Source organism: Martes martes, assembly GCF_963455335.1.
Source record: "Martes martes genome assembly, chromosome: 8".
NCBI classification, from domain to species: domain Eukaryota; kingdom Metazoa; phylum Chordata; class Mammalia; order Carnivora; family Mustelidae; genus Martes; species Martes martes.
The window spans coordinates 125,058,829-125,203,007 of NC_137895.1; the positions used below are offsets into that span (position 1 = coordinate 125,058,829).

At 39.7% G+C, this 144,179-nt stretch overlaps 3 protein-coding genes across 4 annotated transcripts; all 3 read left to right on the forward strand.

Annotated features, from left to right (window-relative positions):
• The first annotated feature begins 5,419 nt into the window (after nt 1-5,419).
• Nucleotides 5,420-9,352, forward strand: COMMD3 (COMM domain containing 3). Of its 2 annotated transcripts, none has more exons than XM_080811754.1 (8): nt 5,420-5,587; nt 6,906-7,017; nt 7,126-7,189; nt 7,279-7,313; nt 7,670-7,730; nt 7,822-7,878; nt 7,976-8,035; nt 8,965-9,352. In XM_080811754.1, exons 1-8 carry the CDS (start codon nt 5,449-5,451, stop codon nt 9,022-9,024), a joined length of 588 nt encoding a protein of 195 aa, XP_080667880.1. In that variant the 5' UTR covers nt 5,420-5,448; the 3' UTR covers nt 9,025-9,352. The 2 variants fall into 2 exon arrangements, with proteins under 2 accessions (XP_080667880.1, XP_080667881.1); XM_080811755.1 differs by having other exon boundaries at nt 5,431-5,587; nt 6,915-7,017.
• Nucleotides 9,353-10,508: 1,156 nt separating this feature from the next.
• BMI1 (BMI1 proto-oncogene, polycomb ring finger) lies at nt 10,509-20,732 on the forward strand. The gene is made up of 10 exons (XM_080811753.1): nt 10,509-10,838; nt 15,641-15,771; nt 16,119-16,215; nt 16,814-16,869; nt 16,964-17,014; nt 17,184-17,292; nt 17,371-17,416; nt 17,842-17,940; nt 18,303-18,383; nt 18,473-20,732. Exons 2-10 carry the CDS (start codon nt 15,660-15,662, stop codon nt 18,800-18,802), a joined length of 981 nt encoding a protein of 326 aa, XP_080667879.1. The 5' UTR covers nt 10,509-10,838; nt 15,641-15,659; the 3' UTR covers nt 18,803-20,732.
• A 14,191-nt stretch (nt 20,733-34,923) lies between these two features.
• SPAG6 (sperm associated antigen 6) lies at nt 34,924-94,385 on the forward strand. The gene is made up of 11 exons (XM_080812402.1): nt 34,924-35,076; nt 35,169-35,264; nt 49,315-49,481; nt 52,930-53,113; nt 71,814-72,019; nt 72,906-73,079; nt 74,250-74,402; nt 77,104-77,295; nt 86,258-86,374; nt 90,826-90,971; nt 93,395-94,385. The coding sequence occupies exons 1-11, from the start codon at nt 35,052-35,054 to the stop codon at nt 93,462-93,464; spliced, it is 1,530 nt and encodes a 509-aa protein (XP_080668528.1). The 5' UTR covers nt 34,924-35,051; the 3' UTR covers nt 93,465-94,385.
• Nucleotides 94,386-144,179: the final 49,794 nt, after the last annotated feature.

Genomic DNA, 144,179 nt, shown 5'->3' on the forward strand with positions numbered 1-144,179 from the left:
CTTTTAGGAAATATTGGCTTTAAACAGTAATATTCCTTAGAGTAGGCCCATTTGTTCCTTTTTTTTCGCCTGAATTCATGGACCTGGCTCAAACATCAGTTTCTGAGGTATGAGAAAATACTGTTAGAATAGATCCCAAAACCAGAATCAAAAAGAAAGGGAATCTGTTCTCTGTTGTTGTAATCTAAACGTAGGACATCTTGAAACTGATTAAGTTCCAGACATGACAGATGACCTTCTAGTCCCTTCTGAGCATTACTATGAGGCTCAGTTGACTTCAGCGTAGCTAAGACAATCTCACTGTAATGGACTGTGTCAGAGAAAGTAAACAGTAAATAAGCCTTCCATGATATTTCTCCTTATAAAGAGAAAAATTCTCTCCCTTCTCTTCTTTCTTTCCTTTCTTCCCTCCCTCCCTCTCTTCCTTCGTCTTTCTCTTTCTTTCCTTCTCCTTCTTTCTTTTTGGAAATATTCAATCTTTCTCTCTCTCTAAAAATATACTAAGAATTTAAAGAACAGTCTATATACTCATGGAATAATTAGATACATTAATCAAAGTAAATTTATGTCTTTTTTTTGTTGTGTTATGTTAGTCACCACATAGTACATCTTATTTCAATGTGACCATCTTTCACTTTTATTCTCTTATAGCTAAGCCATGGGTCATTTTGGCTGAAACCAATCAATGGAGTAGGAAACTGAACTGGTGATCTTTATAATTTAAGTAGAGAAAAAAAACCAGCCTGCTGTTGATCAGCAAACTATGCTTATTATCTGAGTTGTCTATTTGACAGAATTTATTGGATGATTGATTGGCTAGCTCTTAATTTTCATAATACTTCACTGGTGAAATACATACAAATTGTGTGACTTAAGGAGCAAATTTGCTTTCCTTAATCTATACAAAAGATAAGCAAATTGTAATCTTTTAAATCATTTACTGAAGTTAAAGGTAAACTGTTAGTTTTTATTTGTCTATGTAGAGAATTCTAAGACACATAATTCAATCTGTTCTTTAAATGTAATATTGAGTATGCTTGCTCTCTTTGTTTCTTTCTGATTTACTTATCTTTAAATTAAAATTTGTCTTCATCCCTTGCCAAACTGCATTTGTTTATTTTTATTTTCTTTAAAAAAAAATCAATTTCTCATATCTTCCTAGCTGAACACCACAATTTTAGTCAGTTCAACTCAGATATTTCCATATGACATTAGTTGCTTTGCTTCAGAATAAGGGTTCAAACTTCCTGAAGGAACCCTAAAGAGAAGACATAGCTTATCTAGTAAGCATAAAATTTTTTCAAAATTATACTTTGGTTAGATACAAAGATTTGATATTAAAAATTATCATTTGATTCTTTTGTTCATTCCTTTAATGCTATAGAGTTATCTTATTCTGACTCAAGTGGCTAACAAAATCATGGCATAGCAATCTTGATGATAATTTCCAAATTTTACTTCAGAAATTCAAGAAAATTCTCCTTTTTTGACAATATCTTCACAGTAGAATTTCCTATTTGCTAAGTTTAACAAAATCATAGTTTCCTAATTTTAAAAAATGCTTTGAGATTTATCTTTTTAAGAAACTTAATTTCTTACTAGTGTAACAATTTAACCTGTTAAAACTTACTTTTAAAATATTTACGTTTACTTATTCTTATATCACATTTTGAAGTTTTATATTTGATATTTCCCTGATACAACTATTTGAAAAATAAATATTTTAAAAATGGTACTGATGAAAATATTGCTTAAAGAGAAATTATACTATTTAGTCTAAATGTTTTGAATAAAAATTTTGAGGGAAAAGTCCAATACATTCATGGAAAACCATAAGCAGGAACACTGTATGATTGATTTTCATTCCTGTGTTCCAGTTTCCACATATATAAGATAGGCTATATGATTTAAGGGAGGAAAAAAGCTTGTATTTGTCTGTATTAATTATTGTAGCAATGACAATTTATAAATTAGTAGGGATTGGATTAAATGCTTAATTTGAAAATAAAAGTTTTGTTGTCCCCTCTGAATTCTAAGTGTGTTTTCTTGATAATGTATGTGGCATAAGACTTAATCTGAAACCGCTGAACTCTGTGATCATGAACGTACAAAAACTTGACCATTCAAATTCCAAGTCCTGATCTATGCCTTACCAGGTTAAGATATTTAATAAGATAATGCATACAGATTTACAAACTTCACTGAAATAATTTTGACCTATACAGAGATGCCATGTATAACTCAGTTAAATATTCCTGTCAACTCTCCATTTTTGGTCAAAATAGCTTTAAAATTAATTCTATTTTCATTAATATGTATTTCAAGGCTTTATGATCATATCACTAACCCTCACAGAATGAGTATTAGGGGGCAGAGAGAAGATGGATTCATGTGTACAGGTAATTTTTAAGTGTTTTTAACTTTCTTTTCTGTAGGAAATGAACAGATATTCCATGGCCAAGGGTAAAATAGAACCTCACTAGAACACACAGTATGTATGCCAGTTAACACTTCTAGATGTCTAATGAGCATTTAGGCATACTGGCTTCCCTCCCCTCTCCCCATGTATATTCAATAAACTCTTCATTCTAAAGGCATACTTTCTTTCAACTTTCTTTGTACAAAAGTAACAGCCTTCATACAATCTTAAAAAAAAAAAAAAAGAGGAAAAATCCTGAAAAATACCTGATTTTAAAAAACTAACAAATACATCAATGAGGCCTTTGGGAAAAGTTGATCACACAGATCTTGTAAATGCCCCAGCACATTTTAATTGTACTCACAATGCAGAGGCCAATATTAAATTAGTTTCTTAAAAAAAAAAAAAATTAACAGCTCAAAGGATACAATGTATTTTAAAACACTCTAAAACATTGTTTTAAACACTTCCAAATTATGAGAGTAATTTCTAGATTCTCAAAAAGAAAAACAAATTTATCAGCATTGTCTATCTTAACATTTGCAATTTAGATGGCAAAAAGTATTATATAATGAAGATAAATTTGAGTATTTCTTTTCATCTGCACATAAGTGTTATTTTAAAAGGCTCTGTTATTTAAAGGGGCCAAATTTAGTGTGTTGGCTTTGAGCCTGCAGAATTTTTTAGTCTAGTGAAAGCTCCAATGCTCTTTGCACTAATCAAAGGAAATATTTTAAAGTTTTTTTTACACTTTCAGAATGTATTCATAGGTAGCTTTCTAACAATATAAAATGCATTGATTTTATTGCTGTAAACAGTAGAGTCTACATCTGTGCAATCATGCTTTTTAATGATCATATTCAATGTATTTCAATGACTTACTTGTCAAGAATATACATATTCTATCTACATTTAAACAAACAATCCTGTGCTTCTTTCAAAGAAGTTGAAATAAAGGTACCTATGGTAGAAAAATTCAGTTTTTCTAATATCAAAAAACATGTAATTAAAATATTTGTGTGAGCTGTGAATGTATTCATCACTTGGGCCTAACATGTATTTAGGCAAAAGAGAACAAATAAATACCCTGTAAGAGAAAGTTATTATGTCTGTATAAGAGAGTAACATGACAGCTATTTTGAAAAACAATCCCTGTGAATTTCTTAATTTTTACAACCTCAAAGTTACAACCACTTATGATATGTACTTTCCTCTTTTAAGATAACATTTTTTAATCTATGCTCAAGCATTAATGCTTTCTTTTTTGACACTACATTGAACAGGATTACAATTATCAACTCACATATATTAGAATATTAACAATCAGTGTTATGCAAAGTCATAAAATATATGTGAAATAAATATAATGATCTTGTGTGTTGTTAAAATTAACATTTACATAACTCTGCCCTGTAAAATATCCCCTAGGTAAATCAGGTATCTGGAAATTTTTCAACTGACATTTTACTACTGATGAGAAACAAGAAGGAGTTTGGAGAAAAGATGAACGTGATTCATAGGTGTTTGTTTCATAAAGATTCTAGGGAGACTCTTAAATCCTTCACTGCTCCTATATGCTCATCGAAGTGAAGTTAGTTCACATGCATTTCAAAGCCTTCAAAGGAAAATTCAGTAGCTACTCAATCTGTTACTGATGCTAAATTATTCCATTTGTGTCCTGTTGTGAAACCAGGTGCTCTCTATATACTGCTGCAAGGTTAAATGTTGCCTGTATTCATTAGATACAATTTTTTCCCCCAAATAAGCACCTAAATTATTCCCACAGAAGTGTTTCACAATGAGTCTGTTTCAAACAATTGTACCTGAAGACTAAAACACCTTTCTTGTTCCTTATCCCTCCCCTCTACCCGAAAAGAACTTGCTTTTTAACTTTATTTTGTAAATTCTTTTGATCAAAAATGCATAATCTACTTTGCTTCTCGTTTTTTTCCCCCTAAAGAATCACTCTTGTTCTCCAACTTTGTAGAAATGTAAAGGGGAAGTTAAAAACTTTATACAATATTGGACTCTTTAAAGTTATGGATATCCGAGACAGTAATCACTTTTAGTCAAGACCTTGCGGTTCCTAACTGTATTTAAGATAAATGCCTCATATAAACATGTGAAGATTCTTTAACTAAAACCATAGAGATGTAATGAGTACAGTAGCACAACATTTGTGTCAGTTTGCTTCTGGATGATATTTATTTGCAGCGGCATGTAAGGTTTTAATAATTCTGTCAAACATGTTTGTGGATAATTTATTAATCCCTCAATTGTTTAGGTACAGTAAGAACACACGCGCACTACATGGATGCATATATGCGTACACACACACGTCCATGCAGGAAGGCATCAACTGCCAAATCCCAGAAATGACAATGAAAAAAGAAAAATAAACAAGAATTATATACTTAGTTGCCTACAGTCTCACTCACAAAAGGGTAATGCTGGGAGGTTAGGCTGTTGAGTAAAACAAAACAAAACAAAAATCCAAACCCAAAACAAAACAAAACACAACACAACCAGTCGCCTCAAATGGGAACTTCCCGCAGGCTTTCTCGCTGAGGAACAAGGAAGACATAGTTTTCGGGATCCCTCGGGCCGGGATCCCGACACCTTCCTGCACCCCCCTCCGAGGGGGTCTTTCAAGGAACGCTCCAGAGGAGCCCCGCAGGAGCTGGTGACAGACCTAGGTGAGCAGCGCGTGGAAGAGAAAGCACCGAGCGCGTCCACAAAGCGCCCGAGGCCGCCCTTCTTGCCGAGCCGCCGCAGCTCTCGAGGCTGGCGCAGAAGGAAGGGCTGGACGGAAGCCGCGGCGCGGGAGGCTACGGGGGTGGCGGGCGACTGCCGGTGGGCGGCCGAGGGCGCCGGCCGAGGCGCGAGCCGGGAGGCAGGCGGGGAGGCCGCGGGCTGGGAGGCCCGCAGCCAGCGCCGCCGCCCCGAGCCGCGTGCGCGCGCGGCCGCATCAGCTGAGCGCGCGGCGCGTGTCACGTGGTGCGCGTGTCGAAGGTCACGGCGCGCTCACAATGGAGCTTTCGGAGTATGTGCAGAAAGGCTTCCAGATGCTGGCGGATCCTGGCTCCTTCGACTCCAACGCCTTCACGCTTCTCCTCCGGGCGGCTTTCCAGAGCCTGCTGGACGCCCAGGCGGACGAGGCCGTGTTAGGTAAGCCGCTCGGCTCTGCGCTAGATCGGCCTGGGTGGAGGGGCGCTCGGAGAAGAGGAGCGAGACCGAGCGAGAGGGGGAAAACCCCGGGAAGAGGAAGTCTCCCGGCTTTGCCCTTCGCTCCGGACGGAGTGTGGGGATGTGAACCCGGAGCGGACCCTGACCATTGTTGTGTTCCCAGTTGGCACCTGCACATAGCTTGCTACACGTTTCTGGTCTGATTTCTCCTCCCAGTCTCTTTGTTCCTTTGTAAAGCCCGTGTTCAAGTCTTGTTTGTGGCCTAAACATCTAAGGTTTTCAGCCTGGTCTGAGGCAAAGGCTGGTTGACACTTGGACTTCATCAGGGTACCTCCCTGCAATTCAAACGTTCAGTGCTAGGCTGGCAAAGGTTTTAAAGAGTCTGTTTCCAAAGTAATTACTAGGTCACAGAGTCTTGACATTCTCCAGCTTAGAGAACACCTCAAGTTCCTGTGATCACTCCAACACGCTAGTTAAATATGTTTTGCACAGGTTCCACGCCTAGAACCTTAAAATATGATGCAGAATGTTCTGTTCCGCCCCAGTTACCAGGAGATGAGTCTCTTTGAAGTGGTCCGGTCAGTGATTGCGGAGTGCCGTGTCAGTATGGATTGAAGGCATATTTTAAGACAGATCGCTTTTAGATCATTTTCTTAAATATAAATATCCCAACAATTCAAATTTTGTCTTTTCTGTAGTTTCATGATCTAAACATTTGTACAAAAAGTATGAAAGTGGAAGTTCTTTAAACGAAAATAGTAACCACCACCTGGGTTAATCTCAAAAAAAGGATAGCTGTCAAAATCTGAAAATATTTTGAAAATTGTATTTTATATTCTGAACTCGTGCCCCGCCTCTGATATATTACTGTCCTTGGAGCCAGTTATCCTAAAAGTAACTATTCTTTAGAGGGAAAGTTTATTCATTCTTACATTTACATCATGTAAAATATTTATCTTATTTTCTTCTGAATTTACTTCACCCAGCATTGTAATTATCACTGTGTAGTTATTTTTTTTCTTTGGGGCTACAGTTTTTTAAAAAACGGTAAGAAATTAAGGTAAAATAAAAGAAGATAATTGAGACTGGTAACTGCAGAATTATTGATGTGTGTTCTTTATTGTTTTCCATTGATTGACCTTGTTGTTCATCTCATTCACTTATATTTGCCAATCCTTACAGTTGAATTCTTTTTGTATTCTTGTTAAAGGGGATTTTTCCCAAATGAAAATACCCATTTTAGAAACATGACTATAAAGAATTTATTATCACAGGCATCACTAGCAATTAATTTTTTTAGATCACCCAGACTTGAAACATATCGATCCTGTGGTTTTAAAACATTGTCACACAGCAGCTGCAACTTACATACTGGAGGCAGGAAAGCAAAGAGCTGACAAATCAACTCTAAGGTACAGGATTTATTTAAATATCCATTTGTTTTCAAATAGTACCTTTAAGATTTCAATTTCAATTTTTAAAATGGACACTAAACTTTGGCTTTTTTTCCCCCCCTTTAGCACTTATCTAGAAGACTGTAAATTTGATAGAGAGCGAATAGAACTGTTTTGCACGGAATATCAGGTTACTTACTTAAAGTTTTTTAAATTAACAATTATTATTTTTCTTCTCTTTGCAAAGATGTGTTTTCTTTTTTTCTTTCCCCCCTCCAGAATAATAAGAATTCCCTAGAAAGCCTACTGGGAAGGTAGGTACTGTATAAGGTGTCAAGCTGAGCCACTTTTCACTTGCAGGTATGAATGGAGAGTGCTGGTGTGAAACAAAACAGGACAAAAAGACAGGGATCTTGACCAAAAGAAAAGGGGCTAAAGGGCAAGTGAAACAATTGAAGTTAAGCTAATGTTTTTAAAGATAAAGTTTATTGAGATAATTTTTTAAATGCTCTTTACTCTTCAGAACTTAAGAATAAAGTTTAACAATGTTGTAAATTCAGAGTAAATTGAAATTGTGTATGTGTGTGGTGGGGGAGGTAGACACCATTCTTGGTAAAAATAGAAGTTTTTATGTAGATACTGTGTACAAAATTATCATTGTATTTTTTAGTATAGGCAGATCTCTCCCCCATATAACTGATGTTTCTTGGCGTTTGGAATATCAGATAAAGGTAAAGTTTAATAAACTGTTCTCTAGGGGGAATTTAGGAAACTTAAAAAAAATAGAGTTAAAGACTGAAATTATGTATTGTGTTGTTTTAGACCAATCAACTTCATAAGATGTACAGACCTGCATATTTGGTGACCTTAAATGTAGAGGTATTTACATATAAGCCTTATCTAAAATTTAAATGTGAAATGAAATTTTAAATGTACTTGATTTACATAAACAGCCTTTTTTTTTTTTCTTCCCTAGAACACTGATTCCCGATCTCACCCAGAGATTAGTTTTAGTTGCAACATGGAACAATTACAGGTACAGTATTAGGACCTGTGAATATGCCTGTTTATAGATGTTTAATTGAGAATTATGCTTACGGAAAGTTCAAAAGAAAAATTAACCATCTGTCAGTAGATAATGAAGGTTGATTAAGGATTTAATGGGAAAGGTCTTCAAAAGCAATATTTAAAGTAGGCTTCACTTTTGAAATTAAGATGTTACTCATAAAGAATTGGTTTTATATGTGCTGTTCCCTCTGATTAAGATAAATTTCTGAATTGTAGTATTGAGTGTAAATTTCTTCTATTTGTGGTTAGTTTGCTCCAATAAGACAAAGCAAAATTAAGAACATGTCTTTGAAAATGTCTTCTTTGTTTTCGGAAATTGAATTAAACTTTCAAACAGGATTTTCAATAATTTTTAAATGACTTTTTATAAAGGAGTAAAGTACATAAAATTCTAAAACTCTTTGTATTGCCAGTATAAGACTGGAAAAATTCAAAACTACATTGGTTAATGGACAATGATAACGAATTTATTTCTTACCACTTAAAAAAATGAAGAGCATTACTTGAAATTTTGATGAATTTTGAATTTTTCAAAAGGCATCTCCTGTGGAATTGTTTTAATGTAACCATTAATCAAACTTTAAACTTTCAGAAAGTGTGAATACAGCATAGATTTTGTTAGGTAACTTGAGAAATTTAGTTTTGACATACCTTGCCTGTTACGAGGATTTGGTTGGAAATTATATTTCAAATCTGAGGGCAAGTATCCCACTTGAAGATGAGATATTTTAAGAAAATCTTCTTTTGATCGATAGTGGTTTGTCAAAGGTTAAAGAGCCTCGTGAATGTTAAACTCGTTTAGAAAGTGCCCCGACTTTTTTCTTGCACCTTTCTCAATCTTGGATACTTCTGTCTTGTGTTTTGTCCTAAAAACGTGGCATTATAAACGTCTTTTAGGATTTAGTGGGGAAACTTAAAGATGCTTCGAAAAGTCTGGAAAGAGCAACTCAGTTGTAACTTGGGGAAGTTAACGATTCGCCCGAGTCTAGAGGAAGACCAGAAACACCTTGTCGTCGGCCGAACCACCGTCTGTGCGAGCTGGATGTCCAACTCTTAAGTAGAATTTTTTTTCCCTTTTGGATTTATGTCGTTCATCAATTTTGACACTTTTTATACTTGTAAAAGAGTTGAGGGAAATCCTGCCTAAGTATTTCAGATACCTTTAGTATAAACTGTACATTGATCCCATTTTGGTCTTTCTCAAGTCTTACAAAAAGAAGTCGGCAGTATTACACTCTGAATAAATAAGTTGTTCCCACAAAAAGAGTGGTGAGAGTTTGTTTGGATCTGAGTTTGTGTGTTAATTATTACTTTGAAGACATACATACGATTAGCGTTAACTTTTAACGATCGCCTTTTCTCTGGATTAAAGTTAAACACAGTGGGAAAGGATGCGATCTCCGGGGTTTGTTGAAGACCCCAGCTTTGGGACTTGGGGAGCGGACTTGGTTGCCCCGCGGCGGGAGCCGGCTGGTCCCGTTACCTGCGCCGGGGGTCTAGCCCGCAGCCAGAACCTCGACTGCGGGACTCCCGAGGCCCGGCTCGGGAAGCCCCCGCGCGGAGCCCCTGCCCGGAGCGAGCCACTGCCCGCGCGCGCCCCGCCTCGGCCGCTGGCGGGCGGGGAAGGGGGCCGGCGCGGCCGCGGGAAGACAGGGGCGGGCGCTGTTGTTTCCGCGAGCCCAACTCGGGCGCAGGTTCCGCGCCGCGGCGCCGGAGTCTGGGCCGCAGCCCGTTGGGCTGGCGGGACCGAGCGGGGGCGTTGGCCGGGCGCTCTCCTCGGCAAGAGCCAGTGGACGTGTGCGCCGCGAGAGGAGGCGGGCGGCGGAAAGAAAGAAATAACGGGGGGTGGGGTGGGCTGAGCTGCGTGCGGGGCCGAAGCGATGCCCGCGCCGAGAGCAGGGTGGCGCGTGTGGCGCTGTGGAGAAATGTCTCCGCAGCCGCGCCAGCGCCGCCGCCGCCGCCGCGCAGAGCGAAAGGGAGGGGGCCGGGTCGCGCTGCTCGAAGGGGAGGGGGCGGCCGCGGGCCCGACTACACCGACACTAATTCCCAGGCCGCCCTTAAGGAATGAGGGGAGCACGTGACCCGGTGGGGGGGCGGCGGGGGGAGGGGGCGGGCGGACTCTGAGCCATTTTGGAGCCGGTGTCAGTTTCCACTCTGCCTTCAGCGGTGCATTTTTTTTCCACCCTCCCCTCCCCCCTCCTCATCCTTCCTCCCCTCCCCCCGCCTCTCCGCACGCACACACACGGCGCCCCCCACTCGCCCTCCTCCCCCCACAGCAACTATGAAATAATAATCGTAGTATTAAAGGCAGAGATCGGGGCGAGACAATGGGGATGTTGGCGAGGGAGCCCCGATCCGGATTAGAAACACCTCCCAGCCCCGCAGAATAATACTGATCGCGCCCCCTCCGCGCGCTCCCTCCCCCGAGTGCGGAGCGGGAGGAGGCGGCGGCGGCCGAGGAGGAGGAGGAGGAGGAGGAGGAGGCCCAGGAGGAGGAGGCGTTGGAGGCCGAGGCGGAGGAGGAGGAGGAGGCCGCGGAGGAGGAGGAGGCCGAGGCGGAGGAGGAGGAGGAGGCCGGGCTCGGGAGGCAGCATGAGCCGAGCGCGGCGGCCGCAGCTCCTCTCGGCTGCGCTCGTTGCCCATTGACAGCGGCGTCTGCAGCTCGCTTCAAGATGGCCGCTTGGCTCACATTCATTTTCTGCTGAACGACTTTTAACTTTCATTGTCTTTTCCGCCCGCTTCGATCGCCTCTCGCCGGCTGCTTTTTCCGGGTACGTAGGAGGCGAGGCGCCTCCGGGACGGGACCGGGGGGCGGCGGGGGCCGCGCGGGGCTCGGGCCGGCCGCGGGTGGATGGGGAGCGGCCCCCCCGCGCCTCTCCCGCGCCGGCCGGGAGGGCGCTGACAGCGTGGGCGCCGAGCCCCGCGCCGCCGCCCGCCGCCGCCCGCCGGTCCCGCGCGCCGCCCGGCCCCGCGCGCCGCCCGCGCCCGCGAGCGCGCGCCCGCCGCCGCCCGCCGACTCCCGCGGCGCCGGGACCGACCCGCAGCCCGCGCCGCGCCGCCGCCGCCGCCGCCGCCGCCGCCGCCGCCAGCCGGGCTCGGCGCCGCTCCAGCCGCCGCCCGCTCCAGCCCCGGGCGCGCCGCGCGCGGCCCCACGTTTTAGTTCCTTTCTCCCCCGAGCGCCCCTCTACACCCTCGCGACGCACATGGCCCCCGAGAAGAACACTTCTATTTCCAGTCTCTGCGGCTCTCCCCGCCACGGCGCCCTTTGTTGAGAGGTAGATTTTGATGAAACGGGGACGGGTTCCTGAAATCGGGAGCTGCTCGGGTCAAGTGGCTTCCCTCTTCTCCCGAAGAAAGGGCTTTTGAGGGGTTTAAACATCCAGAGAATGCCCTCATTTTATAGGGACGGGTTACGTGGGGGGCAGCGATCCTGCCAAGGTGGATGTTAAACTGGAAAGAGCTCAAACAAAAATGTTATTAACTTAAGTTGGAGGGACACTTGTGTGAAATTGGATGGCTTGTAAGATGGCGGTTCCCAGTTGTTTCCAAGGTCTCCTGCATTTGTGTTTAAAATGGTAAAGTTTTCAAGGTGTTATTTGTTGGGAGTCTTAGATAAGTTCTCTAAACATTACTTGGGACGTGCGCACTGGGAAGTGGGCATTTCAAATTTGGAGCTTTTTTTGGAGTGATGATGGTGACTGGACGTTAGTCTTGCAAGAGGTTTCCTTACCCGCCCCCCCCTTTCTTTTTTTTTCTGTTTTTTCTCCTGGGTGACTGCAGTTTTTCTCTCAACCTCTACTATGGGATGCACTTAGAACCTTGACTTAAGTCCACTACGTTTTAGAGGTTTTGCTAAAGGTCGTGTTGGTAAAGAGATGCTTTGGAAAAGGAGGACCAAAAAGTTGACTACATATGTTTACACAGTCTTTTGGGTTTGACAGCGATATAGCATGATCTTTTTCCCAGAAATTTACAGTTAATGATTGGAAGTAAACAAGTAGGGAGACTTTGATCATTCTCAATTGCAATAAAAGGATTTAGTGGGCTTAGTGGTCACGGTCCAACATTTGAAAGAGAAGCATGTATTTAACCCCTTCTCTTAAAGTAGGCAAAATTCTGAGCATGTTTATCCAAATCCAAGGGTAGGTTGGTGGTACCTAGAATGTTATGAGTACTTCAAAGTATGTTTTATAGGAAACGCAACCCTCAAGTTCTGAAAACACATTACAAGCTTTAATAAAGACTTGAAAGTTAAGGATGCGAACTGTTGACAGTATATACTAACTTATGTGACTATGTTAATATTTGAATTTTATTTTAAGTAGACTGATCAGAATCCCTTAGAGATTGATTTTATGAGCAAATTTACAAACTTTTTAATATTTGAGTTCATTCCTGTACATTTGCCCCAGAGTGCAAAGGTGTTTGAAATAACCTACCTGTGCAAATTATATGCTTAGTAACAGTATCTTTAAGGCCATATAAAAGTCACTATGTAGGCATACGCACATATGCTTTTGTAAAAAAAAAAAAAAAACAAAAGAGCATTTAATTGTACTTGATAAATTAATTAATACTCTAACACCAAGTTCTGAGCTGTGCATTAAGTACCCAACTAAGCAAAATTCTCTTGGAGTCAAGTTAGTCCAAACTTTACCCATACTTCTGCTGGGCTGTGAACCCCAACCGAGGTTATGGAGTTCATTTGCATTTCTTAGATTGCAATAGTCAAGCTGATTGTTAACCTAAGAACTTGCTTCTGTTTTGCTTCATTTTGACACTACTGGTGTTAGGCCTCTCAACTAAGCTGACAGCCCCAACCGAGTATGTTACAGTGGCAAATTTTAACTATTGAGTATTTTTACTGTGGTATGTTTGATGCATTTTTACTTGCCTGCCTGGCAGTTTTCTGTGTTGGAACGTGGAAGGCTTTCATTTCTAAGGTGCAATAGATTGTTTCTTAAATCTACCAAGCATGTCAAACGTTTTGGGAGTCATCCTTAGATTGCCAGGACTTTCAAGTGGTATAAAAGATAAAGAACTGATTTTTATGGAAGTAACAAAGTGGTATTTACTAGCATTATAGATGGTAATAGGACTGTGGCCAAATTCCTCAGAACTGAGGTAGAAGAGTTGTGTGAATTAAGACTTAAGATGAAATTGAAAGGTTTAGTCAGGTACCTGTGCCTTAAATGTTAAAAGCCAACCAGTAGATTACCCTCCACTGAGGTTTGACCTGTGTATTAGTATTTGTGTTTGGTGTTTTCTGTACAGTGGAGAAATATAGGCGACTATTTTTATTGAAGTCCCTTCCTAAACTTCATGTTTGGTGGCATTAGTGTGAGATGCTTTCACGAGGAGATACAAGTATCACCTTGCTGTCTTTCTAGGAAAGGACCTGTGGTTTCACAAGGAGAGCTTTCTTTAAGAATTAAGGTTTGTCTTTAGTCAACCACAATGGATGTAAATATTGCTACTGTTTAGGGACAGTGCTCCATCCACAACTTCTCTGCAACCCCTCTTAGATTTATTTTAACAATATGTGAACAATAGTCTTGTAAAAAAAAGTAATCAAAAGATAACTGAGGAATCACAGGTGAAGTTTTCTGGTTGAAGTTGCCAGTCGCCACTATGGTCACTCTCATAAAAGAGACTTTGTTTTGTTTTTACCGTTTTTTGAGTACTCTAAAGCCATTAGTTTCAGCCATTGAGGTATGTTGATTGGTATTTCCTTTTGCATTAAAATTCCCTAAGAATTAAAACCTCAGTTGCATCTCCCAAGTTTCTCAGGTTCCTAGATTTCTGTTGAAAGCGGTTTTAAGAATGTACTTCAAACAGGTCTAGAAGCTTGATCCTATTTTAGGTTCTGAAATGAATGAAGTGGGGGGTGAGAAATATATTTTTCCAGAGTACTACACGAAATAATTGACTTTCCTGATTGTCCGCTGGTGTATTGTTGCTGACAGTCTCCCACCGTGACTTTTCTATAATATATGCTATCTATTGGGGATATTATTCTATCGTGTGGGGATTTGTATGGAGGTTAGGTTGAGAAAATGACATTTGTTTTTCTCTCCTATCGTTGCTCTGGGTTGACAAGGTGTTGATTTAGCGTTGGGAATGGACTGGTCACATGGTTCTTTACTTATTGTCACTCCCGTACCGATTAAAGTAGTTTGTCTTGCCTCCAGCATAGTTCAAATAAAACACGGATTTGCCCCCTCCTTGTCTTCTTGTAAAACAGATTTCACTTTTCAGCCTTAGCAAAACTTTATATCGCTCATCTAATCTGAAGGAGAACTTCATATTAGAGAAGAAAACTTTAAAGAGGTTCAGTTCAATAAACATCTCTGCAATCTGAGCTCTGACGGTTTCGGGCTAAGTGCACAGTTGGCAATTCTCAAAAGGTCCCTTAGTGAAATTTTTGACCTAGTGATTGCTAACAGGAGAGATCGAGTCAAGATCTGAAAGAAGCTCTTCGCACCGAGTCGACTTGGAAAGAGGCCCCCAAGAGTGTCCGAAATGGCCGGGAGTGCGGTTTGCATTTTCCTTTACCACTCGCACGCTCAGGGGGCCCCCCAGGCTGCCCGCCCGGTTGTCGCGGCCGGGATCCTGCTCCCCAGCGCCGCGGGCCTCGTGGGGCTGCCCCACCCCCGAGCCGCGCAGCCCGCACCCCACCCCACCCCCGCGCCGGCCCCGCCCCCGCGCCACGCCGGCCCCTCCCCCTCGCCCGCCGCCGCCGCCTCCGCCCCGCCGACCCGCACGCCCGCCGAAGCTCCGGGCTCGGCCCGGCTTCGCGCGGAGTTGCAGCGGTGGCCGGATGCCAAGTGTAAGTGTAAGTTGCTATGGAAACCCCGACAGGGGCGAGTTCCGAATCCGGAGCGAGACGGAGCCCGGGGCGCCGCCGGATCCGCCCCTCGCATCCCGGCCCCCGGGCGTCCGCGCGCTCAGGCCCCAGCCCGAGCCCGGCTGGAGGTGCTTCTGCGGCCCCAGCACCCAGCTCCGGAAATGCCAGGGATGCAGATAGGGCAGAATTTGTTTTCCCTTTGTATCGCGTGAAAACGTGCCAGGTTCTGGTTTTTGGAACCTCCTAAAACAACAAGAACCCCTGGGAAGCCAGGGCAATCTCCCGGATTTTCGATTGACGATCCATAAGGAAGTTTTACAATAAATTTGGAGACCTGGGACAAGCCCTGGCGGTTGGTAAATATCTGCGGGGACTGTGTGGCGTCTGCAGCAGCCTTGGGGCTGCTAGGCTAGAGGACAAATGGAAGAAAGAGACCCGAATACTCTCAGCTCCCAGCCCCCACCTCAGACCTTTTCTTCTCCGTCCTGGAATGAACTGAGGGACCACAAGTTACTTTACTTGAATCCTTTTTCGTCATTTCACTATAATTGATTCAGGTCTCATTAGTTAATTCCTTCTGTAGAAAACGTTGGGACAGTCCAGCTGTACAGTATTAAACGAGTTTTATGAATTCCTCAGCATTTCAGAGCCTTCGGTTACTAGAAATTGGGAGATAATCTCGTTTCTCTTTCTGTGGATTATGGCCAATATTTCTGTGTCTTGCAGGGTATTTTATCAAGCAGAAATGCATCGAACAACCAGAATCAAGATCACGGAGCTAAATCCCCACCTCATGTGTGTGCTCTGTGGAGGGTACTTCATTGATGCCACGACCATAATAGAATGTCTACATTCCTGTAAGTGCAAAGTTCTAGACCTTTTTTTGTGTGTCATGTATATTTCTTACTTCTTTTTGATGTTTGAAAACTGTTAACAATTCCCACAATCCTTGAGAATGTTGTTACAAAATGATGGAGTCATTTTCTACTCTTGGGTTTTGTGAATTTCTGTTAATGCATATTTTAAATGTGTAACTATGCAATGTACAAGTATTCTCTGGATGTTAATTGAGTTAGTTTAGGTCATTGGAAATACCTTTTGACATTTAGCATTTTGCTACCCCTAGTTCTCCATTTTTGATACTAATTTCAATGCTTAACATCTAATTTCTAAACTTACAAAACTTTTGTTTTTCTACTTCTAGTCTGTAAAACATGTATTGTGCGTTACTTGGAGACCAGCAAATATTGTCCTATCTGTGATGTCCAGGTTCACAAAACCAGACCACTACTGAATATAAGGTAAGAAAAGTTTTAAAATTATTGTCTTTGTTACTGGAACTGCATAATTTAGTGAAGGTTACCCTGTTTTATTTTGTCACACAAAATTTACCATTGACTCTCCACCTAAGGTGTGTTTTGTGAAGGTTGCTCTTCATTTCTTGCCATTTTAATGATGACTAATTTTAAGCAAAGTTCGGTATTATCGAGGTGGATTTTAAGTGGTTTTTTTTTTTAAACATTTTTTTAAACCTGAATTAGTTCTCCATTTCTGCATTGCTTTATTGAGTTTATGACAGGCAGGGATGAGCGTGTTTAAAGTGCTTTTATTTCCTTCTCTCTATTCTCTTTCATATTAGCTAATTTAGTAATTTGAAAGGCACACTTCTCTTGATTCAGTGAAATGTGAAGAATTTCTTAATGAATGTAAAAGTATTTTTCCACTGATTTAAAAGGTTACTAATAAGAATTTTTATTCTCATAATTTTATCTTACTGACGAAGACTCTCACAATCACATAAAATACTATACTCTAAAGAAAAAGAATCTATAATAATTTATGAGCACTTAAAAATTTTGAAATTATAATTAATAAGTTAGTTTTCTAATTCTTTTTCAGGTCAGATAAAACTCTCCAAGATATTGTATACAAATTAGTTCCAGGGCTTTTCAAAAGTGAGTAACATGCTTACAAATGAATTTTTATAAAGTATTCATCAGCTTTACCTGTTGTGACAAGTATTTAAGTCTTTTTTCCCCCCCTCTTTAGATGAAATGAAGAGAAGAAGGGATTTTTATGCAGCTCATCCTTCAGCTGATGGTAAACTCTTTAGAGAGGGAAAAGACATTTTATTTGGCGGGAGAATTTATTACTTGAATAATATATAAAAATTGAATTTAACTTAAAAGTACCATTTCCATTTTCCTACATATGTAATATTTTAATTAAATGTTTAATTTTAAAATGGAATTTCAAAATGTCTTTATAGCTGCCAATGGCTCTAATGAAGATAGAGGAGAAGTTGCAGATGAAGATAAGAGAATTATAACTGATGATGAGATAATAAGCTTATCCATTGAATTCTTTGACCAGAACAGGTAAATTGTGTTGGAAATGTGTTTTATGCTAATCTGTTAATAGATGCATTGTTCCACTAATAAAATTATGTTTCTTAGATTGGATCGGAAAGTAAACAAAGACAAGGAGAAAGCTAAGGAGGAGGTATGTCCCATGTTTCAAAAACATACAGAGGAAACATTGTTTGGATTCTAGATTTTATGAAGGTGTATGTTGCCCTTTAGGATATTCTTAGGCTAGATGATGCTGTCAAATAGGAGAAAAATGATTGTATTTGATGTTTAAGAATGATATATATCTGATAATAATTAGATAGAATATGCTCTATATATGATTGTTATGCTTACAAAATACTTTAAATAATTAATGTTTTGATGTATTTAAAGTTTTCTTATTATATTGGAAATCTCCTTATTTTGTATTTAAGTAGTTAACTCCAAGTTGAGAATTTAGTCAATCTCAGTTTTGGTATTCATACTTTGTATCATATTGAGGCAACTTAACTGAGATTTTTTTCTTACCTGAAAGTTAGAAATTTTAAAAAATAACTTTTCTAAATGTATTCTTAGGTGAATGATAAAAGATATTTACGTTGCCCAGCAGCAATGACTGTGATGCACCTAAGAAAGTTTCTCAGAAGTAAAATGGACATACCTAACACTTTCCAGGTATCTACTTTATATAGTTTTTGTGCATTTAATATAGATTTTTTTTTTAATTCAATGACTTTTTCCTTTTTGGATTCTGAACCCCAAAAAAGCAACAGGTTTTTTATTTTAGATTTAGAACTTAATTGGAATTGTCTCTTATAATGTTTGGTATGAATTTTGTTTTATGCTATAAAAACAAATTCTTTAGTAATTTCAGGAAGTATTTTTCCTCATTTGAATGTCAAGAGGGATTCTTTCCTTGTCCAGCTGTTTGAAGAGAATGTTTGTTAAAGCATTTTTGGATTGCACTTAGATGACAGAAAAAGTCTCTATCTTTGTTCTTCATGGTACTTAGTAATTGAAATATTATTTTCCAATAGATTGATGTCATGTATGAAGAAGAACCTTTAAAGGATTACTATACACTAATGGATATTGCCTACATTTATACCTGGAGAAGGGTAGGTAGCATAATTAATACTCGGAGATTATTGTGGTAAAACTGTATTTAAAGAGGACTGATCTTTTTTTTCCCCTTTTCACGTTGTAGAATGGTCCACTTCCTTTGAAATACAGAGTTCGACCTACTTGTAAAAGAATGAAGATGAGTCACCAGAGAGATGGACTGACAAATGCTGGAGAACTGGAAAGTGACTCTGGGAGTGACAAGGCCAACAGCCCCGCAGGAGGTGCCCCCTCCACCTCTTCCTGTCTGCCTAGCCCCAGCACTCCCGTTCAGTCTCCTCATCCTCAGTTCCCTCACATCTCCAGCACTATGAATGGAACCAGCAGCAGCCCCAGCGGTAACCACCAATCTTCCTTTGCCAATAGACCTCGAAAATCGTCAGTAAATGGGTCGTCAGCAACTTCATCTGGTTGATACCCAAGACTCTTAAGGAAAAAAAAATTTTAAATCCCCGATTTATATAGATATCTTCATGCCATTACAGCTTTAGAGATGCTAATACATGTGACTGTCGTCCAATTTGCTTTCTTTTGTAGTGACATTAAATTTGGCTATAAAAGATGGACTAGACGTGATATTCATATGGACGTTAATGGAAAAGATTGTTCCTCTAAAGAGAATTGGTTTCTGAGAAGGCAGGCAAGATGTTTTTCTGTGTGTTAGGAAAGATGTGAAATGGTTTTTGTAACCATTGTTCAGATTTGAAAAATTCTGCAGTGGATATAAACATTGGGCCATAGTTTGTTAATCTCAACTAACGCCTACATTACATTCTCCTTGATTGTTCTTGTTATTATGCTGTTTTGTGAACCTGTAGAAAACAAGTGCTTTTTATCTTGAAATTCAACAAACGGAAAGAATATGCATAGAATAATGCATTCTATGTAGCCATGTCACTGTGAATAACGACTTCTTGCATATTTAGCCATTTTGATTCCTGTTTGATTTTTACTTCTCTGTTGTTACACAAAACCGATCAAAGGAAAGTAAACTTCAGTTTTACAATCTGTATGCCTAAAAGCGGGTACTACCGTTTATTTTACTGACTTGTTTAAATGATTCGCTTTTGTAAGAATCAGATGGCATTATGCTTGTTGTACAATGCCATATTGGTATATGACATAACAGGAAACAGTATTGTATGATATATTTATAAATACTATAAAGAAAATATTGTGTTTCATGCATTCAGAAATGGTTGTTAAATTCTCCCAACTGGTTCGACCTTTGCAGATACCCTATGTTTGAGCCTTATCAGCATAGAACATTTTAATGTGGATTTCTAATTCTAAATTCTATTCCATTGGAAGCAATTGGCAAATCATAATACTGATTTTCTCTAGTAATACATGTTTACTTTTAAAATTGTTGCAGTAAAGAAAACTTTTTAACTAAAGACTTTGGAAACAGTGTCTTCATTTCCTATTGCCTTTGATGGAATGAATGTGTTTTTAAAATGCGTATTGATCACTGTAATTCTAAAATAAATTTTTAAGTAAACCAGCAAATTTCTGGAAGAAGGCATTTTATCTAAAATTATTTTAACATGTGATTTAGCAGTTACTTCAAATTTAAGGAGTTGCTTTAACAGTTATAAACAATGACATATGCCCTCTCTCTAATATCTTGAAATAGAAGCAATTTATTTTTAGCTTCTCCAGGTATTAATTTTTAAATAGAGTGAATATGTTCAATTTAAAATATGAATAACCACAGCCGTTTTCAGTTTGTGATTTGCTTTGGTCGAACTTGGTGTATGTTCATCGCCCATCAGTTATTTGTGAGGGTGTTTATTCTATATGAATATCGTTTCATGTTTGTATGGGAAAATTGTAGCTAAACATTTCATTGTCCCCAGTCTGCAAAAGAAGCACAATTCTATTGCTTTGTCTTGCTTATAGTCATTAAATCATTACTTTTACATATATTGCTGTTATTTCTGCTTTCTTTAAAGATACAGTAAATGAAGTTTTATGAAACCACAAAATACATATATTTTTATTTTGACCTAAATTTGTACAGTACCATTGTAAGTGTTGTTTCTAATTATAGATGTAAAATTAAATTTCATTTGTAATTGGGAAAATCCAATAAAAAGGATATTCATTTAGAAAATAGCTAAGACTTTAATAAAAATTTGATATGAAAAGCACAATGTGCAGAAGTTTTGGAAACCCTACTGTGGATTACAACAGGTAAAACTAAAGAGAATCCATTGCTGTCTTAAATAGTGATGTTGCTAAGAAGTCCATGCTTTGTTGTATAATTGCTTGATAGCCCAATTGAAAGATGTATCTGTTTATTTACTCTACAATCTTTGAAGTAAAAGTTACCCATGTTTGCCAATTTTGGTGAATTTAACTCATTTTTGTAGGCTTCTAAAGTTTTTCATGATGTTATCTAAGAAAGAGAAGTTAGTTAATGGAAGTTTCAAATGATAGTTTTACTTTGGATGATCATGTATATAAAGAATGAAAAAGTATTTTTCAAAGACTAAAAACTTCAAATGCTAGTGGACCTGTCACTTGACTTACACAAAACCAAGTTGTGAGATCAACATGGAACTAAAAGACTTAATATCTCAACCTTTTAATGATGGACTTATTTTTGAAATTGCTTATTAAAAATCAGATCTTACATTTATGACTCACTTAACACTGTTTTACCATACTTGAAAACGTAAATTTATTTTGTTCGAAAGGACTTTTTTCCCCTACTCCATTTGAAAATTTCCTAAGCGTTAAAGGATATTTCATCTAAAATGTCTTTGTCTTTTAATAAAACAGAAGAAAGATTATAATGTTTTGCATTCTCCCATAGCCAGCAGTCACAGTTGTGACAATTAAGATCCAAAACTTTTGCTAAGCTACTACTTTAAAAAGTTTCAATCTTGTAATAACCCATATCAAAGCTGTTAACTTTGTTAACTCTTAGCAGTAAAAAAAGGAGGGTACATGAAAAGTAGGCTTTAAGTTTGGCTTTTGCTTCTGAAAAGTATTCTAGGATTCTATATCACAAAGTTAGTGCTAACAAAATATTCCACAGAAAATGCCTAAATTGATTTCACAGATTTTAGCTTAAATGCAAAAAAGGGGCTGGTTACTGTTGTGTAAATAGCGATCTATCTTGCTTTACACATGCATACCTCTTTACAAGTACTTTTTGCTTTTAAAATTGCCGGCCGCTAATTGCACTGAGTGGGGAAAAAAGAAGCTGCCCTTCAGTTGACTTAACTTACCAACCATATTGCTTCGTTTCCATTTTCATCCATGCAGATGTTAGGATTTCTGGAGGTACAATGCAACTTGCAGAGAAAGCTCTCAGGGGCTTTCCTACATCCTTTCCTCTTATTCTTTCCCCAATATGTGGAGTTTCAGTAGACACATTAGGTATAGGCCTATCAAGATCAAGTTTTATTGTGAAATCTCAATAGGAACCCATGTGAAATGCTACTTTCCACCCGCCAAGAAGAAATGAAGACGTTCGGGGTTTGTTTGTTTGTTTGTTTGTTTGTTTTAATAGCTTATGGTCATCTTTTGAGGGGATGGAATCTTAATTTTAGAAACAATCCACTTGGGACCTAGTCTTAGAATCTTGGGGTGATGGAACTGGGTTTGGTGGTTGTTGTTTTCCATTTCTTTTATATATTAAAGGTTTGGTAAATACATCTTTTTTGTTTTCCCTCATTGCCTGTGGAATCATAGTTGGGAATTCTGATTTAGTCTAGTGCTTCTATGAAATGGAGGCTACATCATATTCTGCAATACGGTGGTTGTTTCCCTCATGCGGTCTTCCTTGCATTTTATCCAAAGCTAAGGTCTTGAGGAAATTACATTTAAGAAGATCCTTTTAACAACAGTATATATTTTAAAGACATCAGATATGCAAAGAGCACAGAAGGCAGCTCCTGCATAAGGCTTTTGGGTTAGATAGCGTCATTTCACTTGAGGATGTTTCTTCAAGTATAAAATGAATAGCACAACAGGTGGTTATTTCTAAGATCGCTCTAAAAAATCCTGACTCATCCCAAATAAAACCTTGTATTAAATTGGGACCACAAAATTCAGATAGGTCTTTACAAGAAAGAGAAAGTATCACATGTTAGAATCTCCTAGTAAGTCAGATTTGGGAAATCACCCCGCGAATACCTTGAGCCTGTGGATCTGCTTGCAAATCTCAAGATAGCCCAGTTTTGATTATGAAAGTCTCCGAAAATGTTTACACAGTAGAGTGTTTCCTGTTTCCGTAGTTAATTTTTTTAACGTTTTTTTTTTCTTCTTTTGGTTCTTGAAACGGATTTCCTTTATTTGCACCAGTTTCTTTTTCTTAGTGTGCAATTTCTAGAGTTCTCACATGAAGACCTGTCAACCTTGTCTTCATCAAGTCGACGACATCAAGTCATTTATCACTGCAAAAGCTGTTCTAGGATCCTTGTGAGTTTTCTGAAGAAGTTCAACCGCATGTGGAAAACTCATCCCGAAATTTCATTTAACCCTCCAAATAAACGGTAAGCGCTCAGTAAAACTTCCAATGAGTTAAATTACTCCCATTCTTCTGGACTCTTAAAATATACCTTCCAGAGACTTATCAGAAAGAATTTTCAAAACTAGCAGGTGTCGTTCCCTCAGAGTCACCTACATTTCAGTAAAAATATTACTTCTTGCTCTGATTGCTGGGCCATCCTAAAATCCAACTTCACAGAGAACATGATTTCAAGTTCGGTGCCAGTTTGGTGCTCACAATTCTGCCCCCTAAGTTAGCTAGAACTCAAACTGAGAGAAGAGACTCTGGAAGGCTGCGGACCAGGATGCTCGGGAAGCGCGTGGAATATTGAAATGGAACGAATGGGAACGTTACCGAGATGGATAAAGACGTTACTGGAGATAGAGAAATCTGTCCAGAAACTACAGTGTTTGGTCTAAATGCCCCCAAGAGTGGAAGATACCCAAACAAAGCCGAAGACAGGAGAGCACTGCGCGGCTTGGAAGAAAAAGCGGGGAGCAAGGATGACTGGGGTGGGATGGGCAACGGCTTTAAAAAAAAAAAAAAAAAAGGGAAAGAAAGAAAAGTCTTCTTATATTCTGGCGCCCCGCGGAAAGGGCACAGGACGACCGCCTGGAGAAAATGAGCTCCCTTTCCCGGCCGCGCTGTCTTCTCGGTGAGGGAGCCTGTACCAAAAGGGCACGTTAAGGAGGAAACCGCCATTCCCCCTGTCCTTATTTTTCAACTAGCCGCTCTCGGAGGAGTGTAAAGAGCTACAGCCCAGACCTCGGTTGCCACGGCGCCGCGGGGGCTCCGCCAGGCCCGAGGAGCGAGCCGAGGCCGCGGGGCGCCGGGAGGCCATTTTGCGCGTGCGCCGCTCGCCTCGCGCCGCTCTGGGTTCGGCGGATTCGGATCCCGCCAAATTTGAAAGCAAAATTCTCAGGCCCCAGCGGCTTGGGAAGCGGCGAAGAGAACTCGTTTCTCCAAAGTCGGAACCTGCGGCAAGGGGCGGCGACAGTGGGGTGCGCGAGGCCTCACAAGGTGGCCACCTTCCTGCCGAAGGCTTGCCCACTGGGCGAGACATCGGCAGGTCTGCCGGGCCGCCGGGGCTCGGCGACCGCCCCCGGGCCTCGAGCTCAGCGCGGGTAGGAACGGACCCGCGTCCGGGGAGGCCGGGGCGTCGCCCGCGAAGTCCGCAGACGCGCGTCCCGGCTTTGCCCCTCCTCCTCCCCCCGCTTCAAACCCTGTGCCCTTTCTCCCTCAGCAACGAGGTGTCCTTAGAGTTTGAGTTTTTACTGGATAGACTGCAAACTAAATTAATAACAAAACGTAAAGCTGCCATCTTGAAGGTTCCTGAAGGCCGCGCTTCGAAGGCGGTGACGGGGAAGGCCGATGGTTCCAGTCCCCTGGGTCTTAGCCGGGTGACAGTGTCCAGGATGGGGTGGCTTCGCGGCAGGAGCCTCAAGATCTGGGCAAAGGACCACACCTTGAAGACCCAAAGGCGACGCCTAAATAGGTCTCGGGGCCAGGCGAACCTGGGAGGTTTGGCGCCCTCGCGCCCTCGGCGGGGACAGCGGCTGGCGGTCCGCGGCTGGGACGTCGCCTCTGAAAGACGCCGGGACGCAGCCGGTTTCCGACAGAGCCTGCGCCGGCCGGACCCCCAGGGTATAAACGCTTATCTGACCCGGGCCTCCCACTGGCTACCCGAAAACCGGGAGAGAAAGGAACAACCTGCGAAGGGTAGTCGGTGTAACGGCAGAGAAGTGAAAGCGGCCTAAAATGGGCGACGCCGAGCGAGTCCTCTTTATCAGCGCAGCAGACTGCAGGAGCCGCCATTTGGTGGCGGATTTTGGTATTTCAGTAGCACGTTGTGCTGAACGTCACAACTGGCTTGTAAACGTGGCAGGGTCATTTTTAAACCGCGCTTCTTAAAAATTCAAAATTTCCCCTAACCTGCCCCCTCGGGGGCATTGGACGCCCCTCCCCCCTCTCCCGGTGGGCCGCTCCGCTCGCCCCTCGACCCAGGGCGGGGGACGTTTCCTCGAGGCGACGGCGGCCTCCATCCGTGCCCAAAGGCTGGAGTGAAGCGTGACGGAGCCCAGCGCACACCTAAAGGGGTGTCTTCCTCCCCGTTTGTTCAGAGACGGGGGCGGTTGCGAGCCCGCGGCTTTCCTCTCCCCAGTGCGGAGAATCTCCTTTCCCCGCGGTCGTGATGGGCATAGTCTTCCCGCGGGCGGGCATCGCGGCCCTGGTCTCCCGCCTCGCACCTCTCGGGCGTGAGGAGCCCGGGCCCAGACGGAAGGAAGCCACCCGACGAGAGGCGGCTTCTCTGGGAATGCCGGGTTAGGATCCCTCACTCGAGCTTCCAGCTCTCCCCGGAGCCCTTCGGGGGCCGGGAAAGCTAGACAAATCCGCAGAGTGCCAGGAGGCCTGGGGTCCCTCCCAGGGTTGCCGGGTCTTCGAGGGTTTCCATTAAAAGCCCTCGAAGCGTGAGGCGCCTCCCGAGAGGAGAACAAAGGGCCAAGGGGTGAACGCGAGGCGAGTCCGCGCGCGGGGCAGCCCTTTGCTCCTCCGGGCTCGGGGTCGGGGGGGCTAGCAGGGCTGACTCCGGCCTGGAAAGGAGCTGGTGGCCGCTCGGCAGAGTCCGCGCCGCCCCCAACCCTCCCCGGCGGACTGAAGAAACCCCAGTCTTCGAGCCTGGGCTGCCATGTTGCATTCACAGAGGGCGCCAGTAATTTGATGCTTCCGAGCCAGCGACACCCCCAACCGATGAGCCCTTCTGCCCTCCGTGCCTCACAGCTGCGGTCAAAGCCCGAAGGGGCCGCAGGGCGCGGGCGGGAGCGAGAGCCTTCTGGGCTGCCGAGCTGGCGTGGCGGCGGAGCCGCAGCGGCTTCCCCTAGCCACCTTCCTTCCAGGGGCTGCAGGGCTGCGCGCTAGGCAGAGGCTCGGTTGCCAGTAGCAACCACACGACGGCGATCCGCAGCCAGGGCCGCTGCCGCAGCCGCTGGTACCGCTGCATCCTCATACACCTCGGGGTCGAGCTTTTGAAACTCTGGGGGTTGCCCTCGTTGACATCTCTCGCCCCCGCTCGGGGTCCTCATCCTCCGGTACCCTCAGCTCTGAGCAAAAGCCCGCTCCCCTGGCTTGGCCCTGCCCCCACCGCAGACAATAGGGGCGGCTTGGAGAGCACGCTGCAGCGCGCTCCTTGCTGCACAGGCACCTGAGCCCCCGAAATAGGGGCGCTTTGCTTAGTCCCAGCCCCAGGTGCCCTGATGTCCAACTTGAGCTGAAATGCTTTGTCAATGGCCAGTCTAGTAGAAAGCTTTTCTTGACGTCAGAAATAAGGATGGTGGTAAAGAAAGAAGTCAAGGCAAGACGCCCACTCCCTTTCTAGTAACATGGACACAAAGAAGAGCTTACGGTTCTATCTGCTCTTGGTAACAGTGGATTTACTCTGGGTTAGAACCACAGGAAAACGCTACAATCTTCGGTCTATTTTGTCTACCACGAGTATTTAGCGTTTGTTCCAACATCACGTCCAATTACTTGTTATGCAAAAGTGGATGGAACATTTCCCTCTCTTCATTTCATTTGATGAAATGAAATGCTCTTGGCAGTGTGGACAGAGTGGTGTGATGCATTTAAAAAAAAGATTGACCTTAACCCTCAGGAATCTTTCTGCCTTTCCTAATATCTGTGGTTCTAGGACACTGATTTAATTTTTTTTTAGCAGCAACTTTAGTGTTTTAAACAGGTTTTTATTGAAGAAAAATCTTCAAAGTATCCAGCACAGTATTTTATTTAGCTAGTAGATTACTTGGGAAATATGTGCATTGCCAAATTTCTTCACTCTTGATAATTGTCCCTTCTTTGAATAGTCATTAAGTTAGCTGAGTGTTCTTCAAGGATTAAAATTTCATGTAAATCACAGATATGCTGAAATTTCTAAGTTTAAAGCACCTAGAGGACAAGCACCTGTCTTGTAAATCTTTGTGTGCTCCAGAGTCCTTTTAACACAACTCAACAAATATTTAAATTTCTAGAGGATTCCAGAAGTTCAACAACCCTTATTAAAAAAAAAAATTTACTAATAACTACTATAAAGCTTGGATACCTTTAATGAACTCGGTAAAAAGCTTAACATTTTTCCAAGCTAGTGCCATTAATCAGATATTCTCATTCATGCATATTTTTACCTAATTTATTTCAAATGTGGTAGGTTGTACTAAAATTATCTGACAAATGTTTCCAGAATTCTAAGGAAAATAATAAATTGTATATAAGAACTAGTAACTTTGGTATTTTCCCACTGAAGTGTCTGAGAATTGGTTAAATAGCCATATGCAAGATGAGATTTTAAAGTGGCTTTCATAGTTTCATATGGCACAAGCATGACATTAACTTTCTTCATAATTCAACAGGAATACTTAAGGGGCTAGTATGGGATGTTGCAAATCTATCAAGGCAATCAGTGCATCTTGAAATATCCTTTTTAATTTAAATCAGCTTTAAAACATACTGAAAGTAGTTAACATGTCTTAATCATATCTGATGGTAAACTTAAATCAACACACATCTTCAAATGACTCTTAGGTATGATGTTTTAAAAGGGGTTCACTTTCAAGCTCCACAAAATGTCAAGTTCTTAAATAAGAGATGGTAAACTTAAATCAACACACATCTTCAAATGACTCTTAGGTATGATGTTTTAAAAGGGGTTCACTTTCAAGCTCCACAAAATGTCAAGTTCTTAAATAAGACAGTTTACTTCAAAGAAGAAAGTTAGCACTACTTGGTTCCTGAAGGCACATAATGACCTGTAGCTTGCCCAAACACCCCACCACCACCTTAAAAATAGGAAAGCAAGGCTTTAGTGAAAAGTTCCCTTCTACGGTCTTTCAGGAAAGAAAAGCTCCAACAACTTGCTCTGGACCAAGTTAAAGAGATTATCTCCCTTTTTCATTACAACTGTGTCTTTCAGTGAATTGAAGGATAAGATCAAAGTGCATTCATATTCATGTGAATTATCGCTATTGACTTGAATAATGATGGATTTCATTGTTTTATTTAAACTGAAACCAGGAATGCTGCTTTTGAGTCTACACCCCTAAGGCTGTAGAATTTCTTCTGTGAGGACTCAAAAACCCAGCAATTAGGTCTGACAACCACGCCATTTCCATAATGTACTTCCGTACAGAGCACTATTTATTGGAATCGGTTACATTTCTATAGAATCTTACCACGCAAATTTTGACTCCTTCCCAACCTTCTGGGTGTGGGGGAGAAACCCTAAGTTTAATAAACATACTACCAAAATACTTAAGTGTAAATCGTATTGGGAAGATAAAGTGATGTTTAGAAAGCATTTAGTTCATGAGTCAGAAAATTTAACGTTATCAGTAATTAGCTCAGGACCGTGTTTTTGCATTGAACATGATTCATTACGGTTTGTTTTCTAATGTAACTGAAGAACTTGGTCAGAGTAAGCTTGGGAAAATGTGTTTACCAGCTGCTTCTTTCTAAATATGCCTTGTGACATTTTTTTCTCTGGAGAAAAAGGTTATGAGATGCAAAGGACCCCACTCACTTTTACCAAATGCTCATTCTACTCATTCACCTATTAAAATTCTTATCACTTTGGAGAATACCCCTAAGGAAATAAATTACAATAAAGTAAGTTTACAACAGAATAATATAAGCATTCTTTAAAATAGACTTAAAAAATGTATTTCATGAACTTTAATAAACCCAATTCATATAGGTTCTCTAAACTGAAAGAGAGCCTCTAGTGCAATGCAAGTCTACTATATTACCATGGTCTGCAGTGGGTTCTGGGGCTATCCTTTCCCACAAAGATAACTGATACCAGTTTCTTGGTATCACTCTAAGTTCTTGCCTTACATTTAAAGCATAATGCATAAGCATCACTTTTTAAAATCAATGTTTTTTAATCTAACTGTGCTATAAGAAGTCTCTATCTTCACTGTCCCCATTTGGTGTCCACAGTATTGCAAGACACTCTTTAAGCCAAAAGTTTGCTAGTAAGTTTGTTTCTATTTGGGATTTGGCCATAAACATTCTGGCATTATTTGTATACTTCTAAGTTTATTTGTAAACTTCCAAGAACTTTACTCTTGATTTATAAGATGATAAGCAATCACATATTCTTTCACCAGAGCATCTATTCACTCCTAGAATAAAAAGCATTTCTTTATAATTCATTTTCTGTCTTGCTAATGGGAAAGGTACTAGTATTTTCTTCATATAGGTAGTCATTAATCTTCCATGTTATCCATATGAAACCTTTATTCTTCACTTAAAAATAAATATGGAGTAATGTTTGAGTAAGAGGCAAATAAAAATAACCCAGCCTTAGCAATATTCAGGTTTTTCTCTGGAATATCAAGAAATAAGATGACAGGAGTTGTATTTATAGCTTACTCCGGCCAACGAGAATGCAAATTTTAGTGCAATTGTCTCCTCTGAAAGAATGAGATGCTGTGCCACCGCGTCTTACAACCTAGTCTACGTTTTAGCGGAGCTCACTCTCGGCTCTGATAATCTCTGTGGGGGAAACCGACAGGCAGAGTGGATAAACAGCCTATGCCATTTTTGTAAAAGCAGAAACCTTGAACTTTTTCTCTCATTACTTTTGCAGTATTTTTGAGGGGTCAGAGCATACAGTTAGTTATTCTTCAGAGTAACCAACGAGCAAGAAGTTTTGGCTTCGGACTTGATATAACAAAATGACGTCAAAATTTTTAAAAAAATGAGGCTCGCACATGCGCAGTGAGGTATGGCTTTTTTCCCCCCTCAAATAAGCTTTTGGCTCTTCCACCGGCCGCTGGGATTTGGCCTGCACCACGGGCTCTAGGGAGCTGGCTGAAGTAAGGTGGTGCAGGGCTCCCACACCCCACTCGTGGCAAAAAGAGTCCGAACGTCCTCGCTCCCCCCACCAACCGGGGGCGGGGGGAACTCCCTTTAGAACTCCCGGTAGGAGAAAGTCAGGGAGAAGCAGGGCCGACCGGAGCGGCCACGGAGAGTTTTTCCGGCTGCGCCAGCGCTGCGGGGCCTCGGTTCCGGGGTTCGGGTCTCCGCCCGCTCCTGGCAGGCCCCCGAGAGTTGGCCACACCATTCCTGGGCCCACGGGTCAGCCGCGCCGCGGGGAGGCTCGGCCGGGACCTCTCCGTGAGAGCCTGTGTGGCGGTGCGGTTCTTGCTGGAAGCCTGGCCCGGGGAAGCAAAACGAAAGGATAGAGGCCTTCTTTTTCCGGCAACCCGCCCCCCGGCAAACGCCGGCTCTGCTGGACCCGCGGCCCCTTCCCTCAAGATACCGCGGCCCGCGGAGCTGTGAGCATGCACACAGAGTGGGACTCCCCCCCGCCCCCCAACGTCGCTCGCACCCCTGGGCTTCGCAGCCGCTGAGCGCGCATCGGGCCCCGGGAGGCCCCGCCGTAGGGAAGCAGCGGCGCCCAGCCTGCGCCGCGCTTCCGCACTCGCGCCCTCGGGCGGGACGCCCCCGCCTCTTCCTCCTGCCTTGCACCCCGGAGCCTGATTCCCCGCGCCCCCTTTTCCGCCTAGCTCAGCGATTGACGGCGGTGCCCTCGAGGGCTTCTGAGCCAAAATACCGCCTGACCCCAGCCCCAATCGGTTCCCGGCAACCTCGTTAGAAACCGAGCAGAGGTGCCCTTTGGAGTTAGAGAAATTGGGACTAAAGGAAAAGCCGAGAACGTCCCAGAGTACTGCAGTCTTCTTTTCCCCTGGGACCCCAACACCCCATCAACGCTGAATACAGTTGCCTGCCGGGACCAGCGCCGTCGAGCCGGGAACCCGGCGTCCACCCGAGCGTAGACCCGCCTGTGTCCAGTTATGCGGTGCCAGCCAAAAACCTTCAGCTCCTGGCTGGCGGAGCAGCGGCGCAGCCGTGGCTGGACCCGCACCTGAGGGGTGCATGGGCCGAGTCCTCCCAGGTCTTGGACCGCATGCAGGCGGGGTGGGCTCCTGGGGTCGTTTTCTACGTGACACTTTCCATTTTTGTCTACTGTACCCCGTGCTAATAAAAAGGTGGGATAGAACTGTATCTACCTTCCCTGAGACAAGTGCAACAACACCAAGATTTTAGAGATGGGGGGGGCATGTTGAGAGGGAGTGGCTGATAGACATCTATGCCAGGGCGCTTAGAGTTTCCTCTCTGGTGATGCGGGGTTTGGGTACAATTTTTAAGGAAAACTCACTTCCTTAAAAAAATATTCACATCACGCACACACACAGGCGCACACACCAAGCAGCAATAATTTGTCTTTTTTTAATGCATGTCCCAGTGCCTTTTTCAGAATTCTACACTAAAATCATCCATTTTTAGTATCAATCACTTTGTGCTATACGGTGCCTTTGGAAGCGAAATTATTTGTGTATGGAATCCCCCTAATCATGGTTTACTTTGAGAGTGGAAAAGATGAGTTCAATCTTTGCATCCATTGAATTACTGGAAAAGAAAGACATGTACAGGTGTATCCTTAGAACTTTGGGCCAGTTCCATCACTGTCATCTTAACATTTTATCGACCTTAACACTAAACCGTAAGCACTTTAAAGTTTAAAATGTAAAGAAATGATTTTAAAGGACTTGAAAAACAAAGAATAGGACATAAGACAAATACAACCCAAGCATAGAAATGTTAATCTTCCTCTCCTGGATAGGACTGTTGGAGTCTCTTCTGCAGCTGACAGACTTGATAGCACAAATGAATGGTCTGCTGAGAACTAAATGCAAAATCCTGATGTTTCTCCCCAAAAGAGTGCCAAAGCAACATTTAAGAGTCATATGTTTGCTTTCATCATTATAGATAATGTTTTGAGTCCACTAATTTGGTTATGGGGTATGTAGTGTTTTTACTTTTAATTCAAGTATGCAAATATGGAGTTGTTACAATAATTTTAGATTTGTTTTTTGCAAAGTGATTATTGTATTCTATAACTTAAATAATAATTACATGCAATTGCCAAATGAATGCCTATTTAAATGCTAATACTGTATTTTAATTCTTTGGGGGAGGAGGAAAGGAGATTTCATATCTAGATAAAACCCAGCTAATTTTTCTCAAAAACAAGAATTGTTTTATTATTCAAGTGATGTAGATATTCTTATTTTCTTCACGTTGGTTACCCTATGTCCCTTGTCTTTGCTTCCAACGCACTTACATGGTTTAGAGCAATTATAAGCTTTTAAAACACGGGCAGGCAGTGGAATATACTTGTTGAATGAATTAGTACTTTGTTTACATGTCTCTCTCCCACTGGATTTCATATGCTAGAAGACAGGCACATTCTGTTATTAGCAAAGTGTCTGGCATACTTTGATTCTTAATATGTGTTTGGCTTGATAGAGGAATATATATAGACTTGATTCACCTCAACAATTTTTAAAATGTGTATGTTAATATCTAATCAGCACATGCAAAGCCTTAACTTTTAATATTCAGCTAGAAGCTGAAGAAAAAAATACATGTATGGTAAAATTAGCAAAATTTCTTTTAGGCATATGTAAATATATTCCCATGATAATGAGATTTTTCTGAATTCCCAAACCAGATTTTTAGAGAAGTAGAACAGGATATTTAAACTGGCTTTATAAATGTCTTTTTTAAGTCTAATTTTCATAAGTAAAAAAATTAAATGCAAAAGTGATTTTAAAGTTACACATGGTTAGCTTTCTACAAAAGGAGCCAAAGTCTTCCAAACAAATCTTTTATAGAAACACTTTTGCAATTTGTTCAGATAATGTGTTTCATCCTCAATCAAATGTATATTTTAATAGGTCAAGTACATTGTATATCTGTATTTAAAGTTAGCTGGTACTTTAAGAATAGTAATCTTAAATAGCACTTTAAAAAGAACCCTGAAATATCCCTTTGAACAGTTTTCTTTCTCACTACTTGTTACAGTTGTGTATGTGATTATGGGGCATTCAATTAACTTTGTAAAACAGAATGATATTTTACTTTGAAGTTAGTAAGTTGAAAAGTGGGTCAGAAAATATAGATTGGCTTTCTTGTCAGTAAAAGTAATCTGCCATTTTTTTATATTTGAATTGCTGATAAAGATAATTCATTATATGTATTATAATCATCCTGTTGCATTTTTCTATTTAATTTTAAAGACTTTTTTTCCCAAAAAAGCTAGAATAAAGAGCAAAGATCTAGCTCCTTTAATGTGTCCAATTTCAGCTATAAAGTAGGAATCCTATATTATGCTTTATCAGGAACAATACAATTTAACCCACAGACATTGTTAATGATAGATATTCAGAATCTATTGTTAAAAATAGTTTATATACCATTAGAACTTGTTTTTAAACTTTGCAGCATTCCATAAGTAGACCTGTATAAGTAATATGTTTATAGGTTTAGACATCCCTTCCACTATTAAGCTCCTATCTCAACACTTTTAAAGTAGAAAATCATAGTAAAGCAATTACTAAAAATGACAGCTTGGGTAACTTGGAGTGTGAATTGTTCAAGGACTGAAACCAAATATGGAACCTCTTAGTTTTAAGGGGATTTTTAAAAAATTATTCAACAAGGAACTGAAAACAAAATTACAATGAAGGTTTTATTTGCCACCTTAATTATTTGCTCTGTTTTCCCCCACATCTCTAAATGGGAACATACAATAACTTTAATTTTAAAAGACCCGTTTCCTTAGAGAAATGTGGAGATCATTGTGTGAAACTTATGACTTTGTGGAGTTAGGGAAAGGAATTGTGAGTATTACTGGCTTCTGAACTGTGGAGCAGAAGACATGCACCTGTTCTGAGGGGTAGCAGGGACCTGACTGAACACACTTACTCCCCTATTTTATTGCTGGTCCATTCCCCAACTATCTGGGGCTCCATCAAATATCAGGATTTCATCAGAGAGCTCAAGTCAGAGTGAGAGCTTAAAAGATTATTACATAGGACTCACCCCAAATATGAGAACCAGCTAACTTTGCATACTCCCTTCTACTGAAGAAGGGATATCAAGGTTTCTTTCTTGTATTGGCACTACTCAGCAGCAGCTGTGGCTATCTATTCCCTTGACACCTGGTGGAATTGCAGGTTCTGATGGAGAAACACTTAAAGTTGACACCTGTCATTGAAACATTTGTATAGTTTTCAGGCAAGCTAGAAACCGGTGATAGACTAAGTACTTAATTTCTGTTAAAAGACTCTGGGTAAAAATTTAAACTTACAAGCTAGGGAAGTCTGGTTAAGATAATGTGAATCAAAACTTTCTAGGTAAAGATTCTCTCCCCCTTTCTTTTGGAAATGTCATTTAGCAACAAAATGAAGCTTAAGTTTAAAAGACAAGGACAAATGTTTAAAAATCACAGAAGTGAGGAAACAAGCAAAGTTGGTGGTTAGGTAGAACAAAGTCACGGAAGATAGGACATTTACCATATTGTTCCCCGTCTACTTTTCTCATTGAATCTCTAGGAGTGCTTATTAAATTCCTTTTAAAGCAATATGCCTGAGTTAGGAGTATAGTTGTCTTCACCCTCCAGGAATCCTGAAACCAGAACTGTCTGGTCTATGACAGCTGGATTAAAGGGGAAACCCGTTCGGCATTGACGACATTGACAGTGCATACTCTCAGATCACACCATGTGCTATGGAGATGTCTCTCGACCGTCTAAGCCAAGACGAGTCCACTGACGTCGTTTGCTAGCCTCGTCACGCTTTAATGGGTCTCTCCGGGGGTGAGCAGGAGCTCCCCCTCGCCGGGACCGAGTCCACGGCGCCGTCCGGAGACTTCGCGGGTGCGGGCTCGGTTTGCAAAGGGCCCTAGGCTCCCGGCGGGCGCCTGTATGCCCGGCAGGACCGACGGCGCCCGATTCTCGCGGCGGCCCGGCGACCGTGGCGCGCCCCGGGAGCCCCTGCGGGCGGAGATCCCCCGGGGCTGGCCGCCTTCGCCCGACGCCCGGTGCCGCGGCCGTGACGTCACGCCCGGGACTGGCCGTTGCCGCGAGACGGTCGCGTTCCGGTTCCGGTCGGTTGCCCGGGAGACGCGGGTACACAGAGAGAAACGGCTCCCGTCGGAGGCCGAGTCGTCGCCGCGGTCGCCCCCTCGGCGTTCTCGCAGGCCGGGAGCGGACGGGCGGCGTCGGCGCCGAGCTGGTCGCGGGCCGAGAGCTGCCGGCGTCATGAGTCAGAGGCAGGTGTTGCAAGGTGAGGCCCGGGGCGGGCGGCGCCCCGACGGGCTGGCGGCGGGAGCCTTGGGGGCACCGGGCCGCCTGCTCCTCCGCGTGTCTCGTCCGCAGTGTTCGAGCAGTACCAGAAAGCCCGGACGCAGTTCGTGCAGATGGTGGCGGAGCTGGCAACCAGACCCCAAAACATCGAGACGCTGCAGAACGCGGGTGAGTCCGCGCCGATTCCGCGTCGCTCAGGGCCCCTCGCGCCGCTTGGCCCGTCGCTCCGCACCCCCGGCCCTGCCCTGCCTCGTCTTGCATCTCGGGCTCCTAGCCACCCCGGGTGCTCAGCCGTCTCGCCCCTTACCTCCTTCCCCACAGCCCGGCCTTGCCCCGGCTCGCTGTGGCCCCGCTCCCCCGCCGACTGAGCTTCTGGAGAGGGGCAGGGTGGCGTCGGCAGGACGGCGTCCCTAAGTTCTTCCAATCCGCCAAGGAGACAGCGGAAGCAATCATCCTTTTTAGCGGGTCTTTTTGGGTGTGAGGCCAAGAGGGTGAAGTTTCCAGATTGGTGTGAGAGGGGCCCGACATCCCTATTTCCATCTTTACCGCAACCAGGCAAGTGTCAAGTTGAAAGTTAAGGCCAGAAGAATTGCCTGGAAGTCATTTTACGTGAATGGGAATCTACCTTAATCAGACCCATTTTATCCGGGTGCCCTTGCTTGTCACCCTGCCTTTGATCACCTTCGACTTCCTCACTCCAAAGGAATTCCAGAGCGGTTGACACATTATTTCTCGCCTTGCATTAGTGAAAGGGCAAAGATTTGCTTGAATAATTTCTAAGACATTCAAAGTAGGTAAAGTGCTAGCCTTTAGAAGTCCTTGTGGTGCTGTCATTCCCCCTCCTCAGTCCGAAATCATGCATACTCTAGAAAGAGGAAGAGAGAGTGTGTGATTTGCTTCTTATCAATTAACATAAACAGATGGAGAAGATAATGGGGGATTAAGGAGGATTCCACCGCCATCTGAACTCAAAGTAAGGCAGCATTTTATCACTACTGTGTCATAAGAAATGTTCAATTTATAGTTTGTAATCTTTAAAACTCATTTAAATTAACACGGAATTAAAAGAAATTTAAGGACATATTGACAGGGCAAGAATGTTTAGAAATAATGTTTACTCTGGTTTCTTTGAAGAATGATACCTAAATGATAATTTTTTGTGTTGCTGAGAGGGATTTTGGTGTTTATTCTTTGTATGTTTCTCTTGGAGGGGAGTGTATTTATAGAAAGTATATTTGATAATTGTGTTTTAAAACTTATTTTGAGATAATTATAGATTTACATGAGTTGGAAGAAATAATACAGAGATTCCTCTGTACCTCAAAACTGTGGCATGATATCACAACCAGGATATTGACACTGATAAAAATCCATTCATTTTATTCAGGTTTCCCCAGTTCTGCTTGTACTTATCTGTTGTGTATGTTTAGTTCTATACAGTTTTATCCTGTGTGTATCTACCATCACTATAGTTAAGATACACAACACTTTCATTACTGCAAGGATCACTTTTATTGTCCTTTTATAACCACACCTACCTTCCTCTTGTCCCTAACCCTGGACAACCACTAATTTATTCTCCTTTTGGAAATTACAAGTTGATCATCTTTTGTTCTGCAGTTGTTTCATGTGGACTAATTACCTTTCTTCTGCATGTATGTATGTGCTTACGTGCATGGATATATACTCCCCAAGCTACCCAGAACAGTGCTGGACACAGTGTTTCATATGTATAAGTTTATTAGAGCAAATATAAATTTATTAGAGCATATTACATTTTTAAAATTCACTTAATTTTTAGTTCTTCCCCCCACTCAGTCCTACTTGTCAATGGCTTTTGTGAATGGACACTTATTTTTTACAAATATTTAATTTCTGGACTATAGGTAAACAGCTAAAGTAAAACTTTTTTAAAGATTTTATTTATTTATTTAACAGAGAGAGAAGGAGAGAGAGTGTGCACAAGCAGGGGGAACAGCAGGCAGAGCAGGCAGAGGGAGAAGCAGGCTCCCCGCTGAGCGAGGAGCCCGATGCCTGACTCAATCCCAGGACCCTAGGATCATAACCTGAGCTGAAGGCAACCGCTTAACTGACTGAGCCACCCAGTCATCCCTAAAACATTTTTTAAAAGGGGAAAATGAGGGGTGCCTTGGTGGTTCAGTTGCCCAGTGCTTTTGGCTCAGGTCATGATCCCAGGGTCCTGGGATCAAGCCCTGCATTGGGCTCCTAGTTCAGTGTGGAGTCTGCCTCTCTCTCTCCTTCTGCCCCTCTCCCCTACTTGTTCTCTTTCTCTCTCAAATAAATAAAATCTTTTTTAAAAAAGGGAAATGATTGACATTTTAAAAAAATTTGATACTGCAGTATGGAGGTATAAGTAACACTTAAGATACAGAATATCACATTTTAGCATAATGGTGACAGGTTATCTCTTCCTGTAAGTGTACAAGGTAGAATGTATTGTGGAATTTAATCAATCCAAATCATTAGGCTAAGTGATCACCAAAGTATAAGGGACCTACATGTGACATCTTAAATAGCCACCTATTTCCACTTATGGTCTGGTTTATGAAGGAATTGAATACAAAAGGAATATAACAATGTTTTGAAGTTGTCTGTACTTGACCAATGTTGACGGAATGCTAAGATTTTTCTTTTCTTGAGGAATTTATTTCAGCATATTTCATGTTATCTAGATTTGATTTAAGCACTCCTTTAATAATTTTAAATAGATATAGCTAATGAATATTGCGATGTATTCTTTTGATTAGAATAATCCCTCAGCTTTGTTATGAAAACTTAATAGCCTATAAACTATTGAAATGGTTTGTTCCTAAAAAAAAAAAAAAAATCAACATGGATTTAAAAACACTTTTGAATGAGCCATAATATGTATGCATCACATATGTTATGATCAAGTTTTTTTTTTCAGTCAGGTGACTTCATTTTGATAACATAAAATACCAATGCATTTTATTTCTGACTTTGACATACTCTGCATACCTGGGAAGGTTTTGTTTTGTTTTCTCAATTATCTCCCCTAATAAACTGCTTACATAAATATGTATCATGGATCCAAGATCAGGGGGAAAACATTTTCCATATAGGCATCATGATAAATCAGTAATTCACTTGTTAAGAATTTTTTAAGTCACTCACTGTGAAAGGAACCTCAAAGGTGAAAATTATCAATGGAGTTTTATTTCATTTTAAATCTCTGATCTTGTCCATTATATTTTTGATGTGCTAATAAGAATATTTGCTTTATTACATATCCCCAAAGTAATTACTAAAGCAAGCAAAGCATTGCATGATATCGTCTTTAGAGTATTTGGACAAAAAGAAGTTTGATTTCTAGCCAGAATTGTTACTAGAAAGAACAGTGTACAATGTGTCTATAACCTAGAGTTATTTGTTTCTTATTGAGGTTTTACTCCTTCTAAATCAAATATGTACAGGAATTAAAAAGTTTAGTGTTTGTTATAAAATCTCTTTATGCACCCTCCAACCCTGTACTCTTGAACCATTACATCTCGCAGCTATTTAAAAATGAATTTTGATACGTTCCCTCTTTCAATAATCAGTAATACATTTAACACATTATAAATAGTAGAGATAATACGTTATTGCTTCTACCATTGTAGAATTTCAGCAAATGGAGGTGTTGTTTAGTTATAAAATGTAAGTAATATGTTTTGTGACAATCAAGCTCTCCGAGGTTGTTTAGAAAATCTTTTATAATAAGCTAATATAAAAAGTCCAAGAAATTTGTTTTTAAACTATTTAGCTATAAACATGCTATAAAATGAACTTTCTGAAGCAGATGTTTGTGTGAAAAAAAAAATGGGGGTAAAATTTAAATTAACACTTTGTAATAGTTAACATAAAACCTATAGCAGAACAAAAAACATGGCTAAGCGCTAGAATAGTAGGGATAGAGAAAACTGTATAACCCTTTAAATATGCATCTTTATGAAGCTAATTTGCAGATTTAGGCAATTTAATGAGTTTACAATTCAAGAAAATAATATACACTGACACAAAATTATCTTAAGTTACATGTGTCTGGGGCAGGGTGAAAGTGTTCAGATTAATGATTTAGCACCTCAGTTTGCTGAGAAGGAAAAGTCTGTGGTAAGCATTTATAATATATTTAAAAACATAGCCTGGTAGATACAAGTACCATGATTCTCTCACAAAACCCCACTGTTCCAAGGGATATTGAAACTGAAAAGATAATTAGTAGAGCAACTTCAAAAAAACTTAACCAATTATGCTATTTAAATTTCATGAATATTAAAGGAATCTTGAACTTGTGAATGCATGATAATTAAAGTACTGATCTTTTTTTAAAGATAGGGATAGTGGGTTTTATATTTTGTTTGTTTTACATATGCTTCAGCGGAAGATATTTGAGGGAACTATAAAAATTCTGAACTTGTATGCACCTAATAATATGTCCTAAAAACAAGATCATTCAAAATTTTATTCTGTGTTCCAAATCGTTGTTCCTACATGGACATTTATAATATAGCCAGGGCTAGGATGTTCTTGTTTTCTTAGGGAAAAACATGATGATTAAAAAAGAAAAATCTAAGCTATGGATGACCCTATAAGAGTGGGACTTAGAAATGGCAAGTTTGTGTGGGTTATATTTTAATGTGATAATTTAATGTTTTTGAAAAGTTATTTAAATTTACTTCCGAACTCCTCTTCACGTTTCAATGTTTTTTCATGGCTTTTGCTCCTCTGACTAGAACCTTTTCTTGTACTTCTTTCTTTGCCTAATTAATTTCTACTCATTCTTTATGGCTCTGTTTAAATGTTGATTCCTCAGGGAAACCTTCCTTGAGCCCTCTCATTAAGTTAAGTCTCTTGATTTATGCTTTCCTTGCTCCTAATATTTCTCTTTCATGATACTCATTACAGTTGTCATGATTTAGTTTCTGTTTACTCCACAAACTGTAAATCCCATGCCTAGCAGAATGCTTAGTATAGAGCAGCTATTCAACATATTTAAATAGAATGAAAGAAGGAGTAATTATTATTTTTTAATATTTAATTTTTTTTAAAGTAATCTCTATCCCCAACATGGGGCTCAAACTAACAGCCGTGAGATCAAGAGTCACATGCTCTACCAACTGAGCCAGCCAGGTGCCCCAGAAATAATTACTTTTCTAAGTATTTTCACATGTCTTAAAAAATCAGATTCTTAGGGGCACCTGGGTGGCTCAGTGGGCTAAAGCCCCTGCCTTCAGCTCAGGTCATGATCCTGGAGTCCTGGGATCGAGCCCCGCATCCGGCTCTCCTGCTTCGCATCTCTCTCTCTCTGCCTGCCTCTCTGCCTACTTGTGATTTCTGTCTGTCAAATACATAGATAAAATCTTTAAAAAAAAATCATATTCTTATAACAGCTCAGATAGGTAGAATAGGTATCTTCTTCTTCTTCTTTTTTTTTTTTTTTTAAAGATTTTATTTATTTATTTGACAGAGAGAAAGAGAGGGAGCACAAGGAAGGGGAGTGGGAGAGGGAGAAGCAGATGCCTCCATGAGCAGGGAGCCTGATGAGGGGCTCAACCCCAGGACCTTGGGATCATGACCTGAACTTAAAGCAGACCCTCGACAGACTGAGCCACCCAGGAGCTCCTACTACATGGTTATATCTTTGTATATATATCTTTTAGAGAAAACGATCTCAAAAATTTTTAGAGTAAGTAGAGTATGAATAAAATATTTTATGTGAAGAAAGAATTTGATTACCTTCCAAAAGTGACCACTTTAAACGTTAACCATGAAAACTCTTGGAGCAGACAATCCTTTTATAATTGCCATATTTATTCTCTACTTACCCCATTCATGAACATTCCAATTTTCTGCAGGCAGGTGGGTATTATATGTATAAATCATCAAAGAGAAGTCACATTGACAAAAGAAGACAGGACTAATTCAATATTTGTAGGTCTCTAGAAAACTTCTAATTAAGATACAATTGTATCTATTTGGGGGTACTATGAGGTAAAGGGTCAGTTTAAATGACTCATATACCAAAAAAAGAAACATGAGCATATATTAACCATTGTTATTTTGTTATTTTTTTATTTTTAAAAAGTTTCTTAAAAATCACCTTATTGAGGTATAATTCACACCATACAATTCACACATTTAAGTGCAAAATTCAGTGGTTTTTGGTACATTGTTGATTTTTTAATACTTTTTAAAAAAATTTAAGTAACTCTACACCCACCATGGAGCTTGAACTCATGACCCTGGGATCAAGAGCCACAGGCTGTTTTCACTGAGCCAGCCAGGCACCCCAATACATTGTTAATTTCTTAAAATTGTGATAAAATTTAACAATATTTGCCATTTTAGCTGTTTTTAAGTGTGTAATTCAGTGGTATAAATTACATTCCTAATGTTATGCAGCCAGTACCACTAATTCCAGAACTTTTAAAAAGTGACCCCAAACAGAAGCTCATTTTGTTTTTATTTTAACTAAAATTTGCCTAAAAAGAGAAAATTGCACATCAAATTTCACAATTTGCTCATTTACCATTCAACATTTATTGAGGGTCCAAGGGCCAGATGGATACTTAGATGCTGATTGTGCAAAAATAGAAGGCATAGACTTCTTAAGCTTCCTTAAGGAGCTTATTTGCTGAAGGAGCGATATATAAATACTGTTTGATAAGTGTCTATTGCATAGACATATGGAGCACACATGAAGGGTGCCTAACTCAAGCTTTGGAGGGGTACTTTCATGGGAGACTTCCTGAAGGACGTATTATCTGGCTGAATTTTGTAGGAGTTAGCTAGATGAAGAAAACCGTATTCAGGTGGAGGGAACATTATGTGCAAAGGCACAGAGGCAAGAGGAAAGGTGGTGCTTGATAGAAAAGGTGAATGTTTAGATAAGGCAGGAGCCTCTTGGGATAATAGGGCTATAGAGAGTCCAGGCAATGGCTGGAGAGGAAAACAGGCTTACTTCTGAAGGACCTCATCCAAAGTTTGGATTTATCCTGGAATTGATAGAAAGCCATTGAAAAGCTCTCATCAGAGAAATGAAGGGATCTGTTTTGTGTTTCTGAGAGATGATTTTCACAGCAGTGTGGAGAATTGATCGGAGGGAATTAAAACAGGATCGGGAAGACCATGTGCCCATATTTGTTATAGCAGTCATGCCGCTTAACAGATCTGTAGGATTTGTGACTTAGTAGAACAGGTGGGGCAGGTGAGGTGAGAGGGGAGTTCAGGGGGCCTCACAGTCTTCTGGTTGCCATTCATTAATGGAAAAGAGATACAAAAAGCAGAGGAGAATAGTGACTTCATTCTCTAATAGTGTTGAAATTGAAGTGTCTGGGATATCTATGTGCCAGCGACTAAAGTGAGCAATTTGTCTATGTAGGGCTTTGGAGCTCACGAGAGTGATCTTGGCTTGGAAAGAAAGGTTTGGACATGTGGAATTTACATGTTCCTTTGAAAACTACTTTAAAGGGGTCCATCTTATATTTCTTCACATTATTATAAACATGTAAGTTCCAGTCATTTTACCTAAAGTATCATGTGAATTGAACATGCCATAATGTTTGTGATCTGTGTACTTAGTTCAAATCCCACATATAGACAGTGGTGGCTATGGCCTAGCCAAGAGTCAGAAAATTGCACTGGAAGAATGAATGAAATTTCAGTTTAATGCAGTAATCATGGAAGAGAACTACAGTAATGTTAATGGTAGAATTAAGTGAATTCAACAGATTATACCCTTTATTATGCATTTGAAACCTAGCACATACAGGCTAGTTTTCATTGGCAAATGGACTGTGATTGATATTGGGGAGGAGAAACAGGAGGGCATAGATGCTAGAGTTATAAAGTAATATCTACTTCATGGGATTGTAATGAAGATTGATTAGTTAATATTTTAAATTTCTTAGGGAAGTCCTTGGCGCATGATAAATGCCATGTAGGTATATGTTAGATCAGTTAAGAAATACCTACTGTGGGAAGTGCTTGGGTGTCTCGGTCAGTTAAGGGTCTGCTTTCGGCTCAGGTCATGATCCCAGAATCCTGGGATCAAGCCCCGCATCAGCCTCCCTCCCACTTTACATTTCAGGCTGGTGTGAATTTATCATGGCTTCTTCAGCAGTCCGCAATAATCATGCATCTTTTGTCCAAGCCAGAAACTTGGAAGTATCACTTATTCCTCCCTCTTCTTTACAATAATCAGTTTGTCTTGTAAATATCTAGACCTTTCACTTTTTTCTTTCCCTTTGCATTAGTATTGTATTCTCCAGCCTATCCTCACATCTGGCCTACATTCATACAATAGCTTTCTAAGTGGTGTTCCTGCTTCCCAGGTTGTCTCTTTTCACCCTTTCTTCCCAGTGTAATCAGTGATCCTTCTTTACAAAGTACAAAAACACTGATATTAATGTTCAGATTAAATTCAAAATCCTTAAGATAGTTTATTGGGCTCTTCAGTACTTTTGTCTCTGTTAATCTCCTAGCATTCTTTCCTGACTCTGCTCCCCTCTTGTACTATGGTCATACTGCATTCTCTTCTGAGCTTCATTTATACAGTTCCTTCTGGTTGGAAAACTCTCCAGTCCTTCTCTTCTACATTCCCTCCAATTATTTGAGCAGACGATCTGTGATCTGCCTGAGAACCTTCAGATCTCCACTTAGATGTCCCTTTCAGCTTGGGTGCCTTCCTTATGTCTGTCAAGGCCTAGGTTGGATGCTCCACTATATATTTGCAAAGCACCCACTACTTCCCTTTAGTTGCGTGTATCACAATGTGTTACATTTGTTCATTTCTCTTGACCGCTTTATAAGTTACTTGAGGTCAAGGATAATTGGGTTTTCAATACCTTGTATTTTCTTTTTTTTTAAGATTTTATTTATTTATTTGACAGACAGAGATCACAAGCCGGCAGAGAGGCAAATAGAGAGAGAGGGGGAAGCAGGTTCCCTCCTGAGCAGAGAGCCTGATGCGGGGCTCGATCCCAGCACCCTGGGATCACGACCAGAGCCGAAGGCAGAGGCTCCAACCCACTGAGCCACCCAGGCGCCCCTGTACCTTGTATATTCTTAACAGATATTTCTTGAACGATGAATAATTATTCATTCCATAGTAATTCTAAAATACATGGTAGAAAGGGGGAAAGGGGAAGTTATAGAGTATTTGTTAGGGGACAATGAAAAGTTCTGGAATTGATAGTTGTGATGTTTGCACAATTGTACTTAATGCATACCTAATTGTACACTTAAAAATGGTTAAAATGATCAATTTTGTTATGTATATTTTACCACAATAAAACAAATAAAAATTTTGAAGATTAAAAAACAAGGTGAAGAGGTATCCACAGTAAGCAGAAATCTTTACTAAGACTTATGTGGATCCAAAGGCCCAGTTTGCAGGTACCTGTTTTTAAAGAAACAAAGTTGAGATGTTAACTATCTTTATAAAGCACAGCAGATTGAGGTAATATGTATAGAAACTAAAGACATGTAATATGAGAATGGGAGTTTTTTGCTCTTGGAAATGTTTGATATTTCCTTCCTGATTTATGTCTGTAATTGGTGTGCACAAAGTAATCAGGCCTATGTTGTGTTAAAAGAAATTAAAGAGTTGTGATTATTTTGAGGCTTTTTAAATAATCTCTTCCACTAGATTATTAGTTTCTTGAGGGAAGGAACTGCCTTTGCTCAAGTGTGTAATGCTATTGCTTGCCAGTTGATAAACAATGATCTATTTTTCAAATGAATGTCTGGGGGCAGGATCAGCAAGGTTGTTTTGTTGTTGTTTTCATAACTGGATTGAAATGTAGATATTACAAGCAATGTGTCCAATATTGGCACTGGACCAAGAAAAGTAGAAAAGAAACTCAGAGCCATAAAGTTGGAGGGGAGAGATGGTGAAGATTTATCTCGAAATTTCAGAAACACTTTCACACCATTTGATCAGTTTTTACAAGAAGAAACAGAATTGTTTTATAGATATGAGAGTATAATATGTAAATTACTATTTTTAATATTTGTACCTGGTGGCTTCTTCAATAGAGACCTCACTGAGGTCACTAGCTGTCACTAGAGACCTTGCTTATCAGATATTGTAGTAGCCACTATTCAAAGTGCTGTAATTCATGGACTCTAAATTTTCATGCATTCATTCACCAAGGATCAATCACCATGGATTCCTAATGGACTGGCAGGTAAGGAAAAATTTCTTTTTATGCTATATATGCTTTTTCTCTCCTTTCTCCCTTCCATGCTCCCTCAGTATTACCTTCCTTCCTTCCTTCATTCCTCTTGTATCATTATCTCTTATTTTTAGGATAGACTTGTAATTAGAATAACAAGGTCTCCAATGCTTAATCTGTGTAAGAGATAAAAACATGTCCTTGGGGATTGATACTTATGAAGCACTAAGAGACAATTCAAGGGCTAGACATTTGGGCAATATTTTCTCTAATAAAGATGACCTATTCAAACAAAGATATATATTTTTAAAGATTTACTTATTTTATTTTATTTATTATTTATTTCTTTTTAAATATTTTATTTATTAATTTGTGTGAGAGAAGAGCATAAGCAGAGGGAGTGACAGGCAGAGGGAGAGGGAGAAGCAGGCTCCCCGCTGAGCAAGGAGCCAGAAATGGAACTTGATCCCAGGCCTCTGAGAACATGACCTGAGCTGAAGGCAGATGCTTAACAGACTGAGCCACCCAGGTGTCCCTATTTGTTTATTTTAGAGAGAGAGAGAGAGAGAGAGAGAGAGAGCTTGAGCAGGGGAAGGGTCAGAGAGAGTGGGGTGGAGGGGGAAGCAGACTCCCTGCTGAGCACAGAGCCTGACAGAGGACTGGATCTCACAACCCTGAGATCACACATGAGCCAAAATCAAGAGTTAGAGGCTTAACTGACTGAGCCACCCAGGTTCTCCCAAACAAAGATATTTTAAACTGAAACTTTAGCTTTTACTTTTTTTGAATTTTTGAAAAGTCTTATTATGCTACTGTCTAAACTAACGAATGTAGGAAAAGAATGATAGAGCAGAGGCATCTGCATAGGGGCCTAACTTTGATAATAAATACAGGGATAGAAGGAAAGGAATTGTGTGTCATTTTATTGATCTTATTTCTCCCAGGCCAGATGTAGTTGTAAAATGGAGAAGAAAATATGTAAAGCAAAAAATTTCTTTGAATATATGGACAGGTGAAATAACTGTAAGGTGGTAAAATATTTGCTAAATATTTGCTAAAACTGCAAGCTGAAATTTTTCAAACTTGGGAGACTTATGGTATATTAGCTAAATACTGTAACTAATAACAAACACTTAGATAATTAAAGTAAACATTACAGGCCCAGATAGATGAATTCATTCTTCAACTTCTTAGCATAGAAGTTCAAAGTTTTTGAGATTTAATTCAAAATGTCCAGGATGAATAACCCGGTATAGATTGATTTTCCAATTATATTTCAATAGACAATAAACCGCTGCCTTCATACACACACACACACACACACACACACACATATCAAATGAGGGGGAAAAAAGGAAATACCAGAATCATCAGGAAAAAATAATGTGAACCATAATTGTAATTATTTTAAAACTATTTGAAGCATACTTATTATACTTTATATTTTTTGACCTAGTTAATGTATTTGTTATAAAATTCAAATATATGTTAACAAATTTAGCTCTTATTTTTTAGATTATTGACTTGTTTTCACTTAAAATCATTCTTTTTTTTATAAAAATTAAGTTATATTCAGCAACAACCAAAATCAACTAAATTTAAAAATGAGCAGAGGAGTGTGGTGCATAAACAATGAATTCTGGAACACTGAAAAGAAATAAAAAAAAATAAAAATTTAAATAAAATGAGCAAAGGACTTGAATAGACATTTCAACAAAGAACATGTACAAATGGCCAATATAAGCACATAAAAAGACATTCATTGACATGAGTGCTAGGGAAATGAAAATCAAAACCAAGATGAGATACCACTTCATACCTATTAGGGTGGCCATTATTCAGAAACAAAAGACAAAAAATAATGACTGTTGGTAAGGATGTGGAGAAATTTGAACCCTTGTACTTTGTTGGTAAGAATGTAAAATGGTGTAGCTTCTGTGGAAAACAGTTCAGTTTCTAGATAGTGGTGATGATTATACTAAGTTGTACACTAAAAAATGTTTAAAATGGTAATTTTTTTGTTATGTGTACCACAATTAAAAAAACTAAAAAAAAAAATCAAGTAATAAAGCAACTACAAAGAAGAACTCAACAAATTGTTTTAAATCCAACTTTCTAGAAAGAACCCATGTTAACATTTGGTAGTCATTCTGATACCTATTCTGTATTTTAAATTTTTTGTTGTGAGGTAATTCAGAAATTATCACTATAAGAAGCATAGATAGTAATATTAGCAACACTTATGAGTATAGACTTGTTGATTTGTCGAACATGAGCTATGACCTCGCCCTGAGTAGAAGTGCCGTGTGCCTGCAAAGTTAACCAGCCTGAGTAGGATTCAGACTTGCAACTGTGGTTTTATGTAAGATGATCTCATCAAGCCACCCTAGCCATAAAAACGATCACTAAATGAAATTGGAAACTGTGAAAAGCCATGGGTCACATCATTACATGTATCTATGATAAGCATCATTATTCTCTGCTTATGTTATTGGTAGTACTGTTTATCTTAATTTGGTCTAATCCTAAGTGTTATTATAAATGTTTTCCTTTTATTCTATTTCAAATGTTTCTGCATATAACATTATAAAAGCATATTGATAATATTTGCTTTTCTAGATCACTGTGGTATGTTTTTAAAGAAAAGATGTAATAACATCTAGTTGAATAGCCGCCTGCAAATTAAGTAAAGTTTAGAAAGTCAAGGGATGTTTTGTTCCAGTTTGAACTCTGTCATTACCTTTCTTGTAACCTTAGACTAAAACAGCATCATTAAAGCCCAAATAGCAGTTGACTATTTGGGGTATTTTATAGTAAGACAAAGGTACTGTAAAGAGTTGGAATAGCTAGATGACTAAAATGTAATTATTTTTTATCTCTCTTTCCCCACCTCCTCAACTTTCAGTATGTATTATTTATTTAGCAATTATTAATGAAGAATATCCGAATTTCTAACCATGCTCCATTTTTTATTAGTTCTGTGATGATTTCTTAACCTTTCTCAGCCTCCATTTCCTCATCTGTAAAATATACATAATAATAGGGCCAACTTCATAGGTTTTTTATGACAGTTCAGTGAATTAATATGGAAAATAAGTCCTTAAAACAAGATATATGTATAATAAGTGCTGGATAAATATAAGCTAACTTTTACTATTGTTGCTATGAGGATGATAGACCTACTATGTATTCAACCCTAGAGTGAATATTATACGAGCTAGTAATACAAAATACTAATCTCAAAGAATTTTTTTTTAAGATTTTATTTATTTATTTGACAGAGACAGACACGGCGAGAGCGGGAACACAAGCAGGGGGAGTGGGAGAGGGAGAGGCAGGCTTCCCACTGAGCAGGGAGCTCCATGTCCCAGGCCCCCCGGGATCATGACCTGAGCAAAGGCAGATGCTTAATGACTGAGTCACCCAGGTGCCCCAAAGAATTTGTTTCTTTGGAATAATATCAGAAATCTAAATTTGCATTCCTTCGTGAATGTGAGAACTTAGCCTGTTGAAATCACAGAAAAGATCCAACAGTTGGAATCAGAGAGGGAAAAAAATGAACAAAATAAACAGATGATTCCGTAGAGATGAAAGGACCCGAACTGAGCCCTGAAAGATAGGGTTTGCAAAGGTTGGGGGAAACCTATACCCAATTTCCTTCTACCCCTTTCCATATGCTAGGATGCATTAAACTACATGTTCTACAGTCTTTCTCTGCATTCCTCATGACTGCCCTATCAGGTCACATAGCGACTATCTGCCAATCAGGGATTTAAACTAACCTAACTCCAAAGCGTTTCTTGTCATGCTATGTTCGTGCTTTGATAATCACAGGATGTATTATTCTTTGTCTTGGCCAGTTAGATGATTCTGAATATATCCCTAGTTTTTAGTGGATAATTTTTTTTTGTCTTTACTGATTTTTCCCTACAATTTTCTTATCTGCATATATGCTGAATTGTATATTTGCTTTTTCATTTAAATTTTGCTGACTTCTGTTCTTTCATAACTATACTCAGGTGTAATGTCTTTGCTGCGGCCTCTTCTTCTGGATGTGGTCCCAACAATTCAACAGACTGCTGCATTGGCTCTTGGGAGACTGGCTAATTATAACGATGACCTAGCAGAAGCAGTGGTGAAGGGTGACATTCTTCCACAGCTTGTTTATTCATTGGCAGAACAGAATGTAAGATTTTTGAAAAAATTAATTATATATATTTTTTGTTTTAGATTTTTAAAAATCTGCTAGTTTGGGTGCAGTTGCAAGCTTATAGGCATTAGAATTTCAGGTTGTTAATACAACCTTTAAGTCTTTGAGCTGCACATAATAATACCTTTAGGGTATTTTATCTTGGGAGTGATAGGCAGCTTTTTTCCATTACCATTAATATAAGAAAACAGATTACACAATTTTTAGTGGGATTATGTATAAAGCAGTATTTCTGTGTATGAGAGTCTTAAACCTGTAGGATCAGTCTTTGAGAGCTGTCTGGAGCCTTAGGCAAATAAAAAGTTGTTTTCAGCAATTCATATATGCAGGCGAAATCTGGTTAGTGGAAACTGTAAGAGACAGTTTGGAAGCAAGGAGGGAGGGAGGGAAGCATACAAAAGGAAGGAGAATACATGTAATAGAAGGTTTGATACAGCATTTTATACCAAGTATGTAAGCATGTCAGTTCTTTTAAGGGTCATCTAAGAGTACCCCAATTTTTCCCCTTCCTGTCCGTTCTGCTCTATGTTTCTGTACAGCACCACCTAGCAATAGTTAAGGACATTCCTATAGATAGGGTCTGTTTATTCCATTCTGTTAGTTTATCATAACCTAAGGCTATATATTTCTTGACATATTTTTAAGATTAAATTCCTACTTGCGTAACCAAATGACAAATGATCCAACTTAAAAATGGGCAGAAGACTTGAAGAGACCTCTATTCACATACAAAGAAGATACACACATGGCCAATGAAGATGAAAAGATGTTCAATAGCATAAGTCATTAGGAAATGCAAATCAGAACCACAGGAAGATATCACTTTACCTACTAGAATGGCCATGATAAAAAAAAGAAAAGAAAAAAATAATGAGTGTTAGTGAAGATTGGGAGAAATTGGAGCCCTCGTACACTGCTGATGGGAGCGTAAAATGGCGCAGCTGCTGTAGAAAACAGTCTGGCAGTCAAGTGAAATATAACTACCACATGACCCAGCAATGCGACTCCTAGTTAGATTTCCAAAAAAAATTGAAAACAGGTGTTTAAACAAAACTTGTACACAAATGTTTATAGCAGCATTATTCACTGTAACAAAATAATGACTGGATAACAAAATGTTGGACATCCATATCTTGGAATATTATCAGTCGTAAAAAGGAATGGAGTGCTGACACATGCTACAACATGGATTAAACCTTAAAAATGTTACACTAAGAGAAAGAAGCCAGATACAAAGACTGCATGTTGTATGAGTCCACTTATAGGAAATATATAGAACATGCAGATCCATAGAGACAGAAGCGGATTAGTGATTGCCAGAGGCTAGAGGGGAAAGGGGAAAGAAGGGTGACTCCTTAACGTGTATGAGGTTTCTTGTTAGGCTAATGAGAATATTCTGGAACTGGATGGTGATGTTTGCACAACACCATGAATGTGCTAAATGCCATTGAGTTGTACACTTTAAAAAGGATTAAGGCAGTAAATATTACATATATTTTACCAGAATTTTTTAAAAATCCCAATTGTTAAAAATTTTGTCTTATTTTTATACATTGGAGAGTCATTTACTGACTGTCTTATCTCTCTGAGGAGTCTCAGAAATTTTATTTTTCTTGCAGATGTTCCTTCTGTCGTCAAATACTGTTAGACTTTGTTCTTCCTGGACTCTTAGCTCCTTTTTTCCGGGGCAGGGTCTGTGTTTTGGTATCCCACCAAGAAGGTGCTCAATAGATCTAAATGTGAATGAGTGTCCATTAGTTGTAAAGAGACAAAAAAGTGCTAGGGCAGAAGTGAGGAGAAAGTGAGAATGTGAGTCAGTATTCCCAGGCTTCTGTCTCCTTCATCTACTAGTCCTTTAACTCATTTCTCACAGGATTTAATCTCTTCTTTATGAGGTACAAAGTCCCTGGCGTGGCTTTTTTTTTTTTTTTTTAAAGGCAATTCTTTTGGCAAGAAATGGGAGAGAAGAGAGGAATTTGGAGAAGTGGAAAGTGGGAAAAGGGGAAATGAGATTAGACAGTGAGACTTATAGGCACTGTAGTTAGCAGTGACTATTGATGGCCAGTAAATTGTGAATTTGAAAATTCTGCCATATAAACAGTCACCTTAGCTTAAGGTGATGACAGGAAATGTATCACCAGTATTTTTCCATGATTGTAAGAAAATAATGCAAAGCTATTTTAAAACTCTTTAAGTTTTGTAGTAAGTTAGTAGATATTTGGTTACCGACATAAAATTAACCTTTATAACAAATATTTTAATATCTATATATGTTAACATTTATGAAACTAAAGAAATAAATCAAAACATCATTATTGACATACAGTATTTCTTATGTCATTAACATATACCAATTTTTGAGATATAATACGTTAAAATATACTTGATGTATTTTTCCTCACTCCTATAATCTTTGTTGTATCTTAATCTTTTAGCCAGAGTAAGTAACATACTTTCAAAATAGATGACATAGTCACCCAGTCACTCTTAGTAGTCAGTGTAAAGAAACAGAAACTTGGAATCTATAATAGGGGGTTATCTGGGGTCTACTAATAAGGGACAGAGACTGTTACTGTGTCATTAGACTAATCTTGAAACAATAGTGAGTGTTATAGTCAAATAATTCCTAATACATTTAATTTTTTTTAGTTATATGAAGAAAAACATGTTAATCTTGTGTTTCAGTTTTACTATTTCTCAATCTGATAAGATTTTGTATAAAAATTTTATAAGTGTGAAGCATTACTTAACATTCACCTAACAGTAAGTCATTTGTATTTATTGTTTTAAAAAAGCATCTCCGAGAGGGGATAAATAACACACCTCCTTGTTTGATTAGTTTATTTACCAGGAAAGATTTTAAAAGGTATCACGGGTGTTTTGCCTTTATGTTTATCCAACAATTGGTAGTGCATTTTGAAACATGGTTGTTATTTCAGGATAACTTGGGACACCAAAAGATTAGTTGAGGTCATGAAAGGCCTACCATGCTTAGAGACTGAGGGCAAGTAAAGGAAATGAATTTGTCAGGGGGAAGTTTTGTTGCACATGCTAACGATCTAAGAGTTCCCATGGGTCAAACAAATACTTTTCAGTGTGATACAGATACAGAAAATCTCATTATTTTATGAATTGGTAGGAAATACAATGTTTATAATTCATTTCATACAATTTCCAAATGAATGTTTCAGAATAAAACATTTGAAATGTCATTTAAGACATATTATTTCAGTTTAGTTACTGAACAAAAGCAGTAGGGAAACATCAAAAAATGATTTTGCAGGATGTTTTTTATCCTTTGGATTTAAAAGCTGTTGAGCTTTATTTATATTAATGTCATTTTTATGTTGGTCTTGGTCTATTTTAACTTTTGGTTTTATAAGTGCTTAACTCACTTTGAGTTTTATCTATTTTATCATTGTAGCGTTTTTATAAGAAAGCAGCTGCCTTTGTGTTACGAGCAGTTGGTAAACATTCTCCTCAACTAGCTCAGGCGATAGTTGATTGTGGAGCACTGGATACACTGGTGATATGCTTGGAAGATTTTGACCCTGGAGTCAAGGAGGCTGCAGCTTGGGCACTTGGATATATTGCAAGACATAATGCAGGTAATGGAGCATATCTGAAAACAGGATTATTAAAATTTAGATTTATTAGGTAAATCTGGTTTTGCTTAGTGAACTATGGATGCAGTTTTAATGATGTTTCCATACATTATGGGAGATAAGTTTTGAATGATGGCCAAGTTATTTGGATCACAAATTCACAAAAACCTACACATTTCAGTCTTGGAAGGAGATATATGCAAATGACATATCTGATAAACGGTTAATATCCAAAATCTATAAAGAACTTAGCAAACTTAACACCCCAAAAAACAAATTATCCAGTGGGCAGAAGACATGAATAGACATTTTTCTGAAGAAGACATCCAGATGGCTAACAGACACATGAAAGGATGCTCACCATCAGTCATCATCAGGGAAATACCAATCAAAACCACGATGAGATACCACCTCACACCTGTCAGAATGGCTAAAATTAATAACACAGGAAACAACAGATGTTGATGAGGATATGGAGAAAGGGGAACCCTCTTTCTCCACCAGTGTTGGTGGGAATGCACACTAGTTCAGTCACTCTGGAAAACAGCATGGAGGTTAGAAGAAGTTAAAGAAGAAGTTAAAAAATAGAACTACCCTATGATCTAGCAATTGCACTACTAAGTATTTACCCATAGGATACAAAAATACTGATTTGAAGGGGCACACGTACCCTGGTGTTTATAGCAGCATGATTAACAATAGTCAAATTATGGAAAGAACCCAAATATCCATCAACTGATGAATGGATAAAGAAGATTTGGTATATTGGTGGAGGGAGATGGGTGAGCAAAGGGGGGTAATTGGGTAGTGGGCATTAAGGAGGGCACTTCACAAGGAGTTATATACAAGTGATGAACCACTAAATTCTACCCCTGAAACTAATAATACACTATATGTTAACTAACTTGAATTTAAATAAAATCTATAAATAAATAAAATAAAATACAAATCTACTAATATATATACATATATATCTTACGTGTACATATATAATGGAATGTTACTTGGCCATCGAAAAAAATGAAGAATGAAATTTTGCCATTTGCTCTTTAAAAAAGGTGGGGGGGCGCCTGGGTGGCTCAGTGGGATAAAGCCTCTGCCTTCGGCTCAGGTCATGATCCCAGGGTTCTGGGATCAAGCCCCGCATTGGGCTCTCTGCTTGGCGGGGAGCCTGCTTCCTCCTCTCTCTCTGCCTGCCTCTCTGCCTACTTGTGATCTCTGTCTGTCAAATAAATAAATAAAATATTAAAAAAAAAGAAATTTTGCCATTTGCAGTGATGTGGATGGAGCTAGAGCTTATGCTAAGCAAAATAAGTCAGTCAGAGAAAGACAAATACCATATGATTTCACTCATATGTGGAATTTAAGAAACAAAACATAAACATAGGGGAAGGGAAAAAAGAGAGAGAAGGAAGCAAACCATAAGCGTCTCTTAACTATAGAGAACAAACTGAGGGTTGCTGGAGGGGAGGTGGGTGGGTGATGGGCTAACTGTAGTTATTAAGGAGGGTACTTGTGATTAGCACTGGGTGTTACATGTAAGTGATGAATCACTAAATTCTACTCCTGAAACCAATATTACACTCTATGTTAACTAAAATTCAAATAAAAATTTGAAAAGAAAAAAAACCCTACACATTTCAGTCCTTATCCTAGTTATTAGAAGAGAAATTTAAAGATAGAAAGAGGCGGGTAGTGGGGAGTAAGGAGAGTGAGAAATTGATGAATTCTCAAAGATCTTGGTAAATCGGTTTTCATGATAGGGGTGTTCTAAACCAGGCAGGAGACTTAGCACATGAATGAATAATGAATAATGAATAATAATGAAGATATGTGGACATGATAACTTTATAGAATATATTTGTATTGAGCCCATATTGGACAAAAGGGAGGAGAAGAGGAGTACTTCCTCTTATAAACTGACAGCTCAATGAAGTCATCGAGAAGGACATGGACCTCTTGTGTGAAGTTCATGCTGACACACCTGATTGGTAAAGAATACAGAGGGAACAAAATTGCCCCCACCACTTAACAGAAGTTGCTAAACAATATGAACAAATAATACAACAAGAAAATACAATTTCAAAACAAACATATGTAAAAATGGTCAACTTCACTAGTAATCAAAGAACTGCGTATTAAAACATCAGTGAAGATGTCTTTCCCCACTTATTATTTTTTAATAAAAATATCTTTATTTTTATTAAAAGTGAAAAAAGAGTAAAGCTGAAATATAGCCAAATGATTAAGAGCACTGTGGCATTAGACAGGATCTGAATTTGAGTCCAAGTTCTACCACTTAATTTCTGTATAACCTTGGACCTGGCTTTTAAACTTCCTGAACATTAACTTCCTCATCAGCAAAAGATGGTACCTAAAAGTGGGTGTTTCAGAGATCTGTTGTGAGCTCAATGAGATAATATATGCAGAGCACTTAGACCAGTACTTGATATATGGTAAATATTCAATAAATATAAAATATTAGTATTAATACTGAAGGTTAGAGAAGATCTGATGTTTATGGCCATTGGTGGAGGCACTACAATTGTTTTAACTTGTGGAAAGCAGTTTGGCATAACTAATTTAAGTCATGAAAGAGTTCGTGGTTACTCTAAAAAGCCTACTTTGGGAATTCATTCTAAGGGAAGAATACCACAGAATGAGAAACTTATATTCATGCAAATGTTATTATAGTATTATTTGTAATATCAAAAACCCTCAAATATTTGGCAGGACTTTAGTGGTTAAATTATGGTAGTTTTTACTTAATGGAATTTCACTTGGCAAATTAAAAAGGTAATTATGAATCCTACATGGTAATATGGAAACATGATTGTAATGTAAAAAAAGAGATAAAATTATATATTACAATGTAATAATGTAAAATTTGTGTGAACATCAATTACAAAGAAATACATGCTTGTGTTACTATGGTGATAGAATTAAGGATATATTTTCTTTGCTTTCCAGATTTTTCAATGTATGTGTATATGTAAAACAATAGCTACCACTTATGGAGTACTTACTGTGTGCCTGGCTCTGTGCAGTATGCTTCCAATATATTATCTCATTTTGATTATAACTACCCATAGGGTATGAAAGAAAATGGTACAAAAATAAATGAAGAAAGAAAACTATGGTCATGCTTAGAATGATTCTGAATTAGTGTATTAAAATGATTTCCTTAATATCTGGATTTTGGTTTTCCAAATAAGATCACCTTAGGACTATTGTTTAATATACATTGAAAGAGGAAACTAAGGCAGTTTTTTCTTTTTGAGATTCATTTATTTGTTTAAGAGAGAGAAAATGGGGGAGGAAAGGGCAGAGAGAGAGAGAGAATCTCAAGCAGACACCCTACTGAGCGTGGAGCCAACAGGGGGCTTGCTTCCACAACCCCAAGATTATGACCTGAGCCTAAGGTCATAAGTTGGATGCTTAACCAGCTGATCCACCCAGACGTCTCGAAGGCAGTGTTTTAAATCAGAAGCTGCTATCACAGAAAGCTGGTTATCATATTTAGTTTTGGGTTTTTGTTGTTGTTATTGTTACTTTTGGTCAGAGGACTTTATTGCAAACAGATTATATCATGAGTATTTCAAAAGGTGCTGCAAAGGAGCTTTGAGGGACTGTCATACAGATACACTCTCAGGCAGGTGCCTATAGATAAACTTTCTATATCTCCCTTTTGTTGAGTCTAAATGATTATCGTTCATAAATAGGATCCGTGTTAAGGATTTCATTCCAATTTCTTGCTATAATCTGGCTCTCACATGGAATTCCCACTGTAATTTCAATATTTCACAGTAGTTAGGGAGCTGGGACCCAGAAGCTCCCAGAAGAGATTACTGCATAGATTTCTCTGAAGGAAAGGGAATTGATGCCCAGTAGGCAATAAAAGAAATCATCGTTCACATCCTGAATCAGTGAGAATAGAGGGTTTACCTCTAAATAACCTGATTTCTTTCTCAATGATTTCCTAAAGATACAATATGTTAGATTAATGGGAGGACATTCATTCAGTGTTTTGTTCTTAGTATTAGAAGAATGTTTTATTAGGCAGTTCAAGAAATAGAACCCTTAAATGGAAATGCAAAAGAAATAAAGTATACCTTTAAGGACAATAGAAGGAAAAGGTTTTGTGTCTAGGAAACAAAAATAAATTAAGAGTGCAATTAGTAAAAGAGAAAAATCAATAGGCACCATCTGTCTTGTTTTTATTTGAACAATTCAATTTCTGAAAGTTACTTCTATGTGTAGATTTTAAAGCATTTTAAATAATCAAAGGGAACTAGGGATTAACAACCCGAAATGGTATGGGGTTTCTTTTCTTTTTAAACTCCCTATAAATCGTGTCATTAAATTTCTATGGTTGAATCACCAGTCACTGAATATTCTTGATGTAGGTACCTCTTACTTTGAAGGTAAATAAGCTATTTCTTTATATTTTCTCTGGCTTTTTAAATAAAAGCTGAGGTGACTTCTCCTACTGGTTCTTCTTCCTTCTTGCTGGATTCTCCCACTCCACAGCATTATTCTGTTAACATATTTACCTCATCAATGTCACCCTCTCTCATTGTTTCTGAGGATGAGTCTTGCTTTTGGAGATACAAGGGATGAGGCACAGAGCCTGTGTGGACCGGAAGTGTGAGGGGCGAGGAAGAAGGAACCATGGGTCTCTGCAGGTGCAGTGTTTCCATGTGGAGGAGCCCAGAGGGGCGTTTTGCCCTCTCCAGGCCCTGCTTCCCTCCCTGCTCCCCACTGGCAGCCTTTCTCTTGGTTCCACACTGTGTGGAGTACAGCAGCCTCTCCAATGATCTTGTAGCAGGGGTGTGGCCGCAGTGAGAGTAGGACTTGGGACTAAGGTGAGAGCAATAGCCTGGCTGGAGGGATGAGGAAGGAGGAGCCGTACAAGGGTTTTGTAGGAATAATTTTCCACATTTGGGCTCAAAAATAAGTTGTAAGTGTTTCTTTTGGGAGCTTTAGCTGGATATGCCGTCTCTTAGAAACTTTTGCTGTCTCAGAGTAAACTTTGTTCTCAAGCCTGGCAAAGAGGAATACAGTACATTTGGTTAGGTGTTCTAAAACATTTTAATCATTAATATAATTGTCATATTATATAGAGGAGGGAACTGAAATAGAGAGGGGAAAGATTTATACTGGCTAGGCAACGATTTATAGTGTAACTGCTTGGCAATTACTCAAAATCTTTCAGAGATTCTTCCTTTTTATAGTGTGAGAAAGTAAAGTGTATGAGAGCCCATCATTCTTCATTTTAAGCTCCTTGTTGTATCTGAAAGTCTTGCCAGATACCTCTGTTTTTAATCCCTGATGGCTGGTTTCCACATGTGTGACTATCCTTTCTCCTGTAGACTTGATTGATGTCCACAGGACTAAATCAAATGAGAGATTTCCATCCCAGCTCAATGGCAGTTAGGAGACGAGGGTGCCAAGAGGAGCAGTGCTGACAGGAATTGGCTGGTTTGGACACTACAGAAACGTTTAGTAGATTATATTCTGTTTGCTAAACAGATAATATAAAGAAAGAATCCAGATTGAGCTGGCCAGCCTGGTTCTTTTATGTCTTGTATAGAATGATGACATGATAAAAAGAAAAGAGCATTTTAAAATTCAGAATTTTGGCAAATATCCTTCTCATGTCACCCATCTATAAATAACAATAGGCTAAATCGTGTGGAACAAGCTTAAGAAGCAGTAATTAACTTTTGAAAAATCCACATACTCATGACAAATATCTGAGATAACAAGGGACCTTGTGTTGTGGGAATGAAGGGGTGAAGGGGACTGCAGCCTGGTAATGAAAAATTATTTTAAAAGCCCTACAGACAACTGTATTTACTGATGCCTGTAGATAATAATGTTGATTTTTTACTGACTTTTTGTTTTTTACAACTTCTTTTATCTTGGAGGGGTTGAGGAACACATAAGCATAGAGGCGAATGAGTTATATGGGATTATATGTATTACATGTTACACCTCTTTTGATCCTAACATTGATTTCCACAAATAAATCTTCTACTTATTTAAATGTTTGTGAAAAAAGGTGAAGTGAAAATAAATGTTTCATCTATGTTCTTTTGGCATGGAGACCAAGTGTGTTAAACAAAGTAACACTTTAATTATAACTACTCCATAGTTACCTCATTTGTTAGTCATTTTTAGGGTGTTTGTGCGCTAGTAGAAGAAAAAATATGTTGTTGGTTCTTCTGTATTTTTATTTATTGTGATTTTTAAAGTTATAAATTCTTGGTTGATAAAATCTTCTGAGGTTATTTTTATGCATGTTCTTTTAGAATTCAGAATATAGAACAATACCATATAATCTTGTAATCTCAAATTCCCAAATCACTGAGACTATTAACTTTATGTATGAGGCCAGTGAACAATTTCTTTATTGCCATCATCATCATCATCATAATCATCAAAAAGTATCTGAGGCACTTATGTGTGTGTTACCATGTCTTCAAAGTAAAATAATTTGACTAATATCTTATCTCTAGGATTTTACTGTCTGAGATAGAAAAATTGATAGAGATGAGCATAAACGTCATCTGCACAGCTGGGCACATTACACAGAAATACTATGCTGTCTTAAGAGTACATATATAGTATACTGGGTGATTCTAAGTTGAACCAAGTGAAAAATGAATTATGAGTGATGCTTTTTGTACCATTGCGGGCAGGGAAATCTTTATATTATTCTTAAGAACCTAGTTACCTCCAGATAACTGCTGGACAGACTTTGGGCATAGAAATAAAAAGAAGTGACATTGATAGTGCAGTTATAGGAGAAAGGAAAGCCCTCTACCCACTAAAATACTTTGTCTACCTGATGCCACCTAATATTCTTTTAGCCTGAGGCTTTGTTTTCTGTCTGGTGCAAGTATCTGCACAAGAAATGACACAAAATGGTGACATATACCCCAGAGAAGGGTATTTTTATCCCACTAGTTTAGAAATAAGTCAAGTTTAAACAGTGGATCATAACACATTTTGGGGGTTTGAATTTGGTTTATTTTCCAATCACTAGTGTATAAAACCTCCTAAAACACCTTTTAGATATTGGCGGGGGGAACACTTTATTTACATTTGAATTTCTAGAAGTGCATTAATCATAGTGTATTTGACTGAAATTCGAAAGTACTGCAATTAAGCATTTCACAAACATCCTTGGACAAGAGAATTTTCTTCTTAAAAGCTTAGGACTTTGTTAGCATAAGAATCTTTGAGGGTGCCTTGGTGGTGCAGTCCGTTGAGACTTCCCCTCTTGGTTTCTTGGTTTCTGCTCAGGTTGTGAAGGGTGGTGAGGTCGAGTCCTATGTCAGGCTCTACGCTCAGCAGGGAGTCGGCTTGAGACTCTCTCTCTGCCCCTCCCTGCCACCTAAAAAAAAAAAAAAAGGATTGTACTTTGAAATAAGCCATGTTCATCATCTTATTATCTTATCATAAATCTTAAAATCCACTGTCAACAGGGAAAATAGTTATTGCTTAATTACCATGTTATCTGGCTGATTTTGCAGTTAACTTTTGGCCTACTTTGCTCTCATCTGTGACTGTAGATGAATGAACCAACTTGCTCTGAAAATGTAGTGTAAGTTAATTGCATCAAAGCATTTTGCTCAAGAAAGGACCTCTGACCTTGAAAAGGTGTTAACTGAAGTTATTTAACTACTTGTGCAATAATTCTATTACTAGCCATTTCGCGGTATCTCCTTTGATTTTAAGCTACAGCTTTACCAATATGGTCGTGCACTAGTCACATGTTCCTGTCACATACTTGAATGGGGACGAGGGGATCTGAGGAACTAAGTTGTTATCTACTTCTAATATAAATTTAAAAATTGATAAACTAGTGCAATTACTGGAGATTTTTTAGGTATGATCAAGGCAACCTGAGTGCGAATCTACTTTCTCAGCTGTAGACTTTTTGAAATCTAAATACAGATTGACTATTTCCAGTGAAGATTTAGCAGCCAAACTGAGATGTACCATAAGTGCAAAATACATACTAGATTTCCAAGAATTCATATGAAAAAAAGAATGTGAAATATCTCATTAAATTTTTTGAATTTGCATGTTGAAATTATAATATTTTGGATATATTGTGTTAAATGGTGTTAAATAATGTATTTATTAAAATTTATTTCTCCTATTTTTGATTTTTAATTGTAGCTATTAGAATTAGCATGCCAGTGCTTTGTGTTTATTTGTTAAAAGGCGATATAGTGGTAATGCTGTGGTCTTAAAAAGTCATTCATAATATTCATGTTTATTAATCAGTGTAACTAAACTGTAGTATGCAGTAAGTTAAGGAATTTGGAACTAAAAATACCATTTGGGGAGAAGTAAATGGTGATTCAACTTTGAGCAATCTCTTACTCTATGTAAGGACTAACATGCACTTTATATGTAAAGTGACCAGACTGCCAGATTCACAGATATGAGACATGATGGTAGAGACATCTACTTATAAAATAACCAATTCTGCAGTCCGTATTAGGTTGGTGTACATTAGGTTGACCTACATGCAATCACCTATATTCAAATTGGTTTTGATTTAACAAAAATAGCAGTTTCGTGTGGTTTAACCTAAAAATAGCAAGAACTTCAAAAAATGTCAACACTCTCCCACTTAGTAATTGTAGCTCTGAGCCGCTATCGTAAGTAGAGACACACATGCATGTGTGTTTGTGTAACCTGTGGAGTTCTAGCTTACCCGGTGGTAGTCAGCCTCCAAGATGCCCCACAGACTTCCTGTGTCCTCATATTCACACCCTTGTATGGGCCCCTCCAACATTATACCAGGATTGGTCTATGTGGCCTCTAGAATGTGGCAGCAGTGATGGCAGGTTACTTCTGAGAATAGGTGACCAGATAAAAAAGATTGAGGTATCTGTCCCAGGGTTGTTCTCCCTTTGCTGTCTCTCACTGCTTGTTCTGGGGAAGGCCAGCTGCTATGACAGGAGGATAATTAGACAACCTAGGGAAAGGCCCACGTGGTGAGGAGCTGAGGTTCCAACAACCAGTAAGAAACTGGAGCTTCCCAACAACTACACTCAGCTGAGTGAGATAATAGATGATGATGTTTGAAGCTGCTGAGTTAGGTCATTTGTTATGCAGCAATAGATAACTAATACATAATCTTAATGCACAAAGAGGTTCACTACACTGTACTTCATAATGGCCCAAACCATAATCAAACAAACAATTAAATATTCTAAAGCAGGGGAATGGTTTAGTAAATTATGGCATATATTTACTCAGTGGGATATTATGCAATTATTAAAATGTTGAGTTGAATTCATCCTCAGGAATGAATGTGGGCAGTGGAAGCCTCTGGGCAGCTTCTAGGAACCACTCAGAGGGAGTCACACCAAGAACCTCGGACCAGGGGTCACTTTTATAAAAGCACCTGGCAAACTTTCTAATCATCCAGTGTTTCATTTGTCTCCCTTTTCTGTTTCCTCTCGTGGTGTGTTCCTGCAGAGAGTCCAGCAGAGCCGCGGCCGCCCTTGACTGTCCAGCCTTCTCCTGCTGCCCTTGCCTGAGCAGCTTGAAGGCAGGGACTTAAAACTGGGCTGGAGCAAAGAAAGTGTGCCAGGGATGTCGCAATCATAAAAGGCACCCTTTACACTTCAGTTTACTCTCTTTGAAGCAGCATGCAAAACTGTAGGCAGAGTGAAGCTACAGCTGTGGCTGCAGTATTATATGCTCATCTAGCAACTGGAAAACAAAATGAAAACATTTCTGGTACAAAAAGTAAATTTTGTAAAAGATCTGATTCCCAGTAATTAATCATCAGTCTCTTTGTGGATGGAGCACCACGAACCCTCTTCGTAGCTTTTGCCTCCTTCTATTCAGCTTAGTCTTAGCTGTGAAGTCATTATAAGTCAAAAACAAAAAAATTGCCAAAATTTGGGTGTTTTAAAAATTGCTCTAGATCTTTTGTTACCTATTAACTTCCAAGGCCATACCCAAGTCTCTCATTTCCCACATTCTCTTTCTCTTGTCTCCACTACTTCTCCTTAACCATATTTTGAAGCTGCTTTTTATATTTGAGCCCTGTAAGTGCGCCGTCCATCCCAGCTGATTGTAATTTCTTACTAGGGCACCATTAACTCCAGATCAATGGCTTACTTGACTCACTTGACTTTTTAAAGGAGCCAGAATTATTTAACCTTCAAAGCATACGTATGGATGTTAACCCTTCATCTCTCAAACTCTCAACCCACGTGTATAAGTTAGACCGAAGTCTCTGAGGACTGGAGGGATGTAGTGTGGAAATAATGAGAGCAGGAAAAATGACATCTGTGGAGTGGGGGAAATAAATAAAAATAAGATAGTAGACTTTTTCATTATACTATGCAAATTCTCTCCCCACCCTTTTCTCACCCTGCAACTGGAGAGGTCTGTCTCTCAGCTCAGAATTATAGAAGACTTGTTGGGGCGCCTGGGTGGCTCTGTGGGTTAAGCCTCTGCCTTTGGCTCAGGTCATGATCTCAGGGTCCTGGGATCGAGCCCCACATCTGACTCTCTGCTCAGCAGGGAGGCTGCTTCCCTCCACCTCCTGTCTGCCTCTTTGCCTACTTGTGATCTCTCTCTCTCTCTGTCAAATAAATAAAATCTTAAAAAAAAAAAAAAGAATTATAGAGGACTTGTTACCTACAGAGAGATGTTGCCTCTCTCAGATGTGTTGGTGAAGAATAAAGCCAGCCTCTGTGATGGCCTCCCAACCTCCAATGATGCCCACCTCCTCCTAGTCACATCCTCGTGTAGCCTCCTCCTACATTTTACCAGTGAGATATAGCAGAAGTGATGGTATGTGACTTCTGAGGTTAGATTATGAAAGGCTGCAGGCTTTGTCTTGGGTCTGTCTTTTGGATCCCTGTCCCTCACTCTGGGGAAGGCCTCATCATAAGGAACCTATGGGAGGGATCCAGAAATGGGGAGGATCTGATGAAGGCTTCTTCCAACATTCCTGTGAGTGTGCTTAGAAGCAGGTCCTCTAGACCCAGTGGAGCCCTGGATAACTGCAGTCCTAATGGACATCCCATCCCAACTGCAGCCTAGTGCAAGGTCCCAGCCTGAACCACCTAGCTGAGCTGCTCCCGGATTCCTGACCTACAGAAACCCAACATAGTAAATGTTTCCTGTTTGAAGCAGCTAAGTTGGTGTGATTTGTTACACAGCAGTAGATAACTAAGCAGTAGATTTGCTGGGTTAGACTAAAACAGGACAGATTTCTTCCACTTTGAAAGTGATATTCCCAAACTCATACTGGAGTACGGTCAGTATATAACCAGCTTTAGCAATTGCAACACCATATTTAGCTTTTACTATAATTTTACCAAATCATGAAAAGTTTGATTGAATGGAGTGACTTTTATAACATAAGATTAACATCTTTAGTGTGTAGCCAAGTTTTAAAGGTATCTTTTACCTGCTTTATTCAAAAAGGTTTTGAAGTGATAATGATATATTTTACAACCAGATGCAAAAACCTCCTATCTTTAAATGGATAAACAGAGAAATGATGATTCATGATGTTCTTTTAGTTTTTAGTATAACTTGCCGTAGGGCTTGGAGACTGATTAAAAATGGTGTTTGAAAAAATGATTTAAAAAGCAATAAAGTTAAAAGAAATTAGAGTTCCTGAGGTGTTCGATTTGCCTACTGATTTCTGAATTAGTGTGTTAAATTCATAGTATTTTTTTCCTTTTTTCTTTTTGAAGAGGCTCTTCATTTTGAGTCCTTTTTATGAATTCTCCGGATAGATCACTTAACTTTGCTTAAAGTCTTCGCTCCTACATCTCCATTATGAGCAGAAAAATTAGCTAAGTATCATAACATTTATTTAGATTAATTCTTTTTTTGCAGGCCAACTTTTAGGTTTTCATCAGTTTCTTGAAATTTGCTGCTGAAATTTTTGTATTTTATTTTACTTTTATTTATTTGTTTATTTATTTTTAGATTTTATTTATTTGACAGAGAGAGATCACAACTAGGTAGAGAGGCAGGCAGAGGTGGGGGAGGGGGGAAGCAGGCTCCCTTGCTGAGCAGAGAGCCCGATGCGGGGCTTGATCCCAGGACCCTGAGATCATGATCTGAGCTGAAGGCAGAGGCTTAACCCACTGAGCCAACCAGGCGCCCCTATATTTTATTTTAATTTATTTTATTTAGAGTGGTTCTTTTATGACTCCAAAACATGACTTCAAGAATCAAAGGTAGATTCCACATCCAGAGCCTCCCACAGGTCATTTTAGAAGGTATAAATTTTAAGCCCAGGGTTGTGAAGTGCTGGTTGGAAGCTGTAGCTGGCCCACGGATGGATGTGGGATGTGTTTTATTTGGCCTGCACTATATTGTCTCACGGAGTGTTCTTAAAAAAAAAAAAAAAAAAGTTGCCAACACTTAAAAAACCAGGTGATTTCACATTAAAAATCAGATTTCTGCCTTCTCAAAACATGATAAGATCTGACAACAGCAGGCCTATGTTCCTACGTGGCAACACCAGGCTCAAGCTAAGTCGTTGCTGCTGCTTGTAGCTGGTACATGTACTTTTCCAGTTTTCTACTGCTCCCCCCCCACCCCCCCCGCATTGTTTTTCTTACATTCTCCGACTTCACTTATTTGAATTACTTGCCTGGGCCCTGTGGAGATTTGAGTTTACCATTACAGCTTGAAACAAACAACCCACCACAGCAATTAAGAGGAGGTGTCGAAGCCGCTGTGAGCACTATAAAAGCAAAATCCCTGTTCCCTGACTTCCCTGTTTTACCTGTTACAGCCATACTTATTATACACTGATGGGCATTTCTGTCCTCTTCTAGTCAACATAAAGTCTTTTCTAGTATTCCATTCAACCAGCTCTAGATAGTACTAATTTTATGAGTGGTGGTGTTTTTAGAAGTCCTCCCTTTATGCCGTGTCTTTTTGTTTTAAAATTAAAGTGTCTAGAGCATTTTTTATTTTTCTGTATTAAAGGTTTTGGTCCATTGAAGTTGTAATCCTTCATACCTCTTAGTGAGAGAGTACTACAAGTTCAGCCTTTATTTTGTTAGGAAAACAAAAACAAAAACACAAACACAAACCCAGGTCCCAAGAACAGCACAGAATAAAATTCTTAAGAAAAGGCAACTGTGTGAGAAGCAATGAGTTCTCACCCCAATTTTTCATATTAAGAATATTTAAAGAATTTTATGCACATAAGCCTTTACAAATGCTGGTAGAAAGGATCATGGAAAACCTGAGAAAGGCAGAGAGAAGTGTGACAGGTGACCACTCTTGTCACAGTCCCATGCAGGACACTGTTTTCCTTCCTTCACTGAACAGTGAGCTGTTCATGAGGCCGAACAGGACCAGCTATTGCCTTACTGAAAACAGCAGACCAGCAAGTCTGAGAACTGTATATTTAGTTGCCTACATGTCTGCCATAAATGACTTTCATTATTATTTATGAAAAAGAAAGTGCTATTGGATAGTTGTAGTCCCTCCAACAATTTGCAGTCTAAAAAATGATTACAAATGAATAATGCTTCACATTTTAAAAACATAGTATTTTAACTTAAATGTAATAAGGGCATATATTAAGGCAAGAGGGCAAGTGTGAAAAAGTAAATGGATAGTATTTCTATTATATATTAATAATTTTTGAAAGATTTTTAATTTTCAGAATGCTTAAAGGAGACATACATTCCCATTGGTTTTTTTTGGAGATTTTATTTATTTATTTGACAGACAGAGATCACAAGTAAGCAGAGAGGCAGGCAGAGAGAGAGGGGGAAGCAGGCTCCCCGCCTGAGCAGGGAGCCTGATGCGGGGCTTGGTGCCATGACCCTGGGATCATGACCTGAGCTGAAGGTAGAGGCCTTAACCCACTGAGCCACTCAGGTGCCCCCCCATCATTTTTAAAATAAGAAAATTCCCTCCATCATGAAAAATAAGCTAAAATGTTTATATTTATTTTTCCTTTATAATAGTAATACTAGTGTAGTTAGCATAGCAGTAGCTGTATGTATGGACAAAAGACATGCTCACATTTCTTTTTAAAAAATTTATAATCACATCAAAGAAAATTTGCCAAATTGAGAAGAAAAGTACATCAGCAATAGTACCATCAATCCACTATAAATTCTTAGCATGTTGGTATAATATATAACCCTCTTTCTCTGCATTTTTCTTTGTATAACTACTAATCTTGTTATCTAACAGTAATGATTATGTCAAATGTTATTGCATAAGAGAAGAATTGTTTTCTAAAAACTAATTTTTGAAGATTTATTTAAAATTTAAAATGAAGCTATTTTCAGGCACTAAGATAAATTTCTTGACTCACTGCTTTTCTTTGGTCAAAACCTGTAATGAGCATCTCAATCTGTATCAGTCTTTGATTTCATAAGTATCATAATTAATTGAACAACCAAAACTCATTTTCAAATTAGAGTTAGAAATGAACTTCATGAGATTTCTGTTACGGGAAGTAATTTTTAAATGTACCAGAATTTGCATGTGCTTCGGTTACCGTTACATTTTCCCAAATAGAGAAGTGTAGGACACAGGAAAGGGGAGAAGCAGGTAATATGGGAAACACTGCCCTGCTTATGCTTTTCCCTGCCCACTCCACAGGCTTGACTCCTCGCTTTTCCTTGGTGTACCTTCACCCCAAGCCAGCTCTGCTACAACAAAACAATTTTACTCTATTCTGCTTCCCAAAGATCTAGCCAGGTTTCTCGGACATAGTAAGCACTTTTGAACACCCAGTGACCAAAGGAAGAGAGGAAAATATGTAAATATACCGAACATGAGAGAGGACAGGATTATACCAGGATATTTTTGGCTGTAAGTTATAGAATATCAGATACAAATGGCTTAAAAATAAGGACATTTTTTATTTTACATGACACATAAGCTCAGAGTCAGGGCAGTTCCAAGGTTGGTTATGCAGCTGAACAGTGTCATGGAGGACCCAGATGTTTTTCATTTTTGTACTCAGCCATCCTGAGAATATTGGTGATTTCTTCCGTTATCATTGCAAGATGGATGTAGGAGTTCCAGATGTCATTCATACACTTGACCATGTCAGCAAAGAGTCGGAGTTTCTTTCTGTATCTATTGACGACAAAGAAAAAACCCTATCACAGATGCTTCTAGTTGACTTCTACTCATGCCTTGGCTGACAAAAGCTACTGGGTAGATACCAACAGTGACTGGCACAGAAATGCCAGAGGAAGCAACTGTAGGGAAGGGGAGAAAGATATGCCATAGGAAAAAGAGGAGTGACGGAGGCAGGAGGAAATGGTCTGTAGTATGTGTAATGTAGTACGGTGTGCATTCTGTACACCTACTGTATCCTTACCTGTATATACACTGCTTTATACCCTGGATGTGTATGAAGGTAATAGAATACCATCATTTATAAAGAATAGTGTGTTTCTTTCTTTTTTTTTTTTTTAGATTTTATTTACTTATTTGACACACACAGAGAGATCTCAAGTAGGCAGAGAGAGAGGGGGAAGCAGGCTCCCTGCTGAGCAGAGAGCCCGATGTGGGGCTCCATCCCAGGACCCTGAGATCATGATCTGAGCCGAAGGCAGAGGCTGAGCCACCCAAGCACCCCAAGCAGTGTGTTTCTGATCCTAGTTTTTATAGGACCATATAAATCTGGAGATGTGATGTATATGAAATCTTAAGTACAGAATTGGTAATACCAACCCATGTTCTTGGAAGCTTCATTACCTTCACGGTAAGTCTTTCTCCAGCCATCCCTAGCCTTCCCCTCATTTACCATCACTTCTCTGGAGAGAATAGAAAACAGCTGAGGCTGGGATTGGGTAACAAGTCAGAAGAACAGAGTTTGCTTTCTTATTAACATAGAGTTCAGTAGAAGGAGGATATGGCACTCTAACAGTTATTCAAGGAAAGGACAAAATGCATGGGAATTACAAAGATAATAGATTTTTTAAAAAAGAACCTACATTTTTATTAATAGTAATTTTATTTTTTTAAAATATTTTACTTGACAGAGCACAAGCAAGGGGAGCGGCAGAGGGAGAGGGAGAAGTAGGTTCCCTGTTGAGAAGGGAGCCTGATATGGGGCTCAATCCCAGGACCCTGGGATCATGACCTGAGCCACCCAGGCTCTCCTACTAATAGTACTTTTAGGGGCGCCTGGTTGGCTCAGTGGGTTAAAGCCTCTGCCTTCGACTCAGGTCATGACCTCAGGGTCCTGGGATTGAGCCCCACATTGAGCCCCACACCGAGCCCCGCTTTGGGCTCTCTGCTCAGCAGGGAGCCTGCTTCCTCCTCTCTCTCTCTCTCTGCCAGCCTCTCTGCCGACTTGTGATCTCTGTCAAATAAATAAATAAAATCTTTAAAAAAATAGTACTTTTAAACAGTTGTAGTTTACTGCACATTCTTACCTCTTAGAAAATATAAATGAAAATGAGCAAACATATATAGATGAACTAATCTTTATACGCTCTCAAAATAAACGCAGCTCATCACAGATCTCACTCAACTTACAATAGGATTATATCCTGGTAAATCCATTGTAAACTGACAATATCTCAAGTTGAAAATGCATTTGCTACACCTACCTACTGCACAGCGTAGCTTAGCCTAGCCTACCTGAAACTTGCTCAAAACACCTCAATTAGCCTGCGGTTGGGCAAAGTCATCTATCATAGAGCCCAGTTTATAGTAAAGTGCTGAATATGTCATGTAATTTATTGAATACTGCACCGAAAGTGAAAAACAGAATGGCTGTGTGGGTGCAGCATGGTTGTAAGCGTATTGGTTGTTTAGTCTCGTGATCACGCAGCTGGCGGAGCTGAGGCTGGGGGCCGCTGCCCAGCATCACCAGAGAATATTGTGCCATGTATGTATCACTAGCCTGGGAAAAGATCCAAGTTTCTGCTGAATGTATATTGCTTTTGCACCATCACAAGGTTGAACAATATTAAGGCAAACCATCCTATATCTGGACTGTCTGTGTATATGTTCTAGGTGCCCTTAAATATGTACACATAAAGTCGAAATTACCATACAACACATGGATAATTTGGACTGAGCTGAATTAAGTTACTATTATATTATCTTACTAATTAACGTAAAATATGAAAATTGTATCTATACATTACATAAAATATCGCACTTTATGCTTTCTTTCCATTTCCCTTGGGTGGGGGTGGTAGGAGAGAGCCAGCAATCACCTGTTTCGCCTGCTGTCTTATTGATCTTTGGGCAATTGCAGCAGAATCCCAGGGAAGCTTCTGAGGAATCTGTTATATTGAGAGGTTGATATTGCAGTCTGTTGCTGTTGTCTTTTTTTTTTTTTTTAAACCATCGTCCTTTTATCTGCCTCTTATTCTTCAGATACATATTAACTTCCCAATGTATTTCATATTTCACATTAGATTTTTAAAATTGAAGTACAGTTGCTAATCATTGTAGTGTTAATTTGTAGAAGTGTGTCATCTGCACCAGAATTGAATGAGTCTGGCACCTAATAACCTTTCATTGATACATGTTTAATAAAAGGATGAGTGAACCATTCATATGATACTAGAACTTCTAAGATAATTATAATAATTGAAGGAAAACAAATATTGGACACTATAACCTGTATTTTCTAACATTATTCCCTTTTAGAAAATGTGATATCACCAATCTTTTGAAAAATTAAACACTGTATTTTTTTAAATTAAAGACTTTAAGTGATATGTTAAATAGATAGCTTGGCTATGAAGACATAAATTGCCAAGGCACTACAAATCTGGGAAAATGAGAACGTAATTTGAAAGGAAGAGATTCTAGAAATGGGTATATGTGATTTAGTAAGAGAGGCCATGAATATAACGAGGGGAGAATCTGTAACTAGGTATGGTGTTTTATGCTTCTCAAAAGACATTTTTTGCGTATATATTTTATGGGTCTGCCTGCTTGTTTCCAATTCTCTGTAATTTAAAATGTGTTATTTTTTTAGCTGTTTGTCTTGGACATGCAAGCAAATAAACATGTATATTCAAAAGATTTTATTTCTGACATGAAATGGTTAAGATAAATTTATTCCTTTATCTTTACATTAATATTTACATACAAAATATGTTGTTCAGTTGTAGATCTCATTTTATATGTACAGTGAAAATTCACCTTTTAATCCTGAGTAAGTTAAAAAAATCTTTTAAAAGTACTATAAGGTGAAAAGAATTTAAAAATTGACATTATTGGCACAAGATTCATGTTAATGTTTACTCATGTAAATAGCACAAAATACTGCCTAATTAGTGTGGTTGGTAAATTTTTGGTACTTTAATTTTCTCTGTTATTGTAAACCATGCATAAAATGCTTGCCTATTGAGAAGTGCAGAATTGTCAGAGCTTAAACAGCTGACATCTGCTTACTCTCTTAAAAAAAAAAAAAAAAAGAATAACAAGCCATTTCAGCCTAATCTACCTCAAATGTGTTCATGTAAATGGAGGTCCGTCTATTGACCTGTATTCTTTTCAGCTCAGGATTGGTCCACATGGTTTATGAAACCAGGAAGGCTGATTTGAAATGCAGATGTCGAGACAGTGAAGTACACCCTCCCCTTTTTTCTTTGCTGTATCTGTCAGGGTGAAAAATGGCTTGCACAAGGGTCAGTCACCCATACTCACTTAATTACTTTTCTTGGACCCACAGAACTGTCACAAGCTGTGGTGGATGCGGGAGCTGTTCCTCTTTTAGTACTCTGTATCCAGGAGCCAGAAATTGCTTTGAAAAGGATTGCTGCTTCAGCCCTCAGTGATATTTCAAAGCATTCTCCGGAGTTAGCGCAGACGGTAGTGGACGCAGGAGCTATTGCTCACTTAGCCCAGATGATCCTGAACCCTGATTCTAAATTAAAGGTATTTAAAAATAAAGTTAAAAAACAAACAAATCAGGCTTCTGATTACCTCAGAAAATAGAAATGTGTGTAGATTAATATTATGCATTTAAAAATAATTAGAAAATTTATCATTGACAGTAGATATGGGTATGTTATGTATTTGATCTTTTAATATGTGAGCCTTATGCTGTAAAAATCAGACAGTGGACCTATCTGGTTAAAATATGTGCAACGCTGAAAACTAGGAGTAGCATTGGTATTAACATTAATCATGAAAATAAGGAATTACATAATGACTGAATCTCAGGGTTGGAAGGGAAGGGACCTAGAGGTCTTCTAGCCCACCACTGTTATATTTAAGATTCCATGAAAATTGCCCTATTTATCTTAGCCTTTTTTTTAATAGCTCCCTAAAATTTTTTGATTTTCAGCTAATAGTTAATTATACTTTCCCATTCTAGTAGTTACATTTTATAAGATTCTAAAATTGTTAATATTAACTAAATAATGGTAAGTTCTTTGAAATGTTATCAGCATGATGCCAAAAATAAGATGCTACTTCTGCTTGATCCTTTTTTGTACTACATGTATCATTAAGTAAGTATTAATTAAGAAATACTATCATCCAAAGGTCATGTTCTTTGATGATCTGCATAGATAAGAGATTTAAAGAGTCCACAGAAGAATGAAGGCATTTAATTTGGGAATTAGGGAATTTAAGAAACTAAGTGTCTTGGTATAAGACTAGAAATTGACAGTCTCAAGACTCCTACTAAAGTTCTGTCAGAAAAGTAATTGTTTTTTTCCTTCTTATAAAGGAATTTGAGTGTGTATAAAGCTGTTTGAATCAGAACTCTGCAGTGAGCTCTATATCATGTATTTTTATTTTGGTTTTTGCTTAACAGCGTCAGGTCCTTTCAGCTCTTAGTCAGATTGCAAAGCATTCCGTGGATCTGGCAGAAATGGTTGTGGAAGCGGAGATTTTCCCAGTTGTACTTACCTGCCTGAAGGACAAAGACGAATACGTGAAGAAAAATGCTTCTACTTTAATTAGAGAGATTGCAAAACATACACCTGAGGTAAGTTAAAAAAAAAATTAAGTTTTTAAAATACAGTAATATTTAGCTAGTTTTAGTTTTTAAGCAAAACATCAACTTGTTTGCAGGGCTCAAGTGCTGTGCCACATAATCTGGTTAGCTCAGGGCTTCTCATCCTCAGCACTGTGGACATTTTGGACTAGGTAACTGTTTGTCATGGGGGGCTGTCCTCTACAGGACAGGGTGGATGGTCAGCAGCACCCCTGGCCTCTGCCCACTGGATTCCAGTAGTACCCCTTACCCCATCCTGATAAACATGTCTCCATATACGGACCAGATGTTTCCCAGGGGACAAAAGGGCCCCTAGTTGTGAACCACTGGGTTATATCAATAGAATTTCAGCCTAAAATCTCAGTTTCTAATAATTTCCTGCCTTCCATTTCTAGACAGTGGGTGGCATGGACTTTTGTCATCCTTGTCATTCTGGGTCAGCTGGGAGTAGTGAGAGACAGCGTGACTCCAGGTCTGAAGAGACCACCAGGCCCACAGCCTAGTATAACCCCTCTGCTAACTGCTTGAGCTCTCAGATGCTGAAGGGGAAGAGATGAAGCAAGTCTGGGTGGATTCTGAAGTCGCATCTTTTTCTGTATATATTTTGACTAATCAATTTCATTTCATGAAACTTTAAAGTCATCATTCTTGATGTCACCTAACGTCTTCATTTGGTTGAGATTTTTCAAGATTGAAGTGCAATCAGCCAGTAGTCACTGCTAGCAAAGGGGAGATAATTAGGCTAGAACGGTTCAAGTCTGACACTGTCTTTCAGCGCTCAGTGATTAATGTGCTTCATACTCACACATTGTGATTGGGGGCTTCAGTGTTAACTGGTTATGAACTCACCCTAGACTTGATGTCTAGGTGAGGAATTTTGACATCTATTGCAATAAGGATAAAAGTCGTGCTATTGATGCATGAAAAACTGAACCCCAGAGTGGCTCCTCGCAATGAGTATGTCTGCACAATTGAAGTAGCAGGATTATTCTACTTATCTATTCCTTAATGAATACAACAGTCTCACTAAATGATATTTCAGATTTCACCAGATGGTTTTTTACGTCCTAAATTAAAAAAAAAATGGGCAAGGTTAAAGTGAGATTTAAAGGTAATCTCATGCTTCATGGTCACGATGCTCTGATTCTCCTCTCCTCCTAGCTTTCGCAGTTGATCGTTAACGCCGGGGGAGTGGCTGCCGTGATTGATTGTATCGGGTCCTGCAAAGGAAACATAAGACTGCCTGGCATCATGATGCTTGGTTACGTAGCAGCTCATTCTGAGAACCTGGCAATGGCAGTGATCATTTCCAAGGTCTGTGCTTGTTTAATTTCCTCTGATTATTGCAGTGAGATGTACTAAGACAGAACCACACACGAATGCCCTTCCACAGAGTGTAAAATCAAACTGACCAGAGTGAAAGAATTACCTCAAGAAATTTTCAGCTTTTTTTTCAAGGTTTGTTAGTAAGTTTCCCAAAGCAATGTTTGAAGAAGGTTTACTTTGCAGAAGTTTAAAGTTTTAGCCAGTGTTTAATATTGACAAACTATCAACACTTCTGAGGTTTAGTATTATCTGTACTTAAATATTAAGTATCTATCTCAAAGGATTGACTACATATTTATAGACATATAAAGCACACTTTGATTCAAAACAACTGTTATAGAGGCACCTGGGTGGCTCAGTTGGTTGAGCGTCTGACTCTTGGTTTCAGCTCAGGTCATGATCTTGGGGTCCTGGGATTGAGCCCCACGTCAGGCTCTGTGCTCAGTGGGTAGTCAGTCTGCTTGGTGAGGCTCTCCCTCGCCCTCTGCCCCTCCTCCCGCCCCTGCTTGTGCATGCTTTCTCTCTAAAATAAATAAATAGATCTTAAAAAAAAATACAACTATTATAAATGACATGTCTGATACTCATTTTCGTTGTTCTCTGAGGTCTATACATTATCCCCTTTCCTGTCATTTGGGTAAGAGATGACAAAGCTAGCACATCCTTTCTTTATCTACCTTCTCTCCCTCAGCTTTCATGAATTGATTTCTCTTCTTAGGTGGAGGAAATTCAGAGCACACATCAGATAGTAATGTTTTTGTTTCCTTGCTCTAGGGATTTGGCCTTATCTCAACTCGGTATTAACCCATCATGGAGTGTAGCCTTGGCACATAGTAGGTGCTCAGAAAATATTTGTTGAATGAATAAATATTGATCTCCCCAAGAATGCTTCAAAGGCTGTATGCTTACAGCATCTCTGGCAACCCTCTAGGGTGTGGGTTTCTTATCAGCATAGAAAACCTGCTGTGTGTTAAACAGAAGTGTGAGGTTTTTTGTTTTTTTCTTTTTTTATCCCTTGCTAATCCTCAGAGTAAAGAGGAACCTCAGATCTTTATTTTCTCCCAATTCCTTGATAATTCTTTGCTTCACTCCCTTTTTATCCTGCGCTTTTCCTTTTGTTCTTCTATTACCAAAGACTAGGATAGTGACTAGAGCAGTAGTGCTTTCTGAAGGGTCGCCATGGGGATATTATTGGGATTTTTGATTTGCAGTTCTTTTGTGCATAGAAAGCTTACACGTAGGAAGAAGGATGAAAGAAGCAATTACTTTTGCTTCCTGTATTTCTTCCCTCAACTAACCAGGAGGTGCTCCCCTCCTTTGGTCTAGGGTTGCTGCTGGCCTCTCCCACCTAGTTTGCCTTTCAGTTAGTGAAGATTGGGGTGGTGGCAGCAGCAGTTTGAGGCACGCCTCCAGGGCTGCATGATTCTTTCCTTGTCCTATGCAGCCCTGTAAGGACCAGTAACCACAACTTCCATTTACACAACACTTTATGATTCTCAAAGCACATTCATGTTCCTTATCTCATTTGATAGTCATAACAATGGAGGCCCATAGGTCAGAATCTGGGGGGTGGGGATAAAAGTGTCTTGTCTTCCTCTTGCCTTCATTCTTGATATATCCCGGAAGTATGGGGTTTCTGGAAAGTTGCCTCATTCTGGAAACAGATCTGACCTTTTTTGTTTTGTCAGACACACATTTTCAGTTGTAAGAAAGAAGCTGATGAAGAGATATGGCCAGTTTCTTTCGGCAGTTAGTCTTACTGATAACTGAATTTTAAGGTGGACAAAGAGAAAGTATACATAATCATTTGGTTTTTGCTATGGTAGCCTGACCTTTTGATATTGGCTTTTGTGATACTAAATTTAAGGTGATAATTATTGTAGTCTCAAATTCGTTAGAAAATTATGCCTATATAGAATCTGGAAAAATAATTTGATTTGGTTATTTGAGTCTTCCTTGGGAATATAAAATGTGGTGTATTTGAGACCCTTTAGTTAATTTTTTTTGATTATTGAGATAAAATTGAAGCTTGTGCAACATATAAGTACATGATATCTGTGTAACAAAAGTAATCATTGCTATTTTGATATTTTAATCATGTTAAAATGGGCAAAACTATCATTTAAAAGTTGGCCAAAATAAATGAAAATTATTTACTATTTCAGGAAAGGTTTTAGTGAATCTATTTCATCTAAAAGTTACTTAAATAGGGTTCTTGCTCATTCATTTGATTTTGGATTTGATTTTGGATAGTAGTTATTTTGTTCTCAGGTCTATTATACTTGGTAAAGGGCATTTTTTTTTTAAAGGATTCTAAATTAACTTTTTAAACAAAGGACAATAAAAGGTTTAAAATCCTAAACACTTTTATTTTGTCACAGTGGAATCTGGTTTTGCCTGTAATATACTAGTCTGGGGCATCTGTTATTTGGTTAAATGCCTCTCTATTTGGGGAGTAAATGCTAGCAGAGATAGTTTAGTTGGATTGTTACAGATAATTAAGGTAAATTAGTTCTAGCCATTTTATTGACTTGAAAAATGACAGCCCCTGTGATGTGCTCATTTATTGAACCGTTTAGGAAAAAAGGGATCAAGGACAAAATGATTTCTTCTAATGTTTGAGAGACATGGAAGACTCTTTAATCCTGCTCTAGATTCATAACACTTGCTCTTTTGATCAACGCTGCAGGGTGTGCCCCAGTTGTCAGTCTGCTTGTCAGAAGAGCCAGAAGATCATATTAAGGCTGCTGCGGCTTGGGCCTTAGGACAGATTGGGAGACACACTCCAGAGCACGCCCGGGCTGTTGCAGTCACAAATACCTTGCCGGTTCTGCTTTCATTGTATATGTCAACAGAAAGTTCCGAGGATCTTCAAGTAAAAGTAAGTGGTTAATTTTTAACAGTTGTAGGAAGATTTGTTAGATTTGACTCATTCTTAAAAATACATAATCTTAAATGTTTTCATTATCATTATGGGTAATATTGATTTTATTAGTCAAGAAATACAAATATATCAGAAGAACTGAGGTAGCTGTTCTTTGAAAATGGGTTACCCTTATCTCTAACAGTGACATATTTTAAAGAAAGTTCTCTGTAGGTGCAAAGTGGTTTGTAAAATGAATGTCTGGTTTTTGCATTCTGTACTCATGTTGACTTTCCTAATGGAATAGGAATTGAATAGCGGGATCTTGGAGGTGAATTAGAACCTTAGTCCAGTTAACGTTCAAAAACTGCGTCCAGAGGAATTTAAGGTGCTTTTGAAAGGCATAATGGTCAGAGGGTATTCCTGAAGCTATGATCTACCTCTCCTAAGTCTGCCTGATCATTTAATTATATGTTTTATGTTTGTTCCTTAAAAGAAAAATGTCCATAAATTCACTAAGTTAAACATTTTAAAATCATGTGTTTTTTAAAGATGGAAGGTTTCTTTAAAAAATATTAATGGCTACAAGAATGATTCACAAAACATAAATTTAATTAGGATGGGTTTTTAAATAATTTTAGAATTTCAAAGAAAAAAATGTTTCCCAGCTTAAATCCTTAAGAAAACATGTATCTTTTTTTGAAAGTAGTTTTTAGAATTGACTTAGACTGAGGAAAGAGGACAGAAAAGATAATAATAATTCAAAATAAAATTAACAAGAATAAGTTAAATGACATTTAAATTTAGTTAAAACAATAAATTAGCAAATAAGAAAGCACATTTGCTGAAGCAATTTTAGACGGTATAGTAAGGCAGGAATTTTATTTGAACTATATAGCTGAGGAACTCTGAAAATTTTATAGCGAGTCATTTATTGGATTTATACATTTTATAGAAATGAATTTATGTTTATTTGGTTATGTTTACAGGTTATTTTTCTATAGCTTCATTGAGGGAATTTCTAACATTAGCATTTTTTTTAATTTTTGTAAGACTTTCTACATCAATGACTTAATAGATTTGGCTTCCCTTACGTTTCTCCACAGTGTTCAGTGTATCCTTTTGCAAAGTTTGGTAGAGAGTAAGTTGACAATATGCTAAGGCCTTTCCCTGTTTAACAATTCTGTGATTCTTTGGCTTCCTGGTGAGAAACCACAATTACATTTCCAGTTTTGAGTTGTCCAAGTACAGCTGATTTACATACGTATAATTTTAACTTATTTATGTAGTTCACTTTCCGCCTCATATTTCTTTAACCCATTTATCATGCTTGCCTTTTCATCCTCCTACTTCCCTCTTCATCGCCCCCGCCCCCCAACCTCCTCCTCCTTTTCGTACCTCCTCCCTCCTTTCTCTGATGGTCCAATGACTGTGGTCTCCTCTGCAGGGTCTCTGCAGGTATAAGCTGTGCACAAAAATAGAATAGTAATCATATTCAACTTCTAGATTATCAGGAGGTAAATTATTAATAGTCTCTATCACTTTCAGATTCCTGTGTGTAACAACTTTTATTTTCTTTGAAGTTTTGGAAAAAAAGGAATATATCAGCTACAGCATGAGTAATTAATAGTGGAATCAATAGTAATTACAGTTTGAGAAACACTTGCAAATGGTGTCTTAGGTAGCACTAAATGCTTTTTATATACTACTAAGTTTATGTAACTTGGTTTTTAATGAATTATTATGCTGTTTTGTCATATAAATATCACTAGAGTAAAATAAGTTTGAAAACTTCACCTTTTGAAATAAGATCATTTTTATTGTGTTTAAGTTTAACAAAAGTAGTTTTACTAAAACATTCAGGTTTACTAATAGAAGTTAAGGATCCTTCTGCCTATATTTGATAAAATATTTACTTCCAGGAAATATAATGGGTAGTAAATTAAAAAGTGGGATCTTTATTAATCATTATCCTGTCAGCAGTCCTTCCAAGGCTTTAAGTCCATCCAAATATTTTCTTATTGTAGGGACTTGATTATTATTTTTGCTTCCCCAAGGTTTCTTGGATTCTAACGTTTGTTGTTTTAAAGGCTTTAGAGTGAAAGTCCAAGTCTGTTTGATTTGACATTATCTCAGTAGGGAAAAATGTATCCAAGAGCTTTAGGAACTGTCTAATGGTATTTCTCATTTGTCACTCTGTGGCAGCTTTCAAATTAAAGGCCATGTTGAAGTTCATTTTGTCCCAAAGGCATGTCAGCTTCTGTAAGCATTCTCTAATTGGTTCTGATCCAGGAGAACCAATGAGCAGTCCCTTGGAATTGCTTGCATGTTTTCACATAGCTTTATATCTGCCTGTACCTTATTGAAAATGGGGGGAAAAAAATCCATCTTTTATCTAATAAGCTCACCTATATATATTTGAAAATATTCACACAATTGCATTTTCATTTATTTTGATTTAGAGGCATCATATTGCAATGGTCCATCTTAGTTTGGCATTTGAGTAAGTTCATTCTATTACCTTAGTTATGAAAGTATTTCTAAGATTATTTGATTTAATAATTGTGTTCTTGTCATTATGGTTGCTTCCCTTCATTTTTTAACAGCTTTATTGAAATGTAGTTCATATGCCATACTGTTCACCCACTTAAAGTGTATAATTCAATGGTTTTAGTATATTCACAGATGCAACCCTCGCCACAATCTAATTTTAAAACCTTTTCATTCCCCCCTGAGCAGTCACTCCATACCCTCCCTGCTTAGCCCCAGGCAGCCATTAATTTACTTTCTGTCTTTGGGGATTTGCCTCTTCTGGACATTTCATTTAAACGGAATCATACATTATAAGTGGTCTTTTGCGGCTGGCTTCTTTTCACTTAGTCTAAGTTTCAAGGTTCACCCGTGTTGTAGCATATTTCAGTATTTTGTTCCTTTTTATTGCCAAATAATATTCCATTGTATCACTATACTACATTTTGTTTACCCATAGACCAGTTGATGGACATTTGGACTGTTTCTACTCTTTTGATTATGATAAATAATGCTGCTACGAACGTATTTATACAGGTTTTTGTGTGGATGTATGTGGATGTACATTTTCATTTCTCTTGGGTACAAGCCTAGGAGTAGGATGGCTAGGTCAAACAGTAACTCTTTTTAATATTTTGAGCAACCACCAAACTGTTTTCCAATGTGATTACACCATTTATATTCCCACTAGCAATGTATGAGGGTTCCAATTTTTCCACATTCTCGTCGAGACTTGTTATTGCCTTTTTATAAAAAATTGTAGCCAGGCTAGTGGGTGTGAATTGGCATTTCACTGTAGTTTTGATTTGCATTTCCTTGATGGTTAATGAAGTTGAAAAATCTTTTCATGTGCTTATTGGCCATTTGTATATCTCCTTTGGAGAAATGTCTAATCAGACCCTTTGTTCATTTTTAATTTGGGCTATTCTGTTTTTATTATTGAGTTGTAAGTGTTCTTTCTATATTTTGAATACAAATCTTCATCAGATGTATGATTTATAACCATTTTCTTCCATTCAATGGGTTATTATCACTTTATTGATCGTATTATATGTAGCAAAAATCTTTAAAATTGTAAAAGTTGCAATTTATTTATTTTTTCTTTTGTTGCTTGTACTTTTGGAGCTTTATCTAAAAAGACTTCACCTAACCCAAAGTCGTGAAGATTTATTCTCATGTTCACCCTTCCTTTTATTTTTAATTTTAAATTTTTTTGGGGGGGGGGCAGAGAAAGGAAAAGAAGGATAAGCTTTTTTTTTTTTTTTTTAAGATTTTATTTATTTATTTGACACACAGAGAGAGAATACAAACAAGGGGAAGTGGCAAAGGGAGAGGCAGGCTTCCTGCTGAGCAGGGAGCCCCATGGGGGACTCAATCCCAGGATGCTGGGATCATGACCTGAGCCGAAGGCAAAAGCTTAACGACTGAGCCACCCAGGCACCCTGAGAGAGATAATCTTAAGCAGGCTCCATGCCCAGCACAGAGCCCCATTCAGACCTTGATCTTACCACCCTGAGATCATGACTTGAGCCAAAATCAATAGATCCTTAACCAACTAACTGAGCCACCCTGGTGCTGCACCTCCATTTCCTTTTAATAAGTGTAACTCTTTGGGCCAGAATGCTTTCAGAACAAAATTAACTTTTGAATAAGAAATATTCATTTTAGGCAGTTTTCATTAAAGATCATCCATTAAGGCAAGCAACAATGGATAAGTTTTGTTATTTCTTTCATTTTCTGTAAAAAACAATTGAAATCATATCAAATATTTGCATCGTATTGACACTTTTAGTTTGTTAATTTCTATTCTTATGTGTGTCAAGAGATTAAAAAATAGTGTTGCTAGTTACTCAATGTGATTTTTACAATCGCTTTTATCAATGTGGAAAGAGTCACTTTTTAGAAATGACAGAAAATGAATGAATGTAGAACTTACATGCTATGATACTTTATAGGAAAACCAGGCTAAACCCAAGTTGCCCTGAATAGACAGCTCATAACTCCTTCTCTGACATCATCATCTATTTATACATATCTAAGGATAAAGACTAACTACTAAATGCTGTGACAATTAGAAAAATTCATGATTTGTTATTATTCCAAAGTAATATATTACTTGATTTACTGAAATAGGAGAATAAAAGGGTGTGTTTACCCCATATAAATTCTGTATGAATTTGTAAGAACTGTTTTATTTTGCTCAGTGCCATAAATAACCAAACATAAGGCACATTTCCTAAAGGCTAATAAATTTTAAACCCAACATATGACATGATATTATGTATAGAAAATCCTGAGGAATACAGACACACACACGAACAAAAATACCAGAATTACTAAGAGTTCAGGATTACCAGATATATGATCAATATATAAAAATCTGTCATATTTTCATATGCTGGTAATGAACAATTCAAACATGTGTGGTGCCTAGCTGGTTTAGTGAGTAGAGCATGCAACTTTTGGTCTCAGGGTCATGAATTCCAGCTGTATGTTGGGTGTAGAGATTATACATAAGTAAACTGTAAAAAAACAAATATGAAATTAAGACAATAGTTTCATTCACAATAGCATCAACAAATACTTAGGAATAAATTTAATAAGAGAAATATAGGCTTATACACTGAAAACTATAAAACATTGCTGAAAAAAGTTAAAGAAGGTCTGAATAATGGAAGGACACTGCATGTTCATGGACTGGATGATTCAATATTGTTAAGATGGCAATACTTCCCAAATTGATTTACATATTCAATACAATCTCTGTCACAATCCCAACTGGCTTCCCTCCCTGCAAACTTGAGAAGCTGATCCCCAAATTCATATGGAAATGCCAAGGACCCAGACTAGTGAAAACAATCTTGTAAAGGAACTTATACTGCCCAATTTTAAAACTTACTACAAAGCTATAGCTATCAAGATAGTGTGGAACTTGCTTACATAAAGACATACATATATATATCAATGTAACTGAATTTTGAAAGTCTGAAATAGACCCTTTTCTAATTTTTCACAACGGTTCCAAGGCAACTTAATGTGAAAAGGATAGTGTTTTCAGCAAATGGAACTGGGACAATTAGTACATTCTCAAACAAAAATAATTTGGACCCTTATACCATACACCAGAAGTAGCTAAAAATGGATCATAGATCTAAACATAAGGGTTAAGTCAACAAAACTCTTAGGAGAGAATGGAAAAGTCCTTGAAACCTTGGATTAGGCATTAATTTCTTAGAAATGATACCTAAAGCTCAAGTGATAAATGAAAACATTCATAAGTTGGGTTTCATCAAAATTAAAAACTGATATGCTTTAAAAGACTTCATTAAGAAAACAAAAAGACATGCCACAGACTTGAATTATTTGCAAATAATATATTCAAGAAAGGTTTATATTCAAAAATATATAAAGAGCTCCTATAACTCAATAATATGAAGACAAATAACCCAGTTAAACAATGGGCAAACCATTTGAATAAACATTTCATCAACAAATGATCCATCAGTATAAGAAAAAATATTCAACATCATTAGTCACTAGAGAGATGGGAATCAAAACCTACATCACGCCCACAAGAATGGCTACAGTTAATAAGACAGATAATAACAACTGTTGATAATCATATGGAGAATTTTGAATCTACTTACATTACTGGTCGAAATGTAAAATGTTGCAGTCCCATTGAAAAACAGTTTGGCAATTTCTCAAAATAGTAAACATACATTTACCATCATCACCCAACAACTTCACTCCTAGGTATCTTCCCAAGAGAAATGAAAACATTTGCTCTACACAAAGACTTGTATATGAATCTCCATAGCAGAATTATTCAAAATCACCCTAAGTGGAAACAACCCAAATGTTTATCAACTGGTAATGGATAAACAAAATGTGATAATATCTGTATAATGGAATACTATTTGACAATGAAAGGAATGAGGCACTGATACATGCTATAACATGGATGAACCCCCAAAACATTATATTTAGTGAAAGAAGTCAGACTCAAAAGTTCACTTACTGTATGATTCCATCTACATGAATCGTCCATATATAGAGACAGAAAGTAGGTTGGCAATTGCCCAGGGCTGGTGGGGGTGTGACTACAGATCGAATGAGGTTCCTTGTTGGAATGATGAAGATGTGCTAAAATTAGGTTGTGGTGATGGTTGCACAACTTTGTAAGTTTACTAAAAAGCCATTGAATTGTGTACTTAAAATGAGTGAATTTATGGTATGTAAATTATATCTCAATAAGGTTGTTAAAAAATCTTAAGCTCATGGGGTGCCTGGGTGGCTCAGTGGGTTAAGCCTCTGCCTTGGGCTCAGGTCTTGATCCCAGGGTTCTGGGATCCAGCCCTGCATCAGGCTCTCTGCTCAGCAGGGAGCCTGCTTCCCCCTCTCTCTCTGCCTGCCTCTCTGCTTACTTGTAATCTCTGACTGTCAAATAAATAAATAAAATCTTTTAAAAAAAATCTTAAGCCCAGAAATTGACCAGTAAATAAAATCTTAACTAATATACTACTATTTCTTTCATGTTGGGAAATATAGCTGATTATTAATCATGAAATACATTCCTATCTAGAAGTCAATGTAGTCATAAATCAAGTATATTTCCTTTTTTTTTTTTTTAAGATTTTATTTATTTGACAGACAGAGATCACAAGTAGACAGAGAGGCAGGCAGAGAGAGAGGGAAGCAGGCTCCCCACTGAGCAGAGAGCCCGATGTGGGGCTCGAGTCCAGGACCCTGAGATCATGACCTGAGCCGAAGGCAGAGGCTTAACCCACTGAGTCACCCAGGTGCCCCATAAATCAAGTATATTTCTTGACAAAGGATAGTGAAACTCAGTGAATTTGTAGGATCATTAGACTCTTTTCTGGAGTTCTTAATTAATAACTTGACAGTATATCACCATGGCACAGTGGATGTGATCTGTGTGATACAATAAGTAGACCTTATCACCAATAGCAGTTAAATTTGCTGACCTGCTAAGGTCACCATGACCCGAAGATGACTCACAAAGATGTAACTAGGTATGCTGGGGATTGGTAGTTTAATTTCAGTGTAGGTTATACTACTTGTGGAAGAAAGTTGGGCTGAATTTCTTACATTTCTTATTTTGTTTCATTTAGTTTGTGAAACAATATTTGAGGACAAATGTGCCAAGAGATAAGCCTGAGTCTCTGGGAAACCATGAAATTGACAGAGCCTTTCCTGATAGCACAAATGTGATGAAAGTTTTTCCTGAATCCATTTGCCAATTGTAAAATTCATGATGTGAAAATCAAAAGGCTCCTTGGAAACAAAACACCAAAATGCTCTTTGACATTTCAAAAGCACTGCTAAACATTCAACATACAAGCAAAATCACACACAAAACACACACACACAGTAGCGCCTGGGTGGCTCAGTGGGTTAAAGCCTCTGCCTTCGGCTCGGGTCGTGATCCCAGGGTGCTGGGATCGAGCCCCGCGTTGGGCTCTCTGCTCAGCGGGGAGCCTGCTTCCTCCTATCTCTCTGCCTGCCTCTCCGCCTACTTGTGATCTCTCTCTCTTTCTCTCTGTCAAATAAATAAATAAAATCTTAAAAAAAAAAAAAAACCACACACACACAAAACCACATACAAGCAGGTGTGGAATTCCAGTGGAAAACAGCTATAGACAAACCCAGCTGTGAAGCCTTCCAACATGAAGAGGGCAGGCTTGAAGACCAGAACGCTGAGGCACAGCGAGCTATGGCCTGAAAGCTGGCTGCAGTCACATTAGGATCCTTCTGTCACACCCAGAGGCACTGTGAAATACAGAGTGCTGGGGAGAGTGGGGAGGTGCCTGTGGTGTTGCTTTAGGGTGATACACTTCCTGTTGCTGAGGGGAGCTTTCCTATACAGTTAAGCAGAGCCTCTGTTTTGCTTTACCTGTGAATGGGGCAGTTTCTCCCATGAGCTACAGGGGCATATCTGCAAATGTTCACCAAATAATGAACATAGTAGGATCTTCCTGACTATAAGCCTGTAAGCCACGAAACCTTTTAGAGAATACACAATGTTTGATATGACTTTCTACAACAAACTATTTTCTATTTCTTGATTGGAAGGAGTAGGACATGTTGGCTATCTCACAGTTTATATAATTTATACTAATAAAATATAATATATATTAATTTTCAGTCTATAGCTTTATGCTTTTTAATTTTACTTTACTCGGGTGATTTTAAGATATCAGTAATACACTGTATATTCTAAAATTTCACATGAAGACAATTGGCAGGGTATTCTATGATAAAACCAATGCCAGATAGAAGTTTTTCTGACAACTGTTTTAAATAATGAAACAACTGCAGGTTAGACCTGGAAATTAATTTCATTTTCACATTCTAGGAATATGAGGCATGGATTTTTGTCAAGCTTTGATTGCTACTTTGGTCTATATTTTGCTTTGTATCTCAACAGAGTAAAAAAGCCATAAAGAATATCCTACAAAAATGCACCTATTTACCAGCCCTTGAGCCATTTCTGTATGATGCCCCTCCCAATATCCTGAAGCACGTGGTTGGACAGTTCAGTAAGGTAAGAAATGCTCTCTTTTCTAGAAGTGGGGAAAGAAAATTTAAATGACTTGTTAACTTTTTTCTGTTGGGTCAGTGTCTTCTGAACGATGGGCACAGGCATTTACTTCTTAACTCTCACTGACTGTAGTGACAGGAAGGGTAACAGAGGTTAATAAAATTAACATGAGTTAATAAAATTCACATATAAATGATTTACACTTCCTTCTTCCTCACATTTTCATTATAGCCTCCGTACTGTCTTTTTCAGTGTTCTTGGGTAGTAGATAGTATGTGAACCTATAAACACCTCATAATGCAGATAATTTATATTCGTAAGTAATTTAGTAATTATCCTGGTGTCTGTTAATCTCACTCACCTGGGCACAGTGCAAAGATCTTATAAAGAAAAATAAAAAAGGTCACTGAACCATTTATGACAGAGTCCATGCACCTTACTGGAGATGCTTTCAGTCATTTGGAGTTTACCGACTTATTTTATGAACAGTTTTAACAAATATAGCCATCAAATTTCTTAGATCATTGCAGAGTAAAAGTAGTAAGTAGAAAGGTCAAGGTGCTGGGTGTAGGCTTAGCCAGCAGGATCGACTATTGATAGCAAAGGCCAAGAAAGAAGGACTGTATCCCCACAGTCATTGATGGCCAGGGTGGCAACCCTAAGCTATAAAGAACTGGTTACATTGTGATCAGGAGATTTGATTTAAGAAAATGCGGTCTTTGGAAGTAGTATCCCATAATGGTTAAGAGCTCAGGCTCTGGAATTAGGGTGCCTGGATTTCCCATTTACCAACTGTAATATCTTTTTTTTTTTTTTTTAAGATTTTATTTATTTGACAGACAGAAATCACAAGTAGGCAGAGAGGCAGGCAGAGAGAGTGGAGGAAGCAGGCTCCCCGCTGAGCAGAGAGCCCGATGAGGGGCTCGATTCCAGGACCCTGAGATTATGACCCGAGCCGAAGGCAGAGACTTTAACCTCTGAGCCACCCAGGCACCTCCTTTTTTTTTTTTTTTTTAAGATTTTATTTATTTGTCAGAGAGAGAGACAGCAAGCTCAAGGAGGGCGAGTAGCAGGCAGAGGGAGAAGCACGCTCCCTACTGAGCAAAGAGCCCAATGCAGGACTCAATCCTAAGACCTCGGAATCATGACCTAAGCCGAAGGCAGATGATTAACAGACTGAGCCACCAAGGCATCCCTACCAGCTGTAGTATCTTTAGCAAAGTCTTGATGTTGGTAAACCTTAGTATGATTACCAATAAAATGGGGGTAATAAGAATTCCTGTTTTATAAGGTCACTGTAAAGATTAAATGGGATATTATTTGTACAGGGTTTAGCTTAATCCCAGGCACATATTAAGCATTCAAACCCCCTCTTCCCCACTGAAAAACCTAAAATGTTGTTTTAAAGAAATAAATCATGGACTTGGTTAAGGTTAATTTCTTAAAAATTAATAAAAACGAGTGGGAGGCAAATTCATGTGAATAGTTAGGTATAATCCTATATAAAGCAGGTGTTACTATTTGTATACTATATTTCTATAAACAATGAGCAAAAATTACATATTGTTACAACTTTTAAACTAGGCCCTGCAGTTTAGGTCCAGTTTCAGGTACTCATCTGAAAGATAATACTATCTGCTAATAGCCTTCGGTTCTCTGTGTTCCATGATCTTCAGCAGCTTGGCTAACCCCCAAACACCATAGTCACCGGATTGCAGAAGGTTTTACATGGCTAAGGCTGTGTTAGGATATAGTTCTGGGAAGCAACATTTAGGTTCTGTCTTCCCCTTCCAGGAAAATAATCAAACGTTTTTTCCCCTCTTTGGGTACTAGGTAAGAAATTGAGCAGCCAATTTGATCAACTAAAAGGGAGAGGGAGGAAGTGGATGAGTGGTTCATCTACAAGTCATCAGCTCTTGAAAATAAGCAACTGACCTTATTTCTGAAAGCTTTACTTTATGGTCTGATCTTTTATACTACTGAGTGAGATATTCTAGTTTATTGAACTCACTGTGAAAATACTAACCTGAACTGAGTTCAAAATAAATCACTAGAGTAAACCAGTGGGATTTGTGGACATTAGACAGCTGAGATAAAATACAGTACCACATATGATATACTCTTACAAATGTGCCTTTGTTTTGCTTGAGGCAGAATTTTGTGTTTTCTTAATCTAAGGATACCAGAGCACTAGAAGGAGACGAGAAAGCAAGGCAGTAGGTAAAAAGATGTTAGTTTAGTGTGGCTGGGGTCAGAGATAGGAGGTAATGAAAACTCTCCAGGCCAAACAAAGTATTTAGAAAATATGTATCTGTAGGCTTATTTCACTTTTTAGAAATACATTCTAGTATCATCTTTTTTTTAAGAACGAGAACGCAAGTGTGTGTGTGTGAGCTCAGGAAGGGGGGGGGAAGGGCAGAGGGAGAGAGAGAATCTTAACCAGGCTCCATGCTGAGAACGTGGAGCCCCACGCAGGGCTCTGTCTCACAACCCTGAGATCATGACCTGAGCCGAAATCAAGAGTCAGACACTTAACTTAACACCTTAACACCTTAGCCATCCAGGTGCCCCACTAGTGTCATCTTTTATTGTCCAGTTGATGTGTACTATCATTCTATTAGCAAGATCCTTTTGTAATTTTAAGTATTTGCTAAATGCCTACATGTACCCAATACTCTGTTAAACATTGGGGGATAGACCAAAAAAAAAAAAAAAAAAACTTTATAATCTAGCTGAAAGACCAGACAAAGCAATTAGAAAGCACTTCAGTGTGCTAGATTTCATGATTAACTTTTTTTTTAATTTAAAAAGGAATAAATGAATGCAATCTGAAGTATTCAGAGAGGACTTCAATGGAGGAACTATAAGGAAATAAAGCTGGTCTTTGAACAAAGAGAAAGAATGGAGGGGGAAGGAAAGGGTGTTTCTGTCAGAGAGCATAGTAGCAATGGCCAAAGAGGGGAGCAGGGATTTCCATAATGCAAAACCATCCCCTCTCCAGGACCTTTCTCATCTGGTCAGTGATTGCTGTCTTGCATAATTTATTTCTTCATCTCCACTGGCTGTTTCCCCTCAACACAAGAACATCCACTGTCAAATCCAGTGACTTTTTAAAGTTCTCATTGGTTGCTTCTTAAAATCTTCTCTTGGGGGGCGCCTGGGTGGCTCAGATGGTTAAGCATCTGCCTTCAGCTCAGGTCATGATCCCAGGATCCTGGGATCATGTCCCACATTGGGCTCCCTGCTCAGTGGGAAGCCTGCTTCCCCCTCTCTCTTCTCCTTCCCCTGCTTGTGCTCTCTTGCTCTGTCAAATAAATGAATAAAATATTTTTTAAAAATCTTCTCTTGGATTTGTGGATTCCTTACTTTTCTGATTTTTCTTGCCTTTTTAACATCTCCTCAATTTCCTTTCCCTGCTTAGTGTGTTCTTTCATTTGTTAAACATTTATTGAACATCTGTTAGGCACCAGGCACTAGAGAAATGAATGAATAAATGAATGAATGAATATATAATTTCTGTCTTCAATGACATTTATGTGTGACAGACATAGAAGCTGATAGTTAAAATATTTTTTTTAAATATTTTATTTATTTATTTGACAGAGATCACAAGCAGGCAGAGAGGCAGGCAGAGAGAGAGGAGGAAGCAGGCTCCCTGCGGAGCAGAGAGCCCGATGCGGGGCTCGATCCCAGGACTCTGGGATCATGACTTGAGCCGAAGGCAGAGGCTTCAACCCACTGAGCCACCCAGGCGCACCTGATAGTTAAAATATTATGCAGCAGGTGCACTGACAGTGGTTCAACAGAACGCTGTAAGAGAAGAAAAGTTATCTACCTCATCCAGGGATATGAGGGTAGGTAGGAATGTCCCAGAGGAAGTTTCTTAAAGGAGAGGATGCCTGAGCTGAACCTTAAAAAGATAAGTAAGAGCCAAACAAATGTGGGGAGAAGCATGGAGGGTAAGGGCATTCTGGGAAGAGGAAACAGCAAAAGGCAAGAAATGGCCCAACATGCACCTGCTGAGCTTACTGAAATGAAATTTAGGATAGAGATTGGTAGGGAAGGAAGCTGGAGAGGTACTTAGGACCTGAGTCACAAAAGGCCCTCTGTGCCTGCTGAAGAATCTTGCTTCTAATTTTGTGGCTAGAGGAGAGACCCTGAATGGGTGTAAGCAAAGGAGGGACACTACTTTGCTTTTACATATATGAGTGGATCCCCATTACCTTTGCTCATGTTCGAGGCCTTTATTCCATCTCCACAACATAAAAAGCTAATACATTTCTAAAGAGACTACATTTTACTTCTAATCATCAGCAAATTTAGGCTCATTTTGTTATAGATATATTGCACATAAATCCTCCTTTACATTTCCTCAGGTAGATTATTTGTTTTCACCAACAATAATCCCACTTAGAAAAGAAAAGCTGACATTTTTGTGTGCTTGACTTTTCAAGGTACTGCCACATGACAGCAAAGCTCGACGACTTTTTGTAACAAGTGGTGGACTTAAAAAGGTTCAAGAGATAAAAGCAGAGCCTGGATCTCTCCTTCAAGAATACATCAACAGTATTAACAACTGTTACCCAGAGGAAATAGTAAGGTGGGAAAAATGGACTTTGAGTAGTTCAAAATTATAATGTAGTTTTTCTGTCTTCAAATCTAGATTTTATATCCACTGTGTCAAAATGTGGTCTTGAAATACTCCATAAGACCAATGTATACATTTACTTCTCCTGTGATCTCTTTTCCCCCACAAATTTAATAATGTTCAGATGGACACACACCTCTCCAAATCAAACTGGAATGTCGTTTGAGACATATCTATACTAATCCAATACACACTTTACCAAAGAGTGCCTGAATACAGAGTGCAAGTTAAAGTAGCAATCTTTAATGTGACCATGATTTAGAAAGGGCCTATAGATTCTGATTTTCATAGTTCCGTGTGTATTATTTTTCAGCCTTATGCTCACATTTATATAAACAGGAGTATTGCAAATAGGAAAGAGATGTTGAGTGGCAAAAAGAAAGTTACTATCTATATTTGAAAAAAATAATGTTTGTGATATGCAGGTGCCTCATAATAAAGTAATAGGAAGTTCTTTTCAAAATGCAGTTTTTTTAATAACGTTGATTTGCAGAGCATTAAACCTAAGCCTCAGTCCTTGTAAGTCTAAAAAAAAACTATACCACTAAACCCAAAATCAATAAAAGCAAATTTACCAAGAAAAGATAGAATGACTTAAACAACTGAATCCTGAAAAATGCCAGTAAAACATTCAGAATTAAAGGCCATATTTATCCATATTTGTCTAATAGGTTATTTTATCACTTCCAGTTCCTTTCAATTCAGATGCTAAATTTTATTAGAAATACTTACCTGTATTTGGACTATATAAAGTTTACTATAAAGTTTACTATATAAAGTTGAAAAGGTAGATTTACAAGTTGTTCCAAAGACACCTGAAAATTTCACTTAGGGGCACCTGTGTGGCTCAGTGGGTTAAGTGTTTGACTCTTGATTTTTGGCTCAGGTCATACGTGGGCTGGGTGTGGGCCTGTTAAAATTCTTTCTCCCTCTTCCTCTGCCCCTCCCCCCACTCACACACGCACACGTGCATGTGCGCTCTCTCTTTAAAAAAGTTTCACCGAAAACTGAATTGAATATCAGTTTTTACATTTTTATTACAATTAAATAAAAAATTCAGTTCTTCAGTCACACTAGCCATATTTCTAATGCTCGATAATCACATGTAGCTAGTGAAACAGCACAATTTTTTAAGTTTTGATTTTTCTAAATCTACTTACCATTTATATAAAAATACCTATCTCGTATTTGACACATTTATCAGGCCTAGTCGGGTGAGGCCTGTTTTAAAATTTGTGACTAACTCAGAGAAACAGTTGTGACTTCCTCAATGTAAGAGTATTTCAAAGAGACCCACTGTTGAAGGACAGTTTTTTCAAGGGTAGGATGCCCTTAGAGGAGAAACTTTTTTAGGGTAAGTGTTATGTATGTATGCATGTGTCTTTTTAACTATGCCTGCCTATAAATACACTATTAAGAAAATACTGTTCTGTTTTGTTCACCTCCACTTGACAAATTGTAGGAAAAATTAGTGTAATATAAATTGTGAGTTTTTAAGTCAAAATCTGAGAATAAGTAAAGATTACTAACAAGGATAAAGCAAATCATTAGATTTTATCTGGAAAGAACACCTTAGGAAGTTTAATTGTTTTGAGTGTTTTGGAAAATTTTAAATTATACTTAGATTTTTTCTGTTTTTTATATTCTAGAATGCCTGCCAAATTTTATTTGACATACTTTTATGTGCATATAAATTCTTTCCATAAATATGAAGCATTCTATAGTGCATTAATCAATATATTTAATACTTTTACACTATCTATTTTATAAAATGTTCAATTTATAAATATATATTTTAGTACTACAGATGCCCCAAATCAATGAAAATGACTAATTTCCTAAGTTTGTATGATGGGATATTTGTAACCATTTATTAAATAGTTCTTTAATGTGAATTATACTCCTAGAAATTTTTGTTTTTATTGATGACCTGATCTGATTAAGATATATAGTGAGAATAACCTGTAAGGCATTCAGAATGCAGTCATTGATTAGTAATGTCTAATTTATTTAAAAAACCTATAAGCTATGATCACTAAAGCAACATCAGTCATATGACATAATAAAAACAGTCTCTGTAATAAAATACTGTCACTGGATCCAAGTATCTTGCTTTGAAAATACCTCTTCTGTGCCACTGCATTAATAGCCCTTCAGTGTTTTGCTCTTAATCTAGCACAGTCTTGTGTGTTGGCGTTCTCTTCCTTGCGAGTCTCTAACCCTATGCAGAGAGCATTACTGGAGCATAACTATTTCAAGTGTATTTGAGGTTTCACTGATAGAATTAATTTAGATAAATACCGTGTATTGAATCTTTTGTGCCTACCGTGTTGAATCTTTTCACAAGTATCTAACAGAAAAATTTTCTCTTTCAGATATTATTCCCCTGGATATTCAGATACACTTCTGCAGAGAGTGGACAGCTATCAACCACTTACTAACTAAGCAAAGTTCCGTCTTTAGTCTCTGATTCACAGCAGAGTATTTATGAATGGCAGTTGTTAAAGCTCTTTCTAAATATTTGAACTCAGTACATTCTAGATTTATTCAGTGTGAAATACCTTTGGAGAATATTTTCTAAATTTATGTAATACTTTAAGAAATTAGTGGCCTGAATAGATGAGAAACTACTGGTCATTTGCTTAGGATTTGCTCTCCGGGTAAATTTTTAGAAGACACTAAAGGGTGTTAAGGCATTTGTTATTGTTCTATTAAACCCCTCTCTACAGCCCCCAAACACTCACACCTCCAACTACATATAGATGAAACTTTCAGTTATTTTGGCCAATTCCTCCTAGACCTAGACAAGGAAAACTGGCCTTGCAAATTCCTCAGCAGGACATAGAAGGGAAATTGCTAAAAGAGGAAACTAATGACAGAAGTCCTGGGCACCTGAAGAGATTCTGATGCTCTTTTTATCAATGCATTATCCAAACACAGGAATCTACGGATAACCTATCCGGTTCTCCTAGTAACTTAGGAAGCTCTCCTTGTCATGCCAAATTTTCTCAGCTCTTTTCTCACCTCCCTGAAACTGTTCTTTATCTCTCCTGGGGCTGGAGAGAGAGGAAGTCGATATTAACCATTATTCCACTATAGCCATGCTTCCCATTTCACTGAAAGGTTTCTGAGTCTAGCCCAGCTCATGAATAAACAAGGAAGCAGACAAATGAAATGGGTCCTCAGTATACCCTGTCTTTGCTTCAGTTCCCCAAGTTTCAAAAGCCACATTTTTAGGGATTTGAGAAATAATTTAAAAAGAATACCGCCAGACTTAGACTTTTCATGCATTTTCACTTAGAGAGCTAAAAGGGGGTGAGAGGGAGTTTCAGTAAAATATTAAATAAAAACAACATTCGAATCTTCCTTGCATTTTTTTCTTGTGGTGTACTTCTGACCTTGGGGATTACGTAGTTAGTTGATGTGTATGTGTGTATGTGTGTGTGTCTTTTGATTTACAAGGACATTCCTTACAGTGATCTTCCCTGGAGGCCTAGAGAGGAGGTGACTGATAACCAGAGAGCCTCTAGGCCACAGTGCTCCCAACCTGGCCAGATTTCAGGTTTCCTTCTTGGATTCTTTCCCCCCTACCCCCAAAAAGAACCTACCCATCTATTTTTGGTATTTTCTGGATTCATCTCTGTCATCGTTTCCTAACAGTGCCTAACGTCGTTGCATCTTTTTAAATTAAACTTCATCATACCCAAGACCGTCCCATTTCTTTTTGCCTCATATCAGCCTAGGATTACTTGCAATTTGACTTTTTAATACCTTCTGGACCCTACTTTATTTCTTTGCAGTAATTTCTTGGATGTATTGCATAAGAAAATAACTTTTATTTTCAGTTGTGTAGCTTTCCATTCTCTTCACTCCAGCCCAGCTTCTCTTCCAAATCTTTTAACAATATGAGAAAATAAAGATAGTTTTCATGTTTCTTCCTTAGTACAGTTTTTCTTCTATGGCCATGTTGGTGATGACAAAAACTAGTCTATCTGGAATGAAACCTGCTCAGCTGTTTTGGGAATGGTGACTTTCCTATTACGATTTCTTGCCATTGTATGTTGATGTGGTTGACAATTTTCATTTCATACCTATCAAATAGTATTAAATTGACAAGGAAATAAAATGTTTAATAGTGTTTAGATGAGCGCTATAATTTTATCATGAAATTTGGAAAATCTATGCTATGAAATGTTTCTTAATTTAAAATACTTATAGCAAAATGAAACTTGCTTTATTTTTAGAAAAGTCTACTATAAGACTTTTTTAAAAAATTTAAAAAAAATTTTTCTACTGTGCTAGAACAAAATAGTGTCTCTCATTGATGGTGTTCTCTTTTGATATTTTCACTCCTGGTTTGAATTTTAACGATTCTCATTCTCCAGGCAGATCAACCCTGTCCTACTTCTCTCTCTCCCCCTGCAGTTAATACAAATTTCAACTATCATTAGGTTATCTCCTTTAGCTTATAATAACAGCACTTTATTTTTAGGACTTCAGATCAGGAATAGGATGTTTGAATCTTATTATTGGTTGAAACTTATTATTCATACAGTTCACTTGTTATGAAAACAGGTGCATATCAGTGGTGTTGAAAAGAGATGTTGAAAATCTAGGTTCTAGTCTATTACATAGTACGAGGTGATAATACTTGTTCAGCTTACTCATAAGATGCTTATGAATTAACCTCCAATGATACAGGTAACAGTTTTGTAAACTGTACCATTCTGTGCAAATTGATACATGATCTAAGGGGAATCCTGACAGTCAATAACAGATCACACATTTCGGCCTGCAATTGGGCACACCAGGCCACATCCTTTTAGGTAAGTGGAGTTGATACCAGATGATTATGATAAAGAAAAGCTACATTGTCTGCCCTCGTGGAGTTTTCTAATATAAACACATTTGCCCAGACCCAAGGAGTAAAATAGGCATGAGACACTGAACACAAAACAGGCATATTTCATGTAAAAGCAAATGACATTTTCATATTTACAGGAGGTTGTCCTGTTTTTCTTTTCAAGTTTTTTGTTGTTGTTGTTTTTTTGCATTTTTTTATTGTATTATGTTAGTCACTGTACAATACATCATTAGTTTTTGATGTAGTGTTCCAAGATTCACTGTTCAAGTTTTTAATTCTAGTTGCTTTTGACCTATTTTTCTAATCTTTTCCTCTCAAACTACCCCCTTAAAGGATAAAAGATTTGCTCATTTCTAATCTTGATTTGAGGTCCTGCTCATAAACCCTGACCTTAAACTCCTGGGTGAGGCCATCCCTATTCCAAGGTGTCAAGTTCAGAACTGACCTTGAAAGAATGATTTGTCTGTTTTCAAATTGCCAACTCTTTGATTAAGTTAGTTGTTAGTGAATATTGAGGCTGGTGTATACTGTAGCTTATTTTGCCACACATTCACTGTCTAGAGAATATTGACTTGTGGCTATTCTGTTTCAGAGATTAAAAGGATTAAATGACAGTCATAACTGTAACTATTATATTTACTAGTCCATTAAGGGACTTTGAACTTCTAAAATATGATTTGTTTATGCAATTATTTTTCTAGTAATATGAATACTTAGGGTTTTTTTTTTTAAAGATTTATTTAAAATAGAGAGAGAGAGAGAGCAAGAGTGGGAGGGGAGAGGCAGAGGGAGAGGGAGAAACAATTTTTTAAGCAGTCTCCACACCGAGCACAGAGCCCCACACAGGGGTCAATCTCACCACCCTCCAGATAACGACCTGAGCCGAAATGAGGAGTCAGACACTTAATCAACTGCACCACCCAGGTGAGGTGCCCCACTTATGTTTTGTTTTTAAGAGGACTTCATAGGGCATAAAATTAGGTAGTATTCAGTGATACTGCTTTAAAGAATGGTAAGTTTTATTGTATTTGAGTAAGTGATCTTTTTAAAAACTTAGGCAATATAGGAAAGGATAAAGAAAAAAGCAAAAACATCACTCCAAATCTCATAACCCGGAAAATAATTGTCATTAACAAGCTGACATTATCCTAGATACCTCCCTGAGCCTTTGTATAGCTAAAAAAATTTTTTTAGGAAAGTGTTTTCATGCTATCCATGCTATTTTAAAATAAAAGGCAAAAGATATAATACCTTGTTTCACAGAAGATGGAGCTTTTTCACTTTTTTAATTCAGTGGGTCTAATAGGGGAAAGGTCTCTTCGGTGGTAAATTAAGGGTCAATGTAAAATATTTATAAATGGGCTCCTTTTATTAATGATTGACTAGTATTTGTTATAGAGATTTTTACCTTTTATATTTTTAGCAGACATTTTATTTCATAATTTCATAAGTGATTCTATGAAACAGAACATGAAGTTTAAAGTCTTTTCTCTTCATACCTGAAGCTATGACTTTGGAGAGGGAGAGAGGGAATCTTAAACAGAGCCCAACATGAGGCTTGATCTCATGATCCTAAGATCATGACCTCATCTGAAATCAAGAGTTGGACGTTTAACTGACTGAGCCACTCAGGCACCCCTAAATGCTACAGAGATTTTAAATTGAGTGCTATTTATGGCTTATCAGTTTTACAACACTGGATCAAGAATATTACACTGAAAATATATCATTTTGCAAGGTGGGTTGGTGTACATATTCATATATTAAAGCTTATAATTTTTCCCATGTATACAGAATTGGTGGTAATGCACTCCTGCTAAAATTTATATTAAAGTATAAAATGTACACATTACTGATGGTATTTACTCAAAGTATTTTTGGACATAAAGAAGTCCAATCCTTTGAGAACTACTGTAAACTATATTGACTTCTCTTTTTAAATTTCTATAGCACATATAATTTAAATCACACAAATTTAATTAAAATCCCAAAGAGAATGTCATCATTCTCCCCTTATTTTCTCTTCATGAACTCAAGTATGACCTTTTTCTTGGATGAAGTGTGCCCTGTGCCCTGTGCTCTTCTGTGCTTTTCTGTCCCCATGCTGAGCCTACGGTAGCACCCGTGGGCGGCTGGGCTGTGCCTCAGGGCTGTGCAGCTCTCTGTTGGCCATGTCTCTTCAAGTCCCTACACCTAACTTTTCTGATATTTATTTATTTAATTTATTTGACAGAGAGCATAAGCAGGGGGAGCAACAGACAGAGGGAGAGGAGCAGGAGAAGCAGGCTCTCTGCTGAGCAGGAAGCCCAATGTGGGACTTGAAGACCCCGGGATTGTGACCTGAGCCAAAGGCAGATGCTTAACCGACTGAACCACTTAGTTGCCGTTGACAGACCATCGTTTTGTGCAGAAGAGCACAAGCTCTAGAGTTAGAGACTCATTTTAGAATCTCAAAACTGCTCTACCCTGACTCAGCGGCCTTCAGCAAGTTACCAATAGTACCCATAGGATCCTGAGGATTAAACAGTGAATGAGCACAGGGCCTGGCATGTAGTTAAGAAGTGACAGCACTAACTATATGGTATCTTTGTGTAATTAGAAAAAGATGCACTGTCCTCAAGACACTTTACTTTCATCATGCAGAAATTGTTGTAATATTCTGATTTTTGGACTAAGACACTTTACTGCCATCTGCTGGAAAATTCTCTTAGTAAATATGCAAATCCATGATTTCTATGATGTGAACCACATCCCCTTAGATGTGCAGGTGCCCTTGTGCAGTACACAACATGCACAACTGTGCACATAAGTGCTCAGTAGATCATATTTGATACTCTTCTTTTCACTTTTGTAAATGGGGTTTGGAAGAGAATTCCAGATAAACAATGCTATTGTATGAAGCAATTCATTTAAAAGAAATCAAGAAGTCAAAGTTAATCTCTATGGATAGTTCCTCTCTATTTTGTTACAAAACCTGGAAACATTTGAGCTTACTACTTCTCTTGCTTCCTACTTCCCACACAGAAAAATATGTTCTACAGTAAAATCTGCAATTTAAGTTAGCAGAGCTACTAATTAAGCCATTATTCTGGTATTTATAAAAACCAAAAGACCATTTTAACCTTGATTTTAAAAATTGGTTCCAGAATACGACATCGTTACTGGAAGATGGTGGATCTCTCGAAAGCAGCTCTGCTGGGGCTCTGTTCACCTTTCCTCATCCCAGAATCTGGGCTGGGATATATGACGAGTGACTCTCTCTTCTAGCCAAATAGCCTTCATTAAAGGGATCATTGTAGGGCATCTTTGTACACAAAAGGCAAAAACTTGGCTCATTTTCATACCTAGCAGTACAGTCATGAAGATTGACTTCAGTTGGGTAAGGAAAAGTTTATTTATAACAGGAACATGCTCCCAAGATACAGGGTTTATCTCCTTGGCAAGGACCTAAGTGTTGGGATGGCTCTTGGAAGCTTGGAGGAAGCGACTTCCCATAGTAAGTGAAGTGGAAGTGGTGCAACTGCCATTGACAACAGGAAGAAGATATCAGATGACTAGGGGGATAGGTGTGCTGCTGCTTATACCCTAGATAGGGCTGCAACCCTCACCCCCCAGCAGACTCTGTTCTAAGAGAAGCCCAGAGAACACACCATTTACCAAGATGGTAAGAAATGCACTCTTAAGGGGGTAACAACCATTGAAATCTCAGTAGTAATGCTCTTCCTATGCCAGGATTGACTGGTGGAGACAACGTTATAAAACTGAGCTCCTTAATAGGGATGATGGGGTCCCGAAGGAATAGAGGCCAGGGGAATACTTCGCTAGCAGAAGCAAGTTATGTGCGATTATTGCAATGAGCTGCAAAACTGGAGTGGCAACCAGGGATCCAATCCTCAGACAGCCATGAAGACAGTTAAAGGAACTTAGTGTTTCTAGAGGTAGTAAGGGTATCAAGTTATAAGATAAAAATTAATGAAAAATGGATGGTCAGTGGGCTATGGGCAGCTTAGTCACCATCACTTGCCCAGTTTCCAAACCTGAGTCAATTCTCAGATCTGGAACCAACAGACTGAAGGACAGGCTGGTCACGATGAGGAGGGAGACTGGAAGGACGCACTAAGTGTATTCAGTGGCTTTTCCCCACGCATTTCACAATACTGCCCTGGGTGACAGGACATTTCAGCAGGCCTAGGCCCAGGGCAAGGAGCCCTGCCAGACCACTCAGCAGGCCTTGTGATATTAGAGGGATCTGTGGTGGGAAAGGATTCTGTGCAGAGTTACTGCTAATCCCAATAGGGGAATCACAGCATAGGCTTCTGGGATTTGGGAGCAAGGTCATGCTATCTATATAAAGAACTTTACACCATTTGAAAAGAAGTTCTTATAGACAGATGGCCCTGATTGAGACAGAGCAACTGACCATGAGATATCAAGTAACTTTGCAACCAGAGGTAATCATAGGCTAGGTGCTATCAGACCCAGCAGGTCATAATTTGGGTGGGCCCAGCAGCAATCTGTCATAAAATGGTAGTATAAGATCCAGGACCAGGCATGGGCAGGAGGGCCAGAGGGCACAAGTCAGTTGTTCCAGGTGGTGGTCCAGATCTCCGTGTCTTCTACCACTATTGTGCTGGCATTCACAACTATGGGTTCACAAATAGCTCACGACTGTGAGCTACATGGGGATGTTTCTTATGGTTAGCTGACCCAAGGGGAGAAAGGCCAACATTTGCTTACAGAGGGGTTGGCTCAGCACAAGAGTGCAAGCCAAAAAGAGAGGCTACAGCCTACTTGGGGGACCTGGCAAGAGAGTAGTGAGGGCAAGTTTCTGGCAATGCACCTGGCGGTCTGCCTTGTGTGGAAACAAGAATAGTTCAAGGTAAGAATATACACAGGCTCATGGACAGTGGTAAATGGGTGGCAATTTGGCAATTTTGTCTTAGAAGGAGAAATACTGGAATATCATGGATAAGGTGTGGACACAAAGTGTGAAGAATTCTGTGTCTCAAGTTCATGCATATCAAAGCGCCATTATGGGAAAGGCACTAAACAGTGTTCGTGACCCAGCCAGGGATATCACCCAGTCTCCCACCAGCTACTGTAGTGCTGGCACAATGGGTACTTGAGTAGTCACGGTGGCCATGAATGGGGCTTCAACTCACCAAGCCTGATCCAGCCACTGGTGCTACCAAATATCCAACCTGTCATTCAGAGAAATGGATGCTGACCTCCGAGTTCCAGCACCATCCCTCACGGCAACCAACCAACCATCTGGAGGTAAAACGAACCTCTTTTACTCTGGAAGAAGCAGGTATTCATCTTATCTAAGAAAGAGTTTCTCTTTCCTATCCACAGGATCCAGCCAACATCACCATCTGAGAAGTAAGAATGTTTGATCTATTGAAGCAAGATCCCACACAACACTGTTTGGACCCAGGAGTACACTGGTAGAATGGCCTCTTAAAGACACAGTTGAGGCTCCAGCCAGGAGATTATCTATCTTGACATTGAGATGCCACCTAAATCAGTAAACATTAAGTGGTACTGTGTCCCCAGGTGGTAGAATATATGGGTCCAGGAACTATGGGGGAAAGTAGGTGGCATTCCCAGTGGTACATTTGGAAAGTTTGTGCTTCCTGTCCCCAAAACTTTAGACTCTGTGGGTCAAGAGGTTTTCTTCTCAGAGGAGTAATGTTTCATCAGTGGACACAGAGTCCCACTGTGCTTTGTACCATAGCTGCAACTCAAGTCACTTCAGTCTCCCTACACCAAGAGATCAGCAGGAAGTAAAGGAGTGACTAAACTAGGAGAGATCATTGATCCTGATCATCAGGAGAAGGTAGAGATCTGTTACAGAATGCAGAGGGGAACCATGTTTGGCATACAAATGATCCAGGGGAGTCTCCTGATGCTCCCACACCTAGTTTTAACAGTAAACAGACAAGAACAGAAGACATGATCTAAGATGGGAATGATGACCAGGTCTTAAAATTCTTGGAGATGAGGGTCTCCAAGACGCTACCAGGCAATATGCCTAGACCGACATCAGAGCTAGCTGAGGCAAATCTAGAATGGGTGGTGGGGAAGGAAATAAAGTATCAGCTACTGAAAGCTTGAGATCCACTGCAGCTGTAACAACTGTAGTTTTCCCAGGGACCTGCTTGTAAGTTTCACCAGTAAGGCCAACCAGAATCCTAGAGTTACGGGTCATTAGGTGGATTAACTTACTATGAGAAACAGTTGGTGGCACATGAAAAGATGCTCAACATCACTCATCATCAGGGAAATGCAAATCAAAACTAAAATGAGCTATCACACCTGTCAGAATGACTAGAAACAAAAGGACAAGAAATAACAAGTGTTGGTGAGGATGTGGAGAAAAAAATAACTCTTGTGCATGGTTGGTGGGGAATGTAAACTGGTGCAACCGCTGTGCAAGACAGTATGGAGGTTCTTCAAAAAATTTAAAGTAGAAATACCATATGATCCAGTAATTCCACTACTGGGTAGTTACCTCCCCAAAATGAAAATATTAATTTGAAAAGATATATGTACCCCTATGTTTACTGCAACATTGTTTACAAAAGCCAAGATATGGAAACCACCCAAGTGTTCATCAATATATAAATCGATAAAGAAAATGTGGAGTGTGTGTATATATATATTATATATTTATATATATAAATACATTTTATGTATTTATATATAAATAATATATTTATAAAATATATCTATATTACTTTATAAATATAATATATTTTATAAATATATATAAAATGTATTTACATATAAATATTATATATAAAATGTATTTATATATTTATATATAAATATATAAAAATATATATACACACACATACACACACACACTGGAATATTACTCAGGTATAAAAAAGAATAAAATCTTGCCAATTGTGACAACATGGATGGACCTAGAGAGTTTTATGCTAAGTGAAATAAGACAAAGACAAATACCATATGATTTCACTCATACAGAGAATCTAAAAAACAAAGCCAATGAACAAAGAAACACACAAAACCCAGAAACAGACCCATAAATACAGAGAACAAACTGATAGTTGCCAAAAGGTAGAAGGGTGAAGGTCTGGGCAGAATGGGTGAAGGCGAGTGGACGGTCCAGGCTTCCAGTTAAGGAATGAACAAGTCACCGGGAGGAAAGTTAGAGCACAGGGAGTGTAGTCAGTGGTACTGTAGTAGCGTGGATGGGGACAGATGGTAGTACACCTGTGGTGAGCACAGCCTAAGGTAGAGAGGTGTTGAATCACTGGGTGGTACACCTGAAACTAATGTAACACGAAGTGTCAACTACACTTGAGTAAAACAAGGAAAGCAGCAGCAGTTGGACCTGAGCAGCACAAGGGAGGAACGGTAATGGACGCTCCTCTTCAAGGCCAAGGGCCAATGCACCCATTCGCCAGCTGCAGCTCTTCTCTAGGCAGATCTTTTCTATCCTTACCACAAATATGACTTGAATTAAATACTCAACCCACAAGCGGAATGAGCCTTAATAATTTGCTAGCTCTTAAAATTAACACCTTAGGTCAACCCCCCCCAATTTAAGAACACTTAGGCAGCTAGTTTAAATTGGAATCAAACCAAACCAGAACATCAAATTTTCTCAGATCTAAACCCAAACCACAGTTTCAGACACTTTGCACGTTTAACACTGGCTAGCCTCTCTTGGGCCTTAGTAGCTCTTGGTAATGAGAAGCTCCTAACTTACTCAGATGGAGAAGAAAACATCAGTTGTATTTCCAAAAGTAATTCCACACCCACGCAACATTATACCCACTCCCCCGCCCCCCAGCCCCCAAGTCACATCCTACAAGTAAGTGACCTCTGGCTGTGGCTAATTGTAAAGTCATCTCGGTTCTCCTTGAGTTAGCCTAACAAAATCTCTAAATATAAGGGGTGAAATTGTAACCTCGTTTACGATGTGGTTGCCTCACAGCTCAGGCAAAATCTTTGGGTTTCTCATCCAGGGGCAGGGGTGGGGGTGGGAGTAGTGGGGTAGTTAAACAGTATTCACGTGGAAATTTATTCTTAGAAGTCTTCCGACTGCTGCTCACAGGAGAGATACAGGCAGGAGGTCAGGAATCATTCATCTCTGCATCCGACCTGTCACTCAGCACGGCTGGCTGACACTCAGTAGATCAGTAAGTAGCGGGGCAGAGCTCCTTCGAGCCATGCTGGGACTTTGGCCAGGACACTCGGGAAGCAGCCCGGCCAGGCAGGAACAGGCTCTCTCCAAGCTGCGCTCTGTCGGGGCTGCTGCCGCGCTGTTTACACTGGGCGGTGGCATCTGGCCCTGTTGTCAGCCAAGGCCACTCAGCTTGGGCTAGTGCGGCCTTGAGGAGCTCTTCTCAGGACCTCAAGATGAGATCGGAAAGGACCCACACGCAGAATAATTCTCAGAGTTTATTAAACCGTGTGAGCTTGAATACATATTCTGTGCGTGTGAGTCAAACTCTACGGGGAGTTTCGGGGTTGACACAGAGAAACACTGAGCGGGAGCTGGTGGCTGAGTGGCTGATGCTGGGCTTCGGAGGAACCCGTGGCCTCCCAGAGGAAGGCTTGGTGGGTGCCATCTTCCCTGGACTCCCCGAGGTCCTGAGCATCCTTCCAGTAAACTTACACTTGGACTTAGATTCTCTCTGGTTGGTTTCTGAACAGAAGAACAGAAGAAAAGTGCTGTAGAGGAAACCAGTGTCCAGCTTAAATGCTGGTGTCACCAATGGACGAGGCGGGATGTGGGCAGGAGAGATGAGTGGAGAGCTGCGCTGAAGGCTCCAGAAATAATCACCTTTCTTCAGCTACAGGCTGCACGGGGACTGCGGACGGACCAGCTCAGCAAGGCCTGCAAAGGGCAGTGCCCAGGAAGGGTGAGTTTTAAATATTCGTCCTAAAAGCTGCATGTTTTCTCTTCCTCTCCTCTCTGCTTAGGCATCTCTCCTACAGTTCTTGTTCCAACTACTTGTTTTCAGTCTCCCTCCCTCAGCTTCTTTTCTTTCCAAGGTGCTAAATAACTGCCAACAAAAGGGCCGCAGAATTCTTTTGATTCCAGGATTATTTCTCCGAATGACCGGCCGTTTTCTTTGAGCCGGAGGAAGGAACTCGAACAGTGACGGAATCCCTGCCCGTTCTCTCCATCTTCCCAAGCATCTCATTGTGAAAATGTGGAAGTTGAATCCTGCCTCTGGCTCAAGCCATTAACTTAGATGATTTTTACTGGCACGGGCAGGAAGGGAGGGCTAAATTAGGAAAGGGAAGAGAGCTGTGAATTTAAGAGAAAACTACACCAAATCTGTGTGGGAGGAGGGAAGGAAGAGAGGAGGAATTTGGACCATTTATTTGCAGCATGTCTTACTGACAGTTAAATACAGTGGTTTGTTCTGTTTTCTGCCACTCGAGGGTTATTTAATTAAATTCATGACCTAGGATGCTAACCAGCCCCACATCTAAAATAATTGCTTCTCTGTTGGTGAGATGTAAAGCTGGGATTGATTTTCCCCTGGCCGATAGCTCTCCTTTCTGAGTCATGAATGTCATCTCCACTCTCCTCCCCACGTAATTTGATCTCTGTATTTGATCCCTATTTAGTAGTACACTTCGCTAAACAGATGTCTGAGTAATTAAAATCCCACATGGGCACACTTGTCCGTAAGTTACATCTATTTAATAGCCAGCTCGGAAACTTTTCACCCTCGGCTTTTCTGCCATCCTGGTGTCCTGTGTCACTGGCCTTTAGCAGGCTTCAAATATTAGAGTTCCAGCCGGCTATGTTTATTTTCCTGCATTCACAGAGCCTCTCTTCGGTTTCTGACTGAATTTTCTCACAAATCCCTGATCTCTTTCTCCTTCAACTCACCTGGATTTTCTGTACAGTTTTCCACCAGCATTCAAATTCTCATGAGATGAATCATCCTACATTTCATTCATGCCAGCACCAGCAATTAAAAAAAAAAAAAATCAGAACAATGTTGTTAGAACCATGGATTAAGAGTGCCTTTTATTTTTTTCCCTTGAGGCATAGCCAAATATTTTAGTCGAACAATCCCCCCATTTTTTTTTTTAATTATTTGAGATGAAATACTGGAAACCCGTTTGATTGCTACAGGTCACTGACTGAAAGATTTTGGCCAAAAATTATAGATGAATGTGTGTTTGGAGCAGGAAAGGGAAGTTAGGAAGGACTTATTACATGGAATTTACTCACTTTTGAGAGATGATTTAGATGGAAATTTATTTATGAAAATATAAAGAGATAATGTTCTTATGACAAATTTTATGATACCAATATAACATCACATAAAACTCGAGGTTAATACTGTAATTTAGAATTGGTAAAAGAATTTCCCTTGTAGCCGATGGTACCTATTAACTTTAAGAATATTTTGAAATGAGTTTAGGATATATTGATCTTTCTGATACCTATCAATTCAAACTTGAACAAAATCAGATAAGGTGAGAGTCATACAGCAAAAGAATTCTTTATTTTCCCACTTTCAAATGCAGTTCCAGTGTATTTAACATGGATTATTTTATAAAAGTTTCTCAGAACATGTATGCTTCTTGGGAAGTTCCTTTGTATTTGCAACATTGCAAAATAAAAAATAATGAACAAGTTCAGAAGTTAACTAATACCATTTTGGTTATAGGTAAAGAAATTCTAAAAGTATTTATGTTAACTTTATTATCACGATCGTATTTAAAAACTAGGTGAAAATCCTATTGTGCAAGGGGAGCTTTGTTTTGATGCTTTACACAACTTCTAGCCTTGTTATCTGAACTAGCAAAGGCCAGGTACATAAGCAGAGACATAAATTAACAACAGGATTCTTAGACCAGCAGTGACATGGAGTAGGAGCTAGTATTTCAGGAAGGTAGACGAGTTCAACATGATGGATGTGATTTCTTTCACTGTTTATCATCTAGCATCGTTATAAGCCTGATGGGTCCTGAGCTGGCTGTGCTCAGGATAACCTCCCTTTGCCTGTTCCCAGCTCCCTTCCCATGGACGCAGCTTGTGCTTTGTTTACTTAAAGTTTAGGGCACTTCTTTCTCTGATCCAAGCCTTCTAAGGCTAGTTTTCCCTGCAGTCATTTCTTATCACATGCTCATCCATGCTCTGCTGTCAGCTTCTTCAAGATCTTTAAAAAAAAAAAAGATTACTAATTCCAATAACCCATTTATCTCTGGCTTCCCACTGCCTTAATGTAAACTATGAAGAATTTTTCCTGACTTCACAAAGCTGTGAGGGTCAAAGGAACTCCTGTGGAGGAAAGGACTTTATCCGTGGTTACACGTGGCTGCAGAGCTTGGGCTCCAGCTCCGCCTGCCCGGCTCAAATACGATTTTCCAGCTGTGAGAACTTTAGCAAGCTCCTTAACTTTTTTGGACTTCAGTTTCCTAACGTGGAAAATGGACGTTATAAAAGTACCTAAATCCTGGGGTTGTTTGGTGGTGGTTACATGAGACAATTCATGCATATCACAAGGTCAGAACATACCTGGAACAGTCCTTGTTTTAAGCCCCCGTAAGTGTTAGCACAAAAGCAGGCATCTCTTCCCGTCTACAACTTCATCTCTCTCCAGTCCTGGGCCTTCATGGACCTGTCTCCATTTAGGAAACGTGGAATGCTAGGCTATTTCTCTTGGGGATGGTCTGTGACAGCCAAGGTTGCAGCAGGATGTAAGAATGCTGGCTGGGGGTGCCTGGGTGGCTCAGTGGGTTAAGCCTTTGCCTTCAGCTCAGGTCACGACCCCAGGGTCCTGGGATCGAGCCCCACATCGGGCTCTCTGCTCAGCGGGGAGCCTGCTTCCCCCTCTCTCTCTGTCTGCCTCTCTGCCTACTTGTGATCTCTCTATCAAATAAATAAATTTAAAAAAATCTTAAAAAAAAAAAAAAGAATCCTGGCTGAACATATGTATAAACTGGCAGGTATTTTTAATGGCTGCCTCTTTCTTTAATATTGTTCACTTGCCTTGGCTTCTCCTCCAATAACTATGTTACGAATGATTTGTTTACCCGATATTTCAGTTTGCTGCCTATTTGTACTTGCAGGCACAAAGATAAACCGTCCCTAATCTGGAACATGGGGAGAGTAAGAGTAACTGCCCCTGGGATCGTAATGAGATAAATCAAGCGGACCTCTTTCAGAGGAGACAGGAAGCACAGTATTCTAGGGGCGCCTTTGAAAAAGAAAGTGGGCAAAAAGCATTTGTAATCCAGCTATCATCACATGAAACGACATGAAAACAAACAAAACAAAACATATAAGTAACAAAAACCTAGCTTTCTAAAAATGGGATAAATGATTCTTCCAAATGAACTTTCTTCTCCAAAGTGGTTCCATCTGAATCCATAACACATAAACACATAATTCACAGTATAAGAATGTTGCCATCGCCTGAAGCTGATAGGATTTCTTTTTTGAAAAGGATTTTAAGGGTCTTGGTACAAATATGAACTCTGCCATTTTATGATAATTATGACAAATATCTTTCTACTTCTCAACTTATTTAAATTACGTGTAAGTTTTGATATAGATGTTCTCAGTGCTTAAGCAAATATAACTATATGATATCTTCCATTGTTTTTTTTTTTTTTTTTTTTTTAAAGATTTTATTTATTTTTTTGACAGACAGAGATCACAAGTAGGCAGAGAGGCAGGCAGAGAGAGAGAGAGAGAGAGGAGGAAGCAGGCTCCCTGCTGAGCAGAGAGCCCGATGCGGGGCTTGATCCCAGGACCCTGAGATCATGACCTGAGCCGAAGGCAGAGGCTTTAACCCACTGAGCCACCCAGGCGCCCTCTTCCATTGTTTTTAAAAAAAAAAATTTTTTAAACTTATTTATTTGACAGACAGAGATCACAAGTAGGCAGAGAGGCAGGCAGAGAGAGAGGAAGGGAAGTAGGCTCCCCGCTGAGCAGAAAGCCCCATGTGGGGCTCGATCCCAGGATCCCGGGATCATGACCTGAGCCGAAGGCAGAGGCTTCAACCCACTGAGCCACCCAGGCGCCCCATCTTCCATCATTTTGTGGTTAGTTTCTTCCCATCCAAAATCACTTACTCACTTTTTTTTTTTTTAGTACATTTACAGCTTCATTTTCGCATTTGTCTCCTTACTCTAAGATATATTTCAGTACGTAGCATGAAATGAGCATCTAATTGATTTTTTTTTTCTCCCAGATGACTGGCCAGTTTTGCTAGTACCAGTTATTGAATAATGTTCTCCTCATTGCTTGATGTGTCATTTATTGGTATGTTGAATTTTCTCTCATGGCTCTCTTTTCTGAAATATTAATCTATTTGTCAATCTTTTCTCAGTAGTTCAAAATCATTGTAATTATCGCAGTTTTATAGCATGTATTAACATCTGGTGCAATGAATCTCCTGTTACTACTCTTCCTTTTCTAAGTAGTCTGGCTACTCCTATTTTTTTCCTCCAAATGGAAATTATTTTTTTTTTTCATCTTAAAAAAAATCCTGTTGGGATTTTGATTAAAGTGGCGAATAAAGGAAAAGATACATTTCTCTAGGACCATAATAGATTTCTCAGTCTATTCAAATCTTCTTGCTTTTGTGTTTTGTTTGTTGGTTTGTTTGTTTTGGTGTAGACCCTTTCTAGTTCTTGCCAATATGATTTATATGTACATAGATCTTAAAAAAAAACAAAAACATATGTCCCAACAGGTTATTGCTGGATCACTGAAAAATTTACTGATTTTTAATACTTGTTGTTATGACAGCTTTTCAATCAAGTTTCTTGAGATTTCAAGGCAAAAGTATCATCTACAAATAAAGGTAAATTTCTTCTGCTTTTCAATATTTTACTTATTATTTGTTTCTTGCCTTATTACAGAATTATTTCAGCATAATTTTAAAGAACAGTATCGATAGCAGGCATCTTTTTACCCGATTTTAATGAGAATGCCTCTCTTGTCATATCATTAAGCACTGAAATTTTAAAACACACATAAAAGTAGACTGAATAGTAAAATGAACTCTCATGTTCCTGTCACCTAGCCTCAATAATTATCAATGTTTTTGCATATACTCTTATGCATATCATATACTCTTATAAATTAATCTAGCCTTCCTAGATGCTAATTTGCAAATATCTATCCAAAAATGGGTCCACCAATTCCATTGCTAGACATTAATCCTACACCAGCACCAACATGCAGAGGTATTCAAGAAGGCTCACTGTAACTGTATATAATTGTGAAAAACTAGACAAAATGCTCCCAGTAAGTAAGTGAAAAATTATGGTATATTCACTAACTCAGCATTGTGTAAAATTTTGGTAGACCTATGGGCTGATGTGGGAAGATGTCCAGGGTACTTTATACGATGAAAATAGCAAGCACATAACAATATGTAGAATATAATTCTGTTTTTTTCAAAGGGGATGGTCATATGCTTTTATGTGCAAGGAAATTTCTGGAAGGATATGTAAGAAACTGTTAATAGAAGTCACTTCTGGGGGGCGCCTGGGTGGCTCAGTGGGTTAAAGCCTCTGCCTTCGACTCAGGTCATGATCCCAGGGTCCTGGGATCGAGCCCCACATCGGGCTCTCTGCTCAGCAGGGAGCCTGCTTCCTCCTCTCTCTCTCCGCCTGCTTCTCTGCCTAGTTGTGATCTCTGTCTCTCAAATAAATAAATAAAATATTAAAAAAAAAAAAAGTCACTTCTGGAAAAGAGAATGAGGAGTGGTGGTAATGGGAGGTTGAGGAATTAATTTTGCTTTCTCTTCTTCCTTACAATTTGAAAGTCTTACACTTAGAATTATTATTTTTATAAAACTTTATTAAAGGATATGATGTTAGCTATCAGTTTAGCATTTGCCAAGAAGTTTTTAAAATTTTATTGTTATTATCAGGAGTGTTGGTTTTTTATCACCTATTAAGATGACAGGGGTTTTCATATGTGGCCCCAATGTATGATTTCTTACTTTAATTATGGTATTATTAAAATTCCTGGCATTTCAAGGACAAAATCTACCCGATCATGTTAAAAATTACTAAGCTTCATTGAATATAATTTGTTAGTATTTTCTTTTTTTTTAAGATTTTATTTATTTTTAAAGATTTGAGAGAGACAGAGAGAGCATGTTGGGAGGGGCAGACGAAAAGGAAAGAGAATCCTCAAGCAGATACTCTGCTGAGTGTGGAACCCGACACAGGGTTCAATTCCACGACCTTGAGATCATGACCCGAGCTAAAACCGAGAGTTGGACACTTAACCAACTGAGCCACCCAGGCACTGTCAAGATTTTATTATTATTATTGTTATTATTTTTTAAGATTTTTAAAAGTTTTATTTATTTATTTGACAGACAAAGATCACAAGTAGGCTGAGAGGCAGAGGCTTTAACCCACTGAGCCACCCAGGTGCCCCAAGATTTTATTATTTTTTTTAAGTAATCTCTACACCCAGTGTGGGGCTCGAGCTCACAATCCCCAGATCAAGAGTCACATGCTCTATCAATGGAGCCAGTCAAATGTCCCTGGTTTTGTCATATTTTCCAGGGGAATTTTGACATTGAATTTCTTACGAATTTGTATTTTGAGTGTACTTTTTGTAGTATTTTTGACAGGCTTTATATAATTATATTTACTTCATAAAATGGGTTAAATTGTTGTATCTTATGCATTTAGAAAAGGAATTATATTTGTCCTTAAAAATTTGCAAAGATTTGCCCATGGGGCTGAGCCTTTTTTGATTTCTTCTCTGGTTTTGATTTACTTATTTTTTTCTATTTCTTGATTCAGTGTGGGTGATTTACGTTTTTCTAGAAAAAAAAACAGCGTATAGCTAACTACACATAGTATTCTCATATAATTAAAAAAAAAACAAAAACTTTTCCATAGCTATTATGTCTCCTTTCTAATTTATACTTTCTCTTTTTAAAAAGTAGTTTTGCCAGATATTCCCCTGCTTTCTTCCTATTTTTTTACAAAAAAATTACTTTTGGAATTGGTCAATAACTGTTTTTTGTTTGTTTTCTAATTCACTGATTTCTGCTTCAATGTTTCCTTAATTCTCCTTTTCTCAAAGTTAATTTAAGCATTACTTATTTTTATTCTTTCTTGTTGAAATTTCTCCTGCTAAACAATGTTACTAAGGTTGGTCTGGTTTCAAATGACTTTTGGGTATTTCTAAAAATTAATCTCAGAAGAGGAAGATTTTTCTATCTCTGATGGAATGATGTCATTTGAAGAACTGTGACTCAGTCTCTTGTGGAAAATTTCTAAAGACTTTTTTAAATGTTTGAGTAATGGAAATACAATTGCAGTAAGTTTACGGCCTATTCTGAAGGGCCCAGTGCCTAGCTGTATATATAAAACCAAACCCTGTGCATTTGCTAGAACATCATCTGCCTTTATATATTTGAAAAGAATTAAGTGCTAAGACTTAGAGTAGTTCATTCATATTTGCTTAATGGGATGTCGTCTGATATGGCATACTGTAACTGAAGATATGTTTAAATGATTTTCTGTTTTGTGAAAATGTGTTTATATCCCTTCTGTGTATAGCCTGGCTCCATATTTGCTTGTAATTGAAACTAATCCCAAATAGAAATGCTGATTTTTCAAATACAAAGATTAAAAATTGTTCACATGATGACAAAATTTTCTCTGCAAAAATCAAAGATGAAGGCAGAACATTTTTTCTAAAATAATTTTTTAACACTCTGATAGGCCACATTATAAGCAATAAAAAGAAGTAATAAAAAATACTGTGCCAAAAGAAAGGCAGATTTGCAAGTGTGACCTTTGCCAACATATGTAGCAGAAAACCATCAGATCCACGTGTTTGTAGACTATGTAACAGTATTTAAGTGACCAGGAAAGGAAGAATTTTGTTGTCAAGAAAGTGGAAATGTCCTTTTTTTTTTTTTTTTAAAGGTTTTATTTATTTATTTGTCAGAGAGAGTGAGCACAGGCAGACAGAGAGGCAGGCAGAGGCAGAGGGAGAAGCAGGCTCCCTGCTGAGCAAGGAGCCCGATGTGGGACTCGATCCCAGGACCCTGGGATCATGACCTGAGCCGAAGGCAGCTGCTTAACCAACTGAGCCACCCAGGTGTCCCTGGAAATGTCCTTTTTAACATATGACCCTGGCCAGTCTCATCTCAAGTAACTGTTGATCAAGTTACAGATGGTTGGCAAGCCAGGTGGGAGGGAAAAGAAAGATCTGACAAAGTTGCAAAACACAGGCCACAAAGCAAGTGGCTGTTATCATTAAAAATACAAACTTAGTGAAGTTTTCAATATTTAAAATAATGCAAAGACAAATTGTTTTGTAAAGCATTCCAGAAAAAGTTGCTTCAAGAGGTTTTTACATAAAATTTTAGAGAAGACAGAACATGGCTTTATGAATAAACCAAAAACTAACTAGACACCTCCTCAATCTAGTAACTTCATGATTATGATGGAAAATATTTTTGGAATATATATATTTGAAATACACATATATTTCTTTTGCACCTACATGCATTTCAAGTTTTTTAAGTTTTCAGTTTCCAAACGTTTAAAACATGTGTCTGTGCTCTAGGAATTTACTTTGAGATATTAGGAACCAATAAATGGAAAAGCAAACTTTTATCTCTACCAACTTTAAACAGAGGCATGTATATATAAATTTATGTATTCAGTATCGGTCTTAACTGGTTGCCTTTTAAAGTAGCAGTTTAGGGTTAACAAGACAGTAAGCCGGAGCCAAAAATAACCTTAATTTTGTTTGTTATTATGGCTGTGAAATTTTCAGTAAAGCACAGACCTAAAGCCCAAATGCTGCTAAAGGATTACCTAGAAAGCAGAGCCTGAGGCCAAGTTTAAGTGCTAAGATTTTATTAGGAGGTACAATCCCAGGGCAGCAAGGGTAAGGGGAAATGCAAAGGAAGCAAATACAAGGCAGTGCATCACTGAGCTGAAAAACAACTTCACAAGAAAGTAGAGCTGATTGCTCAGTCCCAAAGGAAAGCTTCCAGACAAACCATACAAAACCATCTTGTCTTGAGACCTATACAGGAAAAGGGGGAAGAATTTATATGCTGGCTACTTCTTGCTTTCTGTCCTTTTTGGCGCAAATTTGCCCCTTGCGGCTCTAATGAGCCACTCTTCTGGGTATGCGACATGACCTCTCCAGGCTATTGCCTGGGATGCAAGAGCCTGTTGAACCTCAAGCTTTTTCACCTGATTCTGGGACTGATGGGAGGAGCCAGAGGCTCCTACCTCAGAACCGTGTTACCGGGAGGTGGTGCCGAAGCCCCGACCCTGAACCTGGGGGAGGTGACGCTAAGAGGAAGCCACAGAAGCAGAGGCCAGGCCTCTGCACTGAGCAAGAAGTTAAGAGGGGGTAAATAAACAAAATCTTAAAAAAAAAAAAAACAAAAAAAAACAAAGAGGGGGGTTGAGGGTGGGACTGAGCAAATCTGGGGAGGTGCATAAACTGGGTCTGGTATAGTGTATCCTTCTAGGACTTGAGCTAGTCCCAGTGGTAGTGATCGCTGATTCTTATGGGAGGAGTTCTTTAATCCAGAAAGAGCACACATTGAGGTCTTAGATCTTGTAAACCAACGCGTCCCTTAATCCTCAACTACCTCTAGCAACTACTTTAACTGTCCCCCCCTCCTTTTATTGAGGTGTAATTTAGATATACAACAATTCACCCATTCGAGGACCACGGTGAGATAAAATCTGTCAACTACTTGTCTTGTAACCACCACTCCTATCAAGATACAGAATTGTTCCATCACCCCCCAAGAGTTGTCTTCTGCTCCTTTGCATTCCATCCCAAGCCCACTGCCTACCGTCACCCCAGTTTTGCCGCTTGTAGAATTTCATACACCTGGAATCATACAGACTAAGGCCTTTTGTGTTTCCCTTTTCCCCCATACCACAAAGTTTTTCGGATCCATCCATGGGGCTCCATGCATGAAGAGTGTGTCCCTTTAATTCCTATTTTGGAGAACTTACTCTGATGCTAAACATGGGGCATTTATCTCACCTGGGATCCTCACCACCACCCTGCTTCACAGTGGAAGGACCCAAGGCTCAGGGAGTCCAGATGGAGTTTGAGGAGGGGCCCCAGGCCTACGCCTAAAGGTCAATCAGCCTGGCGGCTCCGCACAGCATGCTCCGGAGCCCGGCCTGTGACACCTGCTGTCCAGCTCGAGCGGGCAGATGGGGCCTGGCCTTGCACAGCCTGGGCCAGACAGCTCGGGACTTAGACCCCGCGGAGACCCTCCGATGTCGGAGCCACCGCCCCCTCGGCCGTCCCGGGGCGGCGTGCTCCCGCTGAGCTGCCAGCCGTGGCCACTTCCAGGAGCGGAGGCGGGGCCGCCGCGGAGTTCCGGAGCCACGGCTGCTGGACTCCGGCAGCCGAGGGCCGCGGCTGCTGCGTTTGTGCGGACGCGTCACGGCGAGGGCTTCCGATCGTGCCGCGTGCCTGGACGTTTCACCCCGCGCCGCCCGGCCGTTTCCCTCCGCGCGCGGACGGCGCTACTTCCCGCCACGGCCTCCCGGCCCGGGGGATGAGGGGCGGGTGCCGAGTCGTCGACGTGGGCGCGGCGTCAACCGTCGCTGCAGCGCTGCCTCCTCCGCCCGAGGGGAGAGGGCGAAGCGCGCGGGTGGCACGCCGCGTCCGCCACTTCCAGGGCTGGCCGCCACGTCCCTGCCCCCAGAAAGGAACGAATGAGGACGGTGGGCCGGAGTCGTTTTCTCCGCCTCCACGTCCTCCTCGCTGCGATAATATCTGGAGACTTCATTTTAGGGATGCAGTGGAAACAAAGATGATGGTGTTTTGCCCTGTGGCGTGGAGCGGCCCGCCCGCCGCTATTGTCTGGCTGCCTGACGGGAGCAGCAGCGCTATTTTTCTTACTCGGAACGTGGTTATTCGGAGGCAGCGGAGGGACTTACAAGGAGGCTTTGTCTGCAGTAAAAGAGCTGTTGCGAAACGGCCTCCCCTGAATGGCCGCCGGGCCGCCTTCCGCGGGGACCGCGCGGGGCACCGCTGGCAATTTTTTCCATATCAATTAAAGAAAGGAAAAATCTGCATTTTCCTCCGCACGTTTTCATTCAGATTTGAGCCCTAGTGTCCGTCGCCGTAAAGAGCTACCATCCACCTTAATCTCCTTTAATATTTTAGTCTTCAGCTACTCTAAAATTTTTCACGTAACCGAGTGGTTTTGGGACCCTTAGAACAGTCTTTGCTCGCTCAGAAATAATTAGAAAACTGTGGAGGTGGGCGATGCTCACACACAGGGAGAGCCCGCATTTGTTTTGTTGAACCCACCCGGGGGCCTCAGACGCAGGCCCTGACAGAGGCAGCGGGGCTGAGGCCGAGGAGGGAGGGGATGGGGGAGGGGCGGGAAGGGGGGGGACAGGGCTGTTGAAGGTTCAGGTTATTTGGGGATCCCAAAATTGTGTGGCCTTTTTATGAATATGCAACGAAAGTGCCTGGTGGGAGAAGGTGAGGGGCAAATGGACGTAAGAAAGGGGCTTGCGGCCAGCTGAGAAGCCTCTATTGTGTGATCACACAACAACCTGCAATGACGAGAGAGGGGAGCAGAATATGTTCTGATAGCACCAAAGTTTGGATTTTCGACTCGTTCCCGCTTATCTCCCATACTCCTCTTTTCTTTCTCTTCAGAGCATTTATAACCACCTGATAATGTTGTGTATTTTACGCGTTTATTGGCGTCTCTCCCCACTGGATAGAAACCTATTGGGAGCTGGGAGTTTACTGTTCACTGTTGGTCCCTGGAGCCTAGTATGGTACCTGGCAAAGTACTTGGGGCTTCGTAAATATTTACTGAAATCAGTGATTACCAAACAGACATGACACGTGATTTAAAGGCATCGTGAGAGAAACATAAACCCGAAAGCCACATGACACAAGGAAAACCGATCTCTTCAAACCTGCTCTTTTCATTGTGGAGCAATAATTGATAAGGAAGAGCCTAAAGACGGTCACACCACCATTCCATTTTCCAAAGAAGAATAGGAAAATAAAGAAGTTTGCACTTCTAGGTCGCTTTTCCTTCATTCTAGGGATTGATTTTCTGAGGTGAGCCTACCAAAAGTCTGTGAGGAAAATGAGGTCCTTTCTTACTATTCCTGTGTAACCCTCTGCACATGCTCACCTCTGTCTGGGAGTTTAGGTGGTCTATCTGATGAGCCAGACATGGGGCTTCCAGACATTCAGAGCACAAGGTTTTTTTGTCAATGTTCCATAAATATTTTTCTGTTCTTCAGTCTTTATGTCATATACAGTACACATCTGGAGAGTGTGTTTCACATGAGAATTAGCTGGCTAAATCCTTTTTACTACCTGAACACCCTTTCAAAAATGGCTCCAAAGGATGATGATTAATAAATGATGGGTTAGGTTTTTTAAAAAAAAATATTTATTTCAGAGCGAGAGTGTGCATGCGTTCACATGAGGGAGGGGTGTTTGCTAGTGGGTGAGTAAGAGGAATAAACACTCTGTGCTGACAGGGAGCTGGTGCAAGGCTGGGTCTCACCACCCTGAGATCATGACCGGAGCCAAAATCAAGAGTCCAATATTTAACCAGCTGAGCCTCCCAGGCTCAGTTTTGAAGGAAGTGAAAGTGCAGTGTTTGACAGTGAAGAGAATCAGAATAGTTAGCTCCTTTGAGGAATTATCCCTGTCTCAACCTCCTTTTCTTTGGAACTTTGGTTAGGAAAGGACCACAATCATGCCTTGGCTAGGGAAGTTTATAATACCTGTCAGAGTATACCTATCAGGTTGGAAAGTTTCTTCATAAAGTATAAATTTAAGATTTTATATCAATGCCTGAGTCATCCAGTAATCATGGCATCCTGGTGTGCAAAACCGGAGGTACCTTGGGAAAGCATTCATTCATTCAACAAATATACTATGTTTATTGAATATTGTCTGTCAGGCATTGTTCCAGATGCTGTAGAGATAGCAGAAAAACAAAACAAAACCCCAACAAAAATCTCTCCCCTGTTTTATATTGTTCAACTTCCAAATCCCTTCTTTCCATCCTTTCACTGCATCTTTTAAAAATCAAGTCCTTTTAAAAACCTACTTTTGGCCAAAAAAATCATTTCTTGAATTTTCTTTTTATGGCTATAATTTTTTAAAGTTTAAAAGTGACTTTCCTGGATTCCTCCAGTTAGCTATGATATAAGTGAAGATAATTACTATCCAGTCAGCTTTCACCCTTCCATGAGAATGCTTCCTTCACCTAGACTTTATCTGACCATACCGATCTTATAGTAGCATACAATAAAACATAATATGGAGAATAGCAATATTAAATTTTTAAAAACAGAGGTGTTCCTTTCCTTTTTATTTTTTGAAGGTGTAAACTAAATGCTGTTGTAGAGACTCAGAAAATAAAATGAAGAACAAGGTTTTCTTTTTCAAAAAAATTTTATTTATTTATTTGACAGAGAAACAGCGAGAAAAGAAAGACAAGCAGGGGGAGTGGGAGAGGGAGAAGCAGCTTCCCACTGAGCAGGGAGCCCGATGCGGGGCTCCATCCCAGGACCCTGGGATCATGACCTGAGCTGAAGGCACACGCATAATGACCGAGTTACCCAGGCGCCCCAAGAACAAGATTTTAGTGCACAACATAATACCAGTAAGAATTTCAAGCCTATATTATCATAGTTGTACTAACTCTGCTCTTCATCACCAATTTTCTCTAAATTTTCTTCTTTTCATTCAGTCTAAAATCCTCACACATAGGAGTATGGCTTAACTACTAACTATGGCCTTCACATTTAAATGTGTTATAGTTCAAATTTGCTTAAACGTTCTTCTGAACTCTCCGATGTTCCTGCTCTTTCTCTTCAGCCTGAACTGAGGAAGCAGACTTCCTCTCTGTCCTCCCTGTCTTTCTTCATCTTCCTCCCCACCAGTTGCTCAAGCCTAGGAGTTAGAGCTGTATTCCCCAACATGCTTGTTTTTCTCAACCCTGGTTAGCATGTTAGAATCACCTGGGAGACTTTAAAAAATACCTGCTTCTTGGGCCTGCCCCTGATCAATGAATTAGAATCAGTGGAGGTAGAGTCTCGACACTTGCACTTTTATAAAGCTCTCAGGAAATGTGAATGAAAGCCAGTCTGAGAAACAGTGCAGGGGGCAGCTCAAGTATCTAAGGCAGTGTTTCTCAAACTTCAGTACTTCAGAATCACCTAAAAAGGCTTGTTAAAACACAGATTGTTGGGGTGCCTGGGTGCTCAGTGGGTTAAAGCCTCTGCCTTCGGCTCAGGTCATGATCCCAGGGTCCTGGGATTGAGCCCCACATCCGGCTCTCTGCTCAGCAGGGACCCTGCTTCCTCCTCTCTCTCTGCCTGTCTCGCTGCCTACTTGTGATCTCTGCCTGTCAAATAAATAAACAAAATCTTCAAAAACAAAAACAAACCACACAGATTGTTAGGTCCTATACCCAGAGTTTCTGATTCAGTAGATTAGGGGTTGGGGCCAAGAATTAGCACTTCTCTTCTAACAAGTTCACAAGTGATGCTACTGCTGCTATCATGATATAGCCCCCCAAACAGGGGCACCATAAAACAAAGAAAAAGAGATCAGAAAGATTGTATTTGCTATTTCAAACAAAGCTTCAAAGTTAACTATCATGGTGCAGATCAGAAACTCTTGGGCTTCTGTACCTTTATTTTATGGTTTATAAGATTTTTGATTTAGGATTATATTTAGGGAGAGAGGTGTGACTCCCATAATTTTTCCACTGCTGGGTGTGGCTTCTAAAAATCTTAAACCTTAAGTTAAGTCTCCCACAAACTAATGCATCTTTCCTGTAAACCTCAGCTTTCATCCTTCCATGAGAACATTTTCTTCACCAGATTTTACCTGAGAATCATAAGTCATAATGGCCCACAACAAAACATTATATAAAGAAAAGTAAGGTAAAACACACACACACACACACACACACACACACACACATCTCTCATTTCTCCCAACAACCAGCCGTAAGGCAGAAATAGTGTTTATCTTTTCTTCTGGACGATAGATGAATGTATTTGTGCGTTTAATTCTATGACAGAGAACTTAACACATGGAGGGCATACAAATAATCATTGCAGAAGGACTGTCAGAGTTATGGAAAAATACTTTTGTTTTCAAATAACGTTCCCATCTGTTTTGGCAGTTTATCTTCCCCCTACCAGCCCATGAGATAGCTTATATGGAGAAAATCAGGTGCAGGAAGATTTTAAACTTGCCCTGAACCATACATCTCGTTAGGTATGAAGTGAGTGCTCTTGGCTCTCAAGCTCACATTCTTTTCTCTAGAACATGCTGTAAATCAAATGCCAGACAGTGAATCTGAAGGGAAGAGAGAAAGAATCTGAGATTTTTTTTAACCCTGCAGAAATGAAATCTAAGAAAAACTCAAAACAACAACAACAAAGCCAAAACACCTTATAATTTTCAAGCCCACGTAAGTAACAGGGTTATCGTTTAGTTAGCATGTAGTGCCAAGTTATGAAACTTGAGGGAAGAATAATATGAAAAGGTAGCAAGACAACATGGACAGACCTCAAGGACATTATGCTTAATGAAATAGGTCATGCAGAGAAAGACAAATATTGTGAGATCTCACCTATATATGGAATCTGAAAACAAAAAGAGAAACAAAAAAACCCAAGCTCATAGAGAACAAAGTGGTAGTTGCCTGAGGGAGTGGGGGCCCAAATAGATGAAGGGGGTCAAAGGGTACAAACTTCCAGCTATTAAAATAACTAAGTCCTGGGGATGTAATATACTGCATGACAACTGTAGTTAATCATACTATATTGTGTATTTGAAACTTGCTAAGAGGAAATCTTAGAAGTTTTCATCACACACACAATTCTGTAACTGTGTGTGGTGATGGATGTTAGCTAGACTTATTATGGTGGTCATTTTATTTTATTTCATAGTATATCAATTTTGAATCTATGTCTGAAACATAATGTGTGTCAATTACACCTCAATTTCAAATAAGAAGAAAAGGGAGTAAGAGAAATACAAGCGATTTAGGGTAAAACATTTGCATAGTTAGCAAATAGTCCAGGGGTCTGAAGGAAATCTGATGGACCTTTAAAGAAAGCAGGGCAGAAGACTCATTGTTTCAATTAACTAAGTTACTGAAGTTACAAGCCACCCCCAAATTCCGTGACTTAAACAAAGACCATTTTATTTGCTCACAAGTCTTTGGGTTGGGAATTCAGGCAGGGCTCAGTGAGAATAACTCTTCTCTGCTCCATTCTTGACTGGGGTACCTCAACTGGTGCTAGAGATCCAAGGTGGCCTCATCCACATGTCTTGTTCCCCCTCCACATGCCTGTCTTTCCCTCTCCAACTCCATGTGATATTACATAATTTAGTAGCCTAGCTCAAACATTTTTACATGGTGGCTGTCCTCCAAGGGGGTAGAAGGGATCACACAAACATTATTCCACCTATATTCTTTTTTTTTAAATTTTATTTATTTATTTGACAGAGATCACAAGTAGGCAGAGCAGCAGGCAGAGAGAGAGAGGAGGAAGCAGGCTCCCTGCGGAGCAGAGAGCCCAATGTGGGGCTGGATCCCAGGACCCTGGGAACACGACCTGAGCCGAAGGCAGAGGCTTTAACCCACTGAGCCACCCAGGCGCCTTTATTCTGCCTATATTCTATTGGTCAAAGCAAGTCATAGGGCCAGCATGGATTCAAGAGATTGAGAAATAGATCCTGCTCTTGATGGGACAATTGTACAGGCACATTGCAAAACAGATGTGGTTACGCTGAGTTAAAGAAGACTGGCACAAAAGAGTACATTCTGTGTGATTCTATTAATATGAAATTCTAGAAAAGGCAAACTAATCTAGAGTGACAGAAAGCAGCACATCACTGGTTGCCGGGGGCTGGAGGGTGGAGATTGACAGCAAAAGGGTGTGAGGGAACCTGTTGGGGTGATAGATATGTCCTATACCTTGATTGTGGTGGTGTACACATAGGTGTATACATTTGTCAAAATGTGTGCACTTTATTATGATTAGATAAAATTTTTTAAAGAAAAGGAAATAGGAAGTAGAAGGGACTGTTGTGATTATTCTCAGAAATAATCTACTGTACGTAAAAACTTCGATCTGAAAGAACATTTGAAGATTATTTGGTTCCGTATCTTCATTTTACAGATAAAGGAAAGTGAGGTCCAGAAAGAGGAACTTGCTAGTTAGTAAAAAAAAACCAGGACTGGAACCCAGACTCCTGACCACAGGCTTCCTGTCACTCCTCCCCTCCCACAGCTTCTTAGAAGGTGGAAGAAAAGGATGCCCTGAGCCTGTGTTTTCCTGAGATTCACTTATATGTGGGTATATCTGGAAATGAGGACTGGACTACAAGAGCTGTCATATCCCTTAGTACTCTAGAAGTTTCTAGGGTCCGGTAGTCAGCATGAAAAGTCAAGAGCAAGGGTTCTGTGCTCTGTTTCTAGTTCTGAGAGACTATGGACAAGTTCCTGTAACTATTCCATAAGTCCCTGTCTAAAATAAAGGTGGATGGAGCAATATTTATAAATAGAACTGAACACTGCATGTGTGGGGGAGGATTTGGACTGTGTCACAGCACCTGTTGTCTGCCATGCTATCTTTGGGTTATCTAAGAGGTTATTGGTGGGAAAGGACAAGGAGAGCTATGGAACTATTGAAACATTATTATTTACTTAGGTTTTTCTAAGTTAACAAGACCACCTTTTAGGCTGAGGTAATAATTATTGCTAGCTTTCATAAAGTGCTCCATAGAGTAAGATAGAGTTGAAATAATAATACATAGTATTGCAACCTACAGTAATATGGAAACGTCAAAACATATTTAGAAAATTTGGAAAGTGGACACTGTCAGTTCTCTATGTTTAGTATACTGTCTTTCTCCAGAAAAAAAATGAATTCAAACCTTGTCCAAAGTGTTCCAGACATTTATCAGATGTGTTCACCTGATAATGCCCGGTATTATTAAGTAATACCCTTCTGATCTTGAGCAATTATGCAGAGAACTATGGACTTCAACTATGGATGGAATCTGGACTTGTTGCTAACATAAAGTCACCTTATTTTTAAATTTTTTTTATTTAAAAGATTTTATTTATTTATTTGATAGAGAGAGAGCATGAAAGGGGAGAAGGTCAGAGGGAGAAGCAGACTCCCCGCAGAGCTGGGAGCTTGATGCAGGACTCCAACCCGGGACTCCGGGATCACGACCTGAACCAAAGACAGTGACCCAACTAACTGAGCCACCCAGGCACCCATAAAGTCACCTTTGAAAATACTTACCAAAACACTAAAAAAATGAATGATTCAACAAGTTTTTTTTCAAAAGAACATCACTCTGATAGATTTCTGAATCTTGGGTTTTTCTTCATTTTAGTTTTGGATGGTTGTTATCTCCCCAATTTTCTAATACCTGTATTTTTTTTTAGGTGTTTTATTTATTTATTTTCTTTTAATTCCAGTGTAGTTCACATATAGTGTTATATTAGTTTCAAGTGTACAATATAGTAATTCATCATACATCACCCTGTGCTCACCAAGATAAGTTTATTCTTAATCCCCTTCACCTATTTTACCGGTCTCCCCCACCCACCTCCCTTCTGGTGACCATCTGTTTGTTCTTTGTAGTTAAGAATCTGCTTTTTGGTTTGTCTCCCCCTTTTCCCCCCTTTGTTCTCTGTTTTGTTTCTTAAATTCATGTATGCGTGAAATCATATGGTATTTGTCTTTCTCTAACTGGCGTATTTTGCTTAGCATTATATTCTCTAGCTCCAGCCATCTCTAGCTCCAGCCATGTTGTTGCAAATGGCAATAATTCATTCTTTTTTTTAATGACTGAATAATATTCTAGTGTGTGTGTGTGTGTGTGTGTGTGTAGTCCATGAGCAGGCAATGCCTTCCCATTTCTTTGTGTCTTCTTCAATTTCTTTCAACAATGTTTTCTAATACCTATGTCTTAAAAATTACGTATGGTAAACAATTTATTAAATGAAGGGACACTGCTTTGTGTCTTGAAGTTGTGGTTTCTGTCTCAAAGCTTCTGTTCTTTCACAAACTTGAAATGCAGTTTCAGAATAACTCTCCCAACCCAACACTAATGCCAGGTGGAAAGTGAGGCATTTATGCGAACAATTCAGACCAAAGATATCTACTCTTGTTTGGATTACCTCAGCTGGGCAGTGCTTTGGTTCTGAATTGATTCCCCTTGGATTAAGTTGGGTTAAAGAGGGAAAAGCAATGGCATATAAGGAAACTAGCCGAGGGCTCTCTTAGAGTTTAACCTTCAGCAATCCTTGAAATTTATCTTGGTTTAAGCCAGATTTTCTCAACCAAAGACCTTTTTAAAAATTACAATTCCAGGGGCATCTGGGTGGCTCAGTCAGTTAAGCATCTGCCTTGGGCTCAGGTCATGATCCCGGGGTCCTGGGATCCAGCCACGTGTTGGGTTCCCTGTTGCAGGGAGCCTGCTTCTCCCTCTTCCTCTGCCCCTCTCTCCTGCTTGTGCTCTCTTTGTCTCTTTCTCAAATAAATAAATCTTTTTTTAAAAGTTAAATCTTTTCTCAAATAAACATATAAAATCTTATAAAAAAGTTACATTTCCACTCATGGCTGCCATGTTTTGAAATAGCTGGACTATACAACATGTAGTGTTTATCATATCCTTTGTAGCCTTTACTCAGATATGTGGTGCCCATTTTCTTAAGTTTTTATCAGTAGCACTGGGAAGCCCAAACAGATCTCCAGTCCTACCTCAGGAACTCAGAAACCCAACATGACATGAAACTCACAAGGGGGATGAATCAGGACTCTCAGGTCTAGATCCCTGCCAACCTGGCTCTCACTTTCCACTATCACTGCTGTCCTTCTGGAACTGATGGTTGTTTTAATTACCTCCTATTCATACCATTGGTGAGGGAGGGATTTACCACCCTAGAGTTTTGGGGAAGGTCAAACACACATCTGACATTGGAGAGATGAGTTTGACAGCAATTTGCTCATCATCTATACTGACAGCCAGGAAGAGGAGGGCACCACATACAGGGCTGGTCTTCCCTGGAGAACAGAATGAACAACCAGGAGCTGTTGCGGACAGACTTATTTGTAGTCTCAAGAGGGTGGGGTGCCCCTGGTTCCCATGGGAGGAGGTTTTTGGCTAGTTTGAATTTCGAGGGCTTGGAAGGAACTGAAACCCAGTAGACAGGGATAAACAGGAGTGGCACTTGATCTGTTTGATAGAGAGGGTTGTTTGGCCAGGGCACCTTATCCTCTGGAGCAGAGTAGGGAGGGGAACTTGCATGTAGGCCCTTAACAATATCCCAGTTTTCCCTAGATGTCAAGACATAAATAAGAGTGGGCCTTACTTTTAAACCTTAAGCCATAATAGTAAAGTCAGGACATTATTTCTAGATCACTATCTGTAATACCCTCTGATAACCAGGAGGAAAAAAAAGAGAGTGAAGGAAAGGATGCAGGCCACACCTTTCTAGTTAATACTTTCAATTAGTCACATAGCAAATGTTTACTGAATATCTTTGTGTGCCTAGACTAGGCATGGAGACTAACAGGTGAATGGAACGTGGTCCCTATACGGAAAGAGGCAAATGGAACAGAATGGAGGTTCTAAGCAGATGGCACAGTGAAGAGTGGTGGGCAGAGAAACAAAGATCTGTACACGTGCTGTTCGAGCACTGGGATGGGAGCCTTAAAGGATGAGTAGGAGCTGGCCAGTCAGAGAGGGGAGAGATGGGAGCATCATATGAGAGTGATCTGCATGACCAGAGGTGGAAGTGATCCCAATGGGTCAAAATAAAATAAGATAAAAACAGAGAAGGAGGCAAACCATAAGAGACTCTTGACGGTAGAGAACAAACTGAGGGTTGCTGGAGGGGAGGAGGGCAAGGGGGATGGGCTAAATGGGTGACAGGCATTAAGGAGGACACTTGTCATGAGCATTGGGTGTTACATGTAAGTGATAAATCACTAAATTCTACTCCTGAAATTAATACTACACTATATGTTAACTAACTTGAATGTAGATAAAATCTTTAAAATTTTTTTTAAAATGAAAGATAAAAAAGTACTGGGAAAAAAATAAAGTGTCAGGTAGTCCAGCAGGGGTTGGGGATAGGGGATCCTATGTGGTTAGCACAGGAATCGGGGTGGGGATTGACACTGTGTCAGAGAGGGCACCCTGGGATAATCAGGAAATTTGTGCCAGGAAGGCTGCCCTAGGAGCTTTCTGCTTTTGGCTACATTTGCCTCCAGTTCTTTCTACTCCAGGCATCTTCTCATGTTGGCAGAATCAGACTCTGCCCTTATATTAATGGGGGCGGGGGTGAAGGAAGGAGGAGGGGGAGACGAGAGAGATGAGAGGAGATGAGAACGGAGTGCTAAGGGGGCTGAGGAAATGACAAGAATAAACTTCACTCACTTGACCCTCTTCCCAAAGGCTGTCTCAGAACATGCGTGTAAAATCTTATGCCCATCACTGAAACTGCCAAAGGCGCCAGCCACAGGCCAGGCTAGCTGGGCACTACCCAGAGTTTGTCATGAGTGCTCAGATCCCCTGACATTTTATCTCCTCTTATTCCTTCTCCGTTGCTCTTGGAATCATCTCCATACACTGCTTCTGCTCCCCTTGGGCAAGGCCATCAACTCTATAGAAGCCACAAACTTCTCTGGACACTGAGAAGGAAGGAACTAGCAATTGGTTTTCCTGAAGTAGAAGTAGGGGAGAGTGAGCTAAAGATATTTTATGTAGTTCAGGAACAGTGCCATCAGTTTTCCTACCTTAGGTAGATCTTTGAGCTGAACTTATTTTCTTATATAATTTTCTGCCTTAATCTGTGCTGATCTCTTAGATTAGACATTGCCTCTTCTTCCTCTCTTCCTATGTTCTTATCTGGAAAACTCCTACCCATCTTTCAAAACCTAGTTCAAAAGTCACCTCCTCAGAGAAGCCTCCCTTGGTAAGTTAATTTTTACCTCTTTGGGGCTTCTTTAGCAGTTACCTTACACTTTTTAAAAACACTGAACACATTGATTAAAATTCTGTTTGCATGCATTTCCTTCACTCTTATCTAAATTCCTGAGGCATTTTGTTTCCATAGCAGCCCTCAACGGCAGACACACAGTAGGTATTCAGTAACACTTGAATGAATAAAAGGGGATGAAAGCCAGAGAAAACATTTAAAAAATTATACATATGGATCAAGCTTCCAACTCCCAATTTACAGAAAACAGTACAGAAAAAGATGCTAAATGCCACCCAAGGATACAATCAGAAAAACCCTGAGAGAGGAAACTTTAGGACAAACAACATAGTTTATTGGAAAATAAATTGCAAGGGGGTAAAAGAAGGATGGAAGAGGACAGATAATTTAAAAGAGACTTAGAAGATCTATCAGTCAATTGCAAAGCAAGGACTTTATTTGGATCTTGATTTTTAAAAATATTAAATTATGTATGAGACATGTATGAGACTTTGGAAATTTGATCATTGACTAGATATTTGGTGACTTTAAGGGCTGATTATTGTTTTAGATGTGAGAATAGTGTTGTGTTTATTTGGAAACAGTAGACTATAGAGATAAGTACTGAAATGTTTATAGGTGAGATTATATAATGTCTGGAATTTGCTTCAAAATATTATAGGTGGGAGGAAGTGGATGGCAGTGTGAATGGGGCAGGGTTGGCCTGGGGGGTGGTGGTTGCAGAGGCTGAGCAATGGGCACAGAAAGAATCACCATAGACATATTTTAATGTATGCTTGAAATGTTTATAGCATTGCTTACAAATAATAGAAAGTTTTTTTAAGGAACCTTATGTTTCACATTCCCATTTTATGGTACAATATCTATTTTATTTATTTATTTTAAAAGATTTTATTATTTATTTACTTACTTATTTATTTATTTAGAGAGCCAGGGGAGGGGCAGAGAGAATCTCAGGCAGATGAGGCACTGATCATGGAGTGAGGAGCCCTAACCTGAGTTGAAATCAAGAGTAAGATGCTTAACCAGCTGAGCCACGCAGGTGTCTCATATGGTACAATAACTATTTTAATAACAGAATTAAAATGATTACTTCTCATCTCAGTGTGAAAAGTTTTCAAATGTAATGCGTGCATATGTGTGGTTTTATTATTTATCTGTGCTAGAACATTTTCCAAAGGAACATCTTTATTTAAAAAAAAAAATAAGGGGCACCTGGGCGGCTCAGTTGGTTAAGCAACTGACCCTTGGTTTTGGCTCAGGTCTTGATCTCATGGGTTGTAAGATTGTGCCCCACATGAGGCTCTGTGCTCAGTGGAGTCTCCTTATGATTCTCACTCCCTCTTCCTCTTTCCCTTCCCTACACCTTTCAAATAAATAAATAAATCTTTAAAAAATTAAAAATTAAATAAAACCAATTAGAAAATAGAGTCTTTATATTTAGACATACACTCTTTTAGCCAATTTGTAGGCACACACATTTCTTCAAAGGGCTATCTGTAGTGGTAACTAGCAGAATCCATCAACTAGTAAGCTGAAGTATTTTTAGTATTATACCATTTGCAGACGGCTTTTAGTTGCCAAGCAAATTTGGGAAAAAGTTTTACAAGCAGAGTCACCAACAACATTAACAATAAGTAGATTTTGAAGTTTGTTCACTTCCACAAAGTCCAAAGTTCCATGAGTTAAACAGTGAGTTTCCAAGGGTGCTTATCGCTGTGGTTAAACAAGGCGTGGTGATACCCATGAGAGCAGTGCTTTTGAGAAAACATAAACTCCATTTAATCAGTTTGTACAATATTGGTTACTTAGAAAGAATCTTTTATTATCTGTATCTTCAACTTAACATTGCCCTAGATGATTTTTATGATAAATATCTTCTCTTTTTTTTTAAGATTTTATTTATTTATTTGACAGAGAGAGAGAGATCACAAGTAGGCAGAGAGGCAGTTAGAGAGAGAGGAGGAAGCAGGCTCCCTTCTGAGCAGAGAGCCCGATGCGGGACTCGATCCCAGGACCCTGGGATCATGACCTGAGTGGAAGGCAGAGGCTTTAACCCACTGAGCCACCCAGGCGCCCCATATGATAAATATCTTCTAAAGTTTAAAGAGTATGTATCAAAACTTGTATTTTCTTTTGTTAGTCTTGCCCAGTGTAATCTGAGGATGAGGGGCTCATTATCCTGAACCACCCCCAACCCAGAACTCTCATCCTGTGACATGTGGACACTGAATCAGTTGGTCCTTGGAACTGATGGTTGCCATTGAATGTGCATATTTAATTGATATAGCAATGTTATGTGTAAAAATTTAATTAAAATATTTCTGTTTAATGAAAAATATTTCTTTTAAATGTATCTTGAGATTTTTTTTAAAGGTGTGTGTGAGTGTTGTTGTATAACTGGAAGTAGGGATGAAGGGTAAGAACCAACCCTTATTGAAAGTCTACAATGCGGGGCGCCTGGGTGGCTCAGTGGGTTAAAGCCTCTGCCTTCGGTTCAGGTCGTGATCCCAGGGTCCTGGGATCGAGCCCCAGATCCGGCTCTCTGCTCAGCAGGGAGCCCGCTTTCCCCCTCTCTCTCTGCCTGCCTCTCTGCCTACTTGTGATCTCTGTCTGTCAAATAAATAAATAAAATCTTAAAAAAAAAAAAAAGAAAGTCTACGATGCCAGCTAACATGCTAAGTGCTTTTCAGATGTGGTTTCATTTACTCCTCCCAATTGACAGTCAAGAAGAATTTTACTATTTCCACTTGAAGACGAGGAAGGTAAAGCTCAGAGAAGATAAGGAACTTGGCCAAGGTCACAGAACTTGTAAGCAGTGGAGCAGGGAGAGGAATATTACTTACCCTGGTTTATACTCTTTTCCCCTGTGCTCTGTTTATTTATTTTCACCTCAAGATTGTGAGCCTCTCAAGAACAGTCTTTCATTAATCTTTGGGCCTTCATGGTTTCTTGATCCAAGTGGATGTTTAATAAATATTTCTTAGATAATCTCAGCAAATCTTTCAAGTGTCAGAGTCATACAGCCATAAACTCCTTAGGCCTGGAGCTTAAGGTGCTTTGCCCATATTTCCCAAGCCTACTTTTGGGCTTGGCTATGTACAATTATCCAATAACCACTTAGGAAAAATATTTGAGAACACAGCTGAAGGCATAAAACTATATGAAGAAAAAGTGGGGAAAGGAATGATGCCAGAGGCCAAGTTCAAGCTTGAGAAAAAGTGATCTAAATTCGGAAAATGACAAACCAACCAGAAAGGTTGATGCAGCTTGAGCTTCACCATTCATTCAGTCCTGCTTCAGAACAAGTGGAGAAATTAACAACCCACAGAAGAAAATTTCTAGAACACTGAGACTAAGTCAAAACACCTAAGGTTCTGGAAGACTGAATTTTCAGAGATAAAAACATAACCAGACCATTCATTGAACTCCCTTCCCTCAACCCACAGCTGTCTGCCTGACTTTCTGGCCATAAAGGAGTATTTTCCTGATGTGGCCTCATCCATGGTATCAGTGCAACCTCACCAGAAATGAGGCATCTAGGGGCGCTTGGGTGGATTAGTCATTAAGCGTCTGCCTTCAGCTCTGGTTATGATCCCAGAGTTCTGGGATTGGGCCCCACATCAGGCTCCTTGGCAGGAAGTCTGCTTCTCCCTCTCCTTCTTCCACTCCCTCTGCTGTGTTCCCCCTTTCGCTGTCTCTCTCTCTCAAATAAATAAATAAAATCTTAAAAAAACAACAAAAAAAGAAATGACTCATCTAATTCAAACTGCCTTATGATTTGACAAGCACGATGGTTAATTTTATGTGTCAACTTGACTAGGCCATAGGGTGCCCAGATATTTGGTTAAACATTTTGGATGTGTCTGTGAGGGTGTTTTAGATTAGCATTTGAATCTATAGACTGGGTAAAGCAAATGGCCTTCCCCAGTATGAGTGGGTCTCATCCAATCCACTGACGTCCTGAACAGAACAAAAAGGCAGGGGAAGAAAGAATTCTCTGACTGTCTTTGAGCTGTGACATTGGTCTTTTCTTCTTGCCTTCAGATTTGGAATCAGACCAGAACTCCACCATTGACTTTCCTGGGTGCCCCACTTGCAGACTCTGGATCTTGGGGTTTTTCAACCTGCATAATTTTGTGAGTCAATTAGTTATGACGAATCTCTACCCCCGCCCCCCACCATCTTGCCATCTCTGTTTCTGTCTCTTTCTCTGTATATATCCTATTGGTTCTATTTTTTGGAGAACGCAGACTAATATACCAGGTGAGATGTTAAATAACAGCTAATAATATTATCTATCACTTATTATATGTATGTTCAATGTTTGCCAGGGGCAGTACTAGATATTTCACACAAGTTATCTAATTTAATCCTCCAAGAACCAACTAAAGACACTAAGGCTCAGGAAGCTATGATTTTGCAGATAGAAGTTTCAAAAATTAGTCTGTTGAACTCTGAGCCCCAGGTGTGTTCTCATAGGTGTTATGCCAGGTAAGGATGGGCAGGAGTGTCAGGAAAGTAGATTTGTGTTTAATGAGTTCTTGTGGCAAAAGTCTGTCAGTATTCAGAGTTACTGAGGAGCAGTACCTTAGAAATGTAGAGAAAACCATGAAGGCCACAGATGGGCCCAGCAATGTAGGGCTGGCCCAAGATGCCCAAGGGAGTCTTCAGCAGAAACCTAGTATTTAGCATTCAAAATACAAAGCCAAAAAGTAAACTCACTTTAAGCGAGAGTCTGAATTTTCAGAGAAAGGAAACTCACTTTTAAGGAGGTGGAAAGTGAGTAGGTGAAACCATTGGAAATTTTGCCTCACTGTTTCTAGCACCTGCTCTTCTATGCCTAGACATGGAGCACCTTGCTGTTTCACTTCCTCCCTGATCCAGTTGGCTGTGCCCAGCATGGCCAGCTGCCAGAGACCCCCTTCCAAGGCATCAAGGTTTCTTATCGTAAACTGTGTGAGGGCAGGTCCTGGGTTCCTGACAAGGCTCCAATGTGGGAGCCGCTGAGCAAATATTTGTGAACTGTCCCAGGGATTAGAGTGCATGATGCTACGGGAGCATCCTCAGTGAGAACTAGGGCCCTTTCCACAATCTTCTCTTTCTCCACTTGCCAAAGGAGCTCAGCCAGGAATGCGTGGGGCCTGTGGTGGCTATGATCTCATGCTCGTCCCTTCCGCACTTCTCCTGCAGACAGACCAACCTGGCCCGGTACGAGGAGAGGCTTAGCCTTCCCCAGTGTTGTCATTCATAAGATTCTTTATTTTTACTTTCCTTAAAATGTTCAGTGTGAGAAGGGCTAGAATGAGAAAGGTATATAATATCAAGGGTTGGTGAGGATGTGGAGCAACCGGAATGATCATACTTTACATACTCTGGTGGGAGGGTAAAGTAGTGCAACCACTTTGGAAAACTGGGAACATCTACTTTTTTTTTTTTTTTTAAAGATTTTTACTTTATTTATTTGACAGACAGAGATCACAAGTAGGCAGAGAGGCAGGCAGAGAGAGAGAGGAAAAGAAGCAGGCTCCCGGCCGAGCAGAGAGCCCAATGTGGGGCTCGATCCCAGGACCCTGGGATCATGACCTGAGCTGAAGGCAAAGGCTTTAACCCACTGAGCCACCTAGGCACCCCTGGGAACATCTACTTAAAGCCAAACACATAAAGCTCTATACCCAGCAATTCCCCTCCTAGGTGTATAGCCTACACAAAAGTGTGGACGTGTACTAGAATCCTCACAGCAGTATGCTCTATTAGTCCCAGACTAGAAGCAGTCACAATGTCTATCTACAGTAGAATGGGTAAGAACTTGTGGCATATTGATACAAGGGGATACTACACAGCAGCGACAGGAAACCTTAGCTGTGTGCAATAGGACACATGAACGTGACGTCACGGGGTGGGCGAAGAAGTGAGGCACAAGAGAGGCCACACCATATGATTCCATTTCTATCAAAGTAGAAGAATAGGGGCTCCTGGGTGGCTCAGTGGGTTAAAGCCTCTGCCTGCAGCTCAGGTCATGTTCTCAGGGTCCTGGGATCGAGCCCCGCATTGGGCTCTCTGCTCGGTGGGGAACCTGCTTCCCTTGCTCTCTCTCCCCTTGCCTCTCTGCCTACTTGTGATCTCTGTCTGTCAAATGAATAAATAAAATCTTTTAAAAAAAAATACAAGAACATTCTCTAAAGGTGGGCTAGCCTGCGGTATTAAAAATCAGGACTGGGGGGGCGCCTGGGTGGCTCAGTGGGTTGAGCCTCTGCCTTCGGCTCGGGTCATGATCTCGGGGACCTGGGATCGAGCCCCATGTCGGGGGGGGGGGGGTCTCTGCTCAGCAGGGAGCCTGCTTCCACCCCTCTCTCTGTCTGCCTCTCTGCCTACTTGTGATCTCTTTCTCTGTCAAATAAATAAAACTTAAAAAAAAAAATCAGGACTGCAGTTAAGCAAGGGCAGGACTGGGCGTGGTGGGGCCCTGTGGTATTGGTAACGATCTGCTTCTTGATAAAGCTGTTCATTATACGGGTTTGTATTCTTGGTGGAAATTCATCAGGCTGTGCACTTAACGATTGGGTCTCCTCTTCTGTATGTATGTTACAGATGAATACAATTTACCAAAAAAATGCAGAGAGTGAAACTTCTCTCAAAGAAAGTCTTTAAAATCACGGGTTAACTCTAACATTGTTTCTTTACCAGAAGAAGTGAACTAAATTCCAAAATCTTGTAGCACTTATAATATGCAAATATCATGCTGCTTTTCTGTGTTATTGGAAATGATCAGTCTCAAAGTTTTTCTGTAGAACAGTAGTTTATGGTTCAGGAAGGAACCTATTGGGCTAACATTTTTGTAGGCCGCATTTAGTGAGAAGCATGTGAGCCTCATCAGCCTGAAACTGCTTTTACAGTTTTACTTCCTTAGAACAAAACTGATTGCCACTTTGTTAAGAAACAGTAAACAGGGGCGCCTGAGTGGCTCAGTTGTTACATGTCTGCCTTCGGCTCAGATCATGATCCCACGTTCCTGGGATTGAGTCCTGCATTGGGCTCCCCACTCAGTGGGAAGCGTTTCTCTCTCTCCCGCTCCCCCTGCTTGTGTTCCCTCTCTCGCTGTCTCTCTGTTAAATAAAAAGAAAGAAAGAAAGAAACAGTAAATAGGCCAGTTTCTAAAGGCAAATAACTGATAATTTTTCATCTTTCAGTTTCCTAATAAAACATGGGAAGTTGAAGAATTCCTGGCATCAGAGTGAAATTATAACACACGACTTCTTAAAACCACAAGTAAACTGATACCAAAAGTGTTCCCTGACTCTGTAGGCCTCGGGAAGCAAACACACATTTTGACATTCATATCAATACAAGGTGCATCCCAGGTGCTCGAAGGGACTTGTGACTGTAACGCAACAGGATCAGTAACACTTTAAATTCCGACTCTGACCGTCCACTGTTGCATGCAGAGTAGAGATCAGTACGCTAGGTATAGATGAAAATGGCCAGCTGCTCTAGTAACTGAAACACAGAGAGAGCACTGAAATCCAGCCCATTTCAATGTTCTTCCTTTCCCACCCAGTTGAATGGTAAATCTGTTTTCAGAAGCAGATTTCTTTCCTCCCTGCACTTATAGTCTCCTCCTTGGATATTTTGCGGACTAGAGAAATCAACTTCCATCTCAAGATTCCGAGTCAACTTTTTAAAAGGGATTTCCTTTTAGCTCAATGTTTCCAGAACCTTTAGTATGTTCTTTCTTTGGGCCTTATAAAAAGTACTAGTAGGGGTAGTAACCACCACAATAATAAAAATAACAGCTAATATTCACATGATTTTTTTTATGTGCTTGATTAGGAACTTGATTTAGTCAGTTTGGGGTGCTCTAACTGGATAAGTACCATAGACTGGACAGCTTTTTAACAGCTAACATTTATTTCTCACAGTTCTGGAGTCTGGCAAGTCAAGATCCAGGTGCTGACAGGTCTGGTGTCCGGTGAGGTCCCTTCCTAGTATGCAGATGGCTGACTTCTCATTGTATTCTCAGCCGACAAAGAGCAGAGAGAGCAAACAAGCTCTCTTAGGTGTTTCTTGTAAGGGCACTAATCCCATTCATGTGGGCTCCATCCTCATGACCTAATTATCTCCCCAAAGCCCCACCTCCAAATACTATCCTATCAGAGGTTAGAATTTCAACATAGGAACGTTGGGGAGATACAAGCATTCCGTCCATAACAGAACTGTAGTAGGTATTTTCTATCTAGTAAACCATTTAATCCTGCCAGTAACTCAGGCAACTATTAAACTATCATCCTCATTATTTCATTTTATAGGGGAGAAAATGGAGGCACAGATTGGTGAGAAGATTTTTCTGAGGTTATGTAGCTAGTAAGGGAGAGAGTCAGCAGGCTGTGGACAGTGATCCTCAACCTCCATTATACTTTGGATTCACCTGGAGAGCTTTTAAAACTGATGCTTGGTCTTCACCTGAAGTGCGCCCCTCCCCACCCCTTGCCCGAATTCCAGACTCCACTTTAATTGGTCAGAGGTGTTGTTTGTTTCTTTTTTTTTTTTAAGATTTTATTTATTTATTTGACAGAGAGAGAGACATCACAAGCAGGCAGAGAGGCAGGCAGAGAGAGATGGGGAAGCAGCTCCCTGCTGAACAGAGAGCCCGATGTGGGGCTCGATCCCAGGACCCTAAGATCATGACCTGAGCCGAAGGCAGAGGCTTAACCCACTGAGCCACCCAGGCACCCCGGTCTGAGGTTTTTCAGATATTCCTTGGGCAAACTCTAAAGAGCTGCCAGGGTTGGGTCCTCTGATCTGGAGCCTAGCATCTTAGCATCATACTATGCGGTTCATGAGAAGTCCCTATGACTTTCCCTGGGCAACAAACTGGTTAAAGGGACAGTCAGTGGAAGGAGAAGTCTTGTGAATGACATAATGACTACCCCTGGGCTTTGAGCTAGCCACAGGGTTTTAGGCAAATGCATCAGGACTTACTTTTTTCCTCTGCAAAGCAAAGGTTTCGAATTGAATTGATTTCCTGGTTCCTTCCAGTGCTATGAGTCTATGAAATCAATATATTAAACCCTTGATTATCCATGAGTGGCTGATCCACGGAAGATGTTTAATCCGAGGACTAGCTTCCTTCAGTCAACCTTCTTATCAATTGCTGTATGCCCAAGGAAAGCACACCAATTTTATTTTTGGCCCACGCAGAACATAATGAGGAAGGAAAGAATCACGTGTGTTTGCATATGTGTACATGTGAAAACCATTCAAAAGATAAATTAAATGATTTGGTGGGATTATCTGCTGTTTTGGATTATCCACATCACTGCCCCCTCCAATAGCGTTGATAATTGAAAGTTGCCTGCAGTCTGATTGCTGACAGCTGAAGGATCCATGTTGCCAAGGAAGCTATGGCTGTATGCCAAGTAACGACCTGATTAATTATCCTTTTCTTTGTGCGGCCTCGGCTTTCCATACTCTTCCCTCCGCAGAGTGGTGTCCAGTTTCAGGAGCGTGGAAAAGAACAAGTCCCCTCAATGAACAGTCCCTATGTCTTGAGGCATTAGAGTGACTTTTCATACTTCCTCAGGTCCTTTGCTTATGCCCCACTTGTTGATTAGACCGAAGACAATAACAATCAAGGAGGGTTTGTCTAGTCACACTGGCTTTGCCCAAGAAGGGTTTTGGCGAAAATGCTCTTGCTTCTTTAATCTGATGCACACACAGGTAGGTGGCCCAGAAGAGCATGTCAGAGGCTCCAAGATAAGAAAAACTACCATGGCCAGGGGGCTAAATCTTATTCCCAGTGACTTTATTCTGACCAGACCTAAAAGAGTCATTCTCTTCAGTGTTTTAGTTTGGGGTGCCACGTGGAGTCTTGACAGCCTTTTCTAACACCATTTTTAAGGAAGTGGCTTCCAGAAGGTATTAAATAGACACTGGGCTTAGGATCGCAGGGCACATGCATTGATGGTGGGGGCTGTGTCCCCTGCATCATGTCCCCAACCCCCGAAGGAATGGCAGCAATGGACAAGAGCCCACTCAGATTTCTCCACACGCATTTCTCCTTGGCCTGGGCTCATCTAAGGGCTGAGGGGTACTTCGTGCTATGTCATGTATGGACTCCAAAAGCTTTCCCTGTCCACGACTCAATCAGGGCTGTCAGCAAAGAGGACCCCCGTCCCTGAAAGACCAGGTCTGGCATTTTCCGGGGTGTGTCACCAGGGGCCAGCTCTGCCCTGGTCTGTTGGGGCTTTCAGGGCTGGGGCTTCGGGGCTGGCCTCTGGGGTGTGTCTGCTTAATGGTGGGAAACAACCCCAGGAAGAGGGTGGTCCTACTCACCACCAGAACCATTCTCAGCCCACAGGCTTTCCATGGGATCGCCAGACCCCAGGCATCTATGCCATCTGAGGCCTGGCTTTGGCTCTGTGGTAATAATTATTTCATGGAGAACCAGTCCAATTTTATATACATTTCAAACAAATCTTTTAAGAGCAGGGTCTTATCCTGGAGGCAGCTGGAGGGGGAGAAATTCCCCCTTAGAACTTGAGCTTTGAAGTGGATTCTGCCAGCTATCTCACTCCAAGCTTGTCATGAATACAGCTATAAACTGATTTGGGAGTTTGTCCTAATGGGCTGGAAAATACAACTTTCCTGTGTGGGGTGGCTTGATGAAACCACTATTTTAAAATCATTGGTTTATATGTCAGTTATGTCTCAATTTTTAAAAATGGTTAAAATAGTAAAAAATAGTAATAAAACAGTAATAGTAATAATAAATAAATAAAACCATTGGAGTTCCCCACAGAGCACCCTTCCAATGAGATCTTTTCAGAAACAACCAGCATCCAAAAAAAGATGTTTCTATTAATAGAAAAGGAAAGTTCTTAGATACCTGGACACTGGTTTAGGCATAGATTCATGCATGAATCTATGCCTAAACCACATACACAGATTCTTCTGGTATCTAAGCCGTATGGATACTTGCGTTCACTGTCTGTGAATGTCTATAGATAGAATTTATTAGCTTGCCTTAATACCTTTCTTTCAAAGGAGAATTTAGCTTTTAAAAAAACATATTGCTTTTTAAACAATAATATAGCTTTAAAAAGAACTTTAACCTAGCCTAAAATTGTTTTGCTGGTCTGTGCATTCCACAGATTTATTGGGAAGAAAGATACTGAACCGATGTTCTCTTTATCTACTCAGTAAATTACTTTATGACTTTACCTATTGCTCTAAGAATACTTGTTGAAAACCATGGAGACATATTAAGTTTCCCTAGTCATCAAAGGAATGTAAGCTTAAACTAGAAGATTGTGACTTTTCACCCATCAAGTAAATTGTCACATTAGCAAGGAAATTAATATTGCCACATACTGCTGGTCTGACAATAGGAACATACCCTGACACAGAATTACTTTTAAATAGGAGGAAAGGCTTAGTGTACGAAGTTACTCAGCACAACTCCAATTTATATTAATAAAAAAATGTTGAAAAAATTTAACTATCTGATTGCAAGGGAATGGTCGAATGGCCATCTTGCATTTTAAAATGGCTCTAATGAAAAACATTGAAAATGTGTATGATATACAGCTAAGTGAAAAAGCTATACCTGGGTATGGACGCCCACACCCATGTTTGTTTTTCTTTTTTCTTTTTAAGATTTTATTTATTTATTTGACAGATAGAGATCACAAGTAAGCAGAGAGGCAGGCAGAGAGAGAGGAGGAAGCAGGCTCCCCGCCAAGCAGAGAGCCCGATGCGGGACTCGATCTCAGGACCCTGAGATCATGACCTGAGCCGAAGTCAGAGGCTTAACCCACTGAGCCACTCAGGAGGCCTGTTTTTATTTTTTCTTGAAACAAAACAACATAAGTATAAAATGTGTTTCTGGGAGATAATCCCCACTCCCCTCCTTAGACAAAAGCCTGAAATTTAAGGCAATTCCCAGCTAGGTCCAGCGTCCCCCCCCAGCCACACTGTTCACTATTGTCAGACCAGCCTGCTCTCCAATGCAGCCTGCCTCCAGGCCTTTGCACTTTTCTGCTCTTTTAGCCCAGAAAATGCTTCTTCCCTCCCCCATCTCGGTGCACCCCTAAGTCCTGCTTGACGAGTGTTTTCTGTACTATATAGCTAATCAGTTAAGGTCTTGAATTCTGCTCTAGTTTTTTATGTTCTTTCATTTTTCTTCATAATTATCCAGGACAGAAGATGAAATGCAGGAAGCATATGATTATTTTAGCATATTTACGAAACTTACTCTGAAATGGATTTCATGAACAAACCAAAGAATTATGGGTGCCCAGCTCCCTTGCTGCAGGTCCCAGGGAACTTTGCAATCAGTGCTTCATTCCAAAAGTGGAATAAAGTCGTATTCAGGGGCACCCAGGTGGCTCAGTTGGTTAAGCGACTACTTTCAGATCAGGTCATGATCCTGGAGTCCTGGGATCCAGTCCTGCTTCAGGCTCGCTGCTCAACGGGGAGTCTGCTTCTCCCTCTGACCCTCCCCCCTCTCATGCTCTCTCTCTCTCTCTCATTCTCTCTCTCAAATAAGTAAAATCTTTAAAAAAATCATATTCAAGAAGTCTTAACTCACGTTGTATAACAAATTAATGCCTGTGACTTAGATGTGAGGTCACCATCTCTGCTATTACTTCTGTCTTGTGAGAAGAAAAATCTGGAAATGAAGTAGCTGCCTTGTGAACCTGCGCTTGGGACACTGGCTCCCCCCCCCACCCCAAGGCTCCCCAGCCTCTACCCTGGGCTTGGTGCCCTGCGTTTATCCCCAAACTGGACCCTGGTTCACATCAAACAGACAAACCCCAGGTTGGTGGGGAAAAAAAGTATGGCAAGTATCTTTCAGGAAGTTAAGATAACATAATGAAAATAAAAATGCTGTCTGAATCTTCTGTGATTGGAAACATAAAGGTCGGGAGCTGGGGTAGGAGGCATGACAGTGACTACAGAATGTCCCTCAATATTATTTCTGACAATACAAAATCAATTTACATTTAATACATTTTAAAATAATCAACCCACCCATATTAGTTGATATTACTAACGAGAGCTGAAATTGAATCTTAATGTGGTTCATGAACATATTCAGCAGAGGTTTTATTATTTCTAAAAATGCTTCATGTAATCACAGTACTTTATCATTGAAAATGCCAGGTTTTGTGATACAAATATATTAGATTCATAATTAAAATACTGTTGTCTATTAATGCTACCACAGCATTTTCCCCCAAGCAGACACTTAAAGAAAAAAAAAAAAAACCTTTCAAGGATGAGTGAGCTCCTTTTTAAGGAGAAATTCCTCCATACACATGCTTTATTTATTAATATGATCAATTCAGAGAACAATAAACTGTAAGAATGAGTGTTAATGAGGCCAAAGAGCACAAACTGGAAATACTCATCACCTTGGCCAAACTGTGAAATAGTCCCTCCAGGCAACCCCTCTCTTCTGTGGGTTTGAAGTGATATGGATTCCGGAAGTCTCACTAAGCGATGTGGTCAGAGTCATCACAGGAAAAATATAAAGATAGAATGAAAGTTCCTTAAAAGTATGGTCAGAATAGCTTGTTCTATTCTACGCTTTACTCTACGGTTTAGGGAGGGCTGAGGAGTCTAGTCCCCACCTGATAGCCAAAGGGCTCTGGAGCAGGAGGGGATTTCTACTCATTCGCCATAACTGACCAAGCACAGGGAAGCCTGCTTATAGGACTGAGGCAGAAGTGGACCTAGGCAGGAAGGGTAGTGGAAAAGGGCTGGATATTCCTCCAGCTATCTCTGCCCTTTTACCTAGTAGGAGCTCGAAAAATTAACAGGGTTTTCGGGTATGGTGCTCTTGAAAAGCAACAGTGCATTTCCCTCATGAAGCTAAACGTGGCTGGATAGGTGCCTCCAGCGAAAAAAAAGCCAGACTTCTGGGTTTCAGGGAAACCAGGCCCTTAAAGGCTCATAATATCCTTACATTCTTGTATAACCTGTTTTACCACCCTTTGGTTGAATTGCCACGAAAATTTTATTATTGGTAAAATGGAATTGATAGGGCAGAGGCATCCGGGCTTTTACCACCAAGAGCTCTATTACCTGCCATCATGGAAAAAAGAAGTTATCATTTATTGGTTTTCTGCCTTTTAAGCGCAGAGCATCTGATCAGCAGGAGGGACCTGTACTCCCCCACATTGCTGATGTGTTTCTCGTCTACTGCCATGGCTCACGGCATTTTAATCAGGCATGGGGACTTCAGCAGCAGGCCCATATGTGACTCTTGTTGGACTTTATGAGATATTTAAAATAGTCTAGGGGCACCCGGACAGTAGAGTGTGTGACCCTTGATCTTGGGATCGCGAGTTCGAGCCCCATGTTGGGTATAGGGTTTACTTAAAATAGTCTCAGGACTCCTTCACTGTCGGGAAGACTTGACAAACCAAGGCTTATTGTGTTGAGCAGAACCAAATCTGGGCAGGAGGAGAGGCTGGAGCAGCTGATGTCCATGCTGCGGGGGCCCGAAGGCTCTACGCACTTCCTGTGACAGTGGTGGAGGGGAAAGGTGGGGACTCTCCTGGTGCTGAGCAGGTCTGCGTCCAGGTTGGGAGGAGTTTTCCAGCCAGGTGGAAAGGGAAACAAGCTAGGCACTCCAGGGGACACAAAGGTTAACACAACAACACTAAGATATATTTTCCAATCTTTCCAAAAAGCTTAAGAATGATAAAAAGAAAACCCCAAGGTCAGGGTACAAGTGACAGACATGTGCTTAAAGAAGGGAAGGACTATTTCAACAGAAGAAAGCCACATTATTGAGCAGGTACTATGTGCCAGACTCTGTGTCAGGTACTTTATGGGGCCAGGTTTTCTTAACGATAGCATAGGGGGATTCATGCAGGTTGCTCTCTTGCCTTGTCCCCACCGACTCAGGGCTGAATGCCAGGATGAAGGGGACTGTAGGCAGAACAGCAACAGTGACAAGTGTAGCAACATTGATGGAAACATGTCACACGTACTGAGTGCCCGACCAAGATCAGGCACCAGGATTAGCCTTTTACAGGAATCAATTAGTTCAGTCTCGAGGACATCCCATTTACAGAGGTACTATTATGATTATTCCCATTTTATAACTGGGAAAACGGAGACTCAGTAAGTTTCCCTAGGCCACAAAGCTAGAGAGAAGAGTATCTGAATCCTAAGTGGGTCTGACTTCGGAGCTCTTGCTTCTAATATTTAGACTGGATAAATGGAAAGGGGAAAAAATGAAGAGCTGCCTTCACTAAAATTTCCATGAAACATAGAGAACTAAAAAGGCAGTCCCAGTGGCCATGGAGGCGGAGGCATACTCAGACTTAACATGGAGCCTCAGTTAACCCCAAGGGACTGAGGCAGATCCTGCTTCTCTCACTCCTGGCCGTCCATGACAGCCTGCGGAGAGCTGGGGCAGGAGAGGAGGAACGATGCACACCGGACATGGAAACCAAGACAGCTTGCGCTCTCTCCAACCATCCCTTCCTCCCAAGTCCTGGAAGTGTCTGGGAGGAATCCATGAATCTGAGGGGAGGGCTGGAGTTCCTGCAGAGTGAGGAACACTGTGTCCTCAGAAATATGAGAGGCTAACTATTGATTGGACACTGCTTTTATTTCTAAGCTGGTGGGCCTGGGAATATGACTGACATTTACAGTAGATGAATAGTCTGTGTGTTTGGTGGATGGGTCTTGCAACTTCTATGTAGGTATTTTCTGGGTTGGAGTTCAAGCTTCTTTTATGGGAACACTTCACCTGTTTATTCATGTAGGATTTTGCAACGTGTCACGTGAACTTCAATGTCTGTTCTTTATGATCATGCAAATATTTCTATGAGATAGGGATCTCCTTCACGAAGCCCTTTAATTCCAAAGGAAGCTCTTCTTAACAAATCCTTGGCATGTTTTTCTTAGAAATGAGGAAGATGTTCCACAGCTATTTTTAAATCTTTGGGTTGAGTATGTTCCCAGTGTTTTCATGCCTTTGTCTAATACTGACACGTCTTTGATTTAGTGGGTTTGAACCCTATCTAGGCCATTATCTGTCATTTGACCGCTTGGCCATCAAGTAGATTGCTTTACAATCTGATCTGATTGTTATAGACTACCAGAGTAACCAGGGGAGACCGCAAGCCAGATGGTTCTTAACGGGTTTCATTTTGTCGCTGCTCTAGGCTTACTGTGGCTCCCCATTACCCTTTGGGTTCGCTGAGACTTTGGCCTACACATTTATTCCTCTCCCTTATGCAGGCTCCTCCCTATGTGTACTGCATTTCATGACTCCAGTCCCTGTCTGCTGTGGGGCCTCCACACCGAGGGGAGCTCACAAGGAGAAATGTGCTTCACTTCCCATAGCCAGCACGCTGTGGCAACTAAACACAGACATGTTCGATCAATTTGTAATTAACATACCATTCAATGGCCTGATGGGCATCAGGCATCCTGAAAACCAAAGACAGGAATTGGAATGACCGGTTTCAAGGGTGAAAAGAACAAAAAAAGCTTTCAATAAGGACTGTTCACATTTGTCAGCATTTCTACCTGACATAAGAGAACGGAACAGAAGCAGCCTCATGAAAAACAGCCTGTTCTAAACCACTGAGATATATTAAAATACACACCAGCACAGACGTTCTGTCACTTTAAAAATGTTTTGAATCCCTGATGCCAAGCGGGATGCTGGGGACTTCTTGCAGCCAGCACCAAGTGTTGGGAAAACATAAAAAAACAAAAAACAAAAAAACCTCTCTGTGTTGACTCAGCCAAAATAAACATTTCATTACTCCCATAATAAAGGCAACTTCCTGATTGAGTAGCTGAAATCCCAGGTAGCTAGCGTCCCAGGTTGTCCTGCGTAGGCAATTTTTGGAGACACCTCACAGTCGTGAGCATAATAAAGTATTGAATTCAATGGACTGGAGGGAGGTTGAAGGAGAAAGACAGCACGGGGGCGGGGGTGGTGGTGGTTAGTGTAACGGGCGCTCTCAGGGAATGTGATGGGCTGTTAAACCCAAGGACTAGGCCGCCATGGACTAGGTGCTTACCGACGATACCCAGATGCTTAAAATTAAACTAATTGCTGAAAATGTGAGAAGACTGCGTCCAGTGGACACGCTAAAAAAAAAAAAAAAAAAAAAAGTCAGGCTGGTTTGTAGAATTTTTTAAAAAGAAGGAAGAAAGGAAGGAAGAAGGGAGAGAGGGAAAGAGAGAAAGGGGTGGAAGGAAGAGGAAAGA

Excerpts from the sequence above, each read along its gene's own strand:
- COMMD3 (XM_080811754.1), top strand. The coding sequence starts at position 5,449 with ATGGAGCTTTCGGAGTATGTGCAGAAAGGCTTCCAGATGCTGGCGGAT. Across the intron at positions 7,190-7,278 it reads TGTTTTGCACGGAATATCAG|AATAATAAGAATTCCCTAGA; the intron begins GTTACTTACTTA and ends TCCCCCCTCCAG. Across the intron at positions 7,879-7,975 it reads TGGTGACCTTAAATGTAGAG|AACACTGATTCCCGATCTCA; the intron begins GTATTTACATAT and ends TTTCTTCCCTAG.
- BMI1 (XM_080811753.1), top strand. The coding sequence starts at position 15,660 with ATGCATCGAACAACCAGAATCAAGATCACGGAGCTAAATCCCCACCTC. Across the intron at positions 16,870-16,963 it reads AGTTCCAGGGCTTTTCAAAA|ATGAAATGAAGAGAAGAAGG; the intron begins GTGAGTAACATG and ends CCCCCTCTTTAG. Across the intron at positions 17,941-18,302 it reads ACATACCTAACACTTTCCAG|ATTGATGTCATGTATGAAGA; the intron begins GTATCTACTTTA and ends ATTTTCCAATAG.
- SPAG6 (XM_080812402.1), top strand. The coding sequence starts at position 35,052 with ATGAGTCAGAGGCAGGTGTTGCAAG. Across the intron at positions 35,265-49,314 it reads CGAGACGCTGCAGAACGCGG|GTGTAATGTCTTTGCTGCGG; the intron begins GTGAGTCCGCGC and ends AACTATACTCAG. Across the intron at positions 86,375-90,825 it reads TGGTTGGACAGTTCAGTAAG|GTACTGCCACATGACAGCAA; the intron begins GTAAGAAATGCT and ends TGACTTTTCAAG.